The sequence below is a fragment of the Mobula hypostoma genome, chromosome 16 (assembly GCF_963921235.1).
Source record: "Mobula hypostoma chromosome 16, sMobHyp1.1, whole genome shotgun sequence".
NCBI lineage: Eukaryota > Metazoa > Chordata > Chondrichthyes > Myliobatiformes > Myliobatidae > Mobula > Mobula hypostoma.
In genome coordinates this window covers 43,962,811-44,106,989 of record NC_086112.1, presented here as the reverse complement: position 1 = coordinate 44,106,989, position 144,179 = coordinate 43,962,811, and the positions used below count along the sequence as shown (strand labels likewise).

General features: G+C 40.6%; 2 protein-coding genes across 5 annotated transcripts; both read left to right on the top strand.

The window, feature by feature from the left end:
* The first annotated feature begins 31,208 nt into the window (after nucleotides 1-31,208).
* LOC134357360 (terminal uridylyltransferase 7-like) lies at nucleotides 31,209-101,331 on the top strand. The gene is made up of 29 exons (XM_063068832.1): nucleotides 31,209-31,353; nucleotides 40,028-40,549; nucleotides 46,493-46,641; nucleotides 47,464-47,580; nucleotides 49,395-49,572; nucleotides 50,520-50,608; nucleotides 53,029-53,080; nucleotides 54,109-54,178; nucleotides 58,090-58,216; nucleotides 66,617-66,736; nucleotides 67,744-67,857; nucleotides 67,951-68,125; nucleotides 70,499-71,766; nucleotides 71,967-72,117; nucleotides 76,412-76,498; nucleotides 77,391-77,494; nucleotides 78,292-78,349; nucleotides 78,868-78,971; nucleotides 79,270-79,359; nucleotides 80,544-80,657; nucleotides 82,876-82,953; nucleotides 83,101-83,278; nucleotides 84,835-84,882; nucleotides 84,972-85,063; nucleotides 87,905-88,020; nucleotides 90,997-91,343; nucleotides 93,059-93,138; nucleotides 93,301-93,331; nucleotides 100,190-101,331. Exons 2-29 carry the CDS (start codon nucleotides 40,051-40,053, stop codon nucleotides 100,258-100,260), a joined length of 4,707 nt encoding a protein of 1,568 aa, XP_062924902.1. The 5' UTR covers nucleotides 31,209-31,353; nucleotides 40,028-40,050; the 3' UTR covers nucleotides 100,261-101,331.
* A 765-nt stretch (nucleotides 101,332-102,096) lies between these two features.
* Nucleotides 102,097-143,930, top strand: LOC134357362 (uncharacterized). 4 transcript variants are annotated; one of them, XR_010020601.1, is made up of 7 exons: nucleotides 102,097-103,145; nucleotides 114,229-114,282; nucleotides 114,619-114,724; nucleotides 116,520-117,441; nucleotides 136,986-137,087; nucleotides 140,377-140,911; nucleotides 143,593-143,871. XR_010020601.1 is itself a non-coding variant. In XM_063068834.1 (5 exons), the coding sequence occupies exons 2-5, from the start codon at nucleotides 117,394-117,396 to the stop codon at nucleotides 143,793-143,795; spliced, it is 888 nt and encodes a 295-aa protein (XP_062924904.1). In that variant the 5' UTR covers nucleotides 116,673-116,807; nucleotides 117,216-117,393; the 3' UTR covers nucleotides 143,796-143,930. The 4 variants fall into 4 exon arrangements, 3 of the variants coding, with proteins under 3 accessions (XP_062924903.1, XP_062924904.1, XP_062924905.1); XM_063068834.1 differs by lacking the exons at nucleotides 102,097-103,145; nucleotides 114,229-114,282; nucleotides 114,619-114,724 and having other exon boundaries at nucleotides 116,673-116,807; nucleotides 117,216-117,441; nucleotides 143,593-143,930; XM_063068833.1 differs by lacking the exons at nucleotides 102,097-103,145; nucleotides 114,229-114,282; nucleotides 114,619-114,724 and having other exon boundaries at nucleotides 116,666-117,441; nucleotides 143,593-143,930.
* The last annotated feature ends 249 nt before the right edge of the window (nucleotides 143,931-144,179 follow it).

Here is a 144,179-nt window from a genome sequence, read left to right as displayed (position 1 = left end):
GGTAATATAAGTCTTTACATGTTCTGTTGGACGAACTCATGGAGTTCCATGGAGCCAAAACAAAGGCATCTGTTGAAGGCTGAATTACAAAACTTTATCACCTCAAAGTTATCCTAGTTAACCTTTCTGAAATCTTACCCATTTCAACATTGCTTCAGATCAACAGTTGCTGAAAAAGTTATCAATACCTTTGTTATCTTAAGATTTGTTTATGAGTATAGTCTTAGCTATCCTTTCTATCCCACCCTCCATAAGCCTAAGGTCATACAAAATCTACTCCCTGTGTTCTAACTTGTACAATACAGTTCATTCTTCAAGCATAGTGTTTGATTATACATTAATCTTTCATCCTTCTTTTCAAATACCACCATGACTTTTTTCCTCCCTTTCTCTGTAATCTTCTTCAGTTTCACAAACATCCAATATATCATTTCTTTTCTAATTCTTGCTTCTTAATTGTCTCCATAATTAATTATGCCACACCAGCGAGAGACCTTCAACAGCCAAGCCTCCAAAGCAATCAAGGCACTTCTCTAAAACCCTGTGTCCCTTCACTTCTTCTTTCTGTAAGATTTTTTTATATTTCTCAGTTAGATTTTGTTTAATAGAACAGAGATGTGCTTTGTGAAGTGACGCTACTTCAAGGTACAAAAGAAATACACAATATTGTTCAGCTCCTGAAAGTTAAGATTGAAGTTTTCCTCCATACAAAATTCTCAAGGTGAAGAGATACCAAGATACCCTACCAGACCTCCCATTCAAATTAAAAAGCAACCTCATCAATATTGAGAACAGAAGTCACAAACTTAATTTGAAAAGCTGCCAGAAAACTGGGGACACAGGAGATTGCAGATGTTGGAAATCTGGAGTAACACACAAAGGAGCTGGCCAGATGCAGTGGGTCTGGCAGTATCTGTAGAGGGAAATGGACAGCCAATACTTTGGGTCGGGACCCTTTGTCAGGACTGGCCGGGTCAGATAGCAACTAGTAGTCTTCCACAGTGGTCAGTATTAGATCGTTTCTTTTCATGTCATAGTATGGTGGAGTCAAAATGGTTGTTGTGTCACGTCTAGTGTGGTAGGGTAGTGGGTAGTGCTTGTTGCTCTCATTTTCAGTTTCCAGTGCTGGCAGCAGTCTTGTGAAAAGGAAAACTGAATGTGTAAGTCTCTCCCTGCCAGTACATAGCCTCTCCAACAGCAAGCCTCATGTAGTGACTCCATAAGACCATAAGACAAAGGAGCAGGAGTAGGCCATTCGGCCCATCGAGTCTGCTCCGCCATTTTATCATGAGCTGATCCATTTTATCCTATTTAGTCCCACTGCCCCGCCTTCTCACCATAACCTTTGATGCCCTGGCTACTCAGATACCTATCAATCTCTGCCTCAAATACACCCAATGACTTGGCCTCCACTGCTGCCCATGGCAACAAATTCCATAGATTCACCACCCTCTGACTAAAAAAATGTTTTCGCATTTCTGTTCTGAAAGGGCGCCCTTCAATCCTGAAGTCATGCCCTCTCGTACTAGGCTCCCCCATCATGGGAAACAACTTTGCCACATCCACTCTGTCCATGCCTTTTAACATTCGAAATGTTTCTATGAGGTCTCCCCTCAATCTTCTAAACTCCAAGGAATACAGTCGAAGAGTGGACAAACGTTCCTCATATGATAACCCTCTCATTCCCAGAATCATTCTAGTGAATCTTCTCTGTACCCTCTCCAACATCAGCACATCCTTTCTTAAATAAGGAGACCAAAACTGCCCACAGTACTCCAAGTGAGGTCTCACCAGCGCCTTATAGAGCCTCAACATCACATCCCTGCTCCTATACTCTATTCCTCTAGAAATGAATGCCAACATTGCATTCGCCTTCTTCACTACCCACTCAACCTGGAGGTTAACTTTAAGGGAATCCTGTACGAGGACTCCCAAGTTCCGCTGCATCTCAGAACTTTGAGTTCTTTCCCCATTTAAATAATAGTCTGCCCATTTATTCTTTCTGCCAAAGTGCATAACCATACACTTTCCAACATTGTACTTCATTTGCCACTTCTCTGCCCATTCTTCCAATCTATCCATCTCTCTGCAGACTCTCCGTTTCCTCAGCACTACCGGCCCCTCCACCTATCTTCGTTTCATCAGTAAACTTAGCCACAAAGCCATCTATTCCATAATCCAAATCGTTGATGTAAAATGTAAAAAGAAGCAGCCCCAACACTGATCCCTGTGGAACACCACTGGTAATCGGCAGCCAACCAGAATAGGATCCCTTTATTCCCACTCTCTGTTTCCTGCCAATCAGCCAACGCTCTATCCACGTATGTAACTTTCCTGTAATTCCATGGGCTCTTATCTTGTTAAGCAGCCTCATGTGTGGCACCTTGTCAAAGGCCTTCTGAAAATCCAAATATACAACATCCACTGCATCTCCCTTGTCTAGCCTACTGGTAATTTCCTCAAAAAATTGTAATAGGTTTGTCAGGCAGGATTTTCCTTTAAGGAATCCATGCTGAGTTCTGCCTATCTTGTCATATGCCTCCAGGTACTCTGTAACCTCATCCTTGACAATCGACTCCAACAACTTCCCAACCACCGACGTCAAGCTAACAGGTCTATAATTTCCTTTTTGCTTCCTTGCCCCCTTCTTAAATACTGGAGTGACATTTGCAATCTTCCAGTCTTCCGGAACCATGCCAGGATCTATCGACTTTTGAAAGATCATCGCTAATGCCTCCGCAATCTCCACAGCTACTTCCTTCAGAACACGAGGGTGCGTTCCATCTGGTCCAGGAGATTTATCGACCTTTAGCCTATTCAGCTTCCTGAGTACTTTCTCTGTGGTAATTGTGACTGCGCACACTTCTCTTCCCTGCCACCCTTGAGTGGCCGGTATCCTGCTGTCTTCCTCAGTGAAGACTGATGCAAAATACTTGTTCAGTTCCTCTGCCATCTCCTCATCTCCCATTACAATTTCTCCAGTATCATTTTCTATCGGTCCTATATCTACTCTCACCTGTCTTTTACTCTTTATATACTTGAAAAAGCTTTTAGTATCCTCTTTGATATTATTTGCTAGTTTCCTTTCATAGTTAATCTTTTCTCTCTTAATGACCTTCTTGGTTTCCTTTTGTAAGGTTTTGTAAGGACTCCTCGCTGGTGACACATGGAAACTGAACTCCTTTCAGACTCAGGCTAAACTACAGAGGCCAGGGAGGAGGTCTGGCCCCTGCACAGGCAGCAAGCAGGCCCACCAGTGTGTGGACACACCCTGGTGCTCATGACCATGTCCCCAGCTATGGGTAAGTAGCCCCACTGCCTTGTGGGCAGCCTCAAGAGAGACAAAGGCTACAGGAGTAAAGCCAGACAGCAAATCCGGAGTGGAGCCCCTAGCGTGGCTGGACGTCATTGAACATCCTTCCGGCAGCTCCTGCAGCCAAGCTGGTACCAAACGTATTGATTCATAAGCTTTCCTTTGGACTACACTGGTGAGGCAGTTAGGGGGGATCTTGACGACTGGGCATCTCAGAATCTCCACACCTTCCGCCCTGGCTTGTGATGATGATCATCATCACCCACTGAGGCCAACCAACCAACCATGTCTGTGATTTAGATGATGAAATTGATGGCTTTGTGGCCAAGCAGACAATACAAAGACCGTTGGAGGAACAAGTAGTTTTACGGAAGTAGGGAGTCTGCTGAAGAACTTAGACCAGGATGGGAGAATGGGCAAAAAAGTGCCAGGTGGAACACAATGTAGGGAAGTATATGGCCATCACTTTGGTAGAAAGAATAAAGGCATAGACTATTTTCTAATCAGGGAGAAAATACAAAATTCAGAGGCGCAAGAGGACTGGGAATCTTTGTGAAGAATTCCCTAGTGGTTAACTTACGGGTTGAGTTGGTGGTAAGGAAGGCAAATGCAATGTTAGTATTCATTTTGAGAGGACTGGAATATAAGAGCAACAAGGTGATACTGAGGCTTTATACGGCATTGGTCAAACTGCACTTGGAGTAGTGTGAGCAGTTTTGAATCCCTTATCATAGAAAAGTTGTGCTAACATTGGAGAGGGTCCAGAGGAGGTTCACAAGAATGATTCTAGGAATGAAGCTTAATATATAAGGAGCATTTGATAGTTCTGGGCCTGTACTCACTGGAGTTTAGAAGAATGCGGGCGGGGGGGTGCGCGGGCAGAATCTCATTGAAACCTATCAAATATTGAAGGGCCGAGATAGAGTGGATGTGCAGAGGATATTTCCAAGAATGGAAGAGTCCAGCACCAATGGGCACAGCTTCAGAATAAAGGGATGTATATTTAGAATCAAGATGAGGGGCAATTTCTTCAGCCAGAGGGTGATGAATCTGTGGATGGCTGCAGAGACCAAGTCATTGAGTGTATTTGAAGTGGAGGTTGCTAGGTTCTTGGTTAGTCAGGGCGTCAAAGGTTACAGGCAGATGGCAGGAGAATAGGGTTGAGGGGGATAATAAATCAGCCATGAATTATGAATGGTGGAGCAAAGTAAGTGGCCAAGTAATCTAATTCTGCTCCTATATTTTACAGTCTTATGGTCTTTTATAAATCAGCTGTTTAAGGAATTCAATAATACAATGAATATTCATACATATCCTCAAACAAAAGTGCTACTATTCTAATGAGACTGATGGATATTATCAAAATGTTGTACATTACAGTGTGTAGCTTTTTGGCATTAGCCTGAACATTCTCTGGTCAGATCAAACATAAGCCAATGGTATGCATGTGGCTAAAATGAATACCTCTAACTAAACTAATGACTAGGCACTACAGGAACATTCAGCCTCTAACTATCAATTTGTTGTTTAAGATCTAGATACCTCCTGGTACAACATCTAAATGGGGAAAAAATCTTTTAATTCTATATAATTATTGCTTTTGCAGCCATCTAAATAAACAATACTCACTTAGTGGTTTTTGTGGGCATGGCAAACAATTCCTGCATTTCAACAGTGATTATGCTTCAAAAGCATTTCATTGCCCAGGAAAACACTTTAGGACGTCCTAAGATCATGATGGATACTTTTAATAAATGCGAGGGGTGTTGTTTTCTTTTATGATTGCCTGATTGTAAAAACACAAGTATATGTAAACACTGAATAATTGTGGTTGTTCTCTAACTTGGAGTTACAATTGAGGATGCTGTAGTATGAATTGGTACTTGCAAAGTGGAAGTATTAACTTACAGCCAATTAATACAACCATTGTTGTTTCACAATTTCAACTAAAATTAATTCTCCAGCCTCAATAAATTAAATTCAAGTTCGAGTTCAGAGTACATTTATTATCAAAGGATGTATAAATTATACAACCTTAAGATTCATCTGCTTACAAGCAGCCATAAAGCAAGAAAACCGAAAGAACCCAACTTAAAAAAAAGACCTACACCCAGTTGCAGAGAGAGGATAAAAAACACAAATCATGCAAACAATAGAAGCAAGCAACAGTATTCCAAAAGAAATTGAGTCCTGAGACCCGGAGCTGGAGCTGCCAAAGTAGGCCCATAGCGTCAGTCTCTAGTTCATCATATAGTGGGGCAAGTTGCCACGAAGCTCACAAGCATGAAGCACATAGCAGCTGGAGCAGTCTCAAGGCCTCAGCGCCGCAGAGAGAGGAATGAACATCGTGGAAGAGCCAGCAGAACCAGCCCGACCCTCGTCTCTGCTCCCAAATCCTTGCCTTTCCAGTCAATCAGGGCCAGCATTTAAATAATCCAAACACCAGACTGTGCCTCACATTAGGACCTGGGCCTAGACCGCACTGCCCAGCCTGAGGCCATTCTCGACCTTTGCAAATCAGCTCTCTGCTAAGACCGATAGAGCCTCTCTCAGGGTCTTAGACTCCTCTATCACGACTCCTCTATGAATCGCTCACTCCAACTCCATCTCTGTCTGCGACCCTGGCTCAAACACATTACACCTCAACTTTGCATTGCACTAGCAAGGCACATCCCTCGAGTCCACTTCGCCTTCACTTGCCATATCATTGTTTGCAATGAGCTCTGACCAATGACCAACACGGACAGCAGAAGTTTGTGAGGAGGTGATTTGTATCAGGTCCACTGACCAAGGAGAAAAAGGGAGCATCAGATCGCAGCAGTGTAATTGAGCTCTGACCAGAGACCAATCGATATTTGGGATTGATTAGCAAGAGCAAATTAAAGGAAGGCAGAGACAAGTGCAATGGCCATTATCAGGGTTGACAGAATTAGAATGGTGATCTTGAGGCTTTGGCTCTTTGAGGCTTCACTCAGAGAAGTGCATCCAGCTGCAGTTTCTAACAATCTGCACTAAGGAGTTGGAGCTGGAACAGGATGAACTCTGGATCATTCGGGAGGCTGAAGTAGTGAAAGATAGGACATACAGAGAGGTAGTTACATCCAAGGTGCAGGACACAGGAAACTGGGTGGCAGTCAGGAAGGGGAAAGGAGTTAAGGAGCCAGTGCAGAGTACCCCTGTGACCATCTCCCTCATCAACAGGTATATCACTTTGGATACTGTTAGGGGGATGACCTAACAAAGGAAAATCACAGCGGTTGGGTCTACAGCACTGTGACTCGGGGAGAGTAGTAGGAGCACAGTGTGATAATAGGGGATTTGTTAGTTAGGACAGGAGGTGCTGTGGGCAAGAACGAGATTCCCATATTGGATGTTACATCCCAGATGCCAGGGTCTGGGATATCTCGGATTGGGTCTTCAGCATTCTTAAGTGGGAGGGTGAACAGTCAGAGGTCATGGTTCATGCAGGTACCAATGACATGGGTAGGACAAGTGAGGTTCTGCACAGGAAGTTCAGGGCTAAGTTAAAAGACAGGACCTTTAAGATTGTGGTCTCAGGATTGCTAGCCATGCCATGTGCTAGTGAGGCCAGAACTAGGAAGATCATTCAGTTTAACATGTGGCTATGAAGGAGAAACAGTACTAGATCACTGGGCTCTCTTCCAGGGAAGGTGGGATCTGTACAGAAGGGATGGTTTGCATCTGAACTGGAAGGGGACATATCCTAATGGGAAGGTGTGTTAATGCTGCATGGTGGGGTTCAAACTAGAGTTGCAGGAGTATTGCAACCGGAGTGCCAGAACAATTAGGTTGTGTTGGCAATCGTTGGTAAGACCTCAGAAAAAGTCAGGAATCAAAAGGTTGAGCATGGTGCAACTAGTGTCCTGAGCTGTTTATATTTCAATGCAAGAAGTATCGTAGGAAAGGTGGATAAGCTCAGGGAATGGGTCAACACCTGGAAATATGATGTTGTAGTCATTAGTAAGACTTGGTTGCTGGAGGGGTAGGACTGGCAGCTCACTATTACAGGGTTGCATTGTTCTAGATGTGCCAGAGTGGGACAAATTAATGGAGGAGGGTGGCGTTACTAGTCAGGGAAAACGTCATGGCAGTGGTCTGTCAGGACAGACTGGAGAGAACTCGACTAGTGAGACATTATCGGTGGAACTGAGAAATAAGAAAGCTATGACTGCCCAACAGTCCTAGGGACTTAGAGGAACAAATTGGTAATGAGATCACAGACTGTTACAAGAAACATAAGGTTGTTATGGTAGGTGTTCTTAACTTTCCACATATTGACTGGAAATTCCATACTGTAAAAGAACAAGATGGGGTAGAGTTTGTCAAATCTGTTCAGGAGAGTATCAGTATGTAGAAATCCCAACGACAGAGGTGCAATACTGGATTTGCTATTAGGGAATGAGGCAGGGCAGGTGACGATTTTTAAGTAGGGGAAATCAGGTCCTGATGAAGGGTCTTGGCTCGAAATATTGATTGTTCACTCATTTCCATAGATGCTGCCTGGCCTGCTGAGATCCTCCAGCATTCTGTGTATGTTGCTTGGATTATACAAGCATTTGGATAGACATGGACTGATTAAGGATAGTCAGCATGGCTTCAAGTGTGGTAGGTCATGTTAAACCAATTTCACAGAGTTTTTCGAGGAAGTTACCAAGAAAGTGGATAAAGGCAAGGCAGTGGATGTGTCTACATCGACTTTAGTAAGGCATTTGACAAGATCCCACATGGGAGGCTGGTCAAGAAGGTTTCTTCACTCAGCATTCAGGATGAGGTAGTAAATTGGATTAGACATTGGCTTTGTGGGAGAAGCCAGGAAGTGGTGGTAGATAGTTGCCTCTCTGGAGGTCTGCGATTAGTGGAGTGCTGCAGGGATTGGTGCTGATTCCTTGGTTTTTTGTCATCTATATCAATGATCCGGTTGATAATGTGGTTAACTGGATCAACAAATTTGCAGATGACACCAAGATTGGCAGTGTAGGGAACAGTGAGGAAGGCTACCATAACTTGCAGAGGGATCTGCAATAGCTAGGGAAATGGGCTGAAAAATGGCAGATGGAATTTAATGCAGACAAGTGTGAAGTTTTGCGCTTTGGTAGGACCTAACAGGGTAGGTCTTACACAGTGAACTGTAAGCTACTGAGGAGTGTGGTAGAACAAAGGGATCTGGGAATATGGGTCCATAATTCATTGAAAGTGGTGTCTGAAAAAGGATGCGTTAGCATTGGAGAGAGTCCAGAGGAGGTTCACGAGGATGATTCCAGGAATGAAGGGGTTAACATATGAGGAGTGTTTGGCAGCTTTGGCCCTGTATTCACTGGAATTTAGAAGAATGTTGGGGGGGGGGTCTCACTGAAACCTACCAAATGATGAAAGGACCAGATAAAGTGGATGGTTCCTATGGTGGGGGCATCTAGAACTAGAGGCATAGCCTGAAAGTTGACGGGTGGCCTTGTAGAACAGAAGTAAAGAGAGTTTTTTTTAGCCAGGGAGTAGTGAATCTGCGGACTGCTCTGCCACAGACTGTGGTGGAGGCCAAGTCCATGTGTATACTTAAGGTGAAAGTTGATCATTTCCTGATCGGTCAGGGAATCGAAGGATATGGCGAGAAGGCAGGTGTATGGGATTGAGCTGGATCTGGGATCAGCCATGATGGAATGGTGGAGCTGACTTGATGGGCTGAATGGACTAATTCTGTTCCTGTGTCTTATGGTCTTATAGGGTCATAAAGAAACCTTTTTGCATATTGGCCTCCATAAATCAAAGGATTGAATACAGGAGAGGGGATGTTATGTTGAAGTTGTATTAGACATTGGTGAGGCTTAATTTGGAGTATGGTATGTAGTTTTCATCACCTGCCTACAGGAAAGATGTAAACAAGGTTGAAAGAGTATGGAGAAAATTCACAAGGATGTTGCTGAGTCTGGAGACCCTGAGTTATGAGGAAAGTTTGAATATTTTTTAGTCTTATTTCTTTCCTTCGAAACTACCAGTAAGCTGTCTTCAAACTTCAATACCATCATCTTAAACTGGAACTAGTGGCACATACAAGTATTCTAACATTGTAGATACACATACCGGTCCTTCATGAATACTTTGCTTCAGTATTCACCAGTAAGAGGGACCTTGACGAATGTAGGGACCGTGTAAAACAAGCTCATATGCTGGAGCATGTCAACGTTAAGAAAGGGAATGTGCTGGAACCTTTGAAGAACATGAAAATAGATAAGTCCCTGTGGCCAGATGGTTTAACCTCAGGTTACCACAGAGGGCGAGGGAAGAGTTGGCTACACCTTTGGCAATGATCTTTGTGTCCCCACTGGCCACAGCAGTAGTGCTAATAGATTGGAGGGTGGCAAATGTTATTCTTTGTTCAGAAAGGTAGTAGGGATAGCCCTAGCAATTATAGACAATTGAGTCTTACATCAGTGGTGGGAAAATTCTTGTGAGGATTTACAAACATTTGAAGAAGCATGGTCTGATTAGGGATAGTCAACATGGCTTTGTGAGGAGCTGGTTATGCCTCATGAGCCAGATTGAATACTTTGAAGAAGCAACAAAACAAATTGATGAAGGTGACGAAGGGTCTCGGCCTGAAACGTCGACTGCGCCTCTTCCTATAGATGCTGCTTGGCCTGCTGCGTTCACCAGCAACTTTGATGTGTGTAAATTGATGAAGGTAGTGCAATGGATGTGGTGTATATGGATTTTAGTTAGGTATTTGCCAAGGTAGGCTTATTCAGAAAGTCAGGAGACATGGGATCTCAGGAAACTTGGCAGCATGGATTCAGAATTGGCCTGACTACAGAAGACAGAGGGTGGGAATAGATGGAGGGCATTTTTCTTGGAAGTTGGTGGCCAGTGGTGTTCCATTAATATCTTTACAGGGACCCCTGCTTTTTGTGATATTAGTTTGGATGAGGAAATGGGTTATTAAGTCACGAAGTTTGGTAGAGTTGTGGTTGGTGTAAAAGGTTGTCGAATTTTATAGCAGGACATTGATAGAATGTAGAACTGGGCTGAGAAGTGGCAGATGGAGTTCAACCCGGAAAAGTGTGAAGTAATACACTTTGGAAGGTCAAACTTGAAGGTAGGGTTCTTAGCAGTGTGGAGTAATACAGGGATCTTGGTGTCCACGTCCATAGATCCTTCAAAGCTGCCATGCAATTTCATAGGGTAGTTAAGATGGCACATGGTGTAATGGCCTTTAGTAGTCAGGGGATTGAGTTCAAGAGCCACAAGGTAATTCTACAGCTCTATAAAACTCTGGTTAGACCATACCTGGCATACTGTGTTCAGTTCTGGCCTAATCATTATGAGAAGGATGTGGAAACTTTAGAGAGGCTGTAAGGAAATTTACCAGGATTTACAAGTGAGCTTGTGCTTTTTGCTTCGGAGCGAAAGGAGATGAGAAGTAACTGTAGAGAGGTGTATAAGATGATAAGAGGCGTAGATAGCGTGGACAGCCTGAGACTTTTTTTCAGGGCAGAAATGACTAACACAAGAGGGCATAACTTTAAGGTGTTTGCACTTTAGGATGGATGTCTGCGAGAGGTGGTGGGAGCGTGCAATGTGCTGCCAGGACCAGTAGTAGAGGCAGATACGGTATATTAAGGATATTTAAGAAACTCTTACGGACACATGGATGAAAGAAAAGTGGAGGGTTTATGTGGGCGGGAAGGGTTAGACTGATCTTTGAGTAGGTTAAAAGGATGTCACAACGTTGTGGGCCGATGCTGTGAACACATGAACACATCGTAAAAGATTCAACAAATATGCAAAAATGGAAAAAGATTGGCAAAGATAAATGTAAGTCCCGCACACAGGTGAACTTACAAAGGAGACAAGCCAATTGAGCAGCACATTGGCGGAACTCAGCAGGTCAGGCAGCATCTATAGAGGTTACTGGGCCCCGTGGCTCAAAGGACTGGGACGGCCTACTTTGCGCCGTATGGCAATCAATAAATAAACAATAATAAAAATGATGATTAAAGCACAAAAGGCCTTTTGTCTCAACAATCCTATACAAGCCTTATTTATGCAAGAGCAATCTAATTAGTCTCACTCTCCCATTTCCTCCCCATGGTCTTGCGATTTTTCCTTCAGATATTTATCCAATTCTTTTATGAGATCCAGGGTTGAATCTGCTCCCCACCAGTGCCTTCCCAAACCTATCCACCCACTGCATAAATCAAATTGTCATCACATTAATTTACCAATGACTGTCATTCAACATTCTGTCTCTTGCACCCATCCCACTTCACCAATGGGGACTGTTTCTTTCACCCTGCTCTGTCCAGGCCTTCATGATCACAAGTATCTCTAACAGATGTCCTCTCAACCTAGTTCATTCCAAAGAGAACAAAATCAGCTCTCCAGAACTACAGGAATCAGTCTCTTAACTTGCTTCTTCATCCTCTCTAAGGCTGTCCCATCTTTCCTAAAGTGTGGTGTCCTGAAATGGATAAATTATTCCAGTTATGTCCAAACCAGCCCTTTGTCAAGGATTGGCATGACTTGTTGCTTTTGTAACCTCCGTTTTTATTTAAAAACGCCCGGAGTGCTCTATGTTTTTCTCAGCTGCTATCTCAACCCACCGAGCCACTTTTAACAACATAATTGAAAAGCTGGAGGAATTACAAAATAAAGTGTCAGAATTTCCCTGTATTAATCTTTAAACTACAGAGGACTATTGCACACTTTGACCAATGAAATAAAGATAAAGTGTCCCACGAAGCCTCTAATTGGAGTGGGATCCTGACTATCTTAAATGACAACAGTCTCTTTGTCTTTAAACTGCAAAAGAAGTGTGTTTCATAATCAGCTTCTTTCACATAGGAAAAAAATATACACAATCACAGTACTATGCAAAAGTCTTCGGAACATATCGATAGCTGAGGTACCTAAGACTCTAGCACAGAACTATACTAATTTTATGTATAGCACTCTACTGCTGCAAAATAAATTTCATGGCATATGTGAGTGATGATAAACCTGATTCTGATACAGGTATCTATTGTGGACTGGGAGTGGGAATCTTGGTTGAGAAAAAGGGAAGGGAGTGGGAAACAACAGACATACATTCTGTAATGAACAATAAGTCTGGCAGCATCTGTGGAGGGAATAAGCATCAACACTTTGCGCCGAGACCCTTCATCAGGACTGGAAATGATGAGAGCAGAAGCCAGAAGGAAAAGGTGGGGGAAGGGGAAGGAATATAAGCTGGCAGGTGATAGGTGAGACCAGTCAAGGGAGAATGTGGATGGGTGAGTGAAGCACTTTCAATAACACCAAAAGGTTGAAGTTGGGTAAAATACTGAAAGGCTTTTATTCACCTCCACAGTGAGTGTCTGCCCCCGGACTGAGGGGGAGGGGCAAGCTGGAATCACCTTATTCAGGGGTCTGTGGGAGGAGCCACGGGGCAGTCAGCAGAGGGGCGTGTCCGGACAGATAACCCAGTTACAATATATATATGGTTTACCACATTCACCCCTCCTTTTTTTTTAAAAGAGTCCTGTGGGGTGAAGTAACTGACAATATTTAAAACAAGTATATTTACAGGTCAAGTCTATCAGGTGGTCGAGTCCGTCGCTGTGATCTACATAGCACCGGTGGTGATTGCAACGGCGATGGTGGTTGTGCTGGCTCCGGCCTGACTTGAGGTGTCAGCACGTTAGGCATCGGTAATCCCTCGTGCTTGTGCGTTGCGCCCGGTATGGGAGTGTCGTGTGGTGTCTGTGTAGGGTTTGGAGTGCGCGGTGTCTCGTGGATACGTACATCGGTGGGTACGGGGTTAATAGTCACCATGGAGTGTTCAGGGTAGGGGCCCAGTGCTCCTGCGGGCGCCAGGTCGCCGATGGAAACCGTGTCCTCCTGCCCATCAGGTAAAACCACATAGACATACCGGGGATTCGCATGAAGTAAGTGAACCCTCTCGACCATCAGGAAGTATTTATTGCTCCTCGCATGTTTCCGGAGCAGCACTGGCCCCAGGGACGTCAGCCAAGTTAGTAGGGTAGTCCCAGTGGTCGATTTTCTGGGAAAAGAAAAGAACCGCTCATGAGGGGTGGCATTGGTGGCCGTGCATAACAGGGAGCGGATGGAGTGGAGTGCCTCGGGAAGGACCTCCTGCCAGCGGGAGACCGGCAGTCCCTTTGACCTGAGGGCTAAGAGTGTGGCCTTCCACACCGTGCCATTCTCCTTCTCCACCTGTCCATTCCCCCGGGGATTATAGCTCGTGGTCCTACTAGTTGCAAATCTCCTAGCCAGTAGGTATTGGCGCCGCTCGTCACTCATAAACAAGGACCCTCTGTCACTGTGGATATAGCATGGGTATCCGAACAGAATAAAGAGCTTGTGCAGGGCTTTTATAACTGACGTGGTAGTGGTGTCGGGGCAGGGGATGGTGAAGGGGAACCGCAAGTACTCGTTGATAACATTAAGAAAGTACACATTGCGGTCGGTGGAGGGAAGGGGGCCCTTAAAGTCAACACTCAGTCGCTCAAAGGGACGGGTGGCCTTGATGAGTTGTGCCTTCTCAGGTCAGTAGAAGTGCGGTTTGCACTCTGCGCAGACTTGGCAGTCCCTGGTCACCGTTCTGATCTCCTCAAGGGAGTAAGGCAGGTTCCGGGCTTTCACGAAGTGGAAAAGCCGGGTGACCCCCGGGTGGCAAAGATCTACATGTAGGGCGTATAGCCGGTCGATCTGCACGCTGGCGCACGTTCCCCGGGATAGGACATTGGAGGGCTCGTTGAGCTTCCCAGGCCTGTACACGATGTCATAGTTGTAGGTGGAGAGTTCGATTCTCCACCTCAGAATTTTATCATTTTTGATTTTGCCCCACTGGAGGTTATTAAACATGAATGCAACTGAGCGCTGGTCAGTCAGCAGAGTGAACTTTTTGCCGGCGAGATAGTGCCTCCAGTGCCTAATAGCTTCCAGTATGGCCTGGGCCTCTTTCTCCACCGCAGAGTGCTGAAGTTCAGGGCCTTGAAGGGTATGGGAGAAAAACGCCACCGGTCTTCCCGCCTGGTTGAGGGTAGCAGCCAGCGCAAAGTCAGAGGCGTCACTCTCTACTTGGAAGGGAATGGCCTCATCCACTGCATGCATTGCTGCTTTCGCAATGTCCCCTTTAATGCGGCTGAAGGCCGCGCGGGCCTCGGCTGAGAGGGGGAATGCGGTGGACTTGACTGGGGGCGGGCCTTGTCTGCGTAGTTAGAGACTCATTGGGCGTAATATGAAAAGAAGCCCAGGCACCCTTTGAGAGCTCTGAGGGTATTGGGAAGAGGGAGTTCCAACAGGGGATGCATACGGTCGGGGTCAGGGCCAATGACTCCGTTCTCCACGACACACCCAAGGATAGCAAGTCGGGTGGTCCCGAACACACACTTGTCCTTGTTATAGGTGAGATTGAAAGCTTTGGCCGCTTGGAGAAATTTTTGGAGGTTTTTGTCATGATCCTGCAGGTCGTGACCACAGATGGTGATGTTATCCAGATATGGGAACGTGGCCTTCAGTTGGCACTGGTCCACCATCCGGTCCATTGCCTTCTGGAAGACAGATACACCATTCGTGACACCGAAGGGGACGCGCAGGAATTGATAAAGCCTGTCGTCCGCCTCGAAGGCGGTGTAAGGGCGGTCCTCCCGGCGGATGGGGAGCTGATGGTAAGCGGATTTTAGGTCTATAGTCAAGTACACCTTGTGCTGTGCTATCTGATTGAGCATATCCTTGATGCGGGGTAGAGGGTACGCGTCGAGCTGCGTGAACCTATTGATGGTCTGGCTATAGTCCACGACCATCCTATTCTTCTCCCCTTTCCGAACAACGACCACCTGCGCCCTCCAAGGACTTGTGCTTGCCTCAATGACCCCCTCCCTGAGCAGCCGCTGCACCTCCGACTTAATGAAGACTCTGTCCCCCGCGCTGTACCTCCTGCTCTTAGTTGCCACAGGTTTACAGTCGGGGCTCAGGTTGGTGAACAGCGATGGGGGAGGGATCTTGAGGATGGAGAGGCCGCAAGTGGTATCGGTAGTGTGGCTGTTGGCATGGTGTTGGGTGGGAGGTGCGGGTCGGTGTGTGTGTGTGGTCAGTAGCAGGGTATGTGACGTATTCCTACAAAACTGGGGATTTACGACAGTAATTGGTGGGAGGGGCCCATCATACTTCATTGTTACGCTTTTCAGGTGGCTCTGGAAGTCGAGCCCCAATAGCACAGGACAGGGGCACACAGTTGAGGCATGACCAGTAACGTAAAGTCTCGATATTCTGTGCCCTGCACCACTAGCGTTGCTACACAACCCCCCCAGATGTCTGTTGTATGTGACCCGGAAGCCATGGTGACCCTGTGACTTACCAGCCGTATCATGAGTCCGCAATGCTGCACCGTGGACGGGTGGATAAAACTCTCCGTGCTGCCTGTGTCAAACAGGAAGCTTGTCCTGCGTCCCTCCACCAGGATGTCCATCATTGACCTTGGGAGCTTGTGGGGAGCGCTTTGGTTGAGGGTCACGGAAGCCAGGGTGGGGTCGCTGTCTTGGTCCGGCGTGGTGGGGTGCCCTGTGAGCACCCGTTGGTCATAGGCGGTGGGAGGTGGCGCCGACCGAGATGGCCGCCCCCATGTTTCGCACGTGTGGCAGCGTGCAGGGAAGATGACGGTCCCCATGTCTCGCACGTGGTGGTGGCGTGCAGGGGAGATGGCGGCAGGCAAGATGGCAACCCCCATGTCTCGCACATGGTGCTACTCGATCCCGCTCACGGTTTGAACTTACAGACCTTGCCGAAGTGGCCCTTCTTTCCGCAGCTGGAGCAGGTAGCTTGTCGGGCCGCACAGCGTTTCCAGGGGTGCTTCTTGAGTCCGCAGAAGTAGCACTTCGCGGACTAGCGACTGGCAGCAGCCGAGGTCGATTCGCCGGCAGGTTGCGGGCTCTGCGGCGCCCACGAGGCCATTGGGGGATCGCATGCCTGGAGAGCCTCAGAGTTATGCAGAGCGGCCTCCAGCGTGTCGGCCAGCTCGATCGCCAAACTTAAGGTAAGATCAGCTTTTTCCAACAGCCGCTGGTGCACATACACTGACCTGGTCCCCGTGATGAAGTCGTCCCTCACTAGGAGTTCTGCATGCTGCGCCGCCGTCAGCTTCTGGCAATTGCAGGCTCGCAGGAGCGTCCGTAGGGCCCGGAAAAACTCAGCACTCGATTCCCAGGGCTGTTGTTGCCGTGTCGCTAAGCGATGTCGTGCATAGACCCTATTTATCGGCCGTAGGTATTGTCCTTTGAGGGCGCTCATCGCGCCGTCGTAGCTCAGCTGGTCTCTGATCAGCGAATAGACTCGTGGACTGACCCTGGAAAGTAGAACTCTGCGCTTCGCTATGGGGTCGGTCACTATAATCTCCTCTAGGTACGCTTCGAAGCAGGCTAGCCAGAGTTCAAAAGCATTTCCAGCTTCAAACGTTTGCGGATCGAGGTCTAACATGTCGGGTCTCAGAGCGTGTTCCATGCTTTAAAATTTACAGTGAATAAAATTGAAGCACCTTCAATAACTCCAAAAGACTGAAGTTGGGTAAAATACTGAAAGGCTTTTATTCACCTCCATGCTGAGTGTCTGCCCCCCGGACTGAGGGGGAGGGGCAAGGCGAAATCACCTTTATTCAGGAATCTGTGGGAGGAGCCACAGGGGCAGTCAGCAGAGGGGCGTGTCCAGACAGGTAACCCAGTTACAACATATATATGGTTTACCACAGTGAGGGAGACAGAATAAAGTAAGAAGCTATGAGGTGATTGGTGGAAGAGATACACGGCTGAAGAAGGAACCTAAAAACGCAAATACGAGGAAATCTGCAGATGCTGGAATTTCAAGCATCACACATAAAAGTTGCTGGTGAATGCAGCAGGCCAGGCAGCATTTCTAGGAAGACATACAGTCGACGTTTAGGGCCGAAACCCTTCATCAGGACTAACTGAATGAAGAGCTAGTAAGAGATTTGAAAGTGGGAGGGGGAGGGGGAGATCGAAATAATAGGAGAAGACAGGAGGGGGAGGGATGGAGCCAAGAGCTGGACAGGTGATTGGCAAAAGGGATATGAGAGGATCATGGGACAGGAGGCCTAGGGAGAAAGAAAGGGGGAGGGGGGAAGCCCAGAGAATGGGGCAAGGTGTATAGTGAGAGGGACAGAGGGAGAAAAAGGAGAGAGAGAAAAAGAAAATATATCTATATCTATCTCTCTCTCGCTATATATATATGTAAATAATGGAAGACCGTTGAGAGACCGCTTCACAACGCAGAAACTGGGAGACCATTTCGTAACGCGGAGACTGGGAGACTGTTTCGCTACGCAGACTGGGAGACCATTTCCACTGTCCGCCAGGAAAATCAGGATCTCCCAGTGGCCACACATTTTAATTCCACGTCCCATTCCCATTCTGACATGTCTATCCACGGCCTCCTCTACTGTCAAGATGAAGCCATATTCAGGTTGGAGGAACAACACCTTATATTCTGTCTAGGTAGCCTCCAACCTGATGACATGAACATTGACTTCTCTAACTTCCGTTAATGCCCCACATCCCCATCGTACCCAATCCGTTATTTATTTATTTATATATATCTATATTCTTTTTATCTCTCTCCTTTTTCTCCCTCTGTCCCTCTCACTATACTCCTTGTTCATCCTCTGGGCTTTCCCCCCTCCCCCTTTTCTTTCTCCCTGGGCCTCCTGTCCCATGATCTTCTCATATCCCATTTGCCAATCACCTGTCCAGCTCCTGGCTCCATCCCTCCCCCTCCTGTCTTCTCCTATCATTTTGAATTCCCCCCCCCCACTTTCAAATCTCTTACTAACTCTTCCTTCAGTTAGTCCTGACGAAGGGTCTCAGCCCGAAACGTCGACCATACCTCTTCCTAGAGATGCTGCCTGGCCTGCTGCGTTCACAAGCAACTTTGATGTGTGTCGAAGAAGGAATCTAACGGGAGAGAAAAATGGACCAAGGAAGAAAGAGTAGAAGGAGATGATGGGAAAGTGAGGAGAAGAGGTGAGAAGGTAAGCTGACTGGGGAATTGAAAAAGAAAGAAGGGGAAGTTTATGGTAAATTAGAGAAATCAATGTTTATGCCATCAGGTTGGAGGCTATCCATACAAATATGAGGTGTTGATCCTCCAACTTGAGTTTGTCTTCATCGTGGCAGTAGAGGAGACCAAGATTAGACATATTAGAACAACATCTTCAGCCCTTTATCTCTTCTACTAATCACCTCCCAACTTCTATGCAATCCCCCTCTCCCATTCACCTTCCCACTCACCCATCACTTGCCAGCTTGCACTCCTTCCCCTCCCTTCACTTTTTTGATTCTGACTTCTGCCCCCTTCCTTTCTAGTCCCAATTAGGGATCTTGGCCTGAAACATTGACTGTTTATACCCCTCATAGATGCTTTTTGAATTGCTGAGTTCCTCCAGTATTTTGTGTGTTGCTCAAGCCTACTTTTAAAAATCAGTATATTATTTTCACAACACACACAAAATGCTGGTGAACGCAGCAGGCCAGGCAGCATCTCTAGGAAGAGGTACAGTCGACATTTCGGGCTAAGACCCTTCGTCAGGACTAACTGAAAGAAGAGACAGTCAGAGATTTGAGACAGGGAGGGGGAGATCCAAAATGATAGGAGAAGACAGGAGGGGAAGGGATGGAGCTAAGAGCTGGAAAATTGATTGGCAAAAGGGATATGAGGCTGGAGAAGGGAGAGGACCATGGGACAGGAGGCCTAGGAGGAAAAAGGGGGGAGGGGAGCACCAGAGGAAGATATAGTGAGAGGGACAGAGGGAGAAAAAAGAGAAAGAAAGGGGGAAAAAAAAAGTAAGTAAATAAATAAATAAATAAATAAGGGATGGGGTAAGAGGGGCAGGTGGAGCATTAGCGGAAGTTAGAGAAGTCAATGTTCCTGCCATCAGGTTGGAGGCTACCCAGACGGAACACAAGGTGTTGTTCCTCCAACCTGAGTGTGGCTTCATCTTGACAGCAGAGGAGGCCATGGATGGACATATCAGAATGGGAATGGGATGTGGAATTAAAATGAGTGGCCACTGGGAGATCCTGCTTTCTCTGGCGGACAGAGCGTAGGTGTAATTGTATGTGTAGGTTCCATTCCCAGTGGCCACTCATTTAATCTAGGTCCCATTTCCAGTGGCCAAGCCAAGTCCAAGTTCTAGTCAAGAGCCAAGTCTAGACCAAGGTACCGAGTCCCTGCCAAGACCCGAGTCCCAAGTCATGACCTGAGTTCCCTGTCAAGTTCAAGTCCCAAGTCCAGGTCCAGATTTTCCAGTTTGTTACTCTTCGTCTACTTTCATGTTATCATTTTGTCCTCGCTCCTTGACTTCCCTAGCATTCTTAATAAGCACAGTCCAGTTCCTAGTACTTCAGTGTCTTGCATTTGGGTCCGCTCCCATCGCCCCCTTATGACACTTTCACACAATGCCATTGACAATTATATCCTCCAGATCTTCATTTTTATTGTAACATCACAGATGATTGTTGATATCTTCAAAATCTTTGTAGTTTTTAACTTGTTCAGGAAGTGAAATTGTTTCATTTTCACTCCCGAAAGTTTCTGGCATCTCCAGTCCTAAATGCTTGAAACAATAGTGAGCAAAACAATTCTAAAATTCTAAATTGTCTTACTGCTTATTTCTCACCAACTATTAGCGACAATAATCACTGCTTTTTGAACACAAACACACTCAGCTGGTGCTATTTAAAACTGTTTTCTCTAAACACAGTGTAGTGTCTAGCAGTCACAATAAGTCCACATGACTGCTGCTGGTTAGGAACTGTTCAGCAACAGTCTCCTGCCCCATTTAAGCGGCATAGTATCTCAAATAAATGTAGGGAATCCCAGCAATTTTCTCGATTAGTTTCTGTTCTTTAAGAGTTGTCCCAAATAAGTGACTGCCCCGACTAACCATTGGCCCAATTAACCAGAAACCACTGTATGTTCATGTACAATATCTTCACTAACAATGTAAGCAATCTACTGATGCACAGCACCCTCTTGTTCCTGAAAAACTGTAACCTGCTCACAGTTGCAGCTCTCAATATCTATTGAGAGCAATGATCTTATCTTGGTACCATAGAGTACAGCACAGAAGATGACCTTTTGGCCCAACTCGTCCATGTTAACCATGGTGCCTACCATACTAGTTTCATTTGACTGCAATACATCCATATTCCTCTAAATGTCCACTGTCCATTTATTAATCCAAATGGCTTTTGAATGTTGTTACTGGATCTGCCTCAATCACATTCTCTGGTAGCTCATTCCAAAGTTCAAAGTAAATTTTATTATCAATGTAAATATTGTCACTATTTACTAGCTTGAGGTTCATTTTCTTGCAGCAATTCACAGCAGAACAAAAATACCGTAAAATAACTGAAAAATTGCACAAAAACTGACAAATAACTAATGTGCAAAGGAAGAGAAATGGTGCAAATAAATAATTAAGTTTAAAAAATAAAACTGAGAATATGAGTTGTATAGCCCTTGAAAGTGAGTTCATAAGTTGTGGAATCACATCAGAATTGAGGTGATTAAAGATATCCGCGCTGGTTCTGGAGTTTGACGGTTGAAGAGTAATAACTCTTCCTGAACCTGGTGGAACCTGGTGAGATCTAAAGCTCCTGTATCTCCTGCCTGATGGCAGCAGCGAGAAGAAAGCCTGGCCTGTATGGTGAGGATCCTTGATGATGGATGCTGCTTTCTTGTGACAGTGTGATTCCCTGTAGATGTGCTCATTTGAAGGGGAGGAGGGCGGGTTGCGTGTGTTGGACTGGGCTGTATCCACCACTTTTTGTAGGCTTTTCCATCCTTGGGCATTGTTGTTTCCATACCAGGCCATGATGCAACCAGTCAGGATACTCTCTGTTGTGTCTGTATAGAACATGGTCAGAGTTTTAGATGACGTGCTGAATCTGCACAAACTTCTAAGAAAGTGGAGACACTTTGTGATGCCGTTTATGTGCTGGACCTAGGACAGATTCTCTGATATGGTAACACCATGGAATTTAAAGTTACCGACCCTTTCCACCTCCCATCCCCTAATGAGACTGACTGGCTCATCGACCTCCAATGTCTCCTTCCTGTAGTCAATAATCAGCGTTTTGCTTTTTGCTGACATTGAGTGAGAGGTTGTTGTTGTGGATTTTCAATCTCCCTCCCATATGTTCCATATACAAACCACCCTTTCTGTGAAGTAATTGCCTCTCAAATACCCTCTAAATCTTTCAGCCACCATTTTAAGTCTATGCACTCCAGTTTTTAAGTTCCCTTTCAACATTAACCTTATGGGGGTTATAATGTATGACTCTATATATCTACTCCTCAATCTCCTGTGCTCCAAGGAATAAAGTCCTAGCCTGCCCAACCTCTACCTGTAACTCAGGCACTTGAGTTCTTACAATATTCTTCTAATTCCTCTCTGCACTCTCCAGCTTAATGATGTTTTTCCAAGGGCACGGTGACCAAAACTGTACCCAATACTCCAAGTGCACTGTCACCAACATGTTGTACAAATGTGACACAACTCCTATACTCAATGCCTTAAGTGTAGAAGTTCCACACACTAAATGTCTTCTTCAGCATCCTGTCTGCTTGTGAAACTGCTTTCAGCAAGCTACATAGTTGTCCTCCTAGATCTCTGTTCTAAGTTGCAGGTTCAAAGTAAATTGATTGTTGATGTACATGTACAACCCTGAGATTTTTTTTTGCTTGGGGTGTGGGCAATCACAGTAATGTCAAGAAACACTATAGTGAATGACAGACTGCACACTATAGGATGGACAAACAACCGATGTGCAAAATAAAAATGAATTGTGATAACACAAAAAGAGAGAGAAAAATAATAAAAATAAAGAAATAAGCAATACATTTTGAGAACATGAGATGAAAATTCCTTGAAGGTGAGTCCATAAATTGTGGAACAGTTCAGTAATGGGGGTGAGTGAAGATAAGAGAAGTTATCCCCCCTGGTTCAAGAGCCTGATGGTTGAGGGGTAATAACTGATCCTGAACTTGGTGGAGTGAATCTTAACGCTCCTGTACCTTCCTCCTGATAGCAGCAGTGAGAAGAGAGCATGGCCTAGATGGTAGGTCTCCTTGATGATGGACGCTGCTTTTCTGTGACAGCGCTTCAAATAGCCGTGCTCAATGGTAGGGAGGGCTTTATCCATGAAGGATGGGCCATATCCCTTACTTTTTGTAGGCTTTTCTGTACGAGAGCATTAGTGTTTCCATGCCAGGCTATGATGCAATCAATCAATATACTCTCCACCACACATCTATAGAAGTTTGTCGAAGTTTTAAATGACATGCCAAAACTTTGTAAATTCTAAAAAAAAGTAGAGGCATTGCCGTGCCTTCTTCATAATGGCACTTATTTGCTGGACCCAGGTCAGGTCCTCCGAAATGATAACACTGAGAAATTTTTAAGTTACTGACACTCTCTACCTTTGATCGTAAACACTACTGCCATGATGAGGCTAAACTCAGGCTGGAGCAGCAACACCTCAAATACTGTCTAGGTAGTCTCCAGCCCCTTGGTGTGAACATAGAATTCTCCAACTTCCAGTAATTCCCTCCCCCCCCTTCCTCTATCCCTATTTCACTCTGCCCCCTCCCCCAGCTACCTATCACCTCCCTCATGGTTCTGCCTCCTTCTACTACCCATTGTTTTCCCCTATTCCTTCTTCACCTTTCCTGCCTATCCCCTCCCTGCTTCCCCTCCCCCACCCCTTTATCTTTCCACTTACTGGTTTTTCACCTGGAACCTACCAGCCTTCTCCTTCCCACCCTCCCCACACCTTTGTTATAAGGCCTCTGCCCCCTTCCCTTTTCAGTCCTGATGAAGGGTTCCGGCCCGAAACGTTGATTGATCGTTTCCACGGATGCTGCCCGACCTGCTGAGTTCCTCCAGTGTATTGTGAGTGTTGCTCTACCTTTGAACCCCCCCCCCGATGAGGACTGTCTCTGGTTCCCTCCTCCTGAAGTCAAAAATCATCTCCTTGGTCTTGCTGACATTGAATGAGAGGTTGTTGCTGTGGCACTGCTCAACCAAATCTTCAATCTCCCTCCTATTTGCTGATTCGTGACCATCGACACTACACTGCAGAGCCCGCCATTCACTGTACTAGTCCTATCCTGGCTGGACTTTCCAAAATTCATCATATTACACATATCTGAATTCAAAACCATTTGTCAGTCTTCTGCTCATTTCCCTAGCTGATTAGAATCCCATTCCCATAATTTCCAATAACCTTCTTCACTCTATACAGTACAATACCATCTATTTTAGTATCATCCGCAATCTCTGTTCTATTTTTTGTAGTGTCACAAAAGATCAGTTAGCCTACAGGTTCCAAAGATTATGTCATAGAGGGGGGCGTCGTTGAGAGGACCCAAATGCAAGACACAGACATTGAAGCACTAGGAACAGGACTTGGCTAGAGAGCTGGGACAATAACTCAGACCTGGGCTAGGACATTGGCTAAGCAAGCTGGACCAGGACAAGGAACTGGGAACGAGGAGCCTGGGCTTGGACTCCGAGCCGGAGACTGGACAAGGATCCAGAACCTGGGTCTTCACTCAGGCTCGGACTCCGGAGCTAGACAAGGACATGACATGGCTACAGGACTGGAAATGGCTTGGGTTTCTCGAGGCGAGGACATAACAAGGCTTGGGTTCCTCGAGGCGAGGACATGATGAGGCTTGGGTTCCTCGAGGCGAGGACGTGACGAGGCTTGGGTTCGGACTCCGAGCCAAGAATTGGACAAGGACCCAGAACCTGGGTCTTGACTCGGGCTTGGACTCCAGAACTAGGCGAAGACATGACATAGTCTTGGGAGACAGGACTAGGTGAGGCTATAGGACAGAACGAGAGGCTTCTGGGCAAGACGAGGGAACACTAGTACAGGATGAGGGAACTCCAGCACAGGACAAAGCACATGGACAGGATGAGGCACACGGACAGGACGAGAACACGAAGCATTGACTTGGTACTCAGGAACAGCCGAGCCTTGGACTTGAGACAACAGGAACGCAGAACACAGAGCCTTGGTCTTGGGGAGGACAGAAACACAGAGCCTTGGTCTAGAGCATGGGAACACGGAGCCTTGGACTTGAGAGACAGGAACACAGGGACATGGAACACAGAGCCAGGATTCCTCCTTGGGAACAGGACTTGGGGCCGGAGCTCTACACAGAATGCTGAACATGACGAGACGGTTCCCAACACTAGGTAGCGGCAAACAGCCGTACCTACCTAGCGAAGGCGTGGACACAGAGACAGTTCCAACTCAACGATAGACAGTTCCTTATCTTGACACAGCAAGGCTCCAGTCTCACTCCAGTGGTAGAACTTGACAAGGTTGCAGGCAAGGCTCCAGACACAGGTTGCCGGCAAGGCTCCAGACACGGGTTCCAGGCAAGGCTCCAGAAGGAAGGGGAAGGGAAGAGTCCAGCCTCAGGGTAACAGCAAAGATGGCCTGGCTTACCCAACGGAGGCAAGGACAGGAAGGGACAGATCCACCTGCAGGGTAACGGCAAAGACGGCCTAACTTACCCCACAGAGGAGAGGACAGGATACTGACGAGACAAACCAGCAACAACACTCGAACCCAGAGCCACTTATATTCCCAGCCCCAAGACGAGCATCAGGTGCCTATGATTAAGCCCAACTGAAACAAGGGACAGCTAGAAGACCTGGAGTCCAGAGTCCACGGAGCGGACCGTGTACCGGAACGCAGACATCACGGACCGGACCATGACAGATTAATTATTTTATTCCCATTCACTCCTTGCTTAGTCTATCCCTGTAGTTTATCTTACTCAAACTGGCTTATGGATTGCATCTTGTTTCTCAATGAACTTTTGCCTATGTTTCTTTATTTAAACCTCCAAGCGCCCCGTGCCAGAAACCAGAACTGCAGCTGGATCAGAATCAGACTGCAGTGAAGCAAAAAAGATTTTAAGTATCTCTGTGCTTCCATGACAGTTGCCACCTACTCTAGTAGGTTCTGTGTCATGGTATTATTACAGAACCCTTAAAACTAAGTGGACATAGCCTCCAGAGTGGTTTCCAGGTTTTGCACAACCTGCCCTGAGAATGTAGAGATGGAATCTCCCTTCTCTTTGTCATTTCTTGCATTTGGCTGGGCAGCCTACCAATGTGCTCACCAAATCAGTGTGCATCAGCTTGGTATGGAAGTATCCAAACTTGCCACTCCCATGAATCTTCAGGGGTAATACATTAATGTGGCTTCTCACCTTTGAACAAGCCTCTTAAGCCTAGTGCCAAGTTACAGTTCACTAGCCCCTGACCTGCACCTGTGGCATGAATCCTTCTAAATTAATTTGCTCAGCTCAAACTTAGTCTCAGAAATGGTGCTTTGAAATGACAAGTACAATTATGTACTTTCAGATATAAAATCACATATTTTTAGTTTTCCAACACATACAGTAATCTTTAATATTCTCAGAGTAATGTTTAATTCATAAACAGGTAGACTTGGACTATTAAAACTAACAATTGGATCCAGAACTGGCTTACCACAGAAGGCAAAGAGTGGTTATAGACGGGTCATATTCTGTATGGAGACTGGTGACCAGTGGTGTGCCTCAGGAATCTGTTCTCGGACCCCTACTCTTTGTGATTTTTATAAATGACCAGGATGAGGAAGTGGAGGTATGGGTTAGTAAATTTGCTGATGACACAAAGGTTGGAGGTGTTGTGGATTGTGTGGAGGGCTGTCAGAGGTGACAGTGGGACATCGATAGGATGCAAAACTGGGCTGAGAAGTGGTATATGGAGTTCAACCCAGATAAGTGTGAGGTGGTTCATTTTGTTAGGTCAAATATGATGGCAGAATACAACATTAATGGCAAGACTCTTGGCAGTGTGGAGGATCAGAGGGATCTTGAGGTCCAAGTCCATAGGACACTCAAAGCAGCTATACAGGTTGACTGTATGTTTAAGAAGGCATACCATGCATTGGCCTTCATCAATCGTGGGATTGAGTTTAAGAGCCAAGATGTAACGTTGCAGCTATATGGGACCCTGGTCGGATCCCACTTGGAGTACTGTGCTCAATTATGGTTGCCTTACTACAGGAAAGACGTTGAAACCATAGAAAGGGTGCAGTGGAGATTTACAAGGATGTTGCCTGGATTGGGGAGCATGCCTTATGAAAATAGGTTGAGTGAACTCAGCCTTTTCTCCTTGGAGCAATGGAGGATGAGAGGTGACCTGATAGAGGTGTACAAGACAATAAGAGGCATTGATCATGTGGATAGCCAAAGGATTTTTCCCAAGGCTGAAATGGCTAGCACGAGAGGGCACAGTTTTAAGGTGCTTGGAAGTAGGTACAGAGGAGATGTTAGGGGTAAGCTTTTTACACTGACAGTGGTGAGTGTGTGGAATGGGCTGCCAGTGGCAGTGGTGGAGGCAGAAACAATAGGGTCTTTTAAGAGACTCCCGGATGGATACATGGAGCTTAGAAAATAGAGGGCTACGGGTAAGCCTAGGTAGTTCTAAGGTAAGGACATGTTCGGCACAGCTTTGTGGGCTGAAGGGTCTGTATTATGCTGTAGGTTTTCTATGTTTCTAATTTCAAAATTGAGTCCACAGCTCCATTTTTTACTGGAATGGAATGAGGGCTGGTAACCAACTCATTTAGAGAAGATTATTATAGACATCTTAATGGTACACACTCATTATTTCTATGTTTAAATATTTAGTTTCTGGAGCATCTTGAAACTTGACAACCAAAGAGTGAGATCATATGGAAGAAATAAATAAATTTACATAATTTCCTGGGGTCTAGAAAAGCTGGGTCGAAGTTTGCAAGCCCTCCAAGTGACTTCCTGGTGGTCGGGAGTCCCCTTGCTAAGATTTCCCAACCAACAGCACCCCACCACCAAGAACCTTCAGTCATGATCTCCTCTTAGTACCCATCCTCATCCGACAATCCTCTACATTGTACCCAACTTCCACTATTCCAGCCTTAAGATCATATTGAGAGATAGAAGCCTCTCAAGAACTCTCAAATGTGGCCTTTAATATTTTGTTTTAGTGGCCTTTTCTTCAGTGTTTGCTCTCCAATACAAGCCAAACCCATTGATCTGGCAATAACCCTGCTGAAGAAAAGAAATAAGCATACCCTAAAGTAAGAATCCTCTCTGCAGGAGACAAGGTTCAAAGATTCAAAGTACATTTATCATCAAAGTATACAGCATAGAACCCTGAGATTCATCTTCCCACAGACAGCCACAAAACAAAGAAACTCCATGGAACCCATTCAAAGAAAACATCAAACACAATCAAATTGCACAAATGGCAAAAAGCAAGCAAATAACACACAGAATATTAAATATCAAACCGCAGAGTCCTTGAAATGGTCTAGGAGTGTTCAGTTTGGCTCAGTTCAATCAAGTTTAGTGCTGCGTCATTTGTCCACTGCAGGCCCAAAGTGCTCCAGTGTGCACTGAAGTGCCCCGATTAAATCATGTAAAATTGGCAAAAAAAAAGTAACCAGAAGCCAAAAAGACATGTAACGTGAACTGCAGAGTTCTCCAAAATGAGTCCACAGCCAGGACCCATGCTGATCAAATCTTGTAGCGTGAGGAAGACTCCTGCACCTTCCTCCAGCAGCAGCAAGGGAGAGGGAGAGGGAGAGGGAGAGCAGTCAATTGCAGGCAGGCAGCACTGAACACTTGCTCACTTTCTGCTCTCATCCTCTTCGATTTCATTCTTGTTTGACGTTTTAATCAGTGAGGAGTAATGAGCCCAATCATTGGTCCACACTCTGCCTTTAGGCCACACACTCTGCTCTCACCCTCACTTAATTCAGTGATAACTTGAAATGAAACTGAAAATACTTCCAAAAATTTAATGTTGACTTTGGCCTGTTGAAAGGTGTCTGAATGTATTTTTAGAAGATTACCTGTTTACGCTTATTTTTTTTTGTGCTGCATTGAATCCAGAGTAACAATCATTCTGTTCTCCTTTACACTCATGTACTGAATCTTCAAACTTTAATCTTGTAGTTTTTAATTTATATAGTTGCAGTTTAATATATAAATAAAATGACACTAGTGTCATCTTTCTTTCATGAAGTATAATTGTAACTGAATGGGGCAGAAGTAAAAGCCAATACTTCGGATCAAATTTATCATCCTTCATATTACAGTTTAAAGACAGAAAATGGTGGAAATGCTCAGCAGGTCGTCCAGCATCAGTGGAAAGAGAAACAAATGTAATGTTTCAGGTTAACGATCCTTTGTCAGAACTGGGAAAGAGAGAACAAGTTAATTTTAAGTTTCAGAGAAAATGAAAGTTGGCTATGCTGAGCAGGACAAAGGGAATAGCCATCTTAAAGTGAAGCAAGGTTAAATGGGGTAATACACATGGGCAGTTGCATGCTGATTACACTTGTTTTGTCTCTGTTATGTGTTGCTAGTAGCAATTCTGTAGGACATGTCTGGCAGGTCAGGCTGTATAATGGAGAAAGGAAAACTTAAGCAATATTGCAGACTCACAGCAGAAATGGCCAATTCTGATACAGCCAGTGAAAGCCAAAGTTAGAGAATTCAATCTTGAGTCTGGAAGGCTGCAGATACCCAGGCAGATGAGCTATTGTTCCTCAAACTCACATTGGGTGTTGTTATACTGCTGGCGTCCACAGCCAGAAAGGTCAGAGTGGGAGTGAGATGGAGAGTCAAAATGGCAGGTAATGTGAAGATCACTCCTGTGAAATGAACATAAATGATTCACAAAGCAATTATCTACCCTTTGTTTAGTTTCTCCAATACAGAGTTTATAATTTCAGACAGTAAGTAAACATCTTGGAAAGCTAGTATGGGCATATGGAGAAAGACAGCAGGCTTGGATAGGGTACATTGAGGTAAGGAGATCAAGTTTGAACTGGAAAATATCAAACTGTTGAGTATAGAGATTGGCAGCAACTGCACTTTTGACATTTAGAAAAAAGGAAAAGATCTTGGCTTTTGATCACAAAATTACAAAATTCACCAAAATTTCATAAATACAGTGGATTCCGTTTAATTGGGACATCAGTTAATCAGGGCAGCCATTTATTTGGGACAACACTTAAAGAACAAAAACTAAATCAAGAAACTAACCAGGATTCTCTTTATTAGCTTGGGACACTATGGTGCTTAACTGGGACAGGAGAATGTTACCAGTTTCTAACTAGCATTAGTTGTGTGAGTTTGTGTTCAAAAAGTAGTGATTTTTGTCACTGATAGTTGGTGAGAAATAAGTAGTAAGGCAATTCAGAACTGTTTTGTTCACTGTTGTTTCAAGTATTCAAGGTTGGAGATACCAGAAATGGCCAGGAATGAAAATGAAACAATTTCACTACTTCAGCAAGCTAGGAACTATGAAGAATTTGACGATATCTTGAATGTTACAATGAAAATTAAGATTCGAAGAAAGCACTTGTTTAAAGTTTTGTATGAAGACAGTCCATTATCTGCACTAGGTGTCTGCACTGATTTTGCTCATTTACGGCCAATCATAAGAACACGGCAGAAAAATCCCTCACTTGATAACTATTAGGAATTAAAACACAGCTTTATGGTACTCCAAAGGTATCAGTAGTGTTCTGTATTTCATTTAAATAAATAAATTGTTACTCAGTTAGATGGTAGTGTGTCTTTTTTATGCCCTTTATCTTTTTTATACCTTTTAACTATTTTCATGAAACTTCAGCTTATTGGAGCAAAATGTGCTGGTCCCGATGTCTCCCAATTAACCAGAATCCACTGTATTTGAGCACCGAGTTCTTGTTTTCCTCCTGCAAGGTCAACATTGGCCACGGCCATGAATTCTGTCAGTTCTTTTGTGTTGTATCTAGTAAGTAACATGGATAACATGTATTTTATTAAAGAAAGTCAATGTTCCACTAGCAGCAATAACTGATGTCACAAAATATCAAAAAAAAAGTACCATATAGTAGTTTCTTAATAGTATAAACACAATCATGTATAATAGTTTTCCTTTAAAAGAATTAACAAACCTTACTAACATTAAACATTTTTTATATTCATGTACATTAGGTTGAATATTTACAGATACAGTCAACTATAAATTAAGTCGATGTACATTTTTTCTTAATATCTGTGACGTCCTCAACTCCTTTCACCCAGAAGTGTCCACTCCTTTCAGCCGGTTCCCGTAATGAAACCAGTAAATGCTGCAGGTCAGGGTGCATTAGTGCAGACAGAAAGTGAGGCTAATGCTTTCTTTACGTTGGTAACATTTCATCGCATTCGGAAAAAAAATAGAAATTAAATAGGTTTCATGTGACAGTTAAAGGAGTTTGAAGTATGATGAAGATAACAGGAAAGGCCCGTGTGAGGATGGAACCAAGGTAAATTGATCGGTGGTGCCGGCTGAAAACCACACAGCGTAGATTTCGTACTAGGCAGAGATGGTGTGCTGGCTGAACAAACAAATCCGTCTTCTGTGAATGTGGTAACTGCAGCCAACTACCAGTAAGTCGATTGCTTCTTGTCAATTGCAATGGAGCAATATACCACTGGTAGCTGATGTCATTAATCAGCAGTCATTTTCGATAACATGCACTTTTAACATTCAACTTTTCTGCTCTGACTATGCAAAACGTTCGAGGGTACACAATTCTGACCAAGGAGCAAGGTCCAAAACGAGTCACGCAAATATCAATGCATGTAAATACCAGATAGAAATTAACTGAGGTCATGGGGTGCATCACTTCACGTCGCACGCGAGTTCCTTTCCACGGAGCCTTCTCCCTGCGCTCGGTCACTGTAGTTCGGTGGGTGGCCTGCAGGGACAGCCTGCCTGGAGGTTGGCGCGGAAGGGAAAGCTCTTCCCCAGACACTGTCCTGCGGGTGCCTGTGCCTACGCCTGTCAGTAGGGGGTTCCGCCGAGTGTGCGCCAACGGAGGGGTGGACGGGACGGGACGTCAGGACCGGAGTTGCAGGTTAGCGCCCGAGCTCGTATCCAGCGGTGCAGCGACCCCAACTACGGGAGGGTGCGGGCGGCTAATTTAAACCGCAGGCCGGTTACTGTGGTGCGGGCGCTAGGCCCGGGCCCTTGATATCCGAGCTATGGACTGCTTCTACTTGGCGCGCCAGCCCGTTTTGTGTCTTTCACTTCTGACGACGCGGATTAATAAGGGTTTTCCCACGTGGCTCAATAAGAGTGCTGAACAGAGCCAAATAAAAACTGTGTCTTTACTTTTGCATGAAGGAGTGGGAGGTTTATCGTTTATGGGTAGTAAGAGGGTCAGGGAAGTTACCCTTGCATCCCGGTGAATGATATCGGCGCAGATGAACAGGGAAATTTGCGATCGTTTGACATCGTAAATGTTTCATTGGTAATGGGTTATCTTTTGGTTGTTTCGATATTTTTAATGCCACATTAGTTTGTGAGAGAGAGGGAAGGCTGTGCTCTGTGTTTAATTATTTGGAAGGGAGGCAGCGGTTAAAGATTTGATGTTGGCTATGGTATGGCAGTTTCCGTTGTCTTTTATTTTTGTTTTCATTATTTGAAAAGGGTACAGTTCTCAAGGCGCCCGGCTGTTGAATGATTGTACCAACTAAATTTCGGGGAAAAAAAGACTGGGGCATCGCAGCTAAAGTCCAATTGTGTCCTCGATCGTTCTCTACATAAACATTTTTTTTCACCAGCACATTATTGCAGTAAAATCGTCCGGATTTAGATTTGTTTTCGCTTTACGTCTGTTAGGGCCACTTGTAATAGTTTCGCAATTTGAGCTGGTCCAGTAGAGAGTGGGGTCGGAGCTGATACATGGGGATCTTTGTGGAGGAATTACTCGTTGGATAATGGAGGCACACAGGCTTGCAGATGCTGAAACTTGGATTGGCACATTGTCTGCTGAAGGAACTCGGTCGAACATCATCTGTGGGATGAAAAGAAGTGTCGACGTTTCCGGTTGAAACCCTGCATCAGACCTACTGAGTTCCTCCAACAGACTGTTTACTCAGTGGATAAATCCACTTTATCGAGTTTATTTGTTTAGATTCAAAGTAAGTAATGGGGTCAGAATACTAGTAGCAATATTGAAGTAAGCTAATTGGATGAATGAGTTTTTTCTACCTCTCATTGATCATAAACCTTCAATACAATTTGAGCAAAGTTCTTGACTACAATTACAGTTGTTCCACATAAAAATCCAGGGACCATAGTCTTAAGATAATTGGGGGAAGGTTTAAGTGAAGATGAGAACATTACTTTGAGCAGAGGGTGGGAGTTCTGGAACCTATTTCCTGATGGATTGGTAAAGACACAAGTCTTATGACATTTGAAAGGTACAAGTATATGTGTGAGAAGAACTGTAATGTGCATGGGTAGTGACTTAATGCTGGAAGGTGGGATTAGGCTAGGTAGTAAGTGTTTTTGAAAATGGAAAAAAACACCTATAAATATTGGAAATCTAAAGTAAAACCAGAAAATACTGAAAACATTCAGCAGGTCAGGCAGTATCTTTGGAGAGAAGCAGTTAACATTTCAGGTAAAAGATCTGTCAAAACAACATCTTTGCAACTGTTTTTGACTGGCATGGACTAGGTGGGCTGAATGGCCTCCTGTGTCATAAATTTTCTATGATTTAATTTCCAACTATTTAAACAAAAAAGTTGATAAGCTGCTGTCATCAATTAGGAAATTCTGTGTTGTCTAAACAACGGCATTGGTTGATAACTTAAAAAGAATCTTCTGGAACAAGGTTACAGTTTGGAAGGAACTAAGATATTTAAGGATGACAGATATAGTTTTGTAGGAGACAAAGTTAATATAGAGAGATACTCTATTGATCTGAAGGGAAATTAGTGTCACAGTAGCATTACAAGTGCACAGACATAAATATTAGAAGAGAAGTAGAAAGAATTAAAAGTTTCCACAAACAGTCTAACGGGGGGGGGGGGTCATCACTCCCCAGCTATAGGTTGACTTATAGAGCCTAATGGCCAAGGGTAAAAACGAACTCATATAGTGCTCTTCAGACAGTGCAACATTTAATATAATCACACCTAATCCATGCCAGTCTCAACTCTTTATTTGTCATTACTCCATACGGAGCTATTGATCTATCAATAGGAACTTTCTATACGTCATTTCAGTCCCCATAAAACATAGGGATTTTTAAGACATTTGGAAGTATCAAGCACAGATAAAATTGAATCTGCACTTAATGTAAATAAATTTATTCTTTTCTGTTGAGCTAGTTGGAATTGCTTTGTGCTGTTGAAGACATTTTTTAGTAGTGCAAGGTTGGAGGATCATTGAACTGGAATGTAGCAGAACTATTTTCAATTTGGTGTTGCATGCTTTTTGACTCAGCCTAGTTATCAATGTATGTGCTAATGTCCTACTTATTTGGTGGACAATGTTATATTTGCGATTCCTATCTGTGTATTACTGGCAGGGTCGTCAGCCCTTTCAATCCGCCCAACATTTAACATGATCACGGCTACTCCATGCCAGCCTCAACTCTTTCTTTGTCCTTACTCCATACCGAGCTATCCCTCGATTTATCAACTATTTATCCAGTTGTACTTTAAATCCTTCTAATGATCCAGCTTCCATCATCCTCTGTGGCAGAGAATTCCAGAGATTCACCATCCTCTCTCAGAAAAATTTCTTTGTCCCTCATTATTAACTGACTGGATCCTTGTTGTGTCCCCTTGTTCAACAGTGGAGAAAACATTCCAAATCTACCCTGTCAACCTCTTTAGGATCTTGTTTGCACTGTTCCCTCTGAGCCGTGGGGGTGTGCTGCTGTGCACAGTAACTGAAATGCTCCCACCTACGTAGGAATTTTCTTCTATATAATGTGCCGCACGGTTTTCAGGCCATGTAAAATTTTCCAGCTTGGAGAAATGCTTGGTCTGGGTGGCTGTAAAAAAAAATAGAGGGAACATGCTTGTTTGTTTAAATAAGGTCATCCTCATTCTTATAAACTATTTAATCTTCTTTGATCTCAGGAATTACCCTGATATATCTCCTTTGTGCTGCCTCCAGGATTACTGTTTTTTGTCTTAAGGAGACCTAAACTGTACATAATATGCCAGGTGAGCCCACAATAACAATTGCAACATAATCTCCCTGTTTGTAAATTCCAATCCTTTTGTAATAAAGAGCAAAGTGCCTTTTGCCTTCATAACATTATGATGGATTTGTTTCCTTTTCTCCTGCCATCCCATGGCTTCCCATGCCATAATGCTTTGACAGTTTGCACGTCCTCAGCCTGACAGGGAGCGAGGGTAAAGGCTGAACCTCCTCCAGAACTAGCCTCTGGATCCCCCTACCTGCCTCTTATGCAGTCACACCCTTGTCCCTTATCATTTGATGATTTAGAGGTTGTTAATCTCAGTGGTGTGACTGCTTCCTGAAGCACCCTGTTAGGTAATTACACCCTTCCGGATGAGTCGAAGTGTTTGGAATTTGGACTCCACCTCAATGATCCGAGCCAAAGCTTCTTGAGTGACAAATGCTTAATTGAAGCTTGTGTCACTACTAGTTATTTGATTAATTGAATTAGTTTATGTTAACCTTTACCACTTTAGGACATGAATGTCCCCTGATTTTAGATTCTTGACAAACTATCCAACAATCACTTACGTTGCTGGAATTAGTTGACTTGCACTGACCAATCAGCAATCTCCTTTTGCTGCTTTTCTTTCTGAAAATCATGCTGTTGGCCTCTGTGAGGATAATGCTGTCTGTGGTTCCCTTCCTTCATTTGGCGACTATGGGCTAATGTGCCATCAGCTGCTGTAGAATGCACTAACAAAATAATGGTGGAAAGGGAATTCCAGGGTTGAGACCCAGTCACAAAGAAGGAACTGTGATATCCTGCCAAGTCAGGTTAATGTGTAACTAGGAGAGGAATCAGCAGGTGCTGTGTCTCTATGCATCTGAAGCCTTGACCTTTTTATAGAGATCACAGGATTGGATGTTACTGTAGGAATTAAGATCTTGGAGTTTCTCACTAGTAAAAGCATAGTTTTGGTAGAGACTTTATTTATGAACTTGAAAATTATTGAATAAAGGTTTTATCCATATTCATATGGCCAGTTTCTTTAGATTGAAATTCCATACATTTTGGTTGTCTGTGAACTAAGCTTTTTGATACTGAGCTTTGCCTATTGGTTAGCTTATCAGTAAACTTGACTCTGCTGCTGAGTCACAACGAACGGAGTGGGTACAAGTGCGCAAGACTCAGATATGCAGTCAAGGCCAATTTTCAAGTATGAGTTTTGAGTTCATATCAACAGATAATTTGCAATGTAGATATATAATAGCCAACCATAATTCTCCCCTCAAAACACACAAATTTTGTTAAACAGAGAATACTGCTGACAGCTCCGTAGTTACGAACTGGTTCTGATGGATTTCCTTCCTTAAGCTGGAGTGCTGTCGCAGGAAAATAGCTTCCTTCGTCATGGACCCCCATCCAGGCCATGCTCTCTTCCCACTGATGCAGTCAGGAAGAAGGTTCAGAAGCAGTTAGTACCCCTCGACCATCAGGCTGTTGAACCAGAGGGATAACTTCACTTGCCCCATCACTATACTGGCCAACTGCACTTGACTCACTTTCAATGACTCTTCATCTCATGTTACCTACTTATTGCTTATTTATTTATTATTATTGTTTCTTTTTTTCCTTATTGTTGCCAAAACCAATTCTCTCATTTATACAGGCTGAGATCAGCTAAGTAGGTACTAATTTCTGATTAGACCTAATATATCATGAGTAAAACAAGCCTGTTCAATAGATAAACACAATGACGATTCACAGAAGTGTTTGCTTGCATTATTATTTACTTTTGATATGTAAATAGGCAGTGGTCTAGTTCATCAGGTTATAGCACACTCCAAAGTATGTGTTGGGCAAATTGTTTTTCAAAGTAGCAGTAATAATATGACAATAACGTTACAGATTTTCATTCATCATTTTCGTGATGTTATTATGATGAAAATAATTGTGTGTAAAATTAGATTAGATTATGAGGACACGCAGTCCTCTTTTATTGTCATCTAGTAATGCATGCATTAAGAAATGATATAATATTCCTCCGGTGTGATATCACAGAAACAGAAGACAGACCATGACTGAAAAACTGACAAAAACCACATAATTATAACATGTAGTTACAACAATGCAAGCAATACTGTAACTTGAAGAACAGCAAAACAGTGTTGTAGTTCAAGGGCTCCATTGGGAATGGTAAAGCACAGAAAAGCTCTCCTGGTTCATAGCTTGTCTGAAGAATGTGTAGTGACTATTTTCTTGAAATTAATTACCTCTAATTTACCAGGAAAGTGGATGAAGGCAAGGCAGTGGATGTTGTCTCCATGGACTTTAGCAAGGCATTTAACAAGGTCCTGCATGGAAGGTTGGTCAAGAAGGTTCAGGTGCTTGGCATTCAAGATGAGATAGTAAAATGGATTAGATATTGGCTTTTGGGACTAGCCTGAGAGTGGTAGTAGAGGGTTGCCTCTTTTACTGGAGGCCTGTGACTAGTGGAGTGCTGCAGGGATTGGTGCTGGCTCCGTTGTTGTTTGTCATCTATATCAATGATCTGAATGATAATGTGGTTAACTGGATCAGCAAATTTGTGGATGACATCAAGGTTGGGGGTCTAGTGGGCATTGAGATAGGCTGTGATGGTTTGCAGTAGGATCCGCATCAGCTGGAAAAATGGACTGAAAAATGGCAGGTGGAATTCAATGCAGACAAGTGCAAGGTGTTGTACTGTGGTTGGACCATCCAGCGTAGGTTATACACAATAAACATAGGGCACTGAGGAGTGCAGTAGAACAAAGAGGTCTGAGAATCCAGGTCCATAATTCATTGAAAGTGGCTAGGGTCATAAAGAAAGCTTTTGGCACATTAGCCTTCATAGATCAAAGTATTGAGTACAGGAGATGGGATGTTATGTTGAAGTTGTATAGGACATAGGTGAGGTCTAATTTGGAGTATTGTGTGCAGTTTTTGTCACTTACCTATAGGAAATGTGTGAATAAGGTTGAAGAAGTACTGAGAAAATTTTCAAGGATGTTGCCAAGTCTGAAGGACCTGGGTTATATAAAAAAAGATTGAATAGATTAGGACTTTATTCCTCGGAACATAAAAGGTTGAGGGTATATTTGATAGTGGTATACAAAATTATGAGAAGTAGAGATAGTGTAAATGCAAGTAGGCTTTTTCCACTAAGGTTGGGTGGGACTACAACCAGAGGTCGTGGGTTAGGTGTGAAAGTTGAAATTTTTAAGGGGAACATGAGAGGGAAACTTCTTCACTCAGAGAGAGTGTGGAACAAACTGCCAGCGCAAGTGGTGCATGCGAGCTCGATTTCAATGTCTAAGAGAAATTTGGATAGGTATATGGATAGTAAGGGTATGGAGGGCTATGGTCCCAGTACAGGTCGATGGGAGTAGGCTGTTTAAATGGTTCTGCATGGACTAGATGGGCCGAAGGGCCTGTTTCTGTGCTGTACTTTTCTATGATTCTCATGTTTTTACTTTCTAATGTAGATTACAGAGAAATTGTGGGCTGATGGATGATAGATTTAGTGCTGTCATTACAATGTTGTTGATAAGTTATCAAGAAGAATGAACTGCCGGACTTGAGAAGTTGCAAATGCAAATCATTCACAGGAACCAAGTGTTCTCTGATGCTTTAAAGAAAAGTGATAAAGTTGAAGTGTTTGCCTGAAGTGTACATTTTCCCTTTTACTTGGGTTAAGGGATAAAAATTATAAGTATTTACACACCCAGTTAATTTAGACATGGCAGATCAACTTCAAAAATGGTATGAAATGATACATTTCAGTAGAAAGAATGAGATGAAACAGAGCAATTTAACCAAAATAGAATACTTTAAAAATGTGCTGAAATAGAAATATGTGGGCTGTATTTAAATTAGTCTGTGAAGATAGCAGGAAAAGCTGAAAAGATTGAGATAACATTGAAGTAAAAACTAGAGAAATAGAAACAAAGACAATCGATAGGACAGAGGAAACTATTTATGGATGACGTTTGGAAGTGTATTTTCATTCAGTGTGTGGTAAATACCCAGAACAGTTTTCTAAAGTTCTAAGAGAATGGAAAAATAGAGAAATTTGAAAACTAGGTAGATATTTATAGAGCCTATATAATTGTGAAACTAAGGCAGATAACTGAAGTTAAAATGCAGATCTGCTATAATTTAAGTGAGCGGTGTGACAAGTTGAAGGAGATGAGTAACTTGGATGTCCCATGTTCCTAGTATATTGCAATAAAGCTCTCATCATTAAAATCTATTATGTTAATTAAATTAAGATGTAGAGCAGAATTAGGGCATTCAACCCATTGAGTCTACTCCACCATTTGATCATGCCTTACTTATTTTCACTCTTAACCCCATTCTCCTACCTTCTCCCCATAGCCTTTGATACCCCTACTAATCAAGAAACTATCATCCTGCACTTTAAGTATGCCCAAATACTTGGCATCCAAGCCATCTGTAGCAATGAATTCAACAGTTTCGCTATCCTCGGGCTAAAGAAATTCCTCCTCATCTCTGTTCTAAATGGACACTCCTGTATTCTGAAACTGTGTCCTCTGGACCTAGACTCTCCCACTATTCTGCACTAGTCTAAGCCTTTCAGTATTTGGTACTTTTCAGTTAGATCTCTCCTGATTCTTCCAAACTCCAGTGAGTACAGGCCCAGAGCCATCAAGTATTATTAAACCTTTCATTCCCGGAATCATTTTTGTGAACGTCTTCTCCTCTGGACCCTCTCCAATGCCAGCACATCCTTTCTTAGATATGGGGCCCAAAACTGCTCACAATATTCCAAGTGTGATCTGACCAATGCCTTATAAAGTCTCAGTAATACATCCTTACTTTTGTATGCTAGTCCTCAAGATGAAAGCTGGCAGTACACTTGCCTTTCTTAACTTTTAGAGAATCCTGCACTAAGTCACTTGCCACCTCTGGTTTTGAATTCGCTCTGTTTAGAAAGTAGTCTACACTTTTATTCCTTCTACTCAATTGCCCTTTCCTACATGTATCCCATCTGTCTCTTTTGCCTATTCTCCTAATTTGTCCAAGTCCTTTTACAGACCTGCTTCCTCAACACTGCCTGGCCTTCCACAAAGCTATCAGTTCCGTGATTTTGGTTTAAGGGAATAATACTTTCAATTTCCCATGTTCCAAGTATAAAGTTCCATCATTATATGTAATATGTAAGACCAGCAAAATTAGGCCTGTTGGCCTAGTGAGTCTTCTCCGCTGTTATGGCTGATTTATTTTCCCCCTCGACCCCATTCTCCTGCCTTCTCCCTCTAACCTTTGCCCTTATTAATCAAGAACCTATCAAATTTTTGATACCTTTTACAAATTACAATCAAATTTATGTGATTTGTAAAAGGTTTGTTTCACAATTGATTTTAGCAGGGAGAGGAAACATTCAAGCAGTCTTTAATTGTGATTGGTCTTTGTTGAGGACTCTTAGGATCATTTCTAAAGGCTTCAAGCATGCAAAGGCTCTGTTGTGATCATTGCTCACTATCAATTAATCTAGAAGCTGCTGCACCAGTTAATGTTACAGAAAACTACTTTTATTTTCTTCCCTCATTTATAGGTTCCTGCACTTAATGAAGTGAAATGGAAGAAAAGCCCATTTTTCCCAAAAGGAACAAGGAGCTGGTCATTGGCAAAGAAGAAACTAATTGGAGGAATACCGTGCACCAAGAAAATAATTTTGCATCTGGAAGCCACTCAAAGCATTTTAACAGAAAGACAGAAAGTCAAAAGCAAAGGGAGAGCAGTGGTCCCAGTGCAAAGAAGCATGTTCAAGTCTTCACAAATAATACAAATACACTCACAGGAGCTGGTTACAGCCCAGGGACTAGGTCCAAAGATAGACGTAAGGAAAAAAATAAGAAGTGGGTATCTGGTGCGGAACAGGGTTCTGTAGTTCAGAAGGAGAGGAAGGAGAAGGTGAATGCTCCTGAGTTGAAAAATAAGTTTCTGCCTAAAGGCATGGAGCACGGTAAAACGGAATGGACCAGGTCTCAAAATAATGGCAGTAAAGTCCGGCACACTCGAAGACAGCTACAGAAGGAATATATAAATAATGAACTATTTGGAAAACAAACAGAAGGTATGTTAAATTTATGGATAATTTTTGTTAAGTCATACAGACCTGATTGTCCTGTTTAAACTGCTCCATTTCGTTTTAAGAGTCACCATTTGGATCGATTCCCTCTTTCATACTATCCCTCAATTGTTAATTTAAGTTAATAATTTCCCATTGAAGAATACTATTGAATAGATTAGTTATTTTAAAAATATTTTCTATCTCCCTTGGTTCCTTTTCCCATAACTTTAAATCTATACTTTCTAGTTATTGATCTTACTACATTTTCCTTAACGGATCCAGATTTTAAGCAGCTATTAATGAGTAGATGATCAGGAGTTTGGCGAGAAAAGCAGGTCTTAAAGGAGAAAAGAAACTTGACAGAGTTATGACCACTAATGATGGAATGGTAAACATCATGTATGATGAAGAGGACAAAATAAGATAGACAGAGAGAGATTGGCCTAGGGGGGTAATGTATTGAAAACATTTGAACAAGGTGACACTTTTATAGGGACAGTGTTATGTTTGTCTATTATATGTACCTCTTTCAGTGTTGTCTTTGAAAAATAATTGTTTTTAACCGTTCAAACCTATAACTACTGATCTGTACTGACTCTTAGTTAAAGAACACATGTATGTATAACTCTCACTTACCTTTATCCCTATAACTCTTATCCCTATCCCTAAAGATATAACACCTTCTGTGACATTTGGATTCCTCCCATTTCTGAGTGTGAGTGTTTCAGTATTCAATCAACTCTCATTGTTGTCCATGTCTTTGAAAATCCATCCACATTTGTACCTCGTGCTTTAAATCATTGCCAAAAACCTATCCAATTCATGAATGGTTGATTTTTCATTTAAGTGCTTTGGCAGTAAGTCTTATTTTGACATGGCTTAAGTGGTCACTGCCAAATTTGAAGCTCAGATTAATAGCAATAGGATTTGTTACTGTATGGCACTTAAGATTACTGCACTACAAATCTTGCACCATATTTTTTTTTAATGTTTCCCTTGCCCAAAGTTCTGTTGCCCATTCCATTTGATTAGATTATCTAACTGGAATTCTGCCCACAACTTCCTGGTAGTTTAGAGCGGCAACATGTTCTGCTTGCTGTCTGGTGATAGGCCTATCGAACACCTGGCTGAAATATACTGATGATGTAGCTTTCGTTGTTTCAAAAGCAGTTGACTTGGAAAGGTTTCATGGATAACTTTATTTTGAGTCCAGCCCCCACTCTAAAAAGGGGAGAGATGAGAAATATCACATTGGTTTACATTTCAGTTATCTAGAAGAAAATGGCAATTTGAAAAATGCTTTAAGAATTTAAAAAAAAATCCATTATTTTCTTTCGAGTGAACAACTTTTTTGGCAACGTTAACCAAATTCATTTCCCTGACACTTCTCACCCAGGAGAACGGGAGTGAGTCAGAGACTTGGCAGAGGCAGAGCTCTCACTTGGATAGAGGCTTCTTGCCACTTAGTGGTCCAGTTGTGGTGAGAAATCTTCACAATTCAGGATCTTGGAATGTTAGGAACTTCGTCCCAATGGAAAAGCTTGTAGGTTCCAGCTCCAAGCGTTGCATAGAAGCTATTAAAATGTGGTCAACTTGTCAACAAGCAAGCACTTCCCCATGTCTGGTGGCCATCTCCATCTTGCTGTACCGTAGCTCCCAGCAGCAAGTACAGACCTTAATCATTGAGTCACAATAGCATATTTTCAAACTGAACTTGTTAACTACTACATTAATGACAGATTTGGAACCCACCGTCACCCGTGCAACATGTTGATCAACCTTGTGTAGTGCTTTGAAAGATCCAAAGGTAGATAAGTCACCTGGGCAAGATGAATTGCACCCTAGGGTTCAGAATGAGGTAGTTGGAGAGATTGTGGAGGCATTAGTAGTGACCTTTCAAGAATCATTAGATCTGGATTGGTTCCAATGAACTGGAAAATAGCAAAGGTCACTGCATTCTTTAAGCAGGGAGGGAGGCAAAAGAAAGGAAATTATAGGCCAGTTAGCCTGACTTCAGTGGTTGGTAAGAATCCATTAAGGATGATGTTTCAGGGTACCTGGAAGTGCATGTTAAAATGGACCAAAATCAGCATGGCTTCTTGATGGGTGAAATCTTGGCAGAAATCTGTTGGAATTCTTTGAGGAAATACCAGGCAGGATGGACAAAGTAGAGCCAGTGGGTGTTGTTTACTTGGAGTTTTCAGAAGGCTTTTGACCAAGTGCCACACATGAGGCTGCTGAACAGGATAAAACCCCATGGTATTGCAGGAAAGATAATGGCATAGACAGAAGATTTATTGACTGGCAGAATCTAAAGAATGGGAATAAACCAGTCTTTTTCTGGTTGGTTGTCGGTGAATAATGGTGTTCTGAACGGGTCAGTTTTGGGTCCTCTACTTTTCATGTTATATGTCAGTGCTCTCGATGATGGAATTGGCTTTCTGGCCAAGTTTGCAGGTGATACAAAGGTAGGTGGAGAGGCAGGTAGTATTGAGGAAGCAGGAAGTGTGGAGAAAAGCTTGGATAGATTAGGAGAATAGGAAAAGGAATAGCGGATAGAATACAGCATAGGGAATTCTGGTCTTGCACTTTGTTAGAAGGAATAAAGACAAAGATATTTTCTAGATGAGGAGAAAATCCAGAAATTGGAGATGCAAAGGTACTATCTCAGAGTCCTGGTGAAGTATTCCCTAAAGGTTAACTTGCAGGTTGAGTCAGTAGTAAGGAAGATAAATGCAATATTACCATTTGTTTTGAGAGGACTAGAATATAAAAGCAATGATGTAAAGCTGAGGCTTTATAAGACATTATCGACCACATATGGAGTATTGTGAGTGGTTTTAGACCCCATATCTAAAGAAGAATATGCTGACATTGGAGAAGGTCCATAGGGGATTTACTGGAATGACGCCAGGAATGAAAGGCTTAATGTATGAGAATTGTCTATTGGCTCGGAGCCTATATTTTCTGGTGTCTAGAAGAATGAGGGGGAATCTTGTTAGAACTCACCACATATTGAAAGGACTGGTTAGAGTGGACATGTAGAGAATGTTTCCAATAGTGGGAGAGTTTTGGAACTGAAGGCACTGCCTAAGAGTAAAAGTATTTCCCTTTAGGACAGAGATGAGGAATTTCTTTAGTCAGGGATGATTAGTCAATGATAATCTCTGGAAATCGTCATTGCCACAGAAAGCTTTGGAGGCAAGTCATTGAGTACAGGTGTCCCCCGCTTTCCGAACGTTCTCTTTATGACACTTTGCTTTTACGAAAGAGCTACATTAGTGCCTGTTTTCGTTAGCCGAAAGAGGATTTTCGCTTTTACGAAAAAAGGCGCTCGCTTTAAACTTGTGTTTACCATGAGAAAGACTACCATGACCATGAAGCCTTGCGTGGGCTGGTGTGCGCGCATGCGTGACATGCGAATGCGTGACGTGTGCATGCGTGACGTGTGGGTACGTGCGAATGCGTGACGTGCACATGCGTGTACGTGCCGATTTTTTTTTTCAACAAATCGATTTTGGCTTGCACTTCCCGATTCTGTTAAGTGAAACTACACTGTACATACATTATTTCTACTTTATATAGGCTGTGTATTTATCATATCATTCCTGCTTTTACTATATGTTAGTGTTATTTTAGGTTTTATGTGCTATTTGCTATGATTTGGTAGGTTATTTTTTGGGTCTGGGAACACTCAAAAAGATTTCCCATATAAATTAATGGTAATTGCTTCTTCGCTTTATGCCATTTTGGCTTACGAACGATTTCATAGGAACGCTCTACATTCAAATAACAGGGGAAACCTGTATATTTAAAGCAGTGGTTGCTAGGTTTTGATTAGCAAGGATGTCTAAGGTTATAGGGAGAAGGCAGGAGAATGGGGTTAAGAGGGAAAGTAGTTGCCAGGGCAGACTTGTTAGGCCGAATGGCCTAATTTTGCTTCTACATCTTGTGGTCTATATTAACCATATAACAATTACAGCATGGAAACAGGCCATCTCGGCCCTTCTAGTCCGTGCCGAACTCTTACCCTATCCTATTCCCACTGACCTGCACTCAGCCCATAACCCTCCATTCCGTTCCTGTCCATGTATCTATCCAATTTAACTTTAAACGACAACATAGAACCTGCCTCAACCACTTCTGCTGGAAGCTCATTCCACACAGCTACCACTCTCTGAGTAAAGAAGTTCCCTTTCATGTTACCCCTGAACTTTTGTCCTCTAATTCTCAACTCATGCCCTCTTGTTTGAATCTTCCCCACTCTCAATGGAACAAGTCTAACCACGTCAACTCCATCAATCCCCCTCATAATTTTAAACACCTCTGTCAAGTCTCCCCTCAACATTCTACGGTCCAAAGAATAAAGACCTAATTTGTTCAACCTTTCTTTGTAACTTCGGAGATGAAACCCAGGCAACATTTTAGTAAACCTCCTCTGTACTCTCTCAATTTTATTGACATCTTTCCTATAATTCGGTGACCAGAACTGTACACAATACTCCAAATTTGGCCTTACCAATGCCTTATACAAATTCAACATTACATCCCAACTCCTATACTCAATGCTCTGATTAATAAAGGCCAGCAAACCAAAAGCTTTCTTCACCACCCTATCCACATGAGATTCCATCTTCAGGGAACTATGCACCATTATTCCTAGATCCCTCTGTTCTAAAGCATTCTTTAATGCCCTACCATTTATCATGTATGTCCTATTTTGATTAGTTCTACCAAAATGTAGCACCTCACATTTTTCAGCCTTAAACTCCATCTACCATCTTTCAGCCCACTCTTCTAACTGTCCTAAATCTCTCTGCAAGTTTTGAAAACCTACCTCATCATCCACAACACCACCTATCTTAGTATCATCTGCATACTTACTAATCCAATTTACCACCCCATCATCTAGATCATTAATATATATTACAAAAAACATTGGACCCAGTACAGATCCTTGAGGCACACCGCTACACACCGTCCTCCAATCTGACACACAGTTATCCACCACTACTCTCTGGCGTCTCCCATCTAGCCACTGCTGAATCCATTTTACTACTTCAATACTAATGCCTAACGATTGAACCTTCCTAACTAACCTTCCGTGTGGAACCTTCTCAAAGGCCTTACTGAAGTCCATATAGACAACATCCACCATTTTACCCTCGTCAACTTTCTTAGTAACCTCATCAAAAAATTCAATAAGATTTGTCAAACATGACCTTCCACGCACAAATCCATGTTGACTGTTCCTAATCAGACCCTGTCTATCCAGAAAATTATATATAGCATCTCTAAGAATACTTTCCATCAATTTACCCACCACTGACGTCAAACTCACAGGCCGATAATTGTTACTCTTAGAACCCTTTTTAAACAATGGAACCACATGAGCACTATGCCAATCCTCCGGCACTATTCTCATTTCTAATGACATTTGAAATATTTCTGTCAAAGCCCCTGTTATTTCTACACTAGCTTCCCTCAAAGTCCTAGGGAATATCTTGTCCGGACCCGGAGACTTATCCACTTTAATATTCCTTAAAAGTGTCAGTACTTCCTCTTCTTTAATTCTCATACTTTCTATAACTACCCTTCTTGTTTCCTTTACCTTACACAATTCAATATCCTTCTCCTTAGTGAATACCGAAGAAAAGAAATTGTTCAAAATCTCCCCCATCTCTTTTGGCTCCGCACATAGCTGTCCACTCTGATTCTCCAAGGGACCAATTTTATCCCTCACTATCCTTTTGCCACTAACATAACTGTAGAAACCCTTTGGATTTATTTTCACCTTACTTGCCAAAGCAGCCTCGTATCTTCTTATTATTTTATTATTAAATATTAAATATTATTAAATATTAATATTATAAATTCTAATTATTTATAACCATGTAAGCTACCCCAGTGCAATGAGAATGTTTAAAGTCTATATTTTATTTGAAGGCCAAAAGAAATTAAAGAGAATGAAAAGAAATGAACAAATGCAAAACTCTAAATCATCAGTTATCGATGAATCCAAATTAACAAAAGAAGCTCAACTACATCTGGCCGAAGAAAGGCTCAAAGAAGATTTGATCTTCAGGTTCGAAAAGGTACAATGGTGGCTATTTTTGTAGATTGCATGATGGAACTAATATACTTAAAATATTGGAATTTTGGTTAAACAAAGATTTTGTTTTAATTAGTGATATATGTATGTATAAGAAGTATATAGTTTCAAGCCAGGTGGAACAGTGCAATTCTGTATGCCTTCTCATCTACACCCCAACCCAAAAAAGACTTTTTTTATTCCTATGATCTGTTTTCTGTTCATTAGCCATTTCTCAAATCACATCAGGATGTTGCTCCCAATTCCATATGCTCAAGTTCTGTTCAATAAATTCTTGTGTGCTTCTTCATTGATGGCATACTTGTCTAAATACATTACATCAACTATTAATGTGATAATTATAGCCTCAAAGAACACTCATTTCAGATTTGTCAAATATGATTTGTTCTCTTATATCTATGTTGGTTCTCCCCAATTCTATTAGTATTTTCCAATTACTTTGTTACCACTAACATAATTGATTCTAGCATTTTCCCTACCACTCTTGTCTTACTGATATATAGCACCCTATACTTTTTCTCTGCCTTTTAAATGGTGGCATTCAATATGCTGCATTCCACTTTGGGAACTGTTGTAGAATCTATGGAACTTTGGAAGATGACTGCCGGAGCCTCAGCTATCTCTGTAGCTATCTCTTTGAAAATTTTCCAGCACAGCTCATTAGTCCCAGGGACTTGTGAATATCTGTACATTAAGTATATTAAGCTTGCCCCTCCAGAACTGGTCACAGTTGAAATTCTTTGCAGTCCCAGTTTGATACATACTGCTGTATCTTTTGGTATTTCTAAGTCTTTTTGTTTTCCAGCGGGTCCGAAGTTGTCCAAATGCAAAGTATGAATGCAAACTTTGTAGTGCGTTGATTGACTCTGTGTCCTCTGCCTATAAACACATTAAGGAGAAAAGACACAAGAAGTGCCTCAAGGTGAGCCCGTGCTGGTTTATATTTCGTTGGTTGCCTGTTCAGATATCTACTGCATACAAGTGGAAGTGGGAGTGAGTTAGAAAACTGTTTTATGAATCATAACTATAGAATTATTGCTAAAATATTTTCAAGGAAAACACATCAGCAATGTAGGAAAGGAAAGGTACGTTGCATCCGGAGTTTCTCCGGTTAATGGACAATTTCCCTCCACGCCTCTCTGACGTAGTGGGGAACTACGTACGAAGCAAGTTACAGCAGTAGTTTGCCATTGCCTTCTGCTGGGTGAGTTTCCAAAGAGATCACCAGCTCGTAACCCAGCACGGATGGAAAGTGTGCAGGGGAGCCGGCTGGATTCGAACTCGGGATCTTTCGTCCCGAAGTCCTTATTGTGATAAAATTAACCATAATACACATAATAGACCATTAGACATGGAGCAGAATTAGACCGTTTGGCCCATCAAGTCAATCTGCCATTTCATCATGGCTGGTCAATCTTCCATTCTCCCGCCTTTTTCCCCATAGCCTTTCATGCCCTCCCTAATCAAGAACCTGTCAATCTACGCTTTAAATGCGCCCAGTAACCTGGCCTCCACAGCTGCCTGTGGCAGTGAATCCTACAGATTCATCACCCTCTGTCTAAAGAAATTCCTGCTTATGTTTGTTCTAAACGGACACCCCTCTATTTTGTGGTTGTGCTGTCTGGTCCTAGACTTCCCCACTAAAGGAAGCATCCTCTTCACATCCACTCTACCTATGATAATACCTAATGGTTACTATAGAGTAAAGGAAAATAACTTTTTGTTACTGGTGGATTATGTGTGGAGGCAATAAGAATTATGGGAGGTACAAGATGACATCTTTAAACTGGATTATAGCAGCATAAGTAAGACTGTTCGATAATTTCAGTTTCAATATACCCATTGAATACTGCTATTACATAATTGAAATCTTTAAAGTGGGTCTTTAGTGGACATTAACCACTAATATGCCTGTAAATTCCCTCGCAGTAAAAACTAGCAAGGGAGGGAGAAAAAGGATCACAAGAAAAGGGAATTTGGTACTGATGTGTATGCTTATGCTTTAGATGAAGGTATGGGATACAAAAGTAAGCAAGTCATGCTGGATATCTTCCACAAGTGATTTGCCTCCTGATAGCGTCAACAAAGCAAGATTATAATGGACTGTTCACCATTTGCCTGGAAGAGTGTGGCTTTGAAAAGATTTCAGAAGCTTGATTGGCATGAAATTTGCTATTTTACATGTTACTGTGCCACTGCTGATAAACCGTCACTGTGGCATACCATATACAAAATACATTTCAGTTACTTACCTTAGCTACATTGACAACATCTCTCACGTTTCGACCTTTACCACTATAAAGGACAAGGGCAACATGTACATGGGAATACTAAAACCTGCAGGTTCTCCTCCAATTTGCACACTTTGTTGACATGGGACTGCATTGTTCCTTCATTGTGTTTTCTGGAACTTGCTACCTCCTTGGCAATATTATAGGAGCACTTTAACCAGGAGAATTGGAGCTGTTCAAGAAGGTGGCTCACTGCCATCTTCCCAAAGAGAACTAGGGGTAGACAATAAATGCTGTTTTTACCAGAAAGCCTAACAGCCTGAAAAAAAATGATAAATAAAAAGAAAACTAGCTCAATATAATGAAATTATTGGAAATTAAAAGTTTATTTAAAATATGAATCATTTTAAGAAGTCATTCTGAAAGGTTCTTGAATAAAGAGAAAGTAATACGGCATTTGGAACAATTAAAATTTTGTAAGTTAATTTGGAGTTTTTGCTGTTAGGATTTTGAAGAAAAAAATATGCTCGCTTCTATTCCACGTCCAAGTCCCTCACAAATCAAAGCAATTGAAGCTGCCATTGACGAGGTTGTTCAGACGAATGGTCTAACTGAAGATGATGTGAAAAAGAGACATGAAATTACAAGAAAAATGGAAAATGTTCTGCGGCACTTATTGCCAGGTACAGTATTTTTCTAATGTAACGCAATGTTTTGATGCATGGGGCTTTTGTTAAATAGGAAAGAGAAATTGTTGATCAGATGATCTGACGTTAGCAGAAGGGAAATTGCTGGAATATTTGTTAAGGAATTGGTATCAGGGCACTTGGTAAATAATTTGGAAAAGAAAAATCATGTCTGAGAAGTCTTAGTTTTTTGTGTTTGTAGCCAACGAAGCATATAATGCTGACATGATGTAGAGTATCTGAACTTTCAAAATGCTTTTAAGGTGCCACTTAGCAAAATTATAAAGCATGTTACTTGGGGCAATGTAGCGAAGTTGAAGATTGGTGATTGGTCAGCCGACATTGAGTCAATGATTGAGAGGTTGTGACCAGCGAGATCACAGCGATTGGTACTAGGGCCTCAATGTATCAATGAATATGGATGGCAAGGCCAGGTTTAATTTATCCAAGTTCATTGATTTACTAACATAATGATATGAAGTGTGTTTTGTAAGGAGGATATAGAAAGGTTTCTTGAGATAAGCTCAGTGATTGGGTGACGACATGGAATATAATGTAGAAAGATAGTCATCCATTTTGGTAGAAAGAATAGAAAGGTAGTGTAAGGTTTGTTTGTACACGAATTACTAAATACTATATATAGTTGGCCATTTGGAAGCATAGTCACTGAATATATTCAATAAAGAGTTCAGTACATCTTTACATATTAGTGGATTCAAAGGATATGAGATTATTGAACGAGAGTAGCCCATGTTCTCAGTGAATGTGAAAAGGGCACAGGTTGCCTAATTTCAGTTCTACATTTTTTTTTCAGGCTTACTATAAAATCCTTTTCTATACAAATATACCATAATACTGATTCTATTTCACATTGTAATAGTACTTTAAATAAACATTTGTATGATATTTATATATTGGTATTTCTTTTTTTTTAAATCATCCAGACTGCTCACTGAGACTCTATGGCTCTTCTTGCACAGGATTTGGCTTTAGAGATTCTGACCTTAACATTGATATTCAATTTCCAGCTCATGTAAGTTATTATAGATTGGGGGGAAAAAAAACCTTTGTACTATATATACAATCAGGTTTTAAATAAACTGTTATAGTTGGGACAATATAACAGATTAGAAGCATTCCTTAGTATTTAACCATCTGAATCTTAAATTCTTTCTTCATTTGCAAAATATGCACACCTTTTCAGATCTGCACTTCACCTGATATATTTTGTGAATTCCTGTTTCTGTAAGGCAGGCTTGCCTTCTCACCAAAACATGGGCTTCTGATCTCAGTTACAGATTCTAACAACACATACAGTGGTGCTAGAAAGTTTGTGAACCCTGTAGAATTTTCTCTATTTCTGCATAAATATTAACAAAGTTTAATCAAATCTTCATGTAAGTCCTAATTAAACCAGATAAAGAAAAAAATAAATAACACAAAAACATTATACTTGTTCATTTATTCATTGAGAAAAATGATCCAATATTACATATATTTGTTGGAAAATGTGAACTTCTGGAGTAATGCCTTCTACAAAAGCTATTTGGAGTCAGGTGTTTCAATCAATGAGATGAGATTTGAGGTGTGTGTTGTAGAGGTGCCCTGCCCTATAAAAAAGACACTCAAAGTCAGGTTACTCAAAGCGCCTACTCTTCACAAGAAAGATCTGTTTATGTGCACCATGCCTAGATCAAAACAACTTTCAGAAGACCTTGGAGGAAAAATTGTAGAGTTGCATGAAGCTGGAAAAGGCTACCAAAGTATTTCTAAAGATCTGAGTGTTCATCAGTCCACAGTAAGAGAAATTGCCTACAAATGGAGGAAACTCGGTACTGTTGCTACTCTCCCTAGGAGTGGGCATCTGCAAAGATCACACCAAGAACACAATGTGCAATGCTGAAGGGGGTGAAAAAGAACCCAAAGGTAACAGCAAAAGACCTGCAGAAATCTCTAGAACTTGCTAAGGTCTCTGTTCATGTGTCCACTATAAGAAAAACACTGAAAAAGAATGGTGCTCATGGAAGGACACCACAGAGGAAACCACTGCTATCCAAAAAAAACCATTTCCTGCATGTCTCAAGTTAGCAAAAGACCACGTGGATGTTGTACAACATTTCTGGGACAACATTCTGTGGACAGATGAGATAAAAGTTGAACTTTTTGGCAGAAATGCACATTGCTATGTTTGGAGGAAAAAGGGCACTGCCCACCAACACCAAAACCTCATCTCAAATGTGAAGCATGGTGGAAGGGACATCATGGATTGGGACTGCTTTGCTGCCTCGGGGCCTGGACAGCTTGCAGTCATTGAGGGAACAATGAATTCAAAATTGTATCAAGTCCTTTTATAGGAGAATGTCCGGGTAGCAGTCCATCACCTGAAGCTTAATGGAAGTTGGATAATGTAACAAGACAATGATCTGAAAGACAAGAATAAATCAAGAGCACAGAATGGTTTATAAAGAAGAAAAGTTGTGTTTTGGAATGGCCGAGTCAAAGTCCTTACGTTAGTTCTACAGAAATGTTGTGGAAGGACCTGAAGCAAGCAGTTCGTGCAAGGAAACCCACCAACATCTCAGAGTTGAAGCAGTTTTGGAAGGAGGAATGGCCTAAAGTTTCTCCAAGCCGAGGTACAGGACTGATCAATGGTTACCGGAAACGTTTGGTTGAAGTTATTGCTGTACAAGGGGGTCACATGAGTATTGAAAGCAAAGATTCACATACATTTTCCAACAAATACATGTAATATTGGAACATTTTTCTTACTAAAGAAATGAACAAGTACAATGTTTTTGTGGTATTTATTTAATTGGGTTCTCTTTACCTAGTTTTAGGACTTGCATGAAGATCTGATCACATCTTAAGTCGTATTTAAGCAGAAATAGAGAAGATTCTACAGGGTTCACCAACTTTCTAGCACCACTATATGTTTAATAGTTAGCAGGCATTGTTTGTTTTTCCAAAGTTGAGTTTATTGGAATATGCACAAGTGCAACAAAAGACTTCGTTGTTGCAGCTGTATTAGCCTTGTATCAGACATTTTACATTCACTCACCTGCTCCACACACCTATTCATAATCTATAGCTTATTTAATCTCCCTTAAAAACAGTTCTGCCAGGATTCAAACTGGTTCACATAACTAAATTAGCCTATATATCAACAAAAACTGTGATAATCTGCAATTTTGGAATAACTTTTTAAAAAATGAATAGTTTTGGTTAAATCCTGTTAAGTTCACAAAAAATGAAGACATTTAATACGTAGTTATAACTGCGTAGGACTGGTATATTGCAAACTCATAGAAGTTATAGTTGCAGACAGCCAGATGTTTTTAAAAATTGGAGTAATAGCACAATTTTTAAATAATATAAACAAACAAGAAAGTAGCTTTTGTTTGAAAACACTATAAATGAATTTGTTTCACAAGTTAGATTTTTTTTGTTCCTCAGATGAATCAACCAGATGTGCTGGTGCAAGTTCAGGAAAGCCTCAGGAATAGCAGTAAGTTTTTCAAATTATGTGGGATTCAGTTTTTCATGCATAATTAGCCTGTACTGTCTTTAAGGCCCTCCTTATTCTAGACGTTGCCTTATGTATACAAGAATGTAACTACAATTATGCAGTCAGTTTGCATCTCAAGTTTTGAAATGATTTTACTCACGTTTTGCCTCAATTAAAGCAGACAGATATTATAATATACCTTGCCCTCTTAAGAGTTTGGCATGGACAGTATAGTGTACAATACAGGTGACACAGTGAACAGGGCTGCTACTTTTCAGCACTAGTGATCCAAGTTCAATCTTGACCTATGGTATTATGTGTAAGAAGTTTGTCCTTGTGAATTTGCAGGTTGATAGATTAACAAGTCACTAATTGCCCCTATTGTGTGGATGAATGGGTGGGATCCACAAAAGTAATGAGAATATGGGGAGAATAAAATGGGCGAGTGTCGGATAGTCAGTGTACACTTGGTGGGCCAAAGAGCCACCTGCTTGTTTGATGCATCTCTCATGATTCAAAAAGACCATGTAGGGATATAAATTTTCTTTGAAACTGATAGCAGATTAAAAAGCAATCATATTTCAAAATACTTTTCAGCCTAGGGTCTTCTAGGTCAAGTTTCATATGTAACGAACAGACCTATATTTACAATAATAATATTAATCATTAGTTGTCCTGCAAATCAAAATGGGGCCTCAGAATTTTATAGCTAACTGTTGACCTCTGAAAGGGAATTAACATATATATATATATATACAGTGACTACATACCAGTTATGCTTAATTTTCTGCCATATATAAGATTTGTACTTGGAAAAGGAAGTAGTTCCTTCTGGGGGATCTGCATTTTGAATACCCGTACAGTCCTGAGCTGTTCAGATTAGTTTAGTTGTGGTTTTTATTCAAAAGTATTAACCTTATCAGCCAATCCTTCTAACCCCATCACTTCCAATGATGAGCAGAAAGAACAGTAATAATAGACAGAAGAATTGTTAAATAGATTTTTTTGCTCTTCCCAAATTTATTCAGTTTCTTTCATTGATGTTGAGGCGGAGTTCCATGCCAGAGTGCCTGTCATACTATGCAGAGACAAGCAAAGGTACGTTGGTACTTTTTCTTCAGTTGAATGTAATTAACATAAATATATGTAACATGCATCGAGATTTATATAAAAGATGAAACCATTGTTTGCTGATAAGTCTGACAATGTACATATTTTTCAACATACCAAATATTAAACTAAATTCATTTCCTTTTAACATTTTGGTGTATTTAATCCTTTTTTCCCCCCTTACTCTTCCCCTGTCCTCTGAGAAGAGGGTTTACCATAGAAACTTAGCAATTTTGAGCTGATATGTAGGAAGACTCTCGCTTACTTACAGTACATAATTTCTTCTCTTATTCATGATTAAATGTCACAGCACATGATAAACAATTAACTGATAGGAGAGGGGATAAAAACACATGGCTGCATTATTTCCCTTAACCAGTACCAGTCTTAAAACAGTTTACTTATGCTTGCAATTTAAATAGATATAAAAATCCACACTCTTTTATCTCCTATTTTCTTAATGCATTCATTGCAATATTTCATGGGATTAAAAGAAATATTCCAATCAGTTTTGGATTCATGTTTGTTTATGAAAATAACCTTTTTAAATTCAATGTAATTTCCTGCACTTGTACAAATTTAAGATTTATTAGTGTTAATGGTTTTCCTGCATTGTTATAGACTTACTTAGCTTAACAGTAGCTGTTTAATAAGTTGATGTGCACTTTCTCAGTTTCCTTTACAGTGGAGAATCAAAACCTGTGACATACGTGTTGATCTTTTGAGATATTAAACCTGTGAATCGATAGGTTCTTTTGAAGTGTCAGACAAGGAAGTAGAAACATTAAAAAAATTGTCATGCCTTTAGCAATAAATGTCAATTTGCATGTTTCTCTGTAAAAGGCTGTTTTAATTTTTAAAAATGCTTTGAGGATCTCAGACAGTAAATTATTAGCCATGCTGATAAGCAGACTCCTTTCCATTGAGCTAGAGTACATCTTTGTCCATGTGAAGTGTGAATGCTGAAGAAATTGTGGAGGCATTAGCAGCAATCTTTCAAGATTCATTAGAACCTGGAAGGGTTTTAGAGCACTGGAAAATTGCAAATATCACTCCACCCTATAAGAAGGAAGAAAGGCAAAAGACAGGAAATTAGAGGCGAGTTAGCCTAGTGGTTGGCAAGATGTTAGAGTCCATTATTAAGGGCAAGGTTTCGGGAAAATTGGTGACATGTGATAAAATGGGCTGAAGTGAGCACGGTTTCCTTAAGGGAAGATCTTTCCTGACAAATCATGTTGGAATTCTTTGAAGAAATAACAGTCAGGATAGACAAAGGCGAGTCAGTCCATGTTGCTTGCTTTTATTTTTAAAAGGCCTTTTTCAAGGTGCTGCACATGAGGCTGCTAGACAAGATAGGAGCCCATGGTATTACAGGATAGACACTTGTATGGATAAAAGCAAAACACAAAATGCTGGAGGAACTCAGCAGGCCAGGCAGCATCATAGACTTCTAGCAAATGCAGGTTTTCTCTCGTATAGTGAAAGACTGGCTGACTGGCAGGAGGCAAAGAGTGGCTGCCAGTGACTAATGGTGTTAGATAAGCTCCTTTTCATCTTAATGTTAATGATATGAGTGATAGAATTGATGACTTTGAGGCCAGATTTGTAGATGATAAAAGATTGGTGGAGAGGCAGGTAGTGTTGAGGAAGCAGGGGGTCTGCAGAAGGACTTGAACAGATTAGGAGATGGAATAGTAGTAGAAAATGTATGTCATGCACTTTGATAGAAGGAATAAAGGTGTCGACTGTTTTCAAAACGGGTATTGAATTTAGTAATCGGTGATGCAAATATTTTTGGGATTCCTGGTGCAAGATCCCTTGAAGGTCAACTTGTAGGTTGAATTGGTAGTAAGGAAGGCAAATACAATGTTAGCATTCATTTTGTGAGAATGTAAGAGCTAGAATCTAATGCTGGAGGCTTTATAAGGCATTAGTTAAGTGGTGGTGTGGAGATGTGTCTCTACCAAAGAAGGTGCAAGGTGCTTCTTCCCTCTGCTAACCTGCAGGTCTCCCTTGGGCAAGATGATTTACCTACTTAGCCCCCTAATCAGGGTCACATGAAGTCATGGGAGCAGGTAGTAGATAGTCATATGAGTAGCTGGTGCAGATCAGGCAGACTATCTGAGTATTGATAATGGCTGGGGTCACCCATCTTGTAAAGACACTGCCCAGAAGAAGGCAATGGCAAACCACTTCTGTAGAAAAATTTGTCGAGCAATCATGGTCTGTCATGGATAGACCATGATCGTCCACGTAATACGACACTGCACATAATGATGATGAAGTCAGACTACATTTGGAATATTGTGAGCAGATTTTGGCCCCATATCCTTAGGATGTTCTGGCATTGGAGAGGTTCAGAGGAGGTTCATGAGAATGAAAAGTTTAACATATGAGGGACACTTAATGGCTCTGGCCCTGTGCTCACTATAGTGAGTACAACCTGGAGTCCATGGACCCCTTGCTTAATGGTATTGGCTGGGAACCACAATACTATAGACGCATGGGGGCGGGTAGTGGATCTCATTGAAACCTATCGAATATTGAAAGGCCTAGATAGACTGGATATGCAGAAGTTGTCCATTCGCAGGTGAATCTAGGACCTGAGGGCACAGCCTCGAAATTGAAGGACATCATGTTACAAGAGAGATGAGGAAGAATTTCTTTAGCCACAGTGTGGTGAACCTGTGGAATCCATTTCCATAGACAACTGAGGAGGCTGAGTCATTGGGTATATTTAAAGTGGAGGTCGATAGGTTCTTGATTAGTAAGGGGCTCAAAGGTTGCAGGTAGAAAGTAGGTGAATGGGGTTGAGAGGGAAAATAAATCAGCTATGATCGAATGACTGAGTAGAATCAATGGCTGAATACCTGTGGACTACGATAGAGTATATGTGACAACGTTATCAAACAAAGATATAAGCAGACTAGTTATCTATTGAATTACAACATTAAATGCATCAAGAAATACTACTCTGTATAGGTGGTATGCTTATGTAGTTGTATCCCTTTCTGTTGTAAAACAGCATGGATACCTTTCTTGTATTCTTAAATAAAATCATCCTTTGTGAAGGTCACTGGCTTTTTGCTGGGGATTCTGCATGTTAATAATTCTAATTGCTTCAAATTGACTTGCAAGCAAGCACCGAAGTCTTAAATCCTAATTGCAGAGAGCTGTCACTCAAAGATATTACCAATTGGGTGTGCCCCTGTGCTAAGTCTTTACAAGGGCACATATGTCAATCAGGATCACTATCCGAGTAAGACTCTCAGATTCAGTAGAATTGTGAATTGTATTGATACTATTTATTCATGGATAGATCACAATTTCTTTGAATGGCCTGTTAGCAAAATTCTCTTATCAGGCTGCAACTGCAACAGGCAAACTACAAGGCAAAGTGTTTCTGAAATAGTGACATCTTTATGATGTGAAAATGAGTTTTAACTAATGTCTGATATATGCAGAATGTAGCAAACAGAATCAGGAGTATTCCAATCACTAAGAGAAAATCTGCAGATGCCGGCAATCCAAGCAACACACAAAATGCTGGAGGAACTCTGCAGGCCAAACAGCATCTATGGAAAAGAGTACAGTTGATATTTCAGACCAAAATCCTTCAGCAGGACTGGAGAGATAAGGATGAATAGATTTAAAAGATAGGAATTTAAAATCTACTCCTTTTTTTCTTCAGTCCTGCTGAAGGGTCTCGCCTGAAATGTCGACTGTACTCTTTTCCATAGATGCTGCTTGGCCTGCTAAGCGTCAGGAGTATATTAGCCTTGCTCACGGGAAAAAAGAGGCCATGTACTAATTGGGGTATAAACTTCTTTCTGAGAGCATTGTACAGTTATGAATTAACCTATATAATTTTTTAATCTCCATCCTATACTCTTTTTCAGTGGCCTTTTATGTAAAGTAAGTGCAGGCAATGAAAATGCATGGCTCACAACTTGTCACCTAACTGCCTTGGCAAAGTTTGAACCTTCTCTTACTCCACTGGTTATTGCCTTTAGGACTTGGGCAAAGGTAAGAAATTCAGTTTTTATTCTGAAATTAAATAGTTATTAAGTACAAGTATGTATGTTTCGTTATCTGTACTTATTAGCAATTTTATTCTTTGACAATTGCTTCTCCTTGAAACTTTGTATTTTGTTTGCTTTTGACTTCATTTTTAATAATATACCTCAAAATAAGAATTTTCAGGTAACTAGCATATTTTTTTCTGTCAGTAGTTATGAAGTGATCAAACCACTGAAATTAAAACTCAATAATCCCTATCGTTAAAAACAATGCATGACATCATCAGGCTATGAACACCCAAATGATGGACAATTGTACATACAAACTAGCTCCCATTGTATTATTAAACTCAGAAGTCTGTACATTTGATTACATCCATTCCTACAACCAATAGAACAACTTTTCCCTTACTCTCCAAATTTGGTGGTAGTTGCTGAATATACCTCTTGCCCATCCTCTGGGTCACCCCCCCACCTTGTCTTTCTTCTCGGACCTCCTGTCCCATGATCCTCTCGTATCCCCTTTTGCCTATCACCTGTCCAGCTCTTGGCTCCATCCCTCCCCCTCCCGTCTTCTCCTATCATTTTGGATCTCCCCCTCCCCCTCCAACTTTCAAATCCCTTACTCACTCTTCCTTCAGTTAGTCCTGACGAAGGGTCTCGGCCTGAAACGTCGACTGCACCTCTTCCTACAGATGCTACTTGGCCTGCTGCGTTCACCAGCAACTTTGATGTATGTTGCTTGAATTTCCAGCATCTGCAGAATTCCTGTTGTTTGGTGGTAGTTGTTATTATCTTCTGCACTTTCAATTCCATTCAGTCTAATACTGTTACCATATTGAATCTTTTCTGATTTTTGATTTTTCAACTTGTAAAAATGGAACCTGTTTGTCACCTGGGGGCATCCTGTGATTTTTATGTATGTTATCATTCACATCATAAAACATTCCTAATGTTTTACTGAGAGGTGAACAAAAGCAGGGTGAAAAGGAGAAGGGTAAAAAGTGAAGAGAGGGCAAATTCAACTTTGAAGAGAATGAGCTCAGATGGCAAACTTGGAAATGACAGAATCAAACCAATAGTGTCTTGTATTGGGGATTTTTGCTGCAACTAGAGAAAAGTGAATCTGATTTTCAGGAAATTGTAGACTGAAAATAAAACAGATGTTGCTAAGTTGAATGGGAATTTCTTAATTTTTTTATATTTTCATGATCAATGATATATTTATAAAGATATACATGCTAGAGTTCACTTTATGGTTAACCTTGCACGTCAAGTATGTAGTTAATATACAATTATAGGAAGGAGAAAGGCAAATGGTATGTATGTGCACTGTGAATCTTTGAAATTTTCCAGTCCTGCTGACTGGTTACTCAGTCATTAACTCGAGGTGATTAATAGTGTTTGATCTTGAAGGGAATCCAAATTTATGGGGATCAGACAAGGAAGTGTTCTTGACATGGAGGATTAAACATGACCTTATTGAGTGGCAACAGGCTCCAAAGACGTACTAGCCAATTGTATAGTTGATTTTTCACTGTAAATTTTGCTGTAAAGAGGAGGATTAGTACCTTTATATTTAGAAACTGTTGCTGAACCAAATGGGAAACTGAATGAAAGATGGACTCGGGGCGGAAGAACAATTTACATGAAATATTTTTCTATCATTACAGCAATCAGCTGGTTTTAAACTATCAGATTTTGCATTCATTGCATGGCTGGGATCTCTTTCAAGTTTTTGATGTAATTTTTTTTTACGTGTTGAATATAACACACCAAAGCAACTTCCAATTACCATTATAGTTAAAACTGAATTGTGCCGTCCTGATATTATAATTAATAACCATGTATCCAGCAAGACAACAGATTTATCCACAGTATTCTTTTATTCCTTTCTAGAGATGGGTGAATAAAAATGTTGAAGATCTATTGAGAAAAAGCTTGCCATCTGGTCTTGCCCTTGTATGCCAGTTTGCCACATCAGAGAGCATTATTTTATGAGATTTATAATTAAAATTGTATAATTGGTCTATAAACAGAAATGAAGGGGTAGGTGTAAAGATTATTTTCAGGCTGGGAGATAATTTACAATGGCTTTTCATAAATGTCAGGTTTTTCTGATTCTTGTTTCAAGTCAAAGGTGAAGTAAGATTATAATTGATTTGAAACTTGAACTTAGATTTGATAAGATGTTTAAACGAGAAATGTAATGAGTGGTGTTCAATTTATAAAAGTAGGATATGACTGAAGAAATGTTTTTGGGAAGCATAACATGGAAATACTGCATTTCATGAATTTTGATTCTTGTGTTTCAGTGAGCAGGGAAATCTTGGTAACTCCTTAAAGGTGGATAGTAGGTTGGTAAATTGATTTACAGAGATATGTTAATTGTTTCTGCATATAACTTTTTTTTTAAAAAATGGTATGTAGAACATCATGAAACAGCTTAAAAAAGCTGCACTCTTCAGCAAAGATAGCATCAAGATGGCAGTGATAAGTGGCTACTCTTTGTATGAAGCTTCGATGGGAATCATCAAATATTCCTGTTTAGGACTACAATAGCTGAAATCCATGGGTACTCCAGTAAGCAACATCGTTTTAAGACAATTTTTTTAAAAATCTGTTGATCCTCAAAATTACCAAACCCCAGACGGTAGACTCAGGTTGTGTGTGTTGTTCCACTTTAAGAAAAAGGAAGCAAGTACTTTTGAAATGTGGAGCACTTAGAGCCCCACATTCTACTATCCTGCTGGTGAATGTACAATCTCTGGAGAATGAAGCTGAAGACCTCAGCATGATTGCGTTACCAGAGGGACATCAGGGACTGCTGTGTACTTTGGCTCACATCCACCATTTTGGATGCAGTGCTGCAACCCAGAGGTTTCACCATCCACCACAAAGACAGGATAGCTCAGTCTTTTGAAGGTAGGAGAGATAGAGTATGCTTCATGATTAACTGGTAGACATAGCAGTTCTATCTCAAACCTGCTCACCCAACCTAGAACATCTAGAGACATAGAAAACCTACAGCACAATACAGGCCCTTTGGCCCACAAAGTTGTGCCAAACATATCTTTCTTTAGAAATTACCTAGGGTTACCCATAGCCCTCTATTTTTCTAAGCTCCATGTACCTATCCAGGAGTCTCTTAAAAGACTATTGTCTCAGCTTGCTCCTGCCCCACCGAACTTGTTTCTGCATACCTCGACACGGTTTTATCCCCCCTTGTTCAATCCCTTCCTACCTATGTTCGTGACACTTCTCACGCTCTTAAACTTTTCGATGATTTTAAGTTCCCTGGCCCCCACCGCTTTATTTTCACCATGGATGTCCAGTCCCTTATATACTTCCATCCCCCATCAGGAAGGGCTCAAAGCTCTACGCTTCTTTTTGGATTCCAGACCTAATCAGTTCCCCTCTACCACCACTCTGCTCCGTCTTGCAGGATTAGTCCTTAGTCTTAATAATTTCTCCTTTGGCTCGTCCCACTTCCTCCAAACTAAAGGTGTAGCTATGGGCACCCGTATGGGTCCTAGCTATGCCTGCCTTTTTGTTGGGTTTGTGGAACAATCTATGTTCCGTGCCTATTATGGTATCTGTCCCCCACTTTTCCTTCGCTACATCGACGACTGCATTGGCGCTGCTTCTTGCACGCATGCTGAACTCGTTGACTTCATTAACTTTGCCTCCAACTTTCACCCTGCCCTCAAGTTTACCTGGTCCATTTCCGACACCTCCCTCCCCTTTCTAGATCTTTCTGTCTCTGTCTCTGGAGACAGCTTATCCACTGATGTCTACTATAAGCCTACTGACTCTCACAGCTATCTGGACTATTCTTCTTCTCACCCTGTCTCTTGCAAAAATGCCATCCCCTTCTCGCAATTCCTCCATCTCTGCCACATCTGCTCTCAGGATGAGGCTTTTCATTCTAGGACGAGGGAGATGTCTTCCTTTTTTAAAGAAAGCGGCTTCCCTTCCTCCACTATCAACTCTGCTCTTAAACGCATCTCCCCCATTTCACGTACATCTGCTCTCACTCCATCCTCCCGCCACCCCACTAGGAATAGGGTTCCCCTGGTCCTCACCTACCACCCCACCAGCCTCCGGGTCCAACATATTATTCTCCGTAACTTCCGCCGCCTCCAACGGGATCCCACCACTAAGTACATCTTTCCCTGCCCCCCCCCGCATTCCACAGGGATCGCTCCCTACGCGACTCCCCTGTCCATTCGTCCGTCCCCCCCCATCCCTCCCCACTGATCTCCCTCCTGGCACTTATCCGTGTAAGCAGAACAAGTGCTACACATGCCCTTACACTTCCTCCCTTACCACCATTCAGGGCCCCAAACAGTCCTTCCAGGTGAGGCAACACTTCACCTGTGAGTCGGCTGGGGTGATATACTGCGTCCAGTGCTCCCGATGTGGCCTTTTATATATTGGCGAGACCCGACGCAGACTGGGAGACCGCTTTGCTGAACACCTACGCTCTGTCTGCCAGAGAAAGCAGTATCTCCCAGTGGCCACACATTTTAATTCCACGTCCTATTCCCATTCTGACATGTCTATCCACGGCCTCCTCTACTGTAAAGATGAAGCCACACTCAGGTTGGAGGAACAACACCTTATATTCCGTCTGGGTAGCCTCCAACCTGATGGCATGAACATCGACTTCTCCAACTTCTGCTAATGCCCCACCTCCCCCTCGTACCCCATCTGTCTTATTTTTATACACACATTCTTTCTCTCACTCTCCTTTTTCTCCCTCTGTTCCTCTGAATATACCCCTTGCTCATCCTCTGGGTCCCCCCCCCCCGTCTTTCTTCCCAGACCTCCTGTCCCATGATCCTCTCGTATCCCTTTTGCCTATCACCTGTCCAGCTCTTGGCTCCATCCCTCCTTCTCCTGTCTTCTCCTATCATTTTGGATCTCCCCCTCCCCCTCCAACTTTCAAATCCCTTACTCTTCCTTCAGTTAGTCCTGACGAAGGGTCTCGGCCTGAAACGTCGACTGCACCTCTTCCTACGGATGCTGCCTGGCCTGCTGCGTTCACCAGCAACTTTTATGTGTGTCTCTTAAAAGACCCTATCGTATCCGCCTCCGTCGCTGGCAGCCCATTCCACGCACTCACCTCTGTCTGTATAATAAAATAAATACATAAAATTAAACTTAACCCTGACATCTCCTCTGTACCTACTTCCAAGCACCTTAAAACTGTGCCCTCTCATGTTAGCCATTTCAGCCCTGGGAAAACGCCTCTGACTATCCACACGATCAATGCCGCTCATCATTTTATACACCTCTATCAGGTCACCTCTCATCCTCCACCGCTCCAAGGAGAAAAGGCCAAGTTCACTCAACCTATTCTCATGAGGCATGCTCCCCAATCCAGTCAACATCCTTGTAAATCTCCTCTGCATCCTTTCTATAGTTTCCACATCCTTCCTGTAGTGAGGTGACCAGAACTGAGCACAGTACTCCAAGTAGGGTCTGTAAAGCTGTCTTCCTTTTAAACTCTTCCCGCTGGTCTAACTTGCTGACGTCCACACGCCTGCTCAGTCGTGCCTCAATCAAACCGCTGAAGAAAAAATGACCTTTTATACTCTTCCTGCCAGTCTAACTCGCTGACATCCATATGCCTGTGCAGTCGTGCCTCAAACAAACCACTGAAGAAAAAATGACTTCCTTTTAAATTCTTCCCGCCGGTCTAGTAGTCAAGTGTCATCTATTTTTATCTGCCTAAGAGGTTTTCTGCTGCCATCCTGGCAGTGTTCCACATTCCACCTTTGGCAAACGGCAGGCAGGCACTGGAGGAGCTGATCACCATGATCAGCAGTCATAAAGCAATACAGCCTGATGCCTTCTCTATCAATGTGGAGGATTTAAAACAGTCCCTGAACAACTACCACCAGTATATCATCTGTGGAACCAGAGGAGCCAACACACTTGACCACTGTTATACTGCCAGCCCACGCCACACGTTGGAATGTCTGATCACATGGCTGTACTCACATCATACAGGCAGAGACTGGGGACTGCAGCACCTGTGGCGAGGGCGAAGAATGTATGGTCAAGGGAAGCAGAGGAGTGCTGCCGGGACTGTTTTGAGTCAGTGGGCTGGGCAATATTCAGGGATTCATCTTCAAATCTGAATACGCCACAGTTGTCTCCAACTTCAGGACCTGTATGGATGACTGCGTGCATTCGAAAACCTGCCAGATATACCCAAACCAAAAGCTGTGGATGAACCAAGAGATTCATAGTCTGCTGAGGGCAAGGTCTGTGGCATTCAAGAACGCTGATCGGGATTTATAAGTCCAGGTAAAACCTACAGAAGGCTGTTTTAAGAACAAAAAAGCAGTTCTGATTGAATTTGGAGACAATTTGAGGAACATCAGCTCTGGCAGCGTTTACAGACCATTACTTCCTATAAAGTGAAGCCTAACATCGTGAATGGCTGTGATGCTTCTCTCTTAGATAACCTCAATGCCTTTTATACATCTTTAAAAGGGAGAATAAAACTACACCTGCGCGAATACCTATAGCACTATAGCATCTGGGTAACCCTGTGATCTGCTTCAGAGGCCGACTTCACAAGGCTTCAGGCTTGGGTGGTGTACCTTGTAGGGCATTGAAAACCTGTGCCTACCAACTGGGAGGAGTGTTCAAGGACGTCTTCAATCTCTAACTGCTGGAGTCAGAGGTTTCCACCTACTTCAATAGGGTGACAGTCTTGACAGTGCCCAGGAAGAGCATGGTGAGCTGCCCCAATGACTACTATGCAGTTGCACTCAGATCTACTGTGATGAAGTGCTTTGAGATGTTGGTCATGGCCAGAATCAATTCCTGCCTAAGCGATTCTCTGGACTCGCTGCAACTTGCCGATCGCCACAATAGGTCTACAGTGGGTGCAACCTCACTGGCTCTCCGCTCAGCCTGAGATCGCCTGGACAATAGCAATACCTACTGTCTCCTGTTTATTGATTACAGTTCACCATTCAATGCAACCATGTTCTCGGTACTAATTAACACACTCCAGAAGCCCTCTGCAACTGGATCTTTCACTTCCTTGTCGGGAGACTACGGTCAGTGAGTTGGAAATAACATCAGCTCCTCTTTGACAATCAACACTGGTGCACCTCAGTGATGTGTACTTAGCCCACTGCTCTACTCTCTCTACACCCGTCTGTGTGGCTAGGCATAGCTCAAGCACCATCTATAAATTTGCTGATGACACAACTATTGTTGGCAGAATTTCATTTGGTGACGAGGAGGTGTACAGGAGTGAGATAGATCAGCTAGTTGAGTGGTGTCACAACAACCTTGCACATAAGCAAGGAATTGATTGTGGACTTCAGGAAGGGGATGTTGAGGGAACACATACCAGTCCTCATTGAGGGATCTGCAATGGAAAGGCTAAGCATTTTCATGTTCCTGCGTGCCAACATATGAGGATCTACCCTGGGTCCAACATATTGATAAATTTACAAAGAAGGCATGACAGCGGCTATTTTTCATTAGGAGTTTGAGGAGATTTGGTATGTCACCAAAGACTCTTGCAAAGAGCATTACAACTGGTTGTATCACTGTCTGGTATGGAAGGGCCACTACACAGGATCGGAAAAAGCTGCAGAAAGTTGTAAACTCAGTCAGCACCATTATGGGCAGTAGCCATCTGAACATCGAGGTCACCTTCAAAAGGCGATGTCCCAAAAGTTGATATTTATCAGTAAGGAACCCCATCACCCAGGGCATGCCCTCTTCTCTTTGCTCGAGGAGGATGCACAGGAGCCTGAAGATACACTTTCAAAGTTTCAAGAACAGCTTCCTATCCACCATCAGATTTCTGAATGAACAATGAAATCATGTACACTAACTTGCTATTTTTTTGCTCTTTTTTGCATTAATTTAATTTGTATGTATCTCTTACTGTAACTTATTCTTGTAATGTACAGCTACTGGAAAACAAATGTCACGACATGTGCCAGTGATGTTAAGCCTGATTCTGATTCAGTATTCTTAACTTTGAGGAACAGAAGATTGAGAAATGACCTGAGAACTTCTCAGGATGTGAGGTTTTGATGCAGCAGTCTGTATTAAACTTTTTGGTAACTGAATTAATAACAGGCTTAATGAGTTTAAATAACCTGCCAAATATCTAGATTGCAGATTACAAATGCCTCTGTTTCGGCTAGGGTTGCAGGGATTTATAAAACTCTACCTATAATGATGAAAGTTGAAGAAATAGTTGAAGAATAGTTGTTTTACAAGGTCACATGTAAAAAGAACATGGAACTTTCAAAGAACAGCTCAGACATGGTTGGCTAAACAGGCGCCTTCTCTGCACTTTGATTTTTATGATAACTTAGGAACTTAATAAAAAATCAAACCAACTTCTTAATGTTTTCAGCTTTGTCATCTTGATTGCCCCGAGGAAGGAGGGATACCACCCTATGCTTTTGCTTTAATGGTAATATTCTTTCTTCAACAAAGGACAGAATGTGTGCTACCTGTGTATCTTGGATTATGGGTAAGATATCTGCTTGAATTTTATTATTTCCTATTTGCTCCTCTGGTACTTGTTTACTTACTGCCTGTTACACTGTTGGCATTTAGGGCAGCAATGAAGTTCTCCATCAATGAAGGTCCTGACTGATGTTTGCCACTCCAACATAGAATGATTCTCCATTGCTGTTTCGGTTACAGTTTTGTTTGACCGGTCAGGGTTGTTATTCCTGAGCTGAACCCCCAAACCTGAGAGACTAGTGGAACACTCTTAGTCTAGCCTCTACCCTTTGACCTGTTCTGCATAGATGTCCATAACCAACAGCCAAAGCATAAAGCCCTGACTCCAACAACATAGCTCTCCGGATCATTGAGGCACACAAACATTAAAAATCACAACAAGGTTCTGGTCCTCTTGGAGGATTGCTTCCCTGGTGAATCAACATAATTACAAGAAACATTTGATATGTGGAAATAGGTGCTATATTAATGTCTAATTTGCTTCATTTTATCCTCTATTTAAACAGTGCTATATAAATATATTTTCATCTGCTGGCTGGTGGCGCAAAGGCATCAGCGCCGGACTCTGAAGCAAAGGCTCCCGAGTTCGAATCCAAGTCGAGCCACCTCCCGAGCACACTTTCCATCCGTGCTAGGTTGAGCGTCGAGCTAGCCACTCGACCTTGTAAAAAAAAAAGGGGTCGAGTCAGGAACGTTCATATCGTGACCCAGTTAATCCAAAAGGAGACCAATCCTGAATCCACACACCAGACAAGAATGGCTGACTATTTGGTGTGACACGCTAAAAAACAACCTGTAAAAGACTTCATTTTTAAAAATGCTTTGATTAAAGTTGAGGTCTTGCCAAAATGTTCATCAGGGCAATGCAGCCTGTGCTTTTTAAGAAAAAAAACCTGGTCCTGTATGGTGCATTAAAATTTGGACATTCAGTATAATTGTTGGTAAGGTTTTTGGAAAGTAGAAGCACCATAATAATTACTTAATAGAAATTGTTCATCTTTTTTTTTAAAGATTGAAGGATTTTTGATGGATAACTTGACCGACTTCTATCTTAAAGGAGTAGAAAACAATGAGGTTATCTGGGCATATAAATCGAGTGAGAATGATGTTTCATATGAAGGGAAGGTATGTTTCTCTAGCGTAAATGGATTTCATTAATTCTATCCTGGCAAACAATCAAATTGTTGACTATTTTATCCCACATATTCCCTTTTGTAGGTTCCACTTGTCTTTGATCAACAAAGTTCTCTACCTGTAGGACAACTATGGCTTGAACTACTTCGATTTTATGCAATTGAATTTACAGTGACTTACTTCGTTATTAATATACGAATCGGAGAACCACTTTCTCGAGAAGCTAAAGACTGGCCCAACAGGAGAATTGCCGTGGAAGGTCTGCATAGAAATACAAATTTTGAAATTCTTTATGAGCCTAGTCGTAGTTCTTCCTTCATCATTACCTGTTCCCAGCTCTCCCACACAAATGGAATTGGCAGGGAATGTAAATTTCTTGTACTGTTACATGGCTTTCAGACATGTCTGTGAAAGCAAAGAAATTATTAATTATATAACATGTGTTTCTGTAAATTGTTGCTCTGTACAAAAGAATAGTTTGGATGCTACTTTTAATGTATGTTACTGTGAGTGCCATCTATCTCAAATGGCATTGACAAAATAGTGGTGAGTTGTGCTTTAAAAAGTAAACAGATAAATAAAGTGTAATCTAGTCCTAATTCTGAGTACTCCAGGTGTGAGTAGAAATGCACCATTTGGAGCTCTAACTCTTCTGTGATTAAGAAGATAGCTAATCTCATAATTACCTTTTTCCCCTGTGTACCCAGTCCCTTACTTATCAGAAACCTGCTAAATGTAGATTTAAAATTAAAATATAACCTACTGTTCACGTAAAATAAAACTCTGCATATGAGACCTCTGTGGAGGCAGAGACTTGAGGTAAGGACTCTTACTCCCATAATCTGTCTGATCAGAGGCTAGTTGACATTCGGTCCTGAGCCAATTGTGCTTGCCTATTCAAGGCAGTCAGTGGTTGACACCTCTTGTTACATGTAGTAATTATATTGAAAATAGTGGGAATTAGGGGGCATGATTATTATGTATTTCTAGACCTGTATATTATGTTGGTTTTGCTAAAGACTGGCATGAGCAGCTTTGAATGGAGGAATTGTGTTCAGAAGTTCATTTATTGTCCAAGTATACAACTCTGAAATTCTTCTTCTCCAGATAGCCACAAAACCAAGAAAGGAAACAACAGCAGCATGATTATCAACCCCCAAATCCCTCCTCCCCCACAAAAAAAATACAGAACAAGCACATTGACCCCCCAAATCCCCCTCCTCCCTACACACAAAGTTCAAAGTAAATTTATTATCAAAGTACATACATATATGTCACCATATACATTCCTGAGATTCTTTTGTGCACAGTAAATACAAAAACACACAGTAGAATCAGTTAAAAACTGCACACAAAGAAAGACTGACAACCAATGTGCAAAAGACAACATATTGTGCAAATACAAAAGGAGGAAAAAATAAAAATAATAAGTAAGTACCAAATATTGAGAACATGAGTTGTGGACTCCTTGACAGTGAGACCATAGGTTGTTGAATCAGTTCAGTGTTGGGGTGAGTGAAGTTATCCATTCCGATTCAGGAGTCTGATGGTTGAGGTGTATGACCCACGGCTCCTGCACCTCATTTCTGATGGCAAAAGTGAGAAGAGAGCATGGCCTGATGGTGGAAGTCCTTGATGATGGATGCTGCTGTTCTGATGTAGCGCTTCTTGAGGATGCACTCAGTGGCAGGGAGAGCTTTACCTGTGATGGACTGGGCTGTTAATTGTAGGTTTTCCTTCCAAGGGCATTGGTGTTTCCATACCAGGCCATGATGTAACCAGTCGGTATACTCTCCACCATGCATCTATCAAAGTTTGTCAGAGTTTTAGATGACATGCCAAATCTTTGCAAACTCCTAAAGTAGTGGCACTCCCATGCCATCTTTGTAATGCTGCACCCAGGATAGGTCCTCTGAAATGATCCTTTCCAGCTCTGATCCCTCCAGGATTGGCTTATGGACCTTCAGTTTCTTTGTCCTATAATCAATATTCATCTCTTTGCTAGTGTTGAGTGAGAGGTGGTGGTTGTGGCACCACTCGGCTAGATGTTTAATCTCCCTCCAATGTGCTGATTCATCACCGCCTTTGATTCAGCCAATACCAATGATGTTGTCAGCAAACTTAAATATGGCATTGAAGTTGTACTTAGTTAGCCTCATCGTCATAAGTATAATGCAATTAGAGCAGAAGGCTAAGAACATAGCCTTGAGGTGCACCTGTGTTGGTGGTAATTGTGGAGGAGATGTTGACAATGCAAGTTGATGGGTGTCTAAGTGTAGAAATCAAAGATCCAGTTGCAGGAGGAGCATTGAGGCCTAGGTTTTGGAGCTTATTGATAAGTTTCATTTAGTGTTGAACGCAGAGCTGTAGTGCAAACAGCGTCCTTGGCAAGATGCCCATTTAAGCTTTTCATATTTACCTGTGTTTGGCTCATATTCCTCTAAGGAGAAATATTCAATTAATACCTTGCCCATCTTCTGTCGCACAGCGCATAGATGTCCAATTTGGACTTTGAGGGGGCTTTTTTTTTTCCCTACCTAAATGTAATAATCTCAGTCTACAAAAAACTTATTTAAAGTTGTACAATGGACACAGTGTTATTTTATGAAAAATTACGTTTACTTTTCTCCAGATCCATATGCTGTAAAGAGGAATGTTGCACGAACCTTAAGTAGCCAAATGGTATTTGACTATTTCATTCATTGTTTGCGAGCAACATACAAGTACTTTGCAATACCTCGATACAAATCAGCAAGATTCAACAAAAAAAACAATGAGAAAATTGTTTCTAAAGCAGAGTCTGCTTTTATGGCACACCAGCAGGATTTGCTTGACTGTTGTACTTCAGTGGTGAAGCTACCAGAAATGACAACTGCCAGTTCAGCAGAACTTCTTAATGGAGAATGGCAACGGATCCATGATGGTGCTCCATGTAATGATAGTGAAAAACTACCTTCTAAAAATTCCTACAGAAACTCCGAAACATTACAAGAGTGTGAGGGTGAAAGCATCACAGAGGAGGAGATGATATCTGAAATGCAAAAGTTCAGAATTACTGGAGATGACTTATCGGAGGGTGATGAAAATCAATCAGAAAGTGAAGGTAAAGATGGTAATGAACTCTTGGAAAGTGCAAATCATAAAGAACTGTTTAATATATCTGAACAACAGAAAGACGATTCAACACTTGCTGGCAGGATACTAATTGAAGATAGATTTGCACAATCATTAGAAGCAGATAATGAGATCTCCAGTGATGATGAAATTGGGTCTTGTGTGAACCACATGATTTGTTACAGAGATCACCTTAATTCAGAAAGTCTTTCAGACTCTGAGAATTTTCTGAATTCTCAGAATATTGAAGGTGCTGATGTTGACATTGAAGATTCTAATCAACTAGAAATGAAAGTTGATGAAGTCACATTAAATGAAGTTAGAGAAAGCTCTGACAGTACCGAGGAACTGCATGGTTTCCCTAAGAAGGCAATGCAGCATGAGAAAAGGACTTTAAACAGGAATGAAGAGGATGAGGAGGAAGATGACATCGATATTGATGAATTGGATCTAAATATCACACCTCGAGCTCATCTTGACAGTCTTACAGCTGAAGAGGAATTTGTGACTATATCAACAGAGTCTAGTGAGGAAGATAATCAGTCTGAAGAAGATGAAATAATTGAATTGCGAAACTGGAAAGAACATGTACTTAAAAGTCATAGTGATGTGACTTCTCAAGCAAACAAACATGCTCCAAGCAAGATTCAAAAGCAGGAAGCTCAAAATGAAAAACACAGGGAAGTTACTGTTGGAAAGACTGACCCTACCTTGCATCGATGTGAATCACAGATCGAGGACAACATGCTTTACGTATTCAGTAAATTGTCTTTTACAAAGGGAAAGGTAATGGCATCTATAGATTTTTATTGTTCTCAAAACTGCTGCATTTTAATCACACTTGAAATTAATCACATCAGAGGAGTTAGAACATGGAAAATAATTTGGATAAATCTTCACCATTTGGTTAAGCTTACTGTAATCTGTGCTGAAGTAGAAGTATAAAATAATTGTCTAAAAAAAACTGTCAACTTTCTCCTAAATAGGCATCCATAATTGTTTGTAGCTTATGCAAGCGAGAAGGCCACTTAAAGTATGATTGTCCAGAAGACTTCAAAAAAGTTGATCTTGATCCGTTGCCACAAATGACACCAAAATTTCTGGAAGAACTTAACAAAGTTTGTATCCAGTGTTTCTGTAAGTATATAATATTTTGTTTATTCCCTTCGTTTTGAAATATTTTCAAAATTTTAAAAATCAGATCGTCGTTTAAAAAACGTTCCATTTTAAAGTTGTGCACCATCATTTTTGTTGTACTATCATCATCCTGTAACAGTTCTACTTTATTGTGGATAAATAATTCACGGAAGTAATCTTCATATTTTAAGTTGTGTCACAATTTTGTGTTTGAAAAGCATTCTCTTGTTTTATTTCTCGTACAGTAGGAAGCCATCAAGTCCATACCACTCTCAGAATAATCCCAGTCCCCTGTTTACTTCCCTCTTTCTTTCAACTTTCCCCTTAATGTCTTTTCTACCCCTGCAACCACAACTCCTGCCCACCCCACATGTCCTATTATCCATCTTCACTGGGGCATTTTAACTAACAGCCATTTCATCTAGAGATATGGGAGGAAACTAGAGCAGCCAGCAGACAGCCAGTGGTCTAAGGATGAATGTGCAAACACCATAGGTTGGAATTGAACCTGGGTTGCCAGAGCTGGAGGCAAGTTTACTGTGCTACTGTGCTATCAAAATGTTGTTACCCTCCTTCAAAGTAAGCCAGTATTAACTCTGAACTGAACGACCATCTCCCATTGAATAACAATTGTATAATTCTATGGCCAAAGTACAGTCCTCACAGGTTGTCTATTGTATGTAAGATCTTTTAATTTCATAGTGCCATTTAGCCTTCTGGATTGGCTTTGTATATCTGGTCAGATTGAGCATACTAATTTTATTTAAGAGAAAAAAAACTTGTACTGAAAAGTTCAGACTTTTGAACAGAATATAATATCCTAGGTAAAATACAAAGTCTGTCTAATGAAGGTTAACTGAAGAGCTATATTGAAAAGCAATAAACAACATTAAGTATAACTGAATTAAATTTTATATCAGTTATGGTGATGATACTTAAAGCGCTTGTCATGATGTGTGTTGGGCATCATCTCTGGCATTGTGATTTGCATATTTAACCTTGAAATTCCAGGAGCAGCTGCCGGGGGTAACTTGCATTTTCTGAGGTAAGCTATAACTGTCTTCACCAAACAACTGCACTAAAATCAATCCAATGTGTCAACAAGTGTCTAGATTTGACAGAGAAAAATAATGAGATTAATGCTTTCAAAAGGAAGTGAATTTTTAATGGCATTATAATTGATACTTAAAATAATTCCTCTTTGGCCTTATTAAAAACAACATTTTATTAGAATTGTGTATAATTGTCAATTTTTTTTTGAAGAGGTTTATTTTTATTTTGTCTGTTTTTCAACAAACAATCTTGCTTATGGTAATTGTATAAAGTAATTTAAATATTGTGGTTTGGACAGATTATTTCACCAATTAACTACTTCATAGTGTTAAATGCAACAAAAGCATCCATATAGTTTGACGAAATCTGATGTGATAATTCCTTAGTTAAGTGGTCTTGCTGTCTCTTCCCTGCCCACTGATACCATGGAGGAGGCCCTGCACTGGATCAAACATTCCATTAAAGCAAGCTGTAGAGATAAGGGAACACACAAATAGGTAGACCTACTCTGCAAGTAGATTAAAGACTTGAGAGTTTTACATGTTAGTAGTTAGGAAGGATGTGGAAGCATTGGAAAGGGTACAGAGGAGATTTACCAGGATGCTGCCTGGTTTAGAAAGTATGCATTATGATCAGAGATTAAGGGAGCTAGAGCTTTACTCTTTGGAGAGAAGGAGGATGAGAGGAGACATGATAGACATGTACAAGATAATAAGAGGAATAGATAGAGTGGATAGCCAGTGCCTCTTCCGCAGGGCACCACTGCTCAATACAAGAGGACATGGCTTTAAGGTAAGGGGTGGGAAGTTCTAGGGGGATATTAGAGGAAGGTTTTTTTACTCAGAGAGTGGTTGGTGCATGGAATGCACTGCATGAGTCAGTGGTGGAGGCAGATACACTAGTGAAGTTTAAGAGACTACTAGACAGGTATATGGAGGGATCTAAGGTGGGGGCTTATATGGGAGGCAGGGTTTGAGGGTCAGCACAACATTGTGGGCTGAAGGGCCTGTACTGTGCTGTACTATTCTATGTTCTATGTTTTAAGTTGGAGAGGTCTTTGCATGCATGGATGCTGAAAAAAGTTGTCCAAAAGTGGAAGTGAAATGATGAGTGACATGAGGAATATGCGATGTTAGCTGCTATAGAAAGTGGCACGATAAAGATTATAGCTATGAATGTAGATAGTCAGGTTTGCATAGATGGAGATGTTTTGGGAAGATAGCAGAGCATCGAGTTTACTGCAAACAAGGCATGGGATGGTGATTTAAATCAGGAGTGCAAAGAGTCATTCAATATAATGCTAGAGATGGATATATCTGTGGCAAAATCAGAATGCAGTGGGCAAGCAGTAGGTCAGAATGATTTAACAGCGTGATGCAGTTTTAAAGGCCACTGGAGTGGAGAAGTGATTAGGGTGCATTATCAACTTGATTATTTTGATTGGAGTAAGCAAGTGAAAGTACAAACTGACACTTTCCCCAAATAAGGGGAAAATGGTCTCTCTCCCACCCATTCCCCTTAATAAAATTTCAGTCATAGTTTAAAAAAATAAATGCAAAGTTCTAGATTGCAAGGGAATGTGTTCGATGTAAATATAGCGAGGGATGTTTATCTTTATCAACAGTTGATGGAAACATTTGTACATCCTGTGATTAGACTAGGAAGTTTCACAAGTGAGAAGAATTGGTTTGTTGTTAAGGACATAACAAAAAGTATCTCCACTGGACAATACCTAGAGCCAAAAGTCTTACTCAAAAAGTTACGTGATGCTGGGAATGGTAAATAAGTTAATGAACCTGATGTTGATAAATCCTTGGAACCACCTGATTTACCTAAGATATTTGAAAGAGGTAGCTATAGAGATAGAGGATTCTTTGGTTATCACACTCCAGAATTCAGTAGATTCTGGGACGCTTGCAAATTGGAAAGTAGCAAGTGCAATCATTTCATTTTTTATAAAATAAGTGAAAAAATGGGGAACCATTGGCTTGATAATGGTGGTTGGGAAAATATTAGTATTGATAATAATGGATATGCTATCATGCAGAAAATAATAGTGTCTACGCAGAACAAATGTGCTCTTTCTGCTCCCGTTAGCTATTGACCTGAACCTTTGCTTTCAGAATGGCTTTGCTCTGTAGTATACTGTCAGAAAAGCAACACTCTTGTTAATCTAGTATTGCAGGTTCACCAGGTTGATCCTTTGATTGTAATGCTGCTACGGGTATAAGCTGCACTCAAAATATTGAACAGTATACTACAACAACAAGCCCTTCAGGCCAATATGTCAGCACTGACCATGATGCCAATTTAAACTAATTCTGTATGTGATCTGTATCCCTTTGTTTCCTGCTTGTTGATGTGCCTATCTAAATGGTTCTTAAATGTTGTGGTCATAAATGCTTCCATAACTACCTGTGGCCGTGTTTGAGACACCAATTACTCTGTATATTTAAAAAAAACACAAACCAAAAAAATACAGTATTTGTATTTTCTCCCCTTTACCTTAAAAGGATGCTGTCTAGTATTTGACATTTCCATCCTGGGGAAAAGATTCTATCTTACCTTGTCTTTGCCTCTCATGATCTTATATACTTTGATCAGGTCACCCTTCAGCCTCTGATGCTCCAGACAAAACAATCCAAGTTTAACTGACTTCTCCTTACCGCTAATATTCTATAATCCAAGAAACATCCTGGTGAAATTCTGTGCATTCTCTGAAGCCTCTGCATTCTTCCTGTAATGAGACAATCGGAGCTGCACACAAAATTCCAAATATGGCTTAACTAACGTTTTGTATTCCTTTTCTCATCATTGAAAATGAGTTGATCCCTAGCTTGACTGTGTGTTAGAAATAGTCATCAATCAACCTCACGTGTTTTAGTTATAATTTTGCTTTATGAATGGGATGAATTTTATCAGCACCCTAAAACGTAAAGGAATAAGAACTTTATCCAAACAACATCTGTGCATTACAAGATCATAGTGACGATCATGATTTGTGAAAAATAATTAAAAGATCTTTGTTTTTATAAGTTGTTTCATTTGCCAAGCAGGACTGTCATTGGTTAAACATAATTTCCTCCCCAAAATAAGAAGTCTAAATGTTGATAGAACGATTGGATGTTTAAGAGGTATCAGGCATGTAATGCACCTTTAATTGATAACCTGGAAGTTGGAAGATATTTCTCAAGGCATCAAATAATTAACTGAAACTAAATTTCTTCCTTTTTCATCGCAGCTGACTTTTCTCCAGATCGTCTGGAAATTCAAGCACGTGAGCATATTCTCGTGGATCTGCAGTCGTTTATCAGGAGGGAACTTAATGGTATCATTTGTTTTATTCATTTATTCACAAAGTACTATATATGAGGGAAATAGTGTAATGCAAGCAAATTTCATCAGCAAATGTTTTGGTTGGTGGACTGGAATTTGGAGGCCTGATTCAGATAAGTTTGAATTATCCTTCAGAAAATATTAGGTAAAGCTGGAAAATATTATGAAATATAACTTTTAATGATATACCAGGAATCATAGTATTTGCTACAGTATAAACGTGTGATCTCATGAAAACTGTCAACCTTTTTAAAGACAACTGCTCTTAATTTTCTTGGCCCTACTTTCTGGCTACTGACTCAAAGAGGAACGTTCAAAGCTCATTTCCATAAAGCATGTTGTTTTGAATGCTATAGGGCAATCCCAACACACATTTGTCTTCGAACTCTGACGTTGAGACTGATTTGAAATGCAAAAATCTGGTGGTTTGTAGTCTGGATGTACTCCAGGACTCTCAGCAAAGAGGAAAATGAGGACACAATCATCCTATAAGTACCTGGTTATAGAGTGCATATAGCATCTGCAAAAAGCTTTTCTGCTTATAAAGATGGCTACATCTGACCTGTTCCTTTTGAAAACTGTACCTTTCCATTTTTCCAAATTCCCTTGATGAATGAGCTTACAAATTTGGTCCATGCATATATTCCGAAGATGAGAATCCTTTCTTAGAATAAGACCTAGAAATTGGCTTTCAATCAAATAAAGTTCAGTTGAATTGTATTATTGAAGTGTGTTTATACTATTTAAAAGTAATGGTTGATGAGTTTTGCTGAAAGCAAAAACTGTCCTCATTGTTTTGCCTTATGCTTGGCATTGTACAAGTAGAGTTTACTCTCAGTTTTTCAAGTATTATGAAAAATTTAGTGCAGTTTATTATTTTACAGCTAAGGCAAAACTCTGCTTGTTTGGGTCTTCCAAGAATGGGTTTGGTTTTAAGCAAAGTGATCTTGACATTTGTATGACGTTTGAAGACCGGGAAACAGCAGAGGTATGTTTATTACTGGTTTTCTTAAATTAAAAGTGCACTTATAATAGTTGCCTTGCTGAAAAGTTCTAATTCCCTGTTAAAGTTGAATTTTATTGATCTATTCCAAAATTTTAAACTCTAGTATATCATCTTGAACGTTTGTATCTTCCAAAGAGAACAAGTCAAGCTTCACAAACTTTGCTCAGAATTGATTTCTCACCATAAGGATAATGAAATTCAATGTGATGCCTCCCAAAGATGGATTGTGTTGGCCCTGGAGTTAATTGGCCAGAAATTTAGACAGTTTTGATGGGTTATGACCAGAGCATTGGCCAATAACGTTATTATATTTGGCTTTGTATTTTATTCTGCTAGTTTAACTTGAAATTTTTGTTTTATATATTGTACTGCAGTGAAGCATTATCCAAAATATTCATAAGCTCTTTCTTTGTATGTGCATGATGGGTAGGTGTCTATTTTAGATTTTGATTTCATGCTCTGTACTAATTACATTTACATCACAAAGCCAATTACCTGAATTGCTTTGCATTTTCTCATTATTTGTTTTGGCTCATTAGCTGGTTGTATCTATAAAAAAGAAATGCATCTTCTAAGAAGGTTACTAATTGAGTATTTTACAACTTGCATGACTCCTCATAGCTCTTAATCCCTAATTTTGAACATCTGAGTACCGTGTTATGTTATGAAATGAAATTTAAGAACATTAGCAAACTGAAAACTGATTTTGTTTAATAATGATGTATGTAGATTTTCAGCATCTGCAGATTTTTTTGTGTTTATTGTTTAATATCTTGCAGGGATTAAATTGTATCAGGATCATTGAGAATTTGGCAAGAGTGCTCAGAAAGAATCCAGGTATTACACCTCCTGTCAATATCATTTAAAATGCTGTTTTCAATAAGCAAAGTTTATTCATCCATGTGAAAGAGTTTGATATTAGAAAGTGAAATGTCTTTAAGCTCTCTAAACCCAGTCCCCTCACTGTAAAGTCTCAATACTATTAACTTGTTTGTATGTTGCCTCTAAACAATTTGTAGTTTAGCTTTCTAAAAGCATGCATCTTGCCAAAGTATGTCATTCGATAGGTAGAATGATCCTAGCCAATTACGGATTCTACTTGCATGTTCAACTGCAACCAGGAATCTCATCTCAGTCTATTGTATTTACCCATCACGGATGCTCTTGTGAACTAGGCTGGTTGGTTACTGTAGGTGCTACTTGTTTCTGCACTGTGTTCTGTATAGTTCTAATATCTCCATGCTTTTCATCAGTTTTAAATCACTCTTAGCTTTTTGGTACCTTATCATTTATGATCATAATCACTTGAATGCCTTTTTGATATTGTAATCTCTAATTCCATTTTGTAACCCTAGATTTAAAGAACATTTTGCCCATTACAACTGCCAAAGTTCCAATTGTTAAGTTTCTCCATGTAAGAAGTGGCCTTGAAGGAGACATTAGTTTGTATAACATTCTGGTAAGAAATGTGACATTTCACTTACATGCATCATTAATTAAGATTATTATATAGTCCCTTAAAGGTTTAAATGCTTTATTTTTGTACATTTGACGTTTGGATATATTTGTCAAAGACCATTAAATTAAAATAGATTTGTGATTTTAATCATTTTCACCATTGGCATTATTTTAAGACCAACCAAGTTTGTGCATCTTTGTAGAATGTACGTTCATATTTACTATGTTTGAGTCAATCTTAATTGATTGCAGTGTCATTAATTTGACTGAACAAAACAAAATGTGTGTTCTTTCTGCAGGCCTTGCACAACACTGGACTGTTAGATTGTTATGCAGCAATTGATCCAAGAGTGAAATATATAGGCTATACCATGAAGGTTTTCGCCAAGGTAACTTTTTTTTTGCACATCAGAACTGATTAAAATTTTGTGTGGTTTTAAAGATGGAGTTTTTAGGCTTTATATCATTTAACATGTCTGTGCTTTAAAGACTTTAAAATAGTTATCTCATATAGTATTCTGAGTAAATATTTTAAGTCCAATGCAAAGAAAAATTTTAAAAACACAAAGTGTCAGTGATGAGGCCGAAGCATTTGGCTCGCTAATTAGCAGAAGGCTATGGTCTAATGACTGCAAGAGAAGTTCAAAGGCTGAGTAGTTGACTTACACTTGATTGAATATTGTCCGCTTATCATCCAGGGAAAATACTTAATTGGCTTGCAAAATATTAACTCCCTCATGCATATGATGGTTACAGTGTTCACAATCTGCAAAATGCTCTGTAGTTATTCACCTTGGCTACTGCTGCCTGCCAGAATCATGACCTGTCCACAGTACAAATTAGTACAATTTGTACTAATTAGTACAAATTGTACTATTAGTACAAATAATTTACTGGCATCATTTATTCAATTCAAATAAAATGTATCAACTCTATCATGGACAGTCCTAGGCTTGGCTGCAAATGGAGGAGAGTTGGGTATGGGGAGAAACCCCATCCGGTTAAAAACTCAGTGGTTCAGAAATGCCAACAGAAGCTCCAAAGATCTCATCCCTGGGAGAGGAAGGATACATTAAGAAGATGGGCTACTGCTGGGAAAACTTGGAAAGACTGGCCCAGGATAGAAGACTCTGGTGAGCTGCTGTTGGTGACCTATGCCCCAGTATTGGTGTTGGGCTTAAGAAGAAGAGCTGTGTTTCAGTGAAGAGGTCAAAGGATTTATGTGACTAATTATCAAGATGTTGTAGTTTAAGGACTGCCAACAGGTTCCTGCTGCAAGCTTTCAACAGAGAACTTTGACAACTCCTTTCCTCCCACAGATACTGTTCGACCCATCAACTTCCTTCACAAGTTTCTTTTGCTCCAGGTTCCAGCAACTGTAGTCTCTTGGGCCTCCATTAATAAATTCTGACCGTGCTAGTGATGCCCATATTCCATAAATATATAAGTGGAATCTGTGGACAGTTGAGTTGCATATTGCCTGCAGGTCACCATTATATTTCTCTTGGAGCAACTGTTTTTGGTGTCAAAAAATGCATATAGTGTACAAGAAATCTTTTCTCATTTTAAACAGGTCTGTGATATTGGTGATGCATCAAGAGGCAGCCTATCATCATATGCATATACTTTAATGACACTTTATTATCTACAGCAACGGAAGCCACCAGTAATTCCTGTCCTTCAAGAGGTACATATAAATGAACTTATTTTTGAAAGGAGCAATTTTGTGTTTGCGTTTTAGACATTTTTTGCTACAGGCTGTTGTATGGGGAATATACTTTGTTTATTGCAGGTGTCACTAGTGTTACTGTGTGAACATCTGTTGAATTTTTATACATTAGAGCAAAGCTGAATTATGTATGCAATTGGAATTAGGTAAACAATATGTACAGATTATTCTGGAAATACAGAACAGCTTAGTCAGTTGAGAAAGAAGATGACATTTAAGGGGATAATATTTGAATAAAAGACACAAGTTAAATCTTAAGTAGGTATGAAGTCCAGAAAAAGTGGAGAAAGAACTGTGATGCAGTAGTTTGCAAGAGAGATTACCTAACAAAAGAAATGATAAAGCAAGTTAAAAGAAAATGCTAAGGTGAAACAGAGAAATGTTGGAAGCAGGTGGTAAGCTTAGCAGCATTAAGAGTGAATATTTCAGGCCAATGACTGTTTTCCATAGATGCTGCCTGGCCTGCTGAGTTCCTCCAGCACCTTGTGCCTATCGCTTTGATTTCCTGCATCGACAAATTTTCTCTTGTTTGTACTTCTGTTAGGAAGCTGTTTTTCCAAGGTTGCATTCAGGTTTGGAAAAATATAGTAGACTTAGGGCTGGAGGTCGTCAGGATGAGAAGGACATAGATTACTAAAGTTCTAGGTGAATGGGCTGTAATGGTAATTCTGTAAACTAGTGAAGGAGATAGTAAAACTGAGAGAATGAAATTGAGTCCATGGGGAAAGCTGGGTGGTTGGAAGATAAATAGGAGACTCAGTGGATTTAAAACCATATGACATAGGAGCAGAATTAGGCCATTTGGCCCATCAAGTCTGCTCCGCCATTCAATCATGGCTGATCCTTTTTTTCTATCTCATCCTCAGCCCCAGTTCCCGGCCTTCTCCCCATAACCCTTGATACCATGTCCAATCAAGAACCTATCAATCTCTGCCTTAAATACACCCAATGACCTGCCCTCCACAGCTGCATGTGACAACAAATTTCACAAATTCACAAAGAATTTGCCCAAAGAAATTTCTCCACATCTCTGTTTTGAAAGGAAGCCCCTCGATCCTGAGGCTGTGCCCGCTTGTCTGAGACTCTCCCACCATGGGAAACATCCTTTCTACATCCACTCTGTCTAGGCCTTTCAACAGTCGAAAGGTTTCAGTGAGATCTATCTCTCCCCACCACCCCCCCCATCCCTCCGACTTCCAGCGAGTACAGAGCCAGCGCCATCAAGCATTCCTCATATGATAGCCCTTTCATTCCTGGAATCATCTTTGTGAACCTCCTCTGGACCCTCTCTAATGCCAGCACATCTTTTCTAAGATGAGGAGTCCTAAACTGTTCACAATACTCAAGGTGAGGCCTCACCAGTGCCTTATAAGTCCTCAGCATCACGTCCCTGCTCTTGTCTTCTAGACCTCTCAAAATGAATGCCAACATGGCAACTGCCTTCCTCCCCACTGACTCAACCTGCAAGTCAACCTTCAGGGTGTTCTGCACAAGGACTCCCAAGTCCCTCTGCATCTCAGATTCCTGGATTTTCTCCCCGTTTAGAGAACAGTTCGCACATTTATTTCTACTACCGAAGTACGTGACTATGCATTTTCCAACATTGTATTTCATCTGCCACTTGCCCATTCTCTTAATCGTCTTAAGTCCTCTGCATCCTACCTGCTTCCTCAGCACTACTTTAATGGTAGATTTGACGAATGGCCAATCCCAGAATAGGAATGAGTCCATCTCTGGTTGTTCCCTCCTTAGCTATTTGAAAAGTGAAAATTAGAAGCAAAGTTGGTAAAATTTTCTATTTGGGACTAAAAGAGAAAACACTGTCAATACAGATGTAAAGTGAAGGGCAGAATCTGAATAGGAGTGAAACAAAGAATGAAAGACGGGTATCACTTGGACCCATAAAGATTCCAAAAGAACCTTTTTGAAAAAAGTGAAATAAGGAGGGAGCAGTAGGAGTGATGGGATTACCTGGTGATAGCTGACATGGGTCCAGTGGAACGAATAGTCTTGTCATGAGTACAAAAGAATATAGTTTGGATATTTGAAATTGTTTTCAGTAACTATCAGACTTGCTGCTCATAAAATATTAAGTCTAATGTAATAATGAATTCCTATTGGAAAACTCATTTTGTTCTATAGAATGATAACAATTAAATATTTCATTAATTTTCAGATATATCCTGGGATAAAAAAGCCAGAGCACTTTGTTGATGGTTGGAATGTGTATTATTTTGATAAATTGGATGAACTGGTGAGTCACCCTTAAAGCAGCAGAGTTCCCCTCTCCACTCAGTGATATCTGAAGTTTTTTTTTGACTGGGCTTATTGTTAAGCTCGTGTTCTAAGAAGCCATTGGATGGCTGAAAACTTATAGCGTCCTATTACTTTAAAATTGTAGAAAAATACGTGGCCAGACCATGGAAAGAATAAGGAGTCCCTTGGAGAGCTTTGGCTGGGACTTCTCAGATTCTACACAGAGGAGTTTGACTTTAAAGAACATGTCATTAGTATCAGGCGAAAGTCTCTACTCACAACCTTTAAAAAGCAATGGACGTCCAAATATATTGTTATAGAAGGTAAGTCTTCCAAGTATAATTTATTGTCATTTTGTGTGATTCCATAAGGGATTTTAATTAGTCTAGTTGGTCAGAACTTTGATTAAAGACAGTTCATTGAGTAGAAGATGCACTGGAAAAAGTTAGGGATGATAATTTTATTCAAATGGCACTGGGAAAATAAGTTTAAAAATAAGGTTATAATTTAATAGCTAATAACATTATTAACAATTAAAGCAAATGGAAATACTATTTCTAATGCACCATGGCAAATAAACACAATTTTGAAAAATAAATTATCTGCGTGCTGCCTTCTTGTTGGATTTATACCAAGCAGTTCAGTGTCAATCCCAGAACCAACAGTTGTTCTTCGTCCATCATTGTCGTCGATGAAGACCTTGACACCATTATGATGATGATGGTGTCGAGACTAGCACATGATTTGGATTTAAGTGAGGGAGCGTTGCGCAGCGTCAGCCTCACTCTTCCGAATTCCCATCTGGATCCAGTGACAAGACAAGAGTCGAGACGACTGGAATGGGACTAGGCGCAGTGGATGACCAGGACGTCGCCTGTGTTTTGTCCTGCTCTACACATTCCACAACGCTTGCAAAGACCACCTTCTTGACCGTTGGACCTTCCATTGGTCTCATCCGCTCAATCCGCCAGAATCTGTCTTCACATGCTGGGATAGACAACTCCCTATCTCACCAAGGGTTTGAGACCTATTTGCTACCCTCACCTGTTTTAGCTGGCTTGTTGAAGCCGTTGCCCGGGGTGTGACCACTGTCGCATGCAAACAGCTACAGGGAGCCACAGGTGAGAGCTGAGTGCCAGGTGGGGACCAAAGGTGGGCTAACTGCCTTGAAAAGGGCACGACATGTTCCCCCACCAGAGGTGCTACCCCTCCCTGACACCCCATACACCCCGAACCAACAGTAGAGTTGGATGGAGCACACTGCCTATGTTTACAAATACTGATCCACTGTGAAATTGAACCCAAGTGCAATTACAGCAGTAAGAGCTTCAGTTAGTTAGGGAATACACTAGTGCCGGAATTCACAATTTTTAGACCTGAACACAACTGGTTTGCCATTTTATGCAGGCTGGCAAAATAGTTCACTTACTGCAAAGTTGCTGCACCACATCCCCTCCTGTCTCACCAGTTAGATGCTGAAATGGAGGTGGCACAGTGAGGTCACAGCAGGTGTTTTTTGGTTCTTGTAAAAGTTTGAATTATCAATTTTGGATGGGACCCACCAGATGTGTTTCCTCCTCTTAGATGGGAATCTTGTTTGGCATAGACTGGTTGGCCAAAGTACCTATTTCCTTGCTGTATCTGTCTGTCTGTCTCTCTCTCTCTTGACAGGTTTTCGTTGTTTTTGAGATGGGCTGTATATCGTTTAATTGCTGCTCTTTCTTTTGTTTTACTTTTCCATGAGTGCTAAGTAGTTTTGGCCTTTTCGCACAATTTTGAACATAGATTGCATATAGAACTTCTAAAATCTAGAGGTAATTTTAATGATAAAGTCCAGTAGTTTTCTCAAAGTGTAATCAATAGATTTTGTTTGAAATAGATCCGTTTGACCTCAACCATAATCTTGGAGCTGGATTGTCCCGAAAGAGTAAGTTTCATTTTGCGTTTCATCAAATTTATTTACACTAACAGTGATGTCTCTTTGATGTAAAAAAAATTATTGTTTTGTTTTTATAGTGACAAATTTTATCATGAAAGCTTTCATCAATGGGAGGAAAGTTTTTGGAACACCGATTAAGTGCATCCCAGTGCAGTATCCTATGATTATGGTATGTTATATATTTGTGTTTGATAGTTATATTTACTTTTTTGAACATCACCTGTTTTTGTAATGGAGTAAGTTTGTTCCATATTAATGAGATTTATCTAAGTATAAGATAAAAGATTTCTATTTTAAATAGAATAATTAGTTATTTTTATTTTGGAAAAGATAAGCATTGGTTAATTCAATAAGTCATATTTTATTCCAAAAAGCAATTCTTTATACTCTCACTGCCTGTTCTTCAAGATCAATTTAAAAATGAAACAAACGAATCCAGGTCCGAAATTCCAGCTGTGTATTTATCATTAGCATCAGAAGAAATGCAAAGGTCTGTAAGCTATTGAAAACCATCATGTGTATCCTTTTTTGATTGATCAGCTTGGTTAACAAAATTGATCGTATCCCTTTTCCATAAGCACTATACAGTATTTGATTTAGTGGCCTTCCTTGGTAACCAAGTGCACAAATCTGCTAGACATTCCATTTCCCTTCTTATTTCTAATGTCCTAATTTTTAATTAGTGCCATCTGGTATGCCACCAGCCTTTCGCCATTGAGCAGCGAGAGACCAAGGAAGTGCAAAAGGCTAAGAGTATGGAGTTTAACCTCAGCAAGAGTTCAGCCTTAGAAGGGAAATCAGCCTTGAGGTACAGTTGGCATAAAATGATACAGGGATTTGAGTAATATTTAAATCTGTGACATGTTTAAAAAGAAACAGTGTAGTCTAAATGTCGGACAACAGCTGACAGTTTTTTTTTACATGAGAGCTCATGGGCGTTTGTGTATCTAAATGTCTGCATGCTGGAAATGTCCCTTGCTGCTTATATTCAAGCTTAAGTCATCTTAGTTTTAGAAGTAATTGCCATCACTTCATTGCTCTCATGAAGATAAATAAATCCTGATGCTGGTCAGAATCTAAGCAGTGACTTAATATTTGCAAGATAGACAGGAGCTTGGTCGTAATACTCAAATCCACCTGAATGTATTGAATTGCAATACATTTGAATGGTATTACATATTGGTAATCATGGCAACAACTCCAAGAATATCAAGCATCAGCATACCATAAAGCTTTTCTTAACACAGAGCCTATCTGATATGCAGGAAAATGTTTGAAATTTTCAGTTCATTTGTTAACTTATACAGTGGCATGCAAAAGTTTGGGCACCCCGGTCAAAATTTCTGTTACTATGTATAGCTAAGCGAGTAAAGGATGAACTGGTTTCAAAAAGGCATGAAGTTAAAGATGACACATTTATTTAATATTTTAGGCAAAAAAACTTTTATTTCCATCTTTTACAGTTTCAAAATAACAAAAAAGGAAAAGGGCCTGAAACAAAAATTTGGGCACCCTGCATGGCAGTAGTTAGTAACACCCCTTTTGGCAAATATCACAGCTTGTAAACACATTTTGTAGCCAGCTAAGAGTCTTTCAATTCTTGTTTGGGGGATTTTCGCCCATTCTTCCTTGCAAAAGGCTTCTAGTTCTGTGAGATTCTTAGGTCTTCTTACATGCACTGTTCTTTTGAGGTCTATCCACAGATTCTCGATGATGTTTAGGTCAGGGGACTATGAGGGCCATGGCAGAACCTTCAGCTTGCGCCTCTTGAGGTAGTCCATTCCTGGATTTTGAGGTGTGTTTAGGTGCATTATCCTGTTGTAGAAGTCATCCTCTTTTCATCTTTGGCTTTCTGACAGACGGTGTGATGTTTGCTTTCAGAATTTGCTGGTATTTAATTGAATTCATTCTTCCCTCTACCAGTGAAATGTTCCCCGTGCCACTGGCTGCAACACAAGCCCAAAGCATGGTCGATCCACCCCTGTGCTTAACAGTTGGAGAGGTGTTCTTTTCATGAAATTCTGCACCCTTTTTTCTCCAAACATACCTTTGCTTATTGCGGCCAAAAAGTTCTATTTTAATTTCATCAGTCCACAGGACTTGTTTCCAAAATGCATCAGGCTTGTTTAGATGTTCTTTTTGGCTGCAATGAGCAAAGGTACAGTATGTTTGGAGAAAAAAAGGGTGCAGAATTTCATGAAAAGAACAGCTCTCCAACTGTTAAGCACGGGGGTGGATCGATCATGCTTGTGTTGCAGCCAGTAGCACGGGGAACATTTACTGGTAGAGGGAAAAATGAATTCAATTAAATACCAGCAAATTCTGGAGCAAACATCACACCATCTGTAAAAAAAAAGCCAAAGATGAAAAGAGGTTGGCTTCTACAACAGGATAATGAACCTAAACACACCTCAAAATCCACAATGGACTACCTCAAGAGGCACAAGCTGAAGGTTTTGCCATGGCCTTCACAGTCCCCTGACCTAAACATCATCGAGAATCTGTGGATAGACCTCAAAAGAGCAGTGCATGTAAGAAGGCCCAAGAATCTCACAGAACTAGAAGCCTTTTTCAAGGAAGAATGGGCAAAAATCCCCCAAACAAGAATTGAAAGACTCTTAGCTAGCTATAAAAAGCGTTTACAAGCTGTGATACTTGCCAAAGGGGATGTTACTAAGTACTGCCATGCAGGGTGCCCAAACTTTTGCTTCTGTCCCTTTTCCTTTTTTGTTATTTTGAAACTAAAAGATGGAAATAAAAGTTTTCTTGCTTAAAATATTAAAGAAATGTGTCATCTTTAACATTATGCCTTTTGGAAATAAGTTCATCTTTTACTCACTTAGCTATTCACAGTAACATAAATTTTGACCGGGGTGCCCAAACTTTTGCATGCCACTATAAATAGTTTCATTTTGGCCTTTACCAAAATTACTGTTAGGAAAAGTACTTCCAGTTTTGCAGATGCTATGACTGTTAGTATGTGTAACTGACTTTTTTTTATGTATTCAAGGAATATTTCTTTGATCCAGAAATTCTGACTGAGGGGAAGGGAGCTCCAAATGACAGATGCTGTAGAATTTGTGGAAAAATTGGACATTTTATGAAAGATTGTCCAATGCGGAGAGGGTAAGAGAAATAAGTTGTTTTACTTTACAGTGGAGCTGATTTTACTGCACATTTGTTATTAATGAATTCTTCAAAATTCCACCTTAATTCATTTGATTTCAATTGTTATGTTTCAATGAATAATGGCTGATTTTAGAAATCAAAGAATTATGCAGCCAGAAAAAAAATTACTGTTTGATCCATCGTAGTTAATCCTGGTCACTGAATTCTCTCAGTACTTTCATTTTAAAAAGGAAAGTATTTGATATTTGTCAGGATTTTGAGCTTCCATTTAGAGCTTTCATTTAATGAACACATATTTTTGCGCTTCAATATATGTCTAGCCATTCTCTTTTTTTTTATGTTTATGACTTGAACATGTTGTATTACCAGCAAAAGAGACATTCCTTGAAACATTTCTTTAAAAGAAAAATTCCTCAAATGTGGATAAGTACACAATTCATACCTCTGTTCTAAGTAGGCATTTATGGCTATTGAACATATTGTGTTGTAGTGATTGGGATGTTTAGTTGGATCGTTGTTTAGGACAATTAAGAGTTAACAATACGAGTGGTGGATTGGAATTGAATACTAAGTGTAACATGAATTGCATGTTTCCTTCACTTATGGGCATTGTGAATTCATTAAGATTCTTCCTGAATCCAATAGTTTCTTGTTTATTTTTACTGATTCCCTTTTTTTAATTTTCAGTTTTATTTAAACTAAATTCTCATCTTCAAAGCACCATGCTGTAATTTGAATTTGTGTACAGTAGATTATTATCCAGGTCTGAATTTACAGTGCAGTGAGCATAAAGCTGTACACCTATTTCCTACATTAATCCTGTCTCTTGTGTTCACAGTCCCTATTTCTCTAGTCTCTATTCATGACAGAAAGTCCCTTTCTTAGCATCATAGAGAATGCCATGAGCTAACAGAAAAGAAATAGACCCTTCACCCAATAGCTCTGGGATTATAACTGAGCACCCAGTTTCATTAGTGTGGCGCATGGCCAAGTGGTTAGGGCGTTGGGCTCACGATCTAAAGGCTGGGGCAGCATGTTGTGTCTTTGAGCAAGTCACTTAACCATACACTGCTCCAGTCCACCCAGTAGAAAATGGGTACCGGCAAATGCTGGGGGTTAACTTCGCGATAGACTGGCGTCCTATCCGGGGTAGGGAGTCTCGTACTCTCAGTCACTTCACGCCACAGAAACCAGCATAAGCACCAGCCTGATGGGCCACAAGGCTCGGGACAGACTTTAACTTTAACAGTTTCATTAATCCTACACAAATTTCCAATTTATTCACCTCATATTCCCGTCAACTCGCTCCAGATTCTACTATTCATCGATGTACTAGGGACAATTTATTGTGACCTATTAACACACACATCTTTAGGATGTTGGAGAAACCCATGCAGTAACAGGTAGAAAGTGCAGACTCCACGCAGACAGCAGCAAAGGTCAGAGTTCATGGAACCTAAAATGTTGGATTTGTGATGCTGCAGCTCTACTAGCCGTGCCCCCTTGATATTGCCATTTCTGTGACATTCTTTTAAAATTAATCAAAATTTGTATCCCAAGTTATTCCAGTTGTGCCCAATTAGTGAAGCCTTACCAGAAGTAGTTAGAAAATAGATATTTAAAATTAAGTGTAAGAGCACAGGAAACTGGGACTGTAAATGAGTGAACTTCTAAAATCTGTTGCACTAGTAAATGATGCCAAATCAAAAGCAGTAGAGTTTAATTTTAGAGGGGTAGAAGTGGAGAACTTTTATCTAATATATTGAATTTTGGTTAGACTACATTTGAAGTGCTCTGTACAGAATAAGGAAGCCATGCTGCAGTTGTCCAGTACTTCGGTGAGACTGATTGCCTTACCCAAGGAGAAATGTTCTTGCCATAAAGGGAGTGTAATGTACTTGTACACATACGATAAATTTGATTTTGATTCCAGGGAAAGTGGATTTGCAGAGTGAGAAAGTAAGTTTAGAATGAATACAAGAAATCTAATTGAAACTTCTTATAGGAGCTTGTAAGAAGTGGAGTTTAGAATCCGTGATCACAGTCACAATAGGAGATAGACTGTTTGGTACTGAGGTAGGGGAAAATTACTTTATTCAGAAGGTGTGGATTTTTGAAATTCTTTGTCCAGAGGATTACGCAGGCCTATTTCAGATGATCATTCAAAACAAAGGTCGGTAGATTTTTGCAGATTGAAATAGTACAAATGCATTTAAGAAAATGAGGAATGTGAGGATAGTGCAGAAGAATGTCGCTAAGAGAGAAAATCAGTCATGGTCTTTATGAAAGGCTGAGTAGACTCCTTGGGTCAGGTTGCCTACTCCTCTCATTTTTTATGTTATCTTAATAATTGATGAAGCTCTAGTGTAATTGCTTCAAATTGAATCTCAAAGTAAAAATTGGCAGCCTCTGCACTCAACATAGATATTTATATTTGCCTCTAAAAGTTTCTTATTCATTTGACTTTTAAAATAGTATCTTACAGTGGGAAAAAGATGATATCGGTCAAAGTGCCAGCAGAGATTTAAAAGTAAAAGGCATTTCAGCAAACTCCCAGAAAGTGCGTGGATTCTATCTATTATAAACAAGTATTTTAAGGGAGGAGGAATAACCAAGACAAAATTACCAACATTGGTGAGAGTCAATAGAATAACTCCAGTGTCTGTTACAATTAAATTGTTATTCTGTGCCTCAGAGGAAGCTTATGAAAATGCAATTACAATTGCTGTTTAAAAGGTTCTTCACTCATATTCTTGCATATGGGATTAGCTAAGTGTTGCTGTCACACTTTAGTTTTTTCTTTACCCACACAGTAAGAAGTTGAGGGGTTTTGCCCATGTGATCTTGGTGCTGATAGCAGTTTCCAATCTTTGTGTTGCTCAAAGACAAAAGTCTACATTATCACCGATCTTGCAAAAGTAACTTTAATTCAATTGCCAAAAATAATTGCTTTGTAACTTTTTAAAAATTTAGCAGTAAAGCAAGACAACAGCAAAATATCGATGATCACAATGCCCGTTTTATAAATGCTGGCAAATCGGAAAAACTCTTGGAAAAGGCAAGAAGAATGATTGAGAAAGATTCTCCAAAAAAGGAAGTGCCAAAGTTGTATCGGCAAGGTTTAAAAGATTCTCCAGGAAAAGTAGAGACGTCAGAGATTCATACACCTAGGAAGTCAAAGGAAGAAAGAGCAGCAAATGAGATGCTCAGGGACAGAACTCCTAGGCAGTATCCCGAACAAAGGAAGAAACAGGAGGAGAGAATTTGTTTTATCTGTGGTAAAGAAGGCCACATCAAAAAGGAATGTCCTTGGCACAAAGGTATGCATATAATATTATTGTTTAAACCTTGATGGGATTGTTTCTCAGCCTTGCGGAAAGGCCAGTATTTTTGCTATTTTAAGGTACTAAGTGTACTTTCTCCAGTGCTTTTTGTCATTGAGATATAGGATTTTAACCCACTGATAATGAATATTTATCCAAGTCAGAATGATGTGTCTTGGAAGAGAATTCACCTGTGGCTGTGGCATTTATCTTTGTGTTTGCCATTTAGCACAATAGTAGGAACCCACAGTATGTTAGAAGATTGTCCTCAGTGAATATGGGACTCGCTCTTCAAAAAAATTGTGTATCACCCTTGTTTGGTCTGTCTTGCTATGGAACAGAATGTTGCCGCTGGAGTTTAGAAAATTAAACTGGTATTGAGTACAGTGCATCAATTGCTTCAGTAGACTTTGGAACATTTTTGGAATGATGCCAGTGATCAGGATCAGTTTGACTTGGTATGTCTCTATCAAATTTACTGTCCAGTTTGATGCCAGGTTTTATGTTTAATAGTAATCACTTCACAAAACTGACTTGCAAGAATGTTTCATTTTTCTGCATGTATACATAAATACTTGATCAAATATGGTAGATTTCCTTTCCCCATAAGTCATTAATGAACTAAACAGGGTTTGTACAACAATCTGTCACTTTGACTGATGCTGTGTTTTTATTTCAGTTATTTAATTAACCCACATAAAATTAGAATGCCCATCTTTTTATTAGTTCCCCAACCATATCGCAGCCACCACCCTGCGACCAGACATTGCCCTAGTGTCTGAGTTGACTAAGCAAGTGGTGCTGCTGGAGCTGACAGTCCCAAGGGAAGATCGCTTGGAAGAGGCCTTTGAAAGGAAGCTCTCCAAGTACGCAGGACTGGTCAGCAACTGTCAGCAGTCTGCATGCAGAGCGAGGTGTCTCCCAGTGGAGATTGGTTGTAGGGGATTCGTAGCCTGTTCCTTAGTTAGAGCCTTCAGCATTTTGGGCACTGAGGGAGAGAGGAAGAGGAGAGCCATCCGCAGTACCACCGATGCGGCAGAGAGGGCCTCAAGATGGCTGTGGCTCAAAAGAGGGGAGCCATGGAGTCATAAGTAGCTAGCCATCTGGACACAAGCTGGGGTCTGATCAGCTCTGGCTGGGTCACCTGGAGGAGGGTGTATGATGTTGAAAGACCCGAAACACCCGATGATTCCAGGAACATCACTGAAGATGTGTCCAGAAGCATCAATAGATGTATGTACAGAGTGATTCCATTGATGGCCAGATAACCAAAATACTGCACTGATAGGATTCAGTTAGATTACAATATGATTAAATACATTTCCATATTCATTTCTAAAGTCACATAATACAACATTGTTTTACTTATCAAACAATGGTAGATCTACATGAGTTTTGGAAAGTGTAGCCACTTTCCAAATGTTAGAAAAGATTGTAGCAGCTTGCTTGTATTTACACTGCCATTGAAAGAGGTTACTTGGAGCACTGCAGTAATTCACTTTTAAGCAGGGTCACTGTTTCTGGAGAAAATAACACTGCCTCATTGGTATTGGAGCATTGCTACGTGCCTTTCTTGAAATAATTTTCAAACCTATTTAAGTGATTATAAATGAGTATAGTCTTGTATTTGAGACTTTTTATCATGATGTCGTGTTGCAGAATTAACATCCTTGTATTCAATATTTGTCTGAGTTTGTTCTGCTTTGCTACAGGAGAAAAAAGTACCGAATTTGCTGTAAATGCATCCCCCTCAATCTCTAACTTTGGAAATGAGAACACCAAAGGAAATGTGGTAAGCAACAGAGGAAACACTGGTAGTAGACTAATGCAAAAGTTATGTCGTCATTTGATACCAGATATTTGTGAGTTCAAAATTCTTAAGAAGGGAGAAGATTTGGTGAAGCTTAGAAAGAAAAACTTAACTGTCAATAACTTTTTTTTACCTTCTTTGCAGAAGAAAAAACAGAAAGGAAATTCCCAATCAGGTTAGGACATTTCATTTTTAATACTAAGTGTATATACTTGTATCAACATGTGTAATACGATTATGTGCACCTTCAGTTACAGATCACTGGTCGCTGTATTTCATTATCAAGCAATTTCTTTCCTTTATTCCGGCTTCTTTAGTGTCAAAATGCTACAGATAGGGAATAATGTGAGAAAAAATTTGACAATTTCTATTTTGGCAAGAAAAAAATGTACCTTAAATAAGTGCATTAGAAGTACATTATCTAAATAGAATAGACTTGTACAACTCAGATGTAGAGGGATTTGGATAGCCTATTTCATGGCTTGAGAAAGCAGAGTATGTAGATGCAGTAAGCATGATGGAAGGTGAACAGAATGCTATTGTTAATTGCTGGGGAATTGAATGCAAGAGTGGGGATGTTATGCTTTAACTATAGTGTTGGTAAAACTATATCTGAAATACTGTGTACAGTGTTGATTTTCTTATTTACAATAAGGTGTTAATGCATATGATTAAAACATGTAACATCCTGAGAAACCTTGGCAGAGTAGATGTGGACATTATTGTGCAAGAATGTAGAAGTGTGTGTCAAGTTAAAATAAAAGGGCATGAGTAATTAGCTTATTCATAATCAACAATTTATCTCATTCATACAGGCTGTGGATCTCTAGTCCTCACCCAAAACATTAACTTATCTTTCTCTTTCAGACTTTCAACTGGATAACTAACTTATATTCTTGGCTACTTTTCAAAATTTAAATTATTTTGTTTTTCTTTTATTCATGTCTGTAAAGTTCAACACCCGAAATTTAGTCCCGATCATTATTTTTGTGGTTTTTAATTTGCTACACAATGTAAATAATTTCACCATATAAAACTATGGTAATAATTATAAAATTAATGTTAAAAAATCTTCATTAAAGTCTTGGAACTCTGTATTTAAACATAGCTATCCTAAACTGACAGTTACCTTTGGCTTTGTAGTAATACATACTAAATCAGAAAGATGATGACTTACATCTTAGTAAAACATTGTAAATGGAAATCAAAAATCTGCAGATGCTGGAAACCTGAAATAAAAACCAACTGTTGGTAATGCTCAGCAGGCCAAACAGCATTTGTTCTCTTGCTCAGAAGTTGCCTAATTTGCTTAGCATTTGCATTTCTTTTCAATCCTCTTTCATATTGTGTTTGTGAGACATCCTTGTGCACATGTTGGCTGCTACACACAACATGGAACAGTACAGGACAGAAATGGGCTTTTCAGCCCACTGTGTCTGTATAGAACATGATATCCATTTAAACTAGTATCATCTGCCTTCATGTGCTGTATATCCTTCCATTCCATGCCTGGTTAAATGCCTCAAATATTGCTGCTCCTGTTTTATTACTTTGCTTATTAGTGAGTTCCGGGCACCTAATTCATAATTGGTTTAATATTGTCACATGTACTGAGTAACAGTGGAAAACTGTTTGTGTGCCATCCAGACAAATTGTTCCAAGCATAAGTATATCAAGGAAGTCAAAGGGGAAAAGCAGTAACAATACAGAATATTGGTTAAAGAGAGAGAGCAGTGAGACACAAAGTGCAAGAGCTATGATGAAGTAGGTTGAGAGATCAAAAGTTCATCTTTATCATACAAGAAATCCAATCAAAAGTCTTGCAACTGGCAGGAGGTATTTGGCACGGAGCCTGGCTCTGTAACTCAGAAGGGAAGGGGTAGAAGAGGCGAACTACGGTGATAGAGGATTCATTAGGGGAAGAGGAAGGAGGTTCTGTGGACGAGGATGAGATTCCTGGATGTTGTGTTGTCTCACGGATGCCAAGGTCTGGGACGTCTCAGATTGAGTCCTTAGCATTCTTGGGTGAGAGGGTGATCAGCCAGAGCTACCAAAGACATGGAGAGGAAGAGGGACAAGGCTCTGCAAATTAAGTTCAGGGAGTTAGGTGCTAAGTTAAAAAGGACAGGACCTCCAGGGTTGTGATCTCAGGATTGCCACCCGTACCAGGTGTTAGTGAGGCCAGAAATAGGAAGATCATACAGTTTAACATATGGGTAAGGAGTGGTGTAGGAGGAGGTCAGATTATTGGATCATTTGGCCACCTTCTAGGGAAGGTGGGACCTGTACAAAAGAGATGGTTTGCACCTGAACTGGAGGGGTTTAGTATCCCAGCGGGAAGGTTTGCTAATGCTGCATGGGGTGGGGGGAGGGCTTAAACTAGAGTTGCAGCGGGATGGGAACTAGAGTGCCAGGACAGATAGTGGAGAGGTTGTGAAGACATGTTGTTAAGGTCAGGAATCAAAAGGTTGAGCATGGTGTGACTAATATTCTGGGTTGTGTAAATTTCAATGCAAAAGGAAGATGAGCTCAGGGCATGGATCAACACATGGAAGAGGGTTCAGAGAAGATTCACGAGAATGATTCCAGGAATGAAAGGATTACTATATAAGGAACGTCTGGCAGCTCTTGGGTTGTATTTCCTGGAGTTCAGGAGAATGAGGGGGGATCTCATAGAAACTTTCTGAATGTCAAAAGGCCTGAACAGATTAAATATGGCAAAGTTATTTCCCATGGTAGGGGATTCGAGGACAAGAGGGCATGACCAGAATTGAAGGATGTCCTTTTAGAACTGAGATGAGGAAAAATTACTTTAGTCAGAGGGTGGTAAATCTGTGGAATTTGTTGCCACGAGCGGCTGTGGAGGCCAAGTCATTGAGTGTACTTAAGGCAGAGATAGATAGGTTCTTGATTAGCCAGGGCATCAAAGGGTATGGGGAGAAGGCAGGGGAGTGGGGATGACTGGAAGAATTGGATCAGCCCATGATTGAATGGTGGAGCAGACTTGATGGGCTGAATGGCCTACTTCTGCTCCTATATCTTATGGTCTTATGGAATTATGATATTGTAGCCTTTAGTGAGACTTGGTTGCAGGAGGGCAGGACTGGTACCTCAATATTGTGCGGTTTCATTTTTTTGACGTGATAAAGCCGAAAGGATTGAAGAAGGAGAGATGGCATTACCAGTCAGGGAAAACATCACGGCAGTGCTCAGTCAGGACAGACTGGAGAACTCGTATAGTGAGGCTTTGTGGGTGGAACTGAGGAATAAGAAAGGTATGATCACATTAATGGGCTACATAATAGAACACCCAGCAGTCCGCAGGATTTAGAGGAACAAATTTGTAGAGAGATCACAGCCTGTTTCAGGAAATAAAATAATCTATCACAAAGTTCTAACTTTCCACATTGATTGGGACTCTCATACTGTAAAAGGACTAAGTGGAATAGAGCAGTGGTCCCCAACCACCGGGCCGCAAAGCATGTGCTACCGGGCCTTGAGGAAATGATGTGAGTCAGCTGCACCTTTCCTCATTCCCTGTCACACACTGTTGAACTTGAACGTAGGGTTGCCAACTGTCCCGTATTAGCCGGGACATCCCATATATTGGGCTAAATTGGTTTGTCCCATACGGGACTGCCCTTGTCCCGTATTTCCCCGGCTAAGGTAGAGCATTCCTATGAAACTTTATGTGCCGAATGGCGTGAAGCAAAGAAGCAGTTACCATTAATTTATATGGAAAAAATTTTTGAGCGTTCCCAGACCCAAAAAATAACCTAACAAATCATACCAAATAACACATAAAACCGAAAATAAATAACACTAACATATAGTAAAAGCAGGAATGATATGATGAATACACAGCCTATATAAAGTAGAAACAATGTATGTACAGTATAGTCGGGAAGATGAAGGCAAAATCGATTTGTGGGGGGAAAATCGGCACGTACGCGCATGCATACATCCCATGCGTATGCTATGCATGCGCACACAGATGCCCGCGCAAGGCTTCATGGTCATGGTAGCCTTTCTGGGGGTAAAGTGTCCCGGGATTTGACTGTTACTTTTGTCCCTTATTTGGGCGTGAGAAAGTTGGCAACCCTAACTGTAAAAGACATGTTGAGGTGAGTTTAACCCTACTTGAACACCCCCCCCCCCCCAGGTCAGTCGGCTGGTCCGCAAGAATATTGTCAATATTAAACTGGTTCGCGGTGCAAAAGAGGTTGGGGATCCCTGGAATAGAGTTTGTACAATACTTGATCTCCTATCAAGGGAGTGAGATGGCTGGTGACAGAAGTTTGCGGAGGGAAACACTTTGCATTTGGTGATCATAATGACGTTAGTTTCAAGGTATTTGTGGAAAAGGATACATCTGATCCTCTGGGTGAGATTCTAAATTGGAGAGGCCAATTTTGATGGTATTAGAAAGGATCTGGGAAGTGTGGATTGGGACAGGTTGTTTTCTGTCAAAGCGTACTCGGTAAGTGGGAGGGCTTCTAAAGTGAAATTTTGAGAGTGCAGAGCTTGTATGTGTCAGGATAAAAGGCAAGGGTAACAGGCTTGGGGAACCTTACGAGGGGTGATTGATAAGTTTGTGGCCTAAGGTAGAAGGAATCAATTTTAGAAAACCTAGCACATTTATTTTTCAACATAGGCCCCTCCTACATGTACACACTTAGTCCAGTGGTCGTGGAGCATACGGATCCCTTTGTAGATATGAGTATTTGGATAGAAAGGTACTGATTAGGGATAGCAGGGCTTTGTGTATGGTAGATCATGTCCGACTAATCTTAAATGAGCTTTTCAAAGAAGTTACCAAGAAAGTTAAAGGCAAGGCAGTGAATGTTGTCTACATGGACTTCAGCAAGGCATTTGACAAGGTCACGCATGGGAGGTTGGTCAAGAAGGTTCGGTAGCTCGGTATTCAAGATGAGGTAGTAAGTTGAATTAGACATTGGCTCTGCAGGAGAAGCTAACGACTGGAGGTCTGTGAGTGCCACAAGGATTGGTGCTGTAGGTCAGTTGGATGTCATCTAGGTCAACAATCTGGATTACAATGTGGTTAACTGGATCAGTAAATTTACAGATGACACCAAGATTAGGGGTATTGTGAATAGTGAGGAGGACTATCAAAACTGGAAAAATGGCAGGTGGAATTTAATGCAGACAAGTGTGAGGTGTTGCACTTTGGGAGGACTAACCAGAGTGGGTCTTACACAGTGGACAGCAGGGCACTGAGGAGTGCGATAGAACAAAGATCTGGGAATTTGTGTCTATAATTCGTTGTAAGAGGTATCACAGGTAGATAGGGTCATGAAGAAAGCTTTAGGCACATTGATATTCATCGATCAAAGTATTGAGTTCAGGAGTTGGGATGTGATGTTGAAGATATGTAAGACATTATTTTTAAAGATTAAAGTCTGTCATGAGCCTTGTGGCCCATCAGGCTGGTGCTTATGCTTATATAAGACATTGGTTAGGCCTAATTTGGAGTATGTGTGCAGTTTTGGTCATTTACCTACAGGAAATGTGTAAATAGCATTGAAAGAGTAGAGAGAAAATTTACAAGGCTGTTGCCGGGACTGGAGGACCTGAGTAATAGGAAAAGATTGAATAGGTTACAACTTTATTCCCTAGATTGCAGAAGATTGAGGAGAAATTTGATAGATATATACAAAATTGAGGGGTATAGATAGGGTAAATGCAAGTGGGCTTTTTCCACTGATGTTCAGACTACAACTCGAGATCATGAGTTAAAGGTAAAATGGAGTTTTCTAAGAGGAAAGTGAAAAGAATCTACTTCTCTCAGATGGTGGTGAGAGTGTGGAATGAGTTGCCACGCAAGTGGTGCATGACATCCTTTAAGAGAAGTTTGAATAGGTACATGGGAACGGTATGGAGGGCAGTGGTCTTGGTGCAGACTGATAGGACCAGACAATTTAAATGGTTTGGCACTGACTAGATGGGACAAAGGGCCTGTTTCTGTACTGTAGTTTTCTATGATTCTAACAGTGGGTTAGAAGCTTTACTTAAGCCTGGTGGAATATATTTTCAAACTTTATATCATCTCCCTGATGGAAGGTGAGGGTAAAGGGGGAATGATTGGGGTGGGGGGGTCTTTAATTGTGTTGATTGCTTTTCTGGGGCCGCAGGAAGTGTGGACATCTTCAGTGGAGGAGAGGCTGGTTTCCATGGGTTGTGTTCACAACTCTCATTTAATTTCTATGTTCTTGGGCAGAGCAGTTGCTGTAAGCTGTTGTGCATTTGGATAGAATTATCTCTATGGTGCATATAACAATTGGTGAGGGTTCTTGGGGACATGGAGAATTTCTCGTGGCTTTTGGGGAGTAGAGGTGGTGTACTTGGTCATAAAGACTGTGGTTGTGTTTACACTTAAGAATTTGAATGTCTCTAACATCTCCACCTCAGCACTTCTCCTATGCCCCTGTGTTTACATTTTTTAAAAACTTGCCTCATAAATTTCCCTTGAACATTCCTTATTCTTAAAACTGTGATCTATAATATTTGACATTTTCACCGGGGTTGGGGGGGGGGGGGGGAAACGACTCGCTACCTTTTCTGTGTTTCGCACAACTTTTATTAAGTCACCCCTCAGCTTCTGACGCTTTAAAAACAAAGCTTGTCCAACCTCCTATAGCTAATGCTCTCTAATCCAGCCAACAGGATGCAGACAGAGCATTTGTACTGAGGAGTTACGTTAAAATACTCCTTATTCCTAGGTGGTGTGTTTTGAGAAAGTGTACCTCTAGCTCTGCTTTGCCACATAGACTGGACCAGAAGCGGTGTTTTAAATAGTGACTTACTTGTACTTAGCTGAAATGCCCACTTTTTTTAAAAAAATATTGTAAGTTGGTATTTGTAACTTCTATCCCTCCCTTGTCTTTTGAGATGTGTTCTGATCAGCAAATTTCACGTTCTTCACTCCAAATAACTGGATTTTGCTTTGGGTAACAGCTTGATGCAATAATTTTTTGTTTAAATTTATCATTTTTATAAGTAAATTTATTTGCAGGTCTCTCTAGCAAAGTGTCTACAAATTCAACTCAGGGAAGATCTCCACAGAAAAAGATGCAATCAGAATGAATATTAAAGGATGCTGAAAATTGATTTAAATTGTACTTTAGTTTGATAATAAATTGTCAACTTTGTGCAAATCCTCCTCAATTCTCCCATAGTTAAGAAAACCTAATGACGGTTTTATGCTTGTTCTTGAAAGAATAAAGTGATTTTATGTTTAATAAAATGTTGTCACATGTCCCTGATCTTACTGAGTTTAAATGTTTTTAATTAGACCATATTCTGTTCAGAATATTTTGTTGTGATACTTAGTGTAATTTTTGAGCATTATTTTAGTCGTTCGACCTAATGCCTTTTCTATAAATCACCAACTTTACTAATCATTGTTCAAATAAAATAGATATTTTGGCACTTTAACTTTTAAATTATTTCAGAACAATTAATGTAATAACGTAGTCCAGAAAATATGCATTTTGTTCCACAAAAACATCAAATTTTCAGGATTTTATTGTCTTTGTTTTGTAGTGCCATATTTACAATTCCTTGTAATGGAGAAGGAGGGGCAGTTTATACAGAAGGTCCTTTTGGTACAATTATAAAAACACAAATATCACAACAGTTACTCAATAGTCCTTTAATTTGCATGGAGTTACAAAGAATAAATGCATCATTGTTTATTAACAAATTAAACTTAAATACTGCTGCTTTGGCAAGACCAAATTAATGGATTTCCATTTATTAGCTTGACCCACAAATTAGAGCCAAAAAATAGCTAATTTGAATTATTTTATCAATTATATTTTTGTGCTGTTGGATTTTTTTTGGAGGGGTGGAGTATTATCCAAGAACATAATACAGTGACACGTTTTGTGTAATCCACTGAATGTGGCATAACAAAAGAAAGGAATCATGAACCTGCTTGAAACTGTTTGATTGTGATATTTGTGATTTGTTGCTTTGGAATAGATATGTTTTTGAGGATTTGCTGCTTTAATTACTCAGATGTTGAAACAATGCTTGTATAAAGGAAATGTGGACAGGTACCTTGTGTTTGTACATATGTGGTAAATGTACATTCAATCAACTGCTGTGTGTAAAGTCTTGTGAAGAAAAATAAAATTCTTAGAAAAATTTAAACACGATTGCTTTGTGAGAAAAGGGAAATATAATTGGAATTGTATTCACATTTTTGTTATAAACAAAATCTAACAATAATAAACAATTAGTGCATAAACACATTTTATTTCCGGAATGGATGTTTCACTAACTGTTCTAGATGGGTATAGGCTGTAAATCAGCCCTACGAACAGTGAACAGACATTCTTTGGGTTTGAGAGACAAATCTCCCATAAACTTCTACTGGTCTGCCACAAAACCATTTTAAGTAGGTCCAGCAGTTATTAATTGCACCACAGAAATTCTGTCTTTGGAGGATTTCTGTTTGGAACCTTTAAAGTTTTCTAGTTACTCTTATGCAAATTAATGTCATGTTAACTTTGTGTTTCCAAGTCCATTGAAATGAATGGCAAAGTTATTATAGAATGTTCAAGTGCAAGGCATGGTATGTTATGTGTGTTAAAAGGAGACCATGGCTCTCCAATCTAGTATTTAATACATTAGCACTTTAATCCTATGGCCCTTCCATCTGTCTCTTGGTCTGCCTTCAAACCTACTGACCCACCATACTCATTAAGGAAAAATATTTATTTGGTTATTCACAGTCAACAATCTATCTTATTTGTACAGCCTGTGGAACTCTGGTCTGCCAAAGGTTCTCACCCAAAACATCAACTTATCTTTTCCTTCAGACTTGCAGCTGGAAAACGCTTAAAATTGTATTATATATATTTCTGAGCTGTAACCCCAGCGTTCTCATCCCAAAGCATAAAGATTTAAGGTGTGAAAACAATTTAATTTTTTTGTTAACAATCTGTCATTGTTTAGGGCCAAGAGGCTTTAATTTTTTTTAAATAATGACTGATTCTCTTAAACATAAATCTAGTGAGAACGCTCAGGTAAAATGCAATGGATATTGTACAGTTTGAAAGAAGAGTGAAGTTATTCCATGTATCCTGGCCGGTATTTATCTCAGCTCAAAAATAAATTACCTGATTATTATAACTGTGGGAGGAAATTAGCAGTGGTGGGAATCGAACACGAGCTGCTGTACTGTAAAGCCTTGTGCTAAACATTACACTATCATGATACTACCCAGAGATTCATTTTCTTGCGGGCATTCGAATGAGACACAGACACAATAGAATCTGAAAAGCACAAAGGACAAACAACCAATGGGAGAAACCGATTGTCGCGATTCTGTTTATCCACACTAGCAAAATAGTACATGTCTGAAATAAAAATGCGGGATTTGAAATAAAGTGCGAAAATATTGGAAATACTTGGTTCCTCCAGCCCTACAGAGAGGTAGCATTTGTTTGAACACGTGCACGTAAAGGGTAGTGTTACCAGCATGTGCAGTTTTGTTTACATTTTCAGTATCGTGGATGATTTTTCAGCTGACTTATTTGATGTAGTTGAGTTCATTTAAGTGTATTAACCTTTCGGGATGATAATATTGATGTTAACATTTTTGCAGCATTGACGTGCGGGTCAAGCATGACGTTGGGCGCCGCCTCCAGCTGGCGCTTTCGCCGCTGCGCCGGACTTGATGCTGACAATCGTGACGCTCTGTAATGTTCAGATGTCTTCCTATCAAGTTTCCTCATAGGTTGAGCCCGAGGCTGATTATCGACACTACCAATCAGTTTGTCTGATGCTCTGGGGGCCGAGGGCGCCCAGGCCTCCTCTGATCCCTCATCCCCCCTTCTCCCCTTTCTCTCTCTAGTCCTTCTGCTGCTCTCAGCAGTATGTCCGGCTCCATATTGAGAGCATCTATCAAAGCCGTGAGCGCCAGGAGACGCCTGGTTCCGACCAGGGCAGCGCTAACGCTGGTGAGTTCGGAGACCCCTCTCTCGATTTAAATCTCCCTGTTTTCAGGCTCGGGAAGCCCGGGACGAAACAGGCGGTGGACGGAGGTGTGGGGTTGTATTCAGTGTTGAATACATAGATAGGTGGGGGTGGGGGGCGTTCGGCTTTCCAGAGATTGGGAAGGAGAGCTGGGATTGAACGGGAGCAATGTTGGATTGCAGGAGGGGTGTCAATGAGGATTTGTTTGCTCTTCGTCACATGAGCTGGGTTTATTTACGTGAGAGCGACTCCTTTTGTGCCAATTGCTCGGACGGGTGTCAATGGGGAACAGGGCTAGTTCGTTACAGGAGCTGGGTTTGTTTACGTTGAGAGCGACTCCTTTTGTCACGAACTGCAATGCTTTCATAAGCTTTCGATCTGGTGAAGCTTTCTGGGTGGAACTCAGAAATAAGATGTGGATGAGCTTGAATTAGAGGAGCAAATGTGTAGGGAGATAATAGATTGATGTTGGAGTAATAGGGTGGTAATAATAATCTTCTCTAATGTTGTTTGAGACTAAATGAAGCAGAATTTGTTGCGGGTGTCCAGTAAAGCTTTCACAAGCCCCAAGGTGTCAACACATGGCCATCTGTTGGGAAATGAGACAGAACGGGTGACTGAAGAAGGGTCCTGACCAAGGGTCTCGGCCTGAAACGTCGATTGTACCTCTTCCTAGAGATGCTGCCTGGTCTGCTGCGTTCACCAGCAACTTTGATGTGTGTTGGGTGACTGAAGTATCAGTTACTTTTTCCATGCCAGTAATTCTATTAGTTTTAAGATGGTTATACAGGTTGAGTACCCCTTATCCAAAATTACAAAATCCAAGCACCTCCAAAATACAATTTTTTGGAGCAGTGACATGATGTTCACAGGCAATGTGCAGGTCTCTGCACATCACAGACAGTCTTGAGAAGTGACCTCACATATGTAATGAAGAGAAGTTAATGAAAAATAGAAAATCGCTGTATAAAGTGAAAAATTAATATTTTGATTGCGTATTGAAAGAGTGCATTCATCATTGAATGTATGCTACTTAACGATATCCTGAGTATGAAACAAGCCAAGAACTATCACAACAAACTGAAATATTTTATACTTTATTGTCGCCAAACAATTGATAATAGAACGTACAGTCATCACACTGATATTTGATTCTGTGCTAGAATTACTCCCTAGATTACAAATATTAAATATTAAAAATAGTAAAAATTAGTAAATATTAAAAATTTAAATTATAAATCATAAATAGAAAATAGAAAAATGGAAAGTCAGGTAGTGCAAAGAAATGGAGAGGCAGGCCCAGATATTTGGAGGGTACGGCCCAGATCCAGGTCAGGATCCGTTCAGCAGTCTTATCACAGTTGGAAAGAAGCTGTTCCCAAATCTGGCCGTACGAGTCTTCAAGCTCCTCAGCCTTCTCCCGGAGGGAAGAGGGACGAGAAGTGTGTTGGCTGGGTGGGTCATGTCCTTGATTATCCTGGCAGCACTGCTCTGACAGCATGCGGTGTAAAGTGAGTCCACGGACGGAAGATTGGTTTGTGTGATGTGCTGCACCGTGTTCATGATCTTCTACCGCTTCTTTCGGTCTTGGACAGGACAACTTCCATACCAGGTTGTGATGCACCCTAGAAGAATGCTTTCTACGGTGCATCTATAAAAAAATAGTGAGCGTTTTAGGGAACAGGCCAAATTTCTTTAGTTTTCTCAGGAAGTAAAGGCGCTGGTTGACCTTCTTGGCAGTGAACTCTGCTTGGTTGGACCAAGTCAGGTCATTTGTGATATTTGAAGATAATTGTGAATATTCAGCAGGCTAATTGCAGAAATTTAAGAAAAGGCACAGCATTGAATTTTTAAAGATCTATGGTAATAACACATCTGATCACAAAGCAGCAGAGAAATTGTTGATGAGTTTGCTAAGATCATCACTGATGAAAATCTTAACAGGCTGAACGACTATCAGTACATATGCATGACAAACAAGTGAAAGGTAAAGACGGCTAACCGGCAGCATATAACTGAGTCAGAAATGATGGTGATCTCAAGCTTAACTTGTTATATATTTCAAAATCCGAAACACTTCCGGCCCCAAGCATTTCAGATAAGGGGTACTCAAATTGCACAACTATTTGTGACCAGTGCTAGTAACTCTATTACTTTTAAAATAGTTAGAACTGGTGCACAAGTTAAAGTCCTAAATTGGAGAATGGCTAATTTTAATGGCATCACATGGGAACCTGCAAAGGTTGTTTGGGAAAAGCTGTTTTGTTGGTGAAGGGAATCTTTTAATTGTAAGTTAAGGAGGGTTTAGGGCCAGCATGTTTCTATTACGGTGAAGAACAAAACTGGAAAGATTAGGGAAATCAGGCTGACAAGGGATCTTAATGATTTGTTTGGGAATAAAAGATTGCTGGGATCAGGTGGATCCTGCGAGGAGTTTTAAGAAACGTAGGAGTACTTTTAAAAGGGAAATCAGCAGGACAAAAGGAGGACATGAGACAGCTTTAACAGATAATCTGATAAAGAATCTTCAAATATTATGTAAGTATTTTAAGAACAAACGAGTATCTAGGAAGAAAATGGGTCTGCTTAAGGATCAATGTGGTACTATGTGTGTGGAGGCTTCAAGTAAATATATCTCGTATGTATTACTGTGGAGAAGGTCATGGAAGCTAGGGAATTCAGGAAGGAATGGGGGAGCTGGAAGACTGGATGGTAGCTAATATTAAACTATTATTTAAGAGGGGCTACGAGGACAAGTCAGGGAACGGCAGATCAGGGGTGGGAAGATTGCTTGAGGGGACTCTAAGGGAGAGGATCTGACTACACTTGGAAAAGTAAGGACCGATGAGGATAGTCAGTGGGGGTTTTGTGTGTGGAACATCATATCTCACAAATTTGAGGTTTTTTAAAAAGGGGATTGATGAGGGCATTGCAGTAGAGATTTTATATGTGGACTTTAGAAAGGCTTTTGATGAGGTCCCACGTCATAGATTAGATCACATGGGATCCAGGGTTAGTGAGCCAGTTGGATACAAATTAGGCTTGGTGGTGGGAGGCAGAGAGTGATAATAGCGGGTTGTTTTCAGAGTATTACTACAGGGATCAGTGTTCATCATCTACCTGCATTAATGATTTGGGTGAGAATGTAACTATAGCATGATTAGTAACTCTGCAAATGACGTCAAAATTGGCAGCTTAATGAATAGGGAAGATTACCTAAGAATACAACAGTATCCAGACCAACTGGGAAAGTGAAGTAAAGACTTAACTGCTGGAATTTAACTTGAACAAGTGCAAAGTGTTGCATTTTGCGAAGGAAAAACAGGGTAGGACTTGAACAGTAAATGCAAAGGGCCTTGGAAAGTAGTGCAGAACAGAGGAATGCAAGTAAGTAGTTCCCTGAAATTGGTGACACAAATAGTAAGGGTGATGAAGGAGGCATTTGATACACTTACTTTCATTAGTCAGGGCAATGAATATAAGAGTTAGGATATTACAACTGTACAAGAGGTCAGTAAGACTATACTTTGAATGTTGTGTGCAGTTCTGGTTGCACAGCAATAGGAGGAATGTCCTTAAATTGGAAAGGATGCTGAAACGATTCACAAGGATGTTAACCTGGATTAGGCAGCTGAACTACAAGGATAGATTGGGGCTTTTTTTCCCTGGAGCGAGGAGGTGGAAGGGTGGCCAGTTAAAGGTTTATAAAATAATGAGGGCCATAGATAAAAGGTTGCAGTTTTTTTCCCCCAAGATAGAGGACCTGAGATACAACTTTTCCACAGAGGGTGTTGGGTATATGAAATGCGCTCCAAGGGGGAAAGGGGTAAAGGTGGGCAAAATTACAATATCTAAAAAGACATTTAGACAGATATGTGGATAGGGAAGATTTAGAGGTATATAGGCCAAATGCATGCAAATAGGACTTGCTCAGTAGGCACCTTGGTCTGCATGAATGAATTGGGCATAGGGTCTCTTTCTGGTCTCTAACTTCACCCTGGAGGGCAGATTTCCAGGTGACAGCTCTATTTCACAGTGTGGGGATGTAAACTGTAGGGAGATGGAGTATTTTCGATACGTGTTCTTGTGGGGGAGAGAAAGAAAGAGGGATATCATGGTGGATGGAGCTGTTGGAGATGGGTATTTGGGAGTGGTGGTGATAGGGGTCTGCTGGGGGCATAACAGGAACGGTGTTCTGGTGGAGGGGGCAGCCTAGTTGGGATTAGGGCTTAGGGACCCGAGGAAGCAATATAAAATCTATTTGCTCTTCTATTAAAGATTTGAAACTGTTGTATTCTAAAGCTGCTTAACTATGTGGGATTTATATTGCAGTCAGTCCTGTGTCAAATTATGGGATGCTTTGAGATGATCTGAAGTAACATGATTGTGCTGCAGTGTTATTTTTCTTTGTTTAGTTCAGTTTTGACCTGCATACAGTCAGTTCTATGAGCATCAAATCCACTTAACCACATTCTGAAATTTTTAGCACAGATCAGCAGTGCACATACAAAACTGTTGATTTAGCTAGCTAAAGACTGCACTTTATTAATTCTAGTCTTGACTAAATTTCTTGCTCTGGACACAACTATGTCAACTCCATTCAGAAACTTATCAATTCCTCCTCCAATATAAGATAGACAGAGAAGTAGTTTGTGAGGAGACTAAGTCTGCAATGATATTGTAGGTAAGTTAAGTGAGTAGGTAGAATGAGGGTGAGTAGGATATTCTGTTCCATGGGGGAATGTGAGGATATTCACTTTTGCAGAGAGATTATTTAAATTTGTGAAACTAATAAAAGCTGTTGGATGACCTTGTACTGTAAACACAAATAGCATGTTGCTACAGTAGTAGTTAAGGACAGATGGCACGTTGACCTTAATGGTAAGTAAGGTTGTAGTATGAAAGTAGGAGAGTCTTGCGGAAACTGTATAGGGTTTTTGTTAGACCACATCTGGAGCACTGTACTATTCTTATAAGGAATGATAATAACGCAAACAACAGGAATTCTGCAGATGCTGGAAATTCAAGCAACACATCAAAGTTGCTGATGAACGCAGCAGGCCAGGCAGCATCTCTAGGAAGAGGTACAGTCGACGTTTCAGGCCGAGGCCCTTCGTCCTGAAGGGTCTCGGCCTGAAATGTCGACTGTACCTCTTCCTAGAGATGCTGCCTGGCCTGCTGTGTTCACCAGCAACTTTGAAGAAATGATAATACTTGCCTTGAGAAGGCCCACAAGGCAAATTCTTGCTTGATATGGCTGTTTAAGGGTCAGAGATTGAGTTAGTATGGGTCCATGTACACTGGAGTTTATTAGAATGGCCTTAGTGAACAACGTAAGATTCTGAAAGTCATTAACAGTGTGGATACTGCAAGGCTATTTTCCTTGGTGTGAACTGCTGGGCACGGTCTCTAGATTAAGGATTTCTCACTTAAGGCAAAAATTAGGAATTTCTTCTTCTGAATTACATCTGTCACAGACAGGATTTATATGACCATAAAAACAAGTTAACATTCTTAGACATATGGGCCCTATAAACCACCTTAAAATGTATCAAAGCGTGTCTAGCGCACATTGAAGAAGTGTTAACTAGTTAGAGAATTTTCTTCCATTTCTCTATGGGTAAAGATACCTGAAGTTCTCTTTCCCATTAATTCTGAGGTAGCTTCCTTGACACATATGTTCTGGTCTTGTCTTCTTTTGGAAAAAATATTGGAAAGACATCTTTGATATTATTTCGCAAACACAAGGAATTCTGCAGATGCTGGAAATTCAAGCAACACACATCAAAGTTGCTGGTGAACGCAGCAGGCGAGGCAGCATCTCTAGGAAGAGGTACAGTCGACGTTTTGGGCCGAGACCCTTTGTCCTGACGAAGCGTCTCGGCCGGAATCGTTGACTGTACATCTTCCTAGAGATGCTGCCTGGCCTGCTGCGTTCACCAGCAACTTTGATGTGTGTTGTTTGATATTATTTCAGTAGTTTTACATATTGATTTACAACCTCATCCTTTTACTGCAATTTTTGGATTACCAGTGATAGACTTTATTCATTTATCCCCCTTCAGCTTGTCGTTTGATTGCATTTGTTACATTAATAGCCAGAAGATTCATTTTATTTAAATGGAAAGATTCTAATCCCCCTACTACATTTCAATGGTTTTCCCAAACTATAACATGTTTAAATTTGGAAAAAATTAGGAGTGGTACCACTGATCCTTCGGTTAAATTTGAAGAAACTTGGAGGCCATTTGTTCAACATTTTCATATGATGTAAGTTGACCTTTTTCCAAATCCTTTTTAATAACTTTTTGTTTGTGTATAGAGGACCGGAATGAATGACAAATAACGATTTTAACCGATGAAATATGGCAGCCCAGTTTCTGTTTTGTTTTTTTTTCAGTGTAGGGTATAAAAAAATTTTTTTGAATCTTTTTCATGTTCAGTTATTAGAGATTGGGAGGTTTAAATTAAATATGTTACTTGGAGTCTGTGTCTATACGTTAACCGTTATTAATGTAATCCCGATCTCTTTGTATCATTATCATTGGTATATTTATCAATTTGAAACTCAATAAAAAAGATTATAAAAGAAAGGAATTTCTTCTTCTGAATATCATGAATTTTTAGGAGACCTGGGGATGCTGAATTGTGGAATATATCCAAGGTCAAACTTAATTTTTAGTCTTTCAGGGAATAAAGGGTTATTCAGGGAATAACTGGAAGTAGAAATGCATCCAGCAGCTAGGTTACCTATGATATTGAATGGCAGATCCAGCTCAAAGAGTTACTCGGCCTAATCCTCAAAGCAACAAATGTAACTTTAATATTTGGGTTCACAGCAGAATGAGAATCAGGTTTTTTATCACCGGCATGTGACGTGAAATTTGTTAACTTAGCAGCAGCAGTTCAATGCAATACATAATCTAGCAGAGAGAGAGAGAGAAAAATAATAAATAAAATAAAACATAATAAATAAACAAATCAATTACGTATATTGAATAGATTTTTTAAAATGTGCAGAAAACAGAAATACTGTATATTAAAAAAGTGAGGTAGTGTCCAAAGCTTCAATGTCCATTTAGGAATCAGATGCTAGAGGGGAAGAAGCTGTTTCTGAATCACTGAGTGTGTGCCTTCAGGCTTCAGTATCTCCTACCTGATGGTAACGGTGAGAAAAGGGCATGCCCTGGGTGCTGGAGGTCCTTAATAATGGATGCTGCCTTTCTGAGACTCTGCTCCCTAAAGATGTCCTGGGTACTTTGTAGGCTAGTGCCCAAGATGGAGCTGACTAGATTTACAACCTTCTGCAGCTTCTTTTGGTCCTGTGCAATAGCCCCTCCATACCAGACAGTGATGCAGCCTGTCAGAGTGCTCTCCACGCTACAACTATAGAAATTTTGAGTGTATTTGTTGACATGCCAAATCTCTTCAAACTCTTAATAAAGTATAGACAGTGTCTTGCCTTCCTTATGACTACATCAATATGTCGGGACCAGGTTAGATCCTCAGAGATCTTGACACTGAGGAACTTGAAGCTGTTCACTCTCTCTACTTCTGATCCCTCTATGAGGATTGGTATGTGTTCCTTCGTCTTACCCTTCCTGAAGTCCACAATCATCTCTTTCGTTATACTGACGTTGAGTGCCAGGTTGTTGCTGTGGCACCATTTCACTAGTTGGCATATCTCACTCCTGTATGCCTTCTTGCCACCACCTGAGATTCTACCAACAATAGTTGTATCGTCAGCAAATTTGTAGATAGTATTTGAGCTATGCCTAGCCACACAGTCATGTGTATACAGAGAATAGAGCAGTGGACTAAGCACACACCCCTGAGGTGTGCCAGTGTTGATTGTCAGCGAGGAGGATATGTTATCACCAGTCCGCACAGACTGTAGTCTTCAGGTTAGGAAGTCGAGGATCCAATTGGAGAGGGGGGTACAGAGGCCCAGGTTCTGCAACTTCTCAATCAGGATTGTAGGAATGATGGTATTAAATGCTGAGTTACAGTCGATGAACAGCATCCTGACATAGGTGTTTGTGTTGTCTAGGTGGAGTGTGGAGAGCCATTGAGATTGCCGTGTGGAGAGCCATTGAGATTGCATCTGCCATTGACCTATTGTGGCGGTAGGCAAAATGCAATGGGTCCAGGTCCTTACTGAGGCAGGAGTTCAGTCTAGTCATCAGACATCCCACCCTGCAAAAACTCATTTCAGGGAGGTAGCACCATCAATTTGCGGGAAACTCCCGGAACTTCCCGGAGAGGTGGGATGTCTGCAATAGAGTAGCTCCTTAGCAGCTAGCCAGCTAGTTTAAATAACGTTAGCTATGCTAATGAACAAATGACACCTGTTAAACTCACCTCAACATGTCTTTTACAGTCCTAACCCACCATGGGCAATAGAAAAGTCACTGTTGCAAACAGTGCAGCGAGCAACACTGTCATTATTTTTGACCCCTATTAGGCAGGGGTACACTTTAGTGTAGTCTGGGCTGAAGTGTGTTTTGTATTTTCTTTTTTTGAAACACTCTGCCATGGCAGTGCAGGACACTAAATTGAACTAATGGAGAGACAGAGATTGACTGTAAAGCCCGCCCACAGAGAAAACTGATTGTTCTCTCTTTGTGCTAAGTAGACCTATCAGGATGCCCGCTCCTGCTCTCCCTCTCATTTCCAGGATATTGTATATAATTTGCGGGCGTCAGGGAGCTGCTATTAATATGCGGGAGAGTGGGATGTCTGAGTCATAATCAACCTCTCAAAGCATTTCATCACTGCCAATATGAGTGCTACCGGGCGAGAGTCATTAAGAGAGCCCACATTATTCTTCTTGGGCACTGGTATAATCGTTGCCTTTTTGAAGTAAGTGGGAACTTCTGCCCATAGCAGTGAGAGGTTGAAGATGTCCTTGAATACTCCCACTGGTTGGTTGGCACAGGTTTTCAGAGCCTTACCAGGTACTCCATCGGGACCTTCTGCCTTGCGAGGGTTCACTCTCTTTAAAGACAGTCTAACGTTGGCCTTTGAGACTGAGATCACAGATGATTTAGTATCTACACCTATTGAGTGATGCAGAGATGATTCCTCATCCTAGTTGGACTCTACAGCTGTGCACCTTTGCTTCATTAAGGATTGGGAAAAATTGGGATTTTAGCATCATTATTGTAGTTGGTGAATGTGCATGTATCTAACTATTAGGTGAGGCCCAAGCAGAGGTGTGCTCAAGTCCAAAATGAGCACTATGAAAAAAACATTTATTGTGACGTAAACTAACAATATAGTATTTTAATAACATATCTTGCTGTTGAAATTACAAGATTTTGAATTTTTAAATTTTCAAGAACACTTAAGCTGGCATGACTTTGACTTTGAAAGTGTTATCTAAAGGTTAGGTTTGAAGTGTTCAGCCAGTATCCAGAGCTTAGAACTTTGTTAAGTCAATGGGCTTCAGAAGAAAATAGATTTTGCAAATGCAGCATGTGGGGGGATTGCCCTCCTGTGGAATATTTTGTGCATCCATTCTGTAGCTGGGGTGACTCTGCATTCATGCATAGAATGATTGGTCATGCTATTCACAGTGCTGTTTTGTGCTAAGTTGTGCACCTTCTGGCCTAGAAGTTGCTCAAATATAGTCTTATTAATCAACCTCATGAGCAGCTAACAAGTGAATACAAATTCTGATACAGTTTAAAATTGTGATTCAAGTTCAGCCTCATCATCAGCATAGCTAAATTGTTAAACTGGCTCCTAAAGATAATCTCTTATATGGATGCAAAGTCATTAGTCTTTGATGTTATCTGATAACTTGATTCAGAGGGACCTGCCTTACTCCAAGATGTAGTTCATAATTTCTCTGACAAATCTAAACTGAGAGCCGTAAGTGGTAAACTGGTTACTGGAGACCAGAACGGTTTTTTTGTGAGCCTTAATAAGTTCAAAGTAAATTTATTATCAAAGTACAAGTACATCATCATGTGCAACCCTGAGATTAATTTTCTTGTGAGTATTCACAGTAAACACAATAGAATCAATGAAAAACCACACCCGACAGGATAGACAGATAACGAGTATGCAAAAGACAACAAACTGCAAATACAAAAAAAGAAATAATAAATCAACTAATAAACAAACAATATTGAGAACATGAGATGAAGAGTTCTTGAAAGTAAGCCCTTAGGTTGTGGAAGCAGTTCATTAATGGGAATGAGTGAAGTTATCCCCTCTGGTTTGAGGTACAATAACTGTTCCTGAATCTGGTGGTGTGGTCCCTGAGGCTCTTGTGCCTCCATCCCGATGACAGCAATGAGAAGAGAGCATGGCCTGGATGCTGGAGGTCCTTGATGGATGCGGCTTTCCTGCAAAAGCACTCCGTGTAGATGCACTCAACGGTGGGGAGGGCTTTACCCATGATGGACTGGGCTGTATCCACTACTTTCTGTAGGCTTTTCTGTTCAAGGGCATTGGTGTTCCCATATTAGGCCATGATGAAACCAGTCAATGTACTTTCCATTGCTCTTAAAGCAACAAACCAGTAGTCTTATGAAGAACTAGGTAAGCTTTGGGAAACGGACTTGAACCTTCAGCTGGACTTGGAGTTACATTTATATTACATTCTTATTAGTTTCTAAGTAATTAGTTCTATCAATCTGTAGCTAATACTTCTGGACTCAAATGCATTTGATGTTATGTCTCTGCTGCATTACACACACGTTATTAGCAAATATAAATTCTAAATCTGTAATTACTTTTTGTAGTTACTTTATAAATATAAACATATATCTGTTCTGAAAGTTTGTTTCTATCCTATTAGTCATCAGTGTTTTTACAATGAGAAAGTAATTACAGCTACAGCACATACTTTGAGAAAATAACTGGGAGCTAGCTTAAAAAAAGTTCTAGTCATCATTTGAACAAGTGAATTTCCACAGTGCATAGCCTAAAAGAAGAGGAAAAGTATATTATAGTTATCAACTTAAATGGAAACATAGTAATGAAGCTTTTCAATTGTATAGGAAATACAGTAAAATTGAAACCTACATTGAATTATTGTTTTCTCTCCTTACCCAGACCCCTCTGGCTGTTAATAAAATTAAGCAACTGCTTCGGGAAAAGCCTGAATATGTAAGTATCATCGGACATAATGCATTGTCAGAAATAGTTAAAGCTGTTGTTTCAGAAAATAGATTTTATCGTAAATTCAAAATTGATCATTGGAATAAACATTCATTTTAAGTATCCCTATTTTGAGTATATCCATTTAGAAAAATTGAAAAAGGAGTTAAGAAATGTTTTAAAAATATTATTTAATTGTGGAGAAAATTGCTGTTACTAAAGCTGAATTCTTAACCCATTTACAAGAGTGTGTTGAAATATATCTTAAATATGTTTAAATATTTTCTATAGAATTGAAAATGTTGAAAATTTTGAACAAAAAAAAACATTTATCTTCTGTGATAGATTGGGTTGAAGATTGGAGTGCGAACCAGAGGGTGTAATGGTCTGTCCTATACTTTGGAATACACAAAGGAAAAAAGAGATTCAGATGAAGAAGTAATCCAGGATGGTAAGTAATCTTATTGTGTACATTTCTTAAAATATTTTCCATCAGTTTTGTTACATTGGTTGTGTATTGTGATACTTTGTAAATACTTTAGCATACACCAGAAATTGATCTCGATCACATTTCCTCACATTTTCAAAATCTGACAAATGCTGCTAAGGAATTAATAGATATTGTCAACGAAACTGTAATGTACTACTTCTTGTAGCTTTGCTGGAGTTTTTAGAATCTATTAGAATGACCTAAAAAGTGAGCATTTAGACATAAAACTTAAATGTAAGCAGTTACCCTGAAATCATGGCAACACTCTTTCCTGGTATTGAGGTTTGCCATGGACAGGCTTACAGCTGGGACTCTCACAGCTATCTGGACTATTCCTCTTCTCACCCTGTCTCTTGCAAAAACGCCATCCCCTTCTCGCAATTCCTCCGTCTCCGCCGCATCTGCTCTCAGGATGAGGCTTTTCATTCTAGGACGAGGGAGATGTCTTCATTTTTTAAAGAAAGGGGCTTCCCTTCCTCCACTATCAACTCTGCTCTTAAACGCATCTCCCCCATTTCACGTACATCTGCTCTCACTCCATCCTCCCACCACCCCACTAGGAATAGGGTTCCCCTGGTCCTCACCTACCACCCCACCAGCCTCCGGGTCCAACATATTATTCTCCGTAACTTCCGCCACCTCCAACGGGATCCCACCACTAAGCATATCTTTCCCTCCCCCCCTCTCTCTGCATTCCGCAGGGATCGCTCCCTACACAACTCCCTTGTCCATTCGTCCCCCCCATCCCTCCCCACTGATCTCCCTGCTGGCACTTATCCGTGTAAGCGGAACAAGTGCTACACATGCCCTTACACTTCCTCCCTTACCACCATTCAGGGCCCCAAACAGTCCTTCCAGGTGAGGCATCACTTCACCTGTGAGTCGACTGGGGTGATATACTGCGTCCGGTGCTCCCGATGTGGCCTTTTATATATTGGTGAGACCCGACGCAGACTGGGAGATCGCTTTGCTGAACATCTACGCTCTGTCCGCCAGAGAAAGCAGGATCTCCCAGTGGCCACACATTTTAATTCCACATCCCATTCCCATTCTGACATGTCTATCCACGGCCTCCCTACTGTAAAGATGAAGCCACACTCAGGTTGGAGGAACAACACCTTATATTCCGTATGGGTAGCCTCCAACCTGATGGCATGAACATTGACTTCTCTAACTTCCGCTAGGCCCCACCTCCCCCTCGTACCCCATCTGTTACTCTTTTTTATGCACACGTTCTTTCTCTCACTCTCCTTTTTCTCCCTCTGTCCCTCTGAATATACCTCTTGCCCATCCTCTGGGTCACCCCCCCCCCCGTCTTTCTTCCCGGACCTCCTGTCCCATGATCCTCTCGTATCCCCTTCTGCCTATCACCTGTCCAGCTCTCGGCTCCATCCCTCCCCCTCCTGTCTTCTCCTATCATTTTGCATCTCCCCCTCCCCCTCCAGCTTTCAAATCCCTTACTCACTCTTCCTTCAGTTAGTCCTGACAAAGGGTCTCGGCCTGAAACGTCGACTGCGCCTCTTCCTATAGATGCTGCCTGGCCTGCTGCGTTCACCAGCAACTTTGATGTGTGTTGCTTGATATTCAGATGATGCCTCTAGGGGGCAGCATATGGATAACATATAGGACGTCAAAACTTGATCCTGGGGTGTGTGGGGATTCTAGTGGTAATTCTGTTGTACAGTATACAAATAGCTAAATGTACATTTGAACTTTTCCCCTGATAGTCATATAATGCTTTAATTTTCTCTTTGAGGTGTTCGAATATTCATTGAAAAGAAAGCGCAGTTGACACTCCTAGGAACAGAAATGGACTACACAGAAAATAAACTTGCAAGTGAATTTGTCTTTCACAATCCAAATATAAAAGGAACCTGTGGTTGTGGAGAAAGTTTTCATGTTTAATGGGAACCAACAATTTGCTTGAACATTATTGTGGGCGTCGTGTGTGGTGAGGCACTGATATTCCATTTTAGGCCATTGAGTGTAGCTGAATCTATATTGTAACTTCAAGGGAGAAGAAACTGAAATTGCATCCCTGATGGTATGTAGCCACTAACAATGGATCTTTCTCCTGAGGGGAAATTTTGCACAAGGAGTTATTGTGTTGAATAAGATACTATTTTTTTGTTCAATTGTCAAACCATGGGTAGTGTTAACTTTATTAACTGTGCAATGAGTGAAATGCCTGGATCAGATAAATACAACTGCTTTTCATCTGAAAAAAAGAAAATGTTGTATTTGGTATTATCAAATGTACACTGTCAAAGTCAGATATTTGGAAAAGTAGAATTGGTTTATCATTGAACTTTATTAATGTAGATTCTGAATTACTCATAGGCTGCAACTAGCTCCATGTTGCTGTTCCTTTTTCAAGCTCCACAAGTCATTTTTTCTTTTTATAGAAGGAGATTTATTTGGTAACAAAGCCTAAAGTTCACTTTTTTTTAAGATCCTGGTACAAAAGTCTCCAGACCGTTAATGCCATTTGGAAATTTCGCTCTCCACTACCAACTACTAAGAATGTGCAAGAATATAAAGTTGATGTTGGAACCCAAATGGAGTATCTATGTTGTACTTTGCCTGCACGACATCGCCACCAAATCAAAATTCAAGATTGTTCGTAGAAGATGTCTGAGTTGTTCAGAACTGGATCATTTCAGTTTTTTAAAAATCAGGTAAAAACACATTTGAGATGAAGATATTACAATAAGACAAGCTGCTTTGTTATTTAAATCTCATGACCAGGAAGGTCAAAAATGATGTTCTTCCTAGTAGAGGACTGTAAATCAATGGGTATTTGCAATTTATTCTTTCCTTAATATATCAAAAATCTTAGTGTAGTTTTTAAATTTCTATTTTTTCCTCCAGTGTAGCTGTAGCTTGAATATTAACCATTGAGCTAATTTAAATATTTAGATATACTTTCAATAACTACATGTATAAAGTGTATTTTTAAGGAATTGAAAATTTAATTATTTTGTACCTTAATGCGCACATTATAATTTTTGTCATGAGATTTTGCAATGTGTTGATTCATATTTTGTTTATTATTTTTAAGTTTGTATTTTCTTTAGTGGAAGTCTTGTGTTGGTAGCATTGTGTAGCATCTGAAGTTTAATGTGGATCTGACTGACTGATGGAGCAGGAAGAAATTGTCAGTGTTGGTAACTAAGACAAATTATCCATTAATTTAGGTTAAACCGTTTAGGTGTGCCCACATTTAAGTGTTAAATTTCTGTTGACTCATAGCATATAATATTTCATGTTTTTATTGTTGAAATTTGGCCCGCTTACATTATGAAACAAGTTCTGTAACATCATAAATCAGTGTCTGCATATGCATTTTCTTTAAAGGGTTTTCATGTGAATTTTATTTATGATTCAAGGCATTTTACTCAAAGGAGGTGTAAAGTGCTTCATCTTTCCACAAGCCTGCAAATCATCCTTGAGCAAGGTGTAGCACTTGCTTAGCCCCCCCAGTCAGGGTCACGTGAAGCCATGGGAGCAGGTGGTGGATGGTCATATGAGCAGCTGCTGCATATCACAAGTGCTAGTAATGCAACCACTGATACCAGGCAAACAATCACTAAAGAGTTTTGATAATGGCTGGGATAACCTGTCCTGTAAAGACACTGCCCAGAAGAAGGCAATGGCAAACCACTTTGGTAGAAAAATTTGCCAAGAGCAATCATGGTCAAGACATGGCACATGATGAAGGTGACTCATTGGAAAGATCCGTAGAGGTCATGTTATTTTTGTGGACTAAGTGTGCAGTTGGCTTTCAGACAGAAAGATGGGCAATGCTAATCATTATGTTGCTGGACACGCACTTTTTGTGGCATAATCTTCCCTGCTTTGCAGAAGGTAACACTGCTGTAACAGCCAAACTATAACCTGGAACTTAGAAATCTGAAGGTTGCTTACAAGTCATATTGAAATTGCCATCACTCTTATTCTTAGGTGGTACCTTGGAATTGATGTCTAACTTCCACTCCAGTTCTTTAGATTCTGGAGTAGATGATAATGCCTTTGTGGATCTGCAGACTCTTTCACATTTGGGATAGTAGGTGCTTGAGGGGAGCGAAGAGGTTGGTAGTTCAAGTTGCCCGGATTCCACCTCTTATACTAACCACCTGTGAGAACTAAAGCATGGGCTCAAGGATCTCAGTGCTATTAGGAATGCTCCCTCTGACCTTTGTGTATCCGTGGACCAGGGATTCTTAGGAGTCAGTAAGGCTGTTGAATATTTTTCCCAAGGAGGTTTTAAGCATATACCTTAACGTGTTCTTTTATTTTCGTGGTGATCTGTTCCTGCACAAGAAATCTCTCTTTGGAGTCTGGTGTAAGACACGTGAGTGATTTTAACTTGCCTGGAGATGACTGAGTGTAATCAGGGCCTCAATTATGGTGATGTTTCTCTGGAAAAGGCACTACCATTGCAGCACTGGCAGTATCTCTCCAGTGTCTTGAGATAACTGCTTATGTCAGTCCAAGTCTCAGGAACATATAGGAAGGCAAGAATCACTGCTGTGGGCAGACTGTGAATTGTGCTGGATTGAGGTTCTGACCTTCAGTCACTCTCCTTCACTGTCGCAAATAGTGACGATGAATTGAAGAATTGAGTTTTTCCAGATATGTTAAATTTTTTAAAATGCATGATAATAAGTTACTTAGGTATCTTGAATGAGATACTGGATCAGCTGGAAATCCTAGGACTAAACAAAAATTAATGTTTATAAAGTATATTTGTAGAAATAGTTGATCCGTAAAACTTAATGAATTGGCAAAAGTCAAGTTTGAAATTGAAAATAATGCTGCTTTCAATCTCAGAACGTGCTGATGTCACCAAAATTGAAGGCCGATTGTGTGCAGGTTAGTAAAACGGCAGGCAATACTAGAAGCAGACCAATACATTAGTTTAATAAAGTGAACTGCATATAAATAAGTAAGATAGAGGAGTTACAAATCCCCCAAACTTGTAAAATTTACAGAAGTTACAGCATTAAACCATTTGACTCTTTACAGTTGTAAAGAACAGTCTGCAAGAGTGACCCTGAGCATTGATTGCCTGGCAATTTAATTAACAATCCTAAACTAACCTTTCTGTCTGTGGACTCCTGCACCATTAAACAAGGTCTATTGCACTCTCCAGGAACAACACACCTCATTTTTTTTTACTTGGAAACACTGAAGCCTTCAGAGCAATATAGTGAATTCTCCTTTATTATATATATTTTTTTTTCCCACTCTGTCTGTCTGTACCAGAACTGGCCATTTATGGTGTTGTTTTGTCCCAATCTTCTTCTTTCTATTGCTATAGGTTGGCCTGTTGGACATGCTCTATAGATGTGCTGTTAGCAACACAATACGGATAAAGAAGCAAAATCTGCCTATTTCATTTCCACAATAACTTATTTGGTTTTGCTATATCAAAGAGTTTCTCTTATCCCTTTGTTTGCTCTCCTCCTCCACCCCCCCCCCCACACTTTCACTGTATCACTGCAGGTGAAAAATTTTTTCTCTCCCAGGCCTGTTTCTTATTCTATACGTTTATGACCTGTTGAATATTTTCAATATTTTCTGCTTTTGTTTTCAGGATTCCACTTCCTGCTCCTGCCCCAAGGAGCTTGTGTCTGCATACCTTGTCTCTGTTCTATCCCTGTTGGTTCAGTCCCTTCCCACCTACATTCGCGATACTTCACATGCCTACAATCTCTTCAACAATTTTCAGTTCCCTTGCCCTGACTACCTCATTTTCGTCATGGATGCCCACTCCCTATATACTTCTATCCCCCCCCCCCAAGAAAAAGGCCTTAAAACTCTCAGCGTCTTTCTCAACACAAGACCAAACTAGTTCCCCTCCACCATCACCACCCTCTGTCTGACAGCACTGATCCTCATCCTCAACAAATTCTCCTTCAGTTCCTCCCACTTTCTCCAAACTCAAGGGATAGCCAGGGACATCCGCATGGGCCCTAGCTACATAGAACAGTTCGTGTTCAAGCCTTCCCTGTAATGGTCCTCGACTTTTCTTGCATTACATTGACAAGTGCATTGGTGCTACTTCATGCATCCTCACTGAGCTTATCAATTTCATCATCCTTACCTCCAACTTCCACCCTGCCTTTAAATTCACTTCATTCATTTCTGACACCTCTCACGATCTCTATGTCTCCATATAATGTATCATTTCTTAATGCATGCAATACTAAATGACAATAGAAGAGGATTACGTGTCTTCATAATCATATGGAGACAAACAGTTTACCGACATCTTTTATAAACCTACCGACTTCCATGGCTATCTTGACTATACTTCTTCCTGCTCTGTTGCCTGTAACAATGCTATTCCCATTTCTCAGTTCCTTCATCCCTGCCACATCTGTTCCTAGAAGAGGCTTTCCTTTCAGAGATATCGGAGACGTCCTTCTTCAAAGAATGGGGTTACCCTTCCTCCTTCATTGATGCCCCCTTACTCACATCTCCTCCATTCCTTAACATCCACGCTCATCTCATCTTCCCACCACCTTGACAGGGATAGAATTTCCCTTGTCTTCACCTACTATTCCATGAGCCCCTGCATCTGACACATCATTCTCTGCAACATTCGCCGCCTTCAATGGGATCCTACAAAACACATCCTTACCTCCAGCCCCCACTCTCCACTTCCTACTGTCATTCCCTTGTCCATTCATCCTTCTTCATTCCTCTCCCTCCTGGTACATATCCCTGCAAGCAACAGAAATACTACACCTGCCCATTCATTACTGTCTTACCTCCATTCAGGACCACCGACAATCCTTCTGGGTGAGGCAACACTTCACCTGCAAATCTGTAGGGGTCATCTATTGTATCCTGTACTCCTGATACGGCCTCCCCTATATTGGTGAGACCTGACTTAAAATGGGGGACAGCTTTTTCGAGCACTTCTGCGCCATCCACCAAAAGCAGAATTGCCCAGTGGCCAACCATTTTAATTTCTATCCCCATCCCCATTCCCACATGTTGATCCATGGCTGTCTCATTTGCCACAATGAGGCCACACTCAGGGTGAAGGAGTAACATCTCATATTCTGTCTAGGTAACCTCCAACCTGATGGCATGAATATTGGTTTCTCCTTACTGTATTTTTCCCGCCTCCTTCCCTCTTTTCCTATTCCCCACTGTGATTACTTAACTCTCTTCCTCACCTATCACCTCCCCCAGTACCCCTCCTCATTCCCTTTTTCCTATGGCCTACTTTCCTCTCTTTTCAAATTCCTTCTTAAACCTTTACCTTTCCCACCTACTTGGCGTCACCTATCACCAAACTAGTTAGAAACATAGAAACATAGAAAATAGGTGCAGGAGTAGGCCATTCGGCCCTTCGAGCCTGCACCGCCATTTATTATGATCATGGCTGATCATCCAACTCAGAACCCAGCCTTCCCTCCATACCCCCTGACCCCTGTAGCCACAAGGGCCATATCTAACTTCCTTTTAAACATAGCTAATGAACTGGCCTCAACAGTTTGCTGTGGCAGAGAATTCCACAGATTCACCACTCTCTGTGTGAAGAAGTTTTTTCTAACCTTGGTCCTAAAAGGCTTCCCCTCTATCCTCAAACTGTGACCCCTCGTTCTAGACCTCCCCAACATCGGGAACAATCTTCCCGCATCTAGCCTGTCCAATCCCTTTAGGATCTTATACGTTTCAATCAGATCCCCCCTCAATCTTCTAAATTCCAACGAGTACAAGCCCAGTTCATCCAGTCTTTCTTCATATGAAAGACCTGCCATCCCAGGAATCAATCTGGTGAACCTTCTTTGTACTCCCTCTATGGCAAAGATGTCTTTCCTCAGATTAGGGGACCAAAACTGCACACAATACTCCAGGTGTGGTCTCACCAAGGCCTTGTACAACTGCAGTAGTACCTCCCTGCTCCTGTACTCGAATCCTCTCGCTATAAATGCCAGCATACCGTTCGCCTTTTTCACCGCCTGCTGTACCTGCATGCCCACTTTCAATGACTGGTGTATAATGACACCCAGGTCTCGTTGCACCTCCCCTTTTCCTAATCGGCCACCATTCAGATAATAATCTGTTTTCCTATTTTTGCCACCAAAGTGGATAACTTCACATTTATCCACATTAAATTGCATCTGCCATGAGTTTGCCCACTCACCCAACCTATCCAAGTCACCCTGCATCCTCTTAGCATCCTCCTCACTGCTAACACTGCCACCCAGCTTCGTGTCATCCGCAAACTTGGAGATGCTGCATTTAATTCCCTCATCCAAGTCATTAATATATATTGTAAACAACTGGGGTCCCTTCCCCTTCCCCTCCCCCTACCTTTTAATTTTGGTGCCTTCCCACTTTTCCAGTCCTGAAGAAGAGTCTCGGCCTGAAATGTAACTGTTTATTCATTTCTATAGATGCTGCCTGACCTGCTGAGCTCCTCCAGCATTTTATGTGCATTGTTTCAGTATCTGTAGTTCTTGGTGTTCAGTACTCTTCAGTATCATACAAAATGTGAGATTTTCCTTTGAAATTTTATTTACACTTTGTTTTCTGGTTAAATTGGAGGATTGTAGTTTGGGAAAATTTAAAACAAAGTCATAAACAATGGGATATATTTTCTGAAAGGAACTGAAATCTTATCAATTAAAAGATTGGTACACTGTGAAATGTTAATGATGAAATGTGTTTAATACGTGTACAATAAAATATTTTCTAAATTTCATCCTTTTGAAGGAAAATGTGTTTTCATTTTCTTGGCGGTAGGCCAACTGGATCAACTGTTACCTTACCTCATTGTCTCCTCATAAACCCCTTAATTATAGCCTCCACTTTCCTCCTTCTTTGCTCCATATTCTTTTATCACTTTTTAAAAATTCTGTTCAGGTAACTTTGGAATGCAGACAAGGTATGGTCATTTAAACCAAGCTGATAATGCTTTAAATTTAATTGTTTTGGGATAAACCCATAAGATATGGGAGTAGAAATCGGCCATTTGGCCTCTCAAGTTTTCTCCAATATTCCATCATGGCTTATTTGTATCACTCTCAACCCCAATCTCCTGCCTTCTCCCTGTAACCTTTGAAATCCTGATCAGGCAAGAACCTACAAACTCCACATTAAATGTGCTAATGATTTGGCCTCCAGACTTGGCTGTCCGAGCAATGAATTCCACAGATTCACTCTTATTCTGAGGCTGTGCCATCTGGTCCAAACTCACCCACTATAGGAAACATCCTCTCAACATCCATTCTATCTTAGCTTTTTTAATATTTGATAGAGTTCAATGAGATCCTCCATCATTCCAGCAAGTACAGGTCCACAGCCAAAACTAAAGCTCCTCTGCATTAACCCTTTCACTCCCAGAATCTTTCTCGTGAATTTCCTCTGGACCCTCTCAAATGCCAGCACATCTTTTTCTTACATAAGGTGCCCAAACTGCTCTCAATACTCCCAAGTGTGGTCTGACCAATATCTTATAAAGCCTCAGCATGACATTCTTGCTCTTATATTCTAGTTCTCCCAGAATTAGTGCCAACATTGCATTTGCTTCTTTATCACTAATTCAACCTGCAAGTTAACCTTTAGGGAACCCTGTACAAGTACTCCTATACTGACCCGTGCAAGGCACCACTAGTCACTGGCAGCCATCTACAGTAGACCACCTTTATTCCCACTATTCACCTCCTGCCAGTCAGCCAATCTTCTATCCACACTTGTATCTTTCCTGTAAACAAGATAAAGTGCCTTGGAAAAAGTATTCAGCCCCACCAACTATTTTCAGATTTTGCTGTCTCATTTTCTAAATTTTAAGTGTATTGAAGTAGGGTTTTTGAGCTAATCTACAAAATACAGTGCATCATGTCAAATCAAAAGGAAAAATACAAAGCCTGTCAATAATTTACTAAAAATTAAAAACCAAAATTGTGAGGTTGAAAAAATATTCACCCCCTTTGTAATTACTACACTAAGTATCCTTAGGTCCAAATTTGTTGATGTAGAAATTTGGGGGATCTCCTGTTTTCAATGAATAAATACACCCTTTCTTTGTAAGGTCCAACATTATGGTGGATTTTCAATGGGACAAACCAAAATGAAGACAAAACAGCATTCCAGATAAGTCAGAGAAATGATCATGGAGAAGCACAAATCTGGGGAAGGGTACAAGACCACCTCAAATGCAGTCCATCATGAAAAAGTGGAAAAAATATGAAATCCCAGCCATTCTGCCTAGGTCAGGCTGTCCCTCTAAACTTAGCTGCTGGAGTAGAATGCCACTTGTAGGAGAGGCCACTGTGACACCAACAGCAATCCAAATGAGCTGCAGAAGTCAGTGGCTGCAACTGGAGATGAAGTTCATGCCTCCACAATCTCTTACAGCCTTGCACAAAAAGATTTTGCCATGCATCACTTAGAAGATGCTGTAAAGATGTGGAAGATACCATGGTCTATTGAGATGAAAGTGGAACTTTCTTGGCTCCATGCTTAAGCAGTACTTTTGGCACACATTTAACACTGTGCATCAACCCACATAACACCATCCCTACTGTAAAGTGTGGTGGAGGTAGCATGATGCTAAGGAGGTGCTTTTCAGCAGCAGTGATTGAAAATCTGGTCAGAATTGAGGAGAAAATGAAAGTTGCAAAATACAGAGATATCCCAGATAAAAACCCTCTAGCCTCTGCCAGAACGCTTAAACTAGGGAGGAAGTTCATGTTTCAGCTGGACAAATGACCCAAAGCACACAGCCAGAGCAACCATGAGTGGCTTCAAATGAAGAAAATTGACGTCCTTGAGTAGCCCAGTCAGAGTCCTGACCCTAACCCGATCGAACATCACTGGCAAGGCCTCAACTTTGCTGTCCACCACTGCTCCCCAAATAACCTGGCACAGCTTGAGCAATTTTGCAAGGAAGAATGGGCAAATCTAGCTCCATCAGATAGTGCAAAGCTAAAAGAGACTCATTCAGGAAAGACTACTGGCTGTAATATCTGTGAGAGGTGGTTCTGCCAAGCACTGAGTAAAGGGAGATGAATACTTTTGAACTATTGACATTTTAGTTTTTGAGTTTTTAGTTTTTTATGCTTTATAATTTTCCCTGTTTTTAGGGCTCTACTGTGAGTGGGGTGGGGGAAGGAGCATGTGATTCACAAATAAAAATTCTCAGTTAAATTGATCAAAATTCCTGGTTATAATACTCATTTATGTGAACAAAGGGCTGGGGGCTGAATCCTTTTTCAAGGCACTGTAACTTTCTAGCTTTTTATCTTTATAATGTAAACCACTTAATTTTGCATCTAATTAATAAAAAATGTTTAATCTTTTGGTCCTCTGTGAGCTTCTTTTAATTTGTGTGGGAAGTTTAATGTTATTGTTTCACGTGCAAGTTTTGAAATTCAGTAAAATTGCTTTTATGCCGATAAGGAAACCTAACAAAGTGAGATATTGACATATCTTCAGTGTTGTTTTATATAAAATGAAGTAGCTTTATTTTCTACTGAAATAAATATTAGAAAGAATCTCCCATAACATTGGTTTCCTTTACATTAGAACTCATTCTGATTGCTGTATGAAACTATCTGACATTCAAATGTCATTTTAACTTAAATTAAAAATCAGTAAGGAAAATAGAAAAGCTGATATTTGCAACTTCACAATCAGCTAGAATTAATTTTAGTACGGAAAATCAGTAAGTACAATTACCTGTTTTCAGAACAATGAGTAGAATTTATTTACATAGAATTAATCTATATATGAAATTTTCATTGTAGTTAGCAGTGCTTCATTGTAATAATTTTAGCACAAAAGAGACCCGAGCTGTGAAAGCATTCTGATTATCCACAGATAACTTAAAATTGATGTTTGATGAATGTATCATAACGGGTTCCCACAACTAGCACAAAACGATAATTAAATATTAATTACAGGGAGGTAGTGTATCGAAGTTTGCTGATGACATTAAAATGAGTGGAAATACAAATTGTGCAGGGGATACGGAGAGTCTGCAGAGGGATGTAGATAGTTTAAGTGAGTGGGCAAGGGTCTGGCAGATGGAGTACAATGTTGGTAAATGCGAGGTCATCCACTTTGGAAGGGAAAATGAAAGATCAGATTATCATTTAAATGGTAAAAAATTGCAGCATGCTGCTGTGCAGAAGGACCTGGGAGTGCTTGTGCATGAATCACAAAACGTTGGTTTGCAGATGCAGCAGGCTATCAAGAAGGCAAATGGAATGTTGGTCTTCGTTGCTAGAGGGACTGAATTTAAGAGCAGGGAGGTTATGCTGCAACTGCACAGGGTACTGGTGAGGCCACACCTGGAGTGCTGTGTGCAATTCTGGTCTCCTTACTTGAGGAAGGATGTACTGGCTTTGGAGGCAGTGCAGAGGAGGTTCACCAGGTTGATTCCAGGGATGAGGGGGTTAGACTATGAGGAGAGATTGAGTCACCTGGGACTGTACTCGCTGGAATTCAGAAGAAAGAGAGGAGATCTTATAGAAACATAGAAAATTATGAAAAGGATAGATAAGATAGAGGCAGGAAAGTTGTTTCTACTCGTAGTTGAGATTTGAACTAGGGGACATAGCCTCAAGATTTGGGGGAGTAAATTTAGGATGGAGATGAAGAACTGCTTTTCCCAAAGAGTGGTGAATATGTGGAATTCTCTGCCTTATGAAGCAGTGGAGGCTACCTCAGTAAATATACTTAAGACAAGATTGGATAGATTTATGCATAGTAAGGGAATTAAGAGTTAATAGGGGAAAGGCCGGTAGGTGGAGATGAGTCCATGATCAGATCAGCCATAATTTTATTGAATGCCCTCCTGCTCCTATTTCTTAAATATACAGCGTGGTTGGCAATACAGGAAAAGGCCTCTAGATGCTGTGCTGAACAAATGAAGGTAATGACAGCTAAATAAACTAATCTCTTCTGCCCATACATGGTCTCTCTCTCCCTCCATTCTCTGTATATTTATGTGCCTCAGAGCCTGTTAAGTGCCTATATCATATTGCCACCAGATATGGCAGAGCATTCCAGCCACCCACCATTTCTTTGAACTCTCCCCCTCACTTTAAACATATGCCCTGTAGTTCAGACATTTCAACCCTAATTTTAAAAAATTACTATTGTCCAGCTTTGGCTTTCACAATTTTACAAACTTATATCAAGGTAACCACTAGAGGAATTAAGCAAATTAGGCAGCGTCTATGGAAAGGAATAAAGAGTGGACGTTTTGGGCTGAGACCCTTCATGAAAGCTTATCGAAGGCTTTTCATCAGCTTCTACCGTTCAAGGGAAAACAACCCTCATGCCCTCTGATCCAGTTAGCATGGTGATAAATCTCTTCTGTACCCTCCTCTAAGCCTCCACATCCTTCCTGTAACATGACCGGAAGTGAATGTAATAATCCTGATGTGGTCTAACCAGAGTTTTATAAAGCTGCAACATGTCATGGGAAAAATGTCACTGAAAATATTACATGTAAGAAAATTCAAGAAAATCATGCAAAGTTGGCAGTGCTTTAAACAATTTATAAGTTATTCTGTTAAGAGTATGACTATAGAAAAATTACACTGAATATTTTCCTGGAATCCAGTCTTATGGCCCTTGCTTAACTTGTGGTGAGGCAGTGCAAGATTTAAAAAGCTCAGGGGCTTTCTGGACCTTTCGGTGGGCATAGAAAGCTACTGCAGTGAGAATAGGTCTAGTTGCCTGTGGTATGTCCTTCCTATGAGATGTGGGCCCTCCAGTCTCCTTGATAACTACATCTGCATGAGGTGCATCCAGCTGCAGCTCTTTACAAACAGTTCTGGGAAACTTGGGCTGCAGATGGATGACCTTTGGCTCATATGGGTGAATGAGGAGGTGATAGATAGGAGTTACAGGGAGGTAGGAACCCTAAGTTGCAGGAGGCAGGTCGCTCTGTGACTGTCAGGTAAGGAAATGGAATACATGGACAGTAATGATAGGGAATTCCATATTTAAGAGGAGCAGACAGGAGATTCTGTGGATGTAAAAGAGATTCCTGAATGTTATGTTGCCTCTCAGGTTCCAGGGTCAGAGTCAGACTCTGATTGAGTCCACGTCATTCTAAAGCGGGGGTGGGGGGCAGGGTGAATAGCTGGAAGTTTTGGCACATATTTCTATCAACGACAGGTAAGAAAAGGGATGAAGCCCTGAAGAGATAATATAAGGAGTTGCATAAAAAGCTGAAAAGCAGGACCTCGCAAGAAGCAATTTCTGGATTGCTACTTGTGCCGCAAGCCAGTGAGGATAAGAATAGGATGATTTGGCAGATAAATATATGGATGAAGAATTGGTTTTCCTTCTCTGAGATGAGCTGCCAACCGCAGCTGATGCGTCCCATCTGCCCGAAACGACTGGTTTTAAGGAGCCACTAACCCACCTTTGCCCCTTCTCCTGTCAGTAGAAACTGTTCTGCTGGGCTTAGTAGCTGAGCCTCACGTGAAAGCCAGGAGCTGGACTTGGTTGTCAGAGGCTTTAGAGGTGCATGCTATTGGTAGGATTTAGTAGGTAGTGGGACCATTACCAACCCCGGCTATAACAACCGCTGTAAAGAGACTCTGAAGTCTTTGAGCGGGATTCCCTAAACTTTACAACGGGGAGATAAATGAGCCAGTAGCCGCAAGCTACAACCCTGCCAGAAATGACTTCCGTAACACTCAACAATCAGGTCTGACGACTGGCAAGAACGGATTCCAGGGCGTGAACGGCTTGATTGATGACGTTTGTTGTTTATGACGATGATTGGAACCAGTAACTTGTGTTATTTGGAGTGAGGGACAAAGAAAAGCGGGTAAGACGGGAACGATATCAGCGCCACTTACACGCCTATTGAAAATGGTGTGTCAAAGAATATGGTTTTCCCTTTCCCCATGAATGCTTCCCGTTACTTTTTAAAATCTTTTACTCGTCTATTTTCCCATCAGAACAGTTAAAACTATTTCTGCGTGGCTCTCGAATTTATATTCTATTGGCGAGTTTCAAAGAAGTATCACTGGAACGAAACGGAACATATAACTGTACAGCACTAAGCATTCGGCCCATATTGTGTTGATCTTGATGCCAATTTATACTACATCTCCTGTGCATCATCCGTATACCTCCATTTACTTATGTGTGTATCTGAAAGCGTCTTAAACTCGACCAAACTGCCTGCTTCCACATTACCGTGATAACCCATACCCATCACTCTTGGCTTACAAAGCTTACCCACCCCGCCTTAAAAACATTTTTACCCTGTGAAAAAGATTCTGTCTACGCTATCTATGCCTCTCATAATTTTAATTCTCCTCTCAGGCTCCAATGTCTAGGAAAACGACTCATATTTGTCCCACATTTCCTTATAGTTCATACCCTCAAATCTAGGTAGTATCGTGGTAAATCTCTCAGCAACGTTTCCAGTCCTCCACACTCTTCCTATAATAGGGTGATCAGAACTGCACACAACACACCTTGTGCGATCATGTAGCTCCAACAAGACTCTCTTCATTGATAAATTATCTTGGAAGTGTAATTAGGGGAGATTTGCCTTGTACATTTGCAAAACAAATCTCCAGTGAGTATGTGCTGTAAAGCGGCAGCTGTATCCTTAAAACAATGTATCTGCTCGATTACTGCGGGAAAGTTATTCTTTGGAAGACTAGTAGTATTTGAATTAACTAGCTGCAGCTTGCCTTTCTGCAACAAACATTCTTAATTTGAAATAATCTTTTAAAATTTGGAGTCCCTGTATCTCACAGCACCAACTTTCCTCAGGTGCATGTAAAAGACCTCAATGTCACTATTTGAATATGTGCAACAGTGTTGACTTTTGTGAGCTGCTAATAAGATAGACTAGACAACGGGGTGACCCGTTGGGACACCCTTTGAGAGAAGGGTAGTGCAGTCTGATGTGAGCAGAATGAACTTTAAATGTTCCTGAATGCTATTGGTATCGCCTTGCTTTGGAAACTGAAGTAGAAAACCTCAGTTTATTAAAGAAGAACAACGCATAGCAAAGTAAATATAGCTGCTCCTCGTTTAACGAAGGACACTTTTAATGCCATCATTTCTGGTTTTTCTGCCACCGTTGTCATCTTGGAGACGTACAGTTCTTTCATCCCCGTCTCTTCATCTCTTCTGCTGTTTTGTCTCTGATCCTGGAGACGTGTATGCCTCTCCTCGTTTGTCTCCTCTCATCTTTTTTTGTCCTGACTCTTTGATCCTGGAGTCGTGCGGCCCTGGCCTCATCCGATTCTTGTTCTCTCCCTCTCCTTACCGCTTTCCGACGACGTTTGGCATCATCTCTTGACCATAATGTCCCCCTTCCCTTTCCACGCGGCATAATTAGGCTGACCATTCTTTTTACCCTAATGCTAGATAGAAGATGCGAAGCAGTAATACCAAAGGATGCTGATTATTCTTGATGATGTGGCTCGTGCTGTCCTAAATGGACGTGATATAGTCACCGCTGTCCTTTGACTGCAGCAAAGTGTTTTATGGGTGTCTGGAAGTACGTCATTACAATAAGATTTAATTATGTCGTACTGATGGGATTACTGATCTCAGTTAGATCTGTCCCGATCCTGCACATGCTGATGGAGATAGCAGAATGTGACCCCTCCAAATAGAGCTGCCCTGCCCTTTCGCTCCGGTAGGTGTCGCTGCTGAGACTGGCCGTGCGCATGCGTCGGGCTGTCGCGTCCCGATTTCCATGGAGATGGGTTGGCTCTCGGGTTTAAAGCCAGCCTCACACATAGAAGTTGCTGGTGAACGCAGCAGGCCAGGCAGCATCTCTAGGAAGAGGTGCAGTCCACGTTTCAGGCCGAGACCCTGATTTTTGGCGAATGAGCAATTTTATACTAATATATAACCCTGAACTTTGTGTGCATTCTGTAAGTTAGCGCATTTTAATTCGATTTAGCCAAAAAAGTACCGCTGTAATGCGCCGTTTGCGCTAATTGGAGGTCACAAACAGACGGACAGAGCATAAGAGTTTTAGTAGTATATAGACGAGATATATAGTTGCTAAACCACTAATTTGGGTCACTGTCCTTATAAGATAGAAAATACCAAGTGCATTCAGTAGGTCAGCAGCAGTCCTCGGAGAGAGAAACAGTCAAATGTTTCAGATTAATGACCCTTCTATCAGAACTGGAAAAGTTCATAAGAAATATCATGTTTTAAACTGCAGGTAGAGGGAAGGGTGGAAAGGACATAGGAAATGATTGTATTAGGGTAGCTACTAAAGTTGTCTTTACAATAACAATAGTTAGACATAGAAGAGAAAAGGGATAATTTGTATCTGAAATGTTCAATTTAAAAAGGTTTTCTAAGACTGTTGAGTGTATTAATGAGTCCCAAGAGCTGCAAAGTGTCCACATGGGGATTGCTGCAGCATCCTGAAGGTCAAAGGCAGAGAGGATAATCAGAGAATTAAGGTGACTGGCAATTAAACTCTGGAAACTTCCGCAGGAACAGCAACCACTCTTGAGCATCCACAACAGCAGCAACACATGTCAGTATACCTCATCCTTACATTATCCAGGCATCCAAACAACCATTCCATGTGTTTCAGCAATTCACTTGCACTTTTTCCAGTTTAATATATTGCATTCAGTGCTCACAATTGGTTTTCTTTACTTTGGAGAAAGCAAACACAGATTGGTTGACTGCTTTGTAGAGAACTTAAATTCTGCCAACAAGGGTGACCCCAGACTTCCAGCTGCCTGGCACTTTAAGTCACCACTTTTACCTTTCTTTATTTTATTAGAGTACACTTGCTCTAATGTTGCTGTAGGTACACTGAAGAACTGTGCTTCATTTTCTGTCTGTAATATTGCAGCTATTGGGACTTGAATTTTATCTCTGTATACTGCAGGGGAGGGGAAGTGGCTTTTCAGAGTAAAGCAGCAGCAGCAGCAAGGTCAGTGGCACAATGGCCCCTCTGCGACTCAGCAGGGAGAAGTGAATTTAGACAGAGCAATAGTTGCACCTGAACCAGAGGAAAACCAATATAATTATTGGGAAATTTGGTAGTGCAACTCAACCTAGAGTGACAGGGTGGTAAGGAAAGAGCACAGGAGCAATAGGTGGAGAGGCTGAGGGGAAGATAGCTATTATGAAGATTAAGTTTAAATGGTGGAACCAGGTTAATGAACGTGATGGACATGTGTTTTTATTTTAGTACGAGGAGTATTATGGGTAAGCTAATTAAATGCAGAACATAGATCAGTGTGTGAAATTCTTATGTTGTAGCCATAACAGATACTTGGTAATGAGGACAACAGGACTGGCAGTACATTCCTGTGTTTCAATGTTTTCAACAAGATAGACAGGAAGGTTAGGGAGTTGGTGGAGTTGAATTACTAATCTGGGAGGACATACTGGAGGGCTCATTCACTGAGGTAAAGTGGATAGAACTCAAGAATAAGAAGATGTAATAATTCAGATGGGTTATATAATCAGCCTCCCAGTAATCACTAGGGGATAGAGAGGCACATATATGAAAGCATGTTGTGGAAAGATGTAAAATCAACATGGTTATTATGGTAGGTGACTAAACTTCCCCAATATTGACTGGAGTTACCTTAACAAGACGCTTAGATGGGCCAGAATTTTTCAGTGCATCGAAGAGTGTTTCTTGAAACAGTACATGAGTAGTTCAACTAGAGGAGAGCCTATATTAGAACTTGTTTTGGGAAATGAGCCTGGACAGTTGATTGACCTTTCAGTGGGACATTATTTTAAGAATATTGATCATAACTCCTTAAGTTTTAAAATAGTTATGAATAAAGATAAGTCTATACCCGCTGGGAAAGTACTAAATTGGAGAGGCCAAACTATGACACTGTTTGACAGCAACTGGGAGAGTTGATTGGGAGTGGCTATTATCAAGCAAGTCCATGTATGACATGTGGGAGTTATTTAAAGACTAGATAATCAAAGCTCAAAACCGACATGTTCCAGTAAGCAGGAAGGACAATGAAAGTAGCCAGGGAGGGGAATCTTGGCTGATGAGAGAAGTTATGAACCTACTTAAAAAGGAAATGTATGTAAGGCTTATGATGCAAAAAGAAGACAGGGTCCTAGAGCAATATGCAGGAAAGAGCTCAAGCAAGATATTAGGATGCCCAAATGGGACCACAACATATCCTTGGCAAGCAGCATTAACGAAAATACCACGGTATTTTAAACTTACATTAAAATCAAGAGGATAACTAGGTAAGTAGACTCGAGCTTTATATTTTATTGTCTAGAGAGACAGCACAGTAACAGGGCCTTTGGGCTCAGTGAGCCTGCACTGCCCAATTGCACCCATATGTCCAATTAACCTTCTAACTTGTACGTCTTTGGAATGTGGAAGGAAACTGGATCACCCAGAAAATGTACAAACTCCTTACAGACAGCAGCAGAATTGAACCCCGTCACTGGTGCTTAATAATGTTGCGCTAACTGCTACACTGCTGTGCTGCCTCTTTATCTGCAGATAAAGGAGGGAGTTTATGCGTGGAGTCAGAGAATATGGTTGAACTACTAAATGAATACTTTGCACCAGTATTCACTAAGGAGAACAATATGAAGGTTAGTGAGAAAAGTGTGGAGCATGCTAATATCCTAGGGCATTTTAAGATCAGGAAGGAAGTATCATTTGGTATTTTGAAGAGCATCAGGATTTATAAATCCCAGGGCCTGATGGGACATATCCCATGTTAATGAAAGAAGCAAGAGAAGAGATTATTGGTCGTGTGATTACGATTTTTGTATCCTCACATGAGAATGGAAAATAGCCAATGCTGTTCAAGAAGGGTAATAAGAATAATAATAGGAAATGATAGACCAGTGAGCTGCACATCAGCGTCAGGGAAGCTGCTGGGGAGGATTCTCAGGATTAAGATTTACATGCATTTGAATTGAATTGACTATTTCTTACATCCTTTACATACATGAGGAGTAAATTTTGTAAAAACATAGGCTGGCCAGGGACAGTCAGCGTTGCTTTGTGCAAGACAGGTTATGTCGTAGAAACTTGATTGTTTTGAGGAGGTGATGGAAATGATTGATGAGGATAGCACAATAGATACTGTCTACATGGATTTCAGTCAGGCACTTGTCAAGTCCTTTATGGTAGGTTCCAAAAAAATTATGATGCAAGGGATCAACTGTGACTTGGTAGTCTGGATTCAGAATTAGTTTGCCCATAGAAAACAGTGGGTAATGGTGGAACTGTATTATTCTGGTTAGAAGTCAGTAACCAGTGATGTTCAGCAGCAACCGGTGCTGGCCTGGTATCTTATTAATGGCAAGGTGTATATATATATATAAGAGAGAGGGAGAGAGAGTCAATTTATTTAGACTTTTAGGAGGGGCAAAAGATAACCAGATGTGATTACATCAATGTGTGGAGGAATGAGTTTGAGAGGATTCTACGTATATATTTAGAAATCATTTTAACACAAAAAGCAATACACACTGCTTTTTCTGATTTTTTCAAACTGTTTCCAAAGTTATCTTTTTCCATCATTGCTACTGACAACATTGAAAAGGAAGAATTCAGGAATTAAAGGCACAGTTTTCTGTAAAAACAGGCTTACATAGATTATGTTAATAGTGTCAGAGTTGTTTGGTTTGAGCTGTTTCATCACAGTAGGGGGTATTGAAAGATTAGGAGTTAACTGGAGTATGAAAAATGATACTGTATATCAAAGGTTGTTCACAACAAAGCTGTAGCTCAGGAACGTGATGATAGGAAGTAATAACTATGATATACAAAGACACAGGACTATGTAGCCTCTGGAATGTGCTCTCCTAACTGGGTAGGCATGCAGTAAGAAGTAGACCAGCAAGAATTTGTTATAAGAAATGTAATGAGTTTACTTAACAAAGCCTATCCTGTTACATGTACGACCTAGGGGCTTGAAAACCTTGGACAATCTATTCATACATTTCCTCGTATGGTGCTAGGTAAGTGTGTGTTAGATATAAGGCTGAAGTTGTTTCACTGATGAGATGTGTACATCAAGAGACATGTTATGATCACTTACCTGGCAGAGTAGTGGTGTTAGATAGCAGAATCTTGACCGCATGTGTGGAGTTGTATGTTCTTCTTGTAACTGAATAGATTTCCACCCACATCCCAAAAATCTGTGGGTTGGTACATTAATTGGCCACGGTAAATTGCTCTTAGTGTGTAGGTGAGTGCTAGAATCTGGGGGAAGTTGATAAGAAGGTGGGAAGAATAAAATGTGTATGGGTAGAATTAGTGTAAAAGTGGGTGATTACAGGCTATTACAACTGAAATTTATAGCTTACAAGCAGTTATTAATGTTCCACGTTTCTGGATAATTTCATATCATTTCATCATGGTTGATCTATTTCCCTCTCAGCCCCAATCTCCTGCCTTCTCTCCAAAACCGTTCATGCCCTGACTAATCAAGAACCTATTAACCTCTGTCTTAAATGTACCCAATGACTTGGTCTTCACAGCTGCCTGTGGCAATGAATTCCACAGATTTACCACTCACTGGCTAAAGAAATTCCTCCTCATCTCTGTTCTAAATGGATGTCCCTTATTCTGAGGCTGTGTTCTCTAGTCTTAGACTACACCACTATGGGAAACATCCTCTCCACATCCACTCTATTGGGACCTTTCAATATTCAATAAGCTTCAACGAGATCCCACCCTCACTGAATTCCAGAGAGTACATGCCCAAAGCCATCAAAGGTTCCTCACATGATAATCCTTTCAATCCTGGAATCATTTCATAAACCTTTTTTGAACCTTCTCCAATGTCAGCCCATCCTTTCTTAGATAAGGTGCCCAAAACTCCTCATAATACTCCAAGTGAAGCCCCACCAGTGCCTTTTAAGCCTCAAGTAATTCTCACTAACAGCGAGAATTTGTTATGTAATGTTGAAGTTACAACTATTTACATGTTAATCAGTTGCTTTTTGTTAATTAATCCAAACTGTACAAATTCATATCATTTGAATTCTTTATTGGACATAGTTCTTTTTTCGTTATTTGCAGTTATCAATAAACAATGCTGCCAAATAAAAGGAAACTAAAGTCTCATTTTCATTTGTATTGCTAATAAAATAGTTATGTAGCAAATTACAGTAAATGTAAAATTTATAGTAATTCAATTATTAAAAGCAGTATTGCCTGTTAATTTTCATTATGTTGTACTAATTTTATATTGGTCGCTTGCTGAAGGAACGGCTAATTACTGAATACTTGGAGAATTTTGGAATGAAGGAAAATGAAGAGGAAGAAAGCAACAAAGAGAACACAGAAACTGAATATTCTTCGTTTAGGGTAAGTATCAAGGAAGGTGCCAAATTAATATATAATTAACTAATATTAAGTAACTTTTGACCCATTAATTTGTGTTTTGCATAATGTGTTATAATTTTGGCTTGGGCGCATATACCTGTGCCTCCATTTTATAGTTCTGTCTCAAACAGCAGCCTCACTTCAGTTCTACTGTTGTAGAGTGGGAAGTGGAAAATTCCCAGGGAAATCAGTTTCCCAGGAACTTTAAAAGAGAGCAATAACACAACACTAGATGTAAATAATGCATTCAGACAACAAATAGTTTACTTCCTTGTTGGATAAGACAGGTGGAGTCATGAGAAAAGATAGTCACCCCATTTAGTTAATTGAAGGATTCCAACCTAGAAATGTATTACCTTGTTTAGAATTCCATTGCAGCATTTATATCTCCAATACGACAGATAAAACATGCACACTCATTGCAAATCAGAAGCCTGTGCCAGTATATTGGTGTAGTAAGTAACTGGTGCCCAGGCCCTATCACTGAAATAAGTATTCACCCCTTTTTTTTTATCTCAAAATAAGAGATCCAGTGGGAGTCTGAAATCTCATTTGCAATAAATGACCATCCTGAATGAAAACTAGGTCTACCTGAGGCCTAATACACACAACTTAAAGTACAGTTCCAGCCATAACCCTCAAACATGAAGCACTAATGTAATAAACAAATGAAGGGAGACAACAACTCATTTACAAAAAAAATATAGCTACTAAAGTATGTGTCACAGAACATCTCATCAACAATTCCAGCAGTGAAATGAAGAAAAAAAAAATAATGCAAAGTTAAACTGAAATGCATTCCGAATGTAATTTATCATTTTGGAAGTAGTTTTTTTTTAAAGTGTGCCTCTCAATTAAGTAGGAATAAAAGTTTAAATGTTAGATTCTTCACACTGAATGTTCATGTATGTCTAACTTCAGTAGAACAATGAACTATCTGTACACATCAACAGGGTTTCTGCTGAAGTTATAGTAATTGAGTAGGCCAAGCACTAAGGCAGTTCATGCTCCATACGAAATTCAACTGTACTAAAACACTATCTTATGAATAAGGACAATGAAATTTAACTGCAGAAAGCCTATGTAATGATTGATATATTGGAGTACCACTAAACCATTTCCAGTGATAGAACTGTCATGAAAAATAATTGCCTTAAGTATCTTCTTGGGAAGTTAATCAAAGAGACCTGGTACAAAGAAGTTTTTGAACTTTGAATATTAAAACATTTCATTCTGTCAGCTTTTGACATTTTGGTAATATATGGACAGAACTCCATAATTGTAAACTTAATAATGAAGCACGTTAAGATGAAGCATCTTTAGGCATTGGTAACTGGAGATGAGTGGTACTTTTGACAAGTTCAAGTTTAACAGAGAAAAACATAGTTTGAAGGATATTAGTTTTGTATAAGATGTAAACTGGATGTGGAAACATTAAATGAAATAATAACTGGTGATCTCCTCCAGAAATTTGTTTGTTTTTAAGTTTGGTACACTAGAACATAACCCAAATCCCAAAATCATGTTTTGTTTTAAGGGGTGTCTATAAAATGACTAGAGAATTAGAATACAAATTACTATGTTTAGTTCTAAATAAAGATATAATCACAATGTATACTCAGTGGCCACTTCCTTATGTATACTTGTACACCTGCTTATTAATGCAAATATCTAATCAGCCAACCATGTGGCAGCAACTCAATGTAGGCATGGTCAAGAGGTTCAGTTGTTCAGACTAAACATCAGAATGGGGAAGACGTAAACACGAGGAATTCTGCAGATGCTGGAAATTCAAGCAAAACACATCAAAGTTGCTGGTGAACGCAGCAGGCCAGGCAGCATCTCTAGGAAGAGGTACAGTCGACGTTTCAGGCCGAGACCCTTCGTCAGGACTAACTGAAGGAAGAGCTAGTAAGAGATTTGAAAGTGGGAGGGGGAGGGGGAGATCCAAAATGATAGGAGAAGACAGGAGGGGGAGGGATGGAGCCAAGAGCTGGACAGGTGATTGGCAAAAGGGATATGAGAGGATCATGGGACAGGAGGCCCAGAGAGAAGGAAAAGGGGGAGGGGGGGGAACCCAGAGGAATGTGATCCAAGTGACTTTGATCGTGGAATGATTGTTGGTGCCAGAGGGAGTGGTTTGAGCATCTCAGGAACTGCTGATCTCCTGGGGTTTTCACACAGAGCAGTCTCTAGAGTTTACAGAGGAAGGAGCGAAAATCAAAAATAACATTCAGTGAGCAGCAGTTCTGTGGGCAAATGCCTTGTTAATGAGAGAATGGGCAGATTGGAAGGTGACACTACAAATAACCACACGTTACATCAGTGGTGTGCACGTGTTGAACCTTGAAGTGGATGGGCTAGCAGCAGAAGACCGCAAACATACACCCATACCTAATAAAGTGGCCATAGAGTGTATATGCCACTAAATAAATATCTAAAACTTCAGCAATACAGCAGGTCTTCCTTTAAATTGTTATTTGTACTAGTCCTACCTGTATTTTAATGAAAGTCAAATTGATTTCACTTTGTTCTCAGGACATAATTAAATTTCTGGGCCAATGTTTTAACTTCCACCTTAATATGCCATCACCATGCCTATTGTTTTTGATGGCTTATATATCATCACAGTCAAATAATGTTTGTTTATTTTGCATCAACCAGAATTGATCCTGGCACTCAGTTTATCCATAGACCATTCTGAGCAAACATCTTAAATGAGTTTTTATAAATCCAGGCTTAAAATATGGTCCACAGTCATAGAAGAAAAATGCCACCGATAGATATGAATGTGTCACATTACTAGAGGTCACACAAGAAGTGAAGACACTTTGTCTTTACCTCCATTTAAAGATCATCGAGTAAGTCATTGTTCTCACTAAACTGGACCGATAAAGTCCTGTTCAGTTGAAATATATTTAACTAAACTTTTATACTTTTGTTTATTTTGAAAACTTAATTACACAAAGTTTGACATTAAGCCAAAGGAGGTTTAAGGGCATACTAGAGTATGATGTAATTTATCAAATGGATTTAAGGTGCAAATTGTAGAGCATGGGAACAAAATGTACAACATAGTATATTACTTAAATGCATATTTTTCAGAAACTTAAGCAGTTGGTGTGAAGTTTCTTATCTGTTGTAGTTGGATTTGTTGCTAGGTAACCTAAAATACAATAGTGTTACAACAGTTGTTAAAAATGACAATATCAGGAAAGTTGATCTCTTCAAGATTTCAGTTAATGGAAACCCAGTTTGTATTTGTCTTTAGGTGTCAGAGTTATTACTTGCCATTGAACGGTTAACTGCAGGACAACCAAAGCCTTACAGTGAACAGAAACGTGCAGGAAAAGTAACAAAAGGAGAAAAGGTCCTGCTACTCACGACAGAGAAACAAACTACCCATCAGAGTCAACTTACCAAAGATGAAAAATCACTGGGAAACAGAACTATTGGAATTACTTCACCCAAAAGAACTATACTTATAAAGTGCCCTCCACGAAGCACTTTTGAATGCAACATGACCAGACTCAAAATGTATAAAAATCCACAGGCCACACAAAAACCCAAACTGCAATATGACTGGCTCACAAAACTTGATAACCAATTTGATCACGGGATTAAGCAATCAAAGAAAAAATCTATGGTACGTGAACACACGCCACAATCCCTCTCAATGCTATTTTCACAAAAAAAAATGAAGAAAAGAAGGGTATCACTTGACAAAACATATCCAGTTCGAAGCTCTGTATTAAACAGCAAATCATCTTCATTCCATCTACACATTCAACGGTCAACACTAGCAGGTAAGCGTGGAGTTAGGATCATAGACTTACACAGTGTGGAAGCAGGCCCTCTGTCCAATTTGTCCAAGTAGGCTGACCAAGTTACCTACCTGAGCTAGTCCCATTTGCCTGCATTTGGTCCATATCCCTATAAAATTTTTCTATCCACGTTCCTGTTGCAAAGGTCTTTTAAATATCATTGTCAACCTCTGTCAATAACTTCTTCTGGTACTTCTTTCCACATACACACCACTCACTGTGTGAAAAAGTTGCCCCGAGATCCTCTTTAAATCTCTCCCATCTCACGATAAATCTATGCCTTATAGTTTCAGATTCCCCTATCCTAGGAAAAGGATTGTGAACCTATTTCCCTTATCTATACTCCCCATAGTTTTATAAACTGTAGATCTATCAGGCCACCATTGCTTACATGCCAGGGGGTGGGGGGGTGGGTGAAAAATAGCCTATCCTTATAATTCAAACCTTCCAGTCTAGCAAAGAACCTTGTGGATCTTTTCTGCAACCTTTCTAGCTAAATGACATCCTCCTTAAATCTAGATGACCAGAACTGCACACAGTAAGTGTGGTCTTAACTACCTCTCATATAGTTGTAGTATTATGTACCAATTCTTGTACTCAGTGCCAAACACCTTTTTCAGCATCCTATTGATCTATGTTGCCATTTTCATGAAACTATGTATTTGCATTCCTAGGTCTCTCTGTTCTAAAATATTCTCCAGGTCTCTGCCATTTACTGCTTAAGTCCTGTCTTGCTTTAACTTCTCAAAATGCAACACTTTGCACTTGTCCAAGTTATATTCCACCTCCATTCTTTGGCTCAGTTTTCCAGATGATCCAAATCCTATTGTAATCATAGGTGATCATTTCACTTTCCATTATACCACCAATTTTGTTGTCATCCGCAGACTTGCAAACCATGCCAACTACATTCTCATGTAAATCTTTAATATAGATGACAAACACCAGTGGACCCAGCACTGATCCCTGTGGCATAAGACACAGGCCTTCAATCTGAAAAACAACCCTCAAACACTATCTGAGTCTTTCCACTAAACCAATTTTGTATTCAATTGGTAAGCTGATCCTGGATCCCACATTGTCTAACCTTTTGGACCAGCCTACCATGTGGGACCTTGTCAAACACAATGCCAAAGTCCATGTAGACAGTATCTAGTGCTTTGCCCTTGTCAATCCTCTTGGTCACCTCTTCAAAACTCAACCTAATTCATAAGATGATGCCTTCCCACACACATGCCCAAGCTAACAATTACCTATCAGCCTTTGCCTTTTGAAATTCAGGTAGATCCCGTCTCTCAGAATTCTCTCTAGTAATTTTCCCATCCCTGATGGTAGTTTCCTGTTTGTCCCTGCAGCCCTCCTAAAATAAAAGCACAATACAGAGGATTGCAGTTAATTGGTACATTTTGCCCCAACCAGCCAAAGTTTAATGGGAATATTTTAAAAGTATAAAAAAAGACAAACTACTGTTTAACTGAGTAACAAATTATGTATTTAAATGAAATACAGAACAAATTAGAACATTGATAATACCACTACAGTACTATAAAACTGTGTATTGGGTCCTGATATTTATCAATGGAGGAATTCATCCAGTGTAGGTTCCTGTGTTCTTTTGATTGAAGGTAAATGAACAGAATCAGTACAGACATGAGGAATTCTGCAGATGCTGGAAATTCAAACAACACGCATCAAAGTTGCTGGTGAACGCAGCAAGCCAGGCAGCACCTCTAGAGATGTTGCCTGGCCTGCTGCATTCACCAGAATCAGTGCAGACACATACTGCAGATAATAGACTTCATACAATGCATCCTCTAAATGTTCAATTTCATTGTAATATTCAAGATGATTGTCGATACCTTCAAATTCTTCATAGTTCCTAACTTATTGAAGTAGTGAAATTGTTTCATTTTCACTGCTGGCTGTTTCTGGAATATCTAATACTGAATGCTTGAAAGCGCAGTGAACAAAACGGTTCTGAATTGTCTTGCTGCTTATTTCTCATCAACTATCAGTGACATAAATCATTGTTTTTTGAACACAAGTACTCGCAACTGACACTACTTAAAAAACTGTTCACTCCAAACACGGAGTAGTGCCTAACAGCCACACAAGTGCATGTAACTGATGCTAGTTAGAAACTGTTTGGCAACAGTCCCCTGATCCAAATAAGCAGCATGGAGTCCCAAATAAATGAAGGGAATCTCAATTATTTTCTTGATTAGTTTTTGTTAGAGATGTTCCAAATAAGCAGCTGTCTCAATTAACCAGAATCCACTGTAATATCTGCCCTCCATTCTTATGGCACCTCACCTGAGAAATATCTCTGGCAGGGTTCTAGTGATTCTTCTCCTACTTTCCCAAATGCCCTAGGACACATTTGGTCAGGCCTTAGGGATTTGTCCATCTTTATGCATTTCAAAAATACTAGCCTCTCATTTTTTGTAATGTGAATTCCTGAATGTCTCAGCTTTCATTTTGAAGTTTTAGTTTGGAGTTTGTAAATTGACTGACATAACTTCAATACAAGATTGGAGGGAACCTGGATACACAAAATTACTTTTCAATTCCTCTTTCAGCCAAATTATTCCATTCAATTGAGTGATTATAGAGGAGAAGCCCAGAGTCATTCCCTAAATTATGGTGTTTGCATTTACTTTCAGGAGCACCACGCCATGAACCATTTATTGATTTAGAAGATTTGCAGATGAAGCTATTCAAAAAATCTTTGAACAAAAGAGCTTCTGAAATGGTAGCAGAAAAACATAAATGTGTATTACAACCCATACCAATAGGGAGACAGGATAAAGAAGCTCTTCCTGTTCCTTTGATTTGTAAAGGCAATAAATATATAGAAAAGTTCTAGAGTACACATTTCATCTGATCCCTTTCATTTTATTTGATCAAATAATAAACTATAGTTCTTTGAAAATCTGAATTGTCTGGTAAATTTCTTATTTTAAACCAAGGAACATTTCACACTGTTGTCTGTTGTACCATATTTCTGGGATACGGAGGTAGGAAGAAAGCACGGCAGCACCTCTACTTCATTAGGAGTTTGTGAAGATTCAGCATGACATCTAAAACTTTGACAAACCTCTATAGACGTGTCGTGGAGAGTATATTGATTGGCTGCAACACACGTTTGTCTAATCCTAGGAGAAATACTGTGCATTCACCCTGTATATGCCTTTCATAATTTTATACACCTGTATGAGATCATCTCTCATTCTCCTATGCTTTAATGAGG

Excerpts from the sequence above, each read along its gene's own strand:
- LOC134357360 (XM_063068832.1), top strand. The coding sequence starts at position 40,051 with ATGGAAGAAAAGCCCATTTTTCCCAAAAGGAACAAGGAGCTGGTCATT. Across the intron at positions 78,350-78,867 it reads AGTGCTCAGAAAGAATCCAG|ATTTAAAGAACATTTTGCCC; the intron begins GTATTACACCTC and ends TTGTAACCCTAG. Across the intron at positions 91,344-93,058 it reads GGAATGTCCTTGGCACAAAG|GAGAAAAAAGTACCGAATTT; the intron begins GTATGCATATAA and ends GCTTTGCTACAG.
- LOC134357362 (XM_063068833.1), top strand. The coding sequence starts at position 117,394 with ATGTCTGAGTTGTTCAGAACTGGATCATTTCAGTTTTTTAAAAATCAG. Across the intron at positions 117,442-136,985 it reads TTCAGTTTTTTAAAAATCAG|GAACGGCTAATTACTGAATA; the intron begins GTAAAAACACAT and ends CGCTTGCTGAAG. Across the intron at positions 137,088-140,376 it reads CTGAATATTCTTCGTTTAGG|GTGTCAGAGTTATTACTTGC; the intron begins GTAAGTATCAAG and ends ATTTGTCTTTAG.